At 39.6% G+C, this 120958-nt stretch overlaps 2 protein-coding genes across 7 annotated transcripts; one reads left to right on the forward strand and one right to left on the reverse strand.

Annotated features, from left to right (window-relative positions):
• Positions 1–227: 227 nt before the first annotated feature.
• On the forward strand, positions 228–38556 carry UBP1 (upstream binding protein 1). 4 transcript variants are annotated; one of them, XM_055706723.1, is made up of 16 exons: positions 228–902; positions 10460–10611; positions 15297–15373; positions 17928–18033; positions 18650–18756; positions 20473–20625; positions 20776–20886; positions 21446–21553; positions 28160–28263; positions 29077–29131; positions 29324–29417; positions 32369–32459; positions 33135–33244; positions 34655–34797; positions 35344–35395; positions 36674–38556. In XM_055706723.1, the coding sequence occupies exons 1-16, from the start codon at positions 790–792 to the stop codon at positions 36709–36711; spliced, it is 1614 nt and encodes a 537-aa protein (XP_055562698.1). In that variant the 5' UTR covers positions 228–789; the 3' UTR covers positions 36712–38556. The 4 variants fall into 4 exon arrangements, with proteins under 4 accessions (XP_055562698.1, XP_055562699.1, XP_055562700.1 ...); XM_055706724.1 differs by having other exon boundaries at positions 29327–29417; XM_055706725.1 differs by lacking the exon at positions 21446–21553.
• Positions 38557–38734: 178 nt separating this feature from the next.
• FBXL2 (F-box and leucine rich repeat protein 2) lies at positions 38735–94611 on the reverse strand. 3 transcript variants are annotated; one of them, XM_055706728.1, is made up of 16 exons: positions 94470–94611; positions 80188–80249; positions 64050–64104; positions 62488–62562; positions 58938–59032; positions 55770–55838; positions 55588–55683; positions 55155–55281; positions 54885–54959; positions 51478–51608; positions 47380–47440; positions 45910–45954; positions 45568–45624; positions 41631–41843; positions 40564–40673; positions 38735–40415 (listed from the first exon to the last, which is right to left on the reverse strand). In XM_055706728.1, the coding sequence occupies exons 1-15, from the start codon at positions 94470–94472 to the stop codon at positions 40566–40568; spliced, it is 1272 nt and encodes a 423-aa protein (XP_055562703.1). In that variant the 5' UTR covers positions 94473–94611; the 3' UTR covers positions 38735–40415; positions 40564–40565. The 3 variants fall into 3 exon arrangements, with proteins under 3 accessions (XP_055562703.1, XP_055562702.1, XP_027666847.1); XM_055706727.1 differs by having other exon boundaries at positions 38735–40673; XM_027811046.2 differs by lacking the exons at positions 62488–62562; positions 64050–64104; positions 80188–80249; positions 94470–94611 and having other exon boundaries at positions 38735–40673; positions 55588–55702; positions 58938–59031.
• Between the last annotated feature and the right edge of the window lie 26347 nt (positions 94612–120958).

Consider the following 120958-nt stretch of genomic DNA (forward strand, 5'->3'; position numbering starts at 1 on the left):
CCGGCCGTGGGGCGGGGCGCCGGAGCCTGTCACCCGGTGACGTCGCCTGGCGTGAGGAAGTACCCGCTCATTGGCTGGGCTTCCCCCTCACCCCTCTCGTCCACCTCTGATTGGGCCCTCCGGCGGAGACCAGCCAATCGGCGGCCCGGGACGCGGGAAGGCCCCGCCCCGGCAGCCGCTCGGGGGTGGAAGTAGTCGCCATGTTGGCGTGAGCGGCGGCGCTGCGCGGGAGCAGGGGCACGCCGGGGCTGCGCGCGGCTCCCGCGGCGGCAGCGGGGCGGGGGGGGCGGCCGGCCGTTACAGCCGCGCGAGGCGGGCGGCGGCGGCTCCCCGGCGGGGCTGTAGTGGCAGCGGGTGCCCGCGCTGCTGCCGCCGCCGCAGCCTCCCCCCGTGAATGATGCGGCGGGAGGCGCCGCTGGGCTGGGTCGGAGCTCGGGCGGTGGCAGAAGCGGCGGCGGCCCCTGGCGGTGTGCGGTCGGAGGCGGCGGGGAAGGGCGCGGCGGAGGCGGCCGCCCGGTCCCCAGCCCCCCGCGGCGGCCGGGCGAGCGCAGGATGCTGAGAGCGACCCCGCGCCCTGGTCGCGCCGCGGGGAAAGGGCCCCCCCGGGGCTGAACGCGGACTCCCCCTCCCCCCGCCCCGCCCACGCTTCTCCCCCAGCCCCTCACTCTGTCGGCGCCGCCCGCCGAGACGCCGCCTCCCGGGGAGCAGCGGCGGCGGCCCCGGGGCTGAGCGGCTCCTCCCCGTCCGGCTCCTCCCGCGGCGGCGCGGGAGCGCGGGGGGCGGTGGAAGATGGCGTGGGTGCTGAAGATGGATGAAGTGATCGAGTCCGGGCTGGTGCACGATTTCGACGCCAGCCTCTCGGGCATCGGGCAGGAGCTGGGGGCCGGCGCCTACAGCATGAGGTAACGCTGCCGGCGGTGGGTGCTCGGGCCGCCCTGCCCTGCCCGTGCCGTTGGGCAGCGAGCGCGGGAAGGAGGTGGTCCCCTCGCCCCCTCCCTTCTTCCTCCTCCTTTTTTTTTTTTTTTTTTTTTTTTTTTTTTTTTTTTTTAATGAAGTACTCTTCACCCCGTTACCGGAGACTCCCAGAGGAGCGGGCACGTGGTGGAGGCCGGCCCGGTGTCTCTCGGTAGCCCCGCGTGGCGTGAGGGGCTGCCCCGGCGGGTCCCCCCGCCCTCCCCTCGGGCTGGCAGGGCGCCCTTCCCAAGGGGCGGGCGGCGGCTGCTGCTGCTGTTGCTGCTTGCCCGGCGGTGCTTTCGCCCCTACGTGTGTGATCGCTGCCGTAAAAATGACATTTCTCTGTCCCTTGGCTGTGCAACCGGAGCCCACGTTTCAGAGGATGGTGATCTTCTACTCGGCAAATACAGTTCTGGTTTATAATAACCAATAGCTGCTTTCTTTAACGTCTGGAAAACGTTCTTTCTCGAGCCAGTAAACGCTGTGGTAGCTAGTAAGGTGGTGGTGTGGTTCTGCTTTAATAAGTCTGTTTATTCTTTAATATATTCTTTAATATTCTGTGTAATATGTGCCTTTAGTGACGTTTTCCTGTTTTTTCCTGTTTTTTTCTTTCTTGTTAGGTAGCTCTTTCAGTTCTTAATCAACTTGGCAGTTTCTTTACCTTTTGATAGTTTTCCAGGCTTTACAGTGAAAGTATTTAGATAGCTTTTGGGTGTGCTTGTTCAAAGTTAAGATAAAGCTGTAATTGTTTGAAATAAGTATATTTTATCTTAGTTACAGTCAGAACGTGTGGATTCCTGAGTGAGTTACTGGTGTGAAAAAGGGAAACTGTTTTGGAGACACTGGGAGACATTTTAGTTTAAGATTTTCAACAGGGTTGGTATTTTGAGAGCCTGAAGAAGTAAAACACTGGCATTTGATAGTTTGATGGCCTAGCCTGTGTGGAAGACACCTTATCTTTCGGGGTTGCCTGAAACTTGGAGGCCACCACAAGTTTCAGCTATTTGTATACGTTTTAAGGCAGTACTACTCAGGTGCATGTTGGAACTGTGGTGTCTTTGTTCAAAGTTATAAATAAAGTTTGCAGCTGAATAGACATGAAGACCCTTTTACTAGTATTTGGGATTGTGAGCTCAGCAAGTTTATGGTGGGATATGTATTTGCTGGGGGTTTTGTTTTGTGTGAGGCTTGATTAGTATTTTTTTTTTTAATTTAAACCCAATTCTAAAACTTGTTTAGAGAACTAGGTGATTCATCTCTCTTCACGAGAATACTCCTGATTTTATATTCAGCTTGTCTGGATTTTATTCCACTTTGTTCCCATTTCTGTCTGTGTCAAGCAGACATTCATCCCACAAAGTGGTGTGGCAGTTTTTGTGGGCAGCTGTATGGCAGTTGCCTGGATGGCTTCTCAGTGTGCAAACACCAATGCATAATTTATGCGCTCGAACAGTTCTTCCTTGTTTGTCATGATCCTGTTCTTTCTAGGATTTCTTATGATTGGAAGTCTTCTGTTTTGACTGGGATAGCTTTTTAAAGATTTTCTTTTCTTTTTATAGACTTCATTCTTCTCCCAGTAATGCACACTGTTTAGTTTCTTGGAACTTTAGGAAAATCTTCTCTGTTGTTGTGTAGATTTTCTTCTGCTGTATCATGCTTTTATGGTGGGCAGCAATCGTAAATGGTTTTTAGTTACACATACCTGCCTACTAGGATATTTCAAGTTACCACAAAAAGAGTTGTAACAGTTAAAAACAGCTTTTAAAAAGCAATATTGCACAAGCTAAGCTGCACATTAGTTCTCATTTTTATTGAACACTTCGTTTGTGATGAGATGCAAGTACTTTTGGAACACTTTTTTTGTAACTTTACTGTCTGAACACACAGTTAAAGGGATCGCCTAATTGCCTTTAGCATTTGCTGGGCGCAGAGCGATTTCAGCCGAATATGTTAGCTGTTTTATGTATTGATTAGATTTCTACTTCATGGACATCATGGTCTGTTAAGTAATGTGAGAGGGGAAAACTAAGAGAGGTGGCATAGCATGAAGAGTGAAGATACTGTGCTGACACTGATCCTGTATGCTAGCAGAAGACAGTTGTCCTCTCTTTGTTGTCTAGAGGAGAATGCTGGGAGATCTGAAGCTATATGCCCCTGCATTTTGTTAGGAAGACCTGGACATAACCCTTTTACCTATTAGGTTTTATATAATATAGTTGGTGCTTTCTTCAGTTTGATCACTCAGTGCCCTGAAGTAGAGTATATGGCATTACTCCTGTTTATTTTAATTAAGCCAGTTGCTCATGTCTGTTGACCGGTAACTGTAGGTTTTTTAAAAGGAAGCTACCTAGACACGATTTCTCTGTAGATAGTTCTCATAATTTCCTTAAAATCTTGAAACCCCCTTTTTCTGATTGCTGTTCTTACGCCTTCTCATGCGGTAAGAAACTGCCTATAAACACAAAATTCAATTCAGTTGATAGTAAATTTTGTCAGATGTGTCAAATACCACCCCATCCCCAAAACCTATATAAAAACACAGTATCTTCAGTGATAGTGAGGTTTGAATATTGCTGTTACCTTCAGTTGGTAGTGACACTTGTAGTGATTTCTTACAAATTGTCATAATATCCATCACAACACAGCAAGAATTGTGTAAATTTTGGGGGCCACTCATCGTTAGTCTGAACTGTTAAAAAATGGAGGCTATTCCATTGAAAATATAAGTTTCATATATTGCCTGCCATTTCTTGAGTAGAATTCCATTTTTGATGTAATGAATTATTTGATTAATGAACTGAGCATTAATACAAGGACACATACCTTAATTACTCAATTTTTATGTGTAATTTGGAAGGTTAGTATATGGATTTATTTAAATGCTTGCAATTCCAATGATATTTGTAGTCCTAAAATTGATGTCTGTTTTGGGGGAACTTGGTGATTATTTCAGGAGTATCTGTTTTGGTGTATATTTCTAGATTAAAACCTAAAGTTATTAAACTAAATTGAAGAAGATGACTCTTGGTTCTGAAAGAGGGACGTCTATACAAAAGACTGTATGGAAATGCATTGAGACAATCCTCTGTTTTTGGAGAACTGAGTCAGTTTGCTGCATCTCCCAAACGCTTGGAGTGCCTTTGGAGAATGGAGGTGGCTTCTGCCTTGGTTGAAAATAAATGTGCTGCAGTCAGTCTTGTTTCTTTAAGTAACCATTAAGGTGGTCTGTTAGGATTCGGGGACTGCTGTCCTACAGCTTAGAGCTTTGTTTTCAGGTGGGGAAGAGAGGGAGGGTGTTTTCTTCTAACAGCTTTTGTGTCCCTGACATCCGCTTTTTGGCTTCTGATGAACTCAATTGGGTCATGACAGGTACTGTCTTACCTTTATAGTTGCTGTGCAAGAATGAAAAAAATTGGACTTGAGGTCATCAAGCCCTATTTTCCTTGTGGCTGCTGTTACTTTCTGATGGACAAAAGGACTGTTTATTCTTTCCTGAATGCTGCCCGCTCTTTTGAGACTCTGCTACTGGTTATGTTGGTTTTTGGGTTTTTTTTTTAATAAGACTACTTGCTTAAGGTATCCTGAAATTTTTAAATTTTTTAAAAATTTTTAAGATGTACATGGTATTTTCTGTAGAATACATTAAAAGGTTCTGTTACAGTGGTACGTATTGCACTAGCAAAAATAATTTTCACTGACATCTAGACTCTATAAAATAAAATATTGTGTACTGATTAGACTTGGAGCTTGATTGTTTGTGCAGGCACGCAAACAGAAATACCTGTCAGGAAATAGACATTTGAGGAACAATAAAATCCACAAACCTAAATCTCCTAATTTTGTTACCACAAATAAAACATGTTGAAAGATAAACCTCATGTTCCAGATCACTGAGCCACTGCTGTTGTTTGTTTTTTGGGTTTTTTCCCCTCCTTCACCCTTGTATGTGTGGATACATTTCAAAAAGTCAGGGTTGCGTAACTGTCTCCTCTGTTCCTCTGTCGCGTCTCATGGTGGATGTACGTGCGGGATTGAGAGCAGGGCAGCAAGTTTGCTGTATGCGTTACTCCCACTTAGAAGCAGTCTGTACTATGTAGCTGCTGCAGATTAGTAGAGACTGCCTGACCTCTCTGTGTTGGAGTAGTGGATGGAGAGCTGGGGTTTTGTAATTGTGAACAAATACTATTCTTGCAGCTTTTTCTTGGTATCTTCAAGAGCTTAGGAGGACACAAATTTTGGAATTGGGTTTTTTGTTCTTGCGCATTTTGTGCCAAATTCCCCATAAGTCGAGGCCTTTAACCAGCTGAGTTTCCATGTGATGGGTTGTAGGATTCCTGGGAATAGCATTATATTTGCACATGTTTCTTCACATTGCACTTCTCTGATTCAAGTTGCTTCAGAGAAAGTTGTTTCCCAGCAGTTACTTCCAGGGGTCTTGTCTCACATTAGACTTGCCTTTGTGGATACAGGGCAAGTCTCAGTTCTCCTGTTGCCTTGTATTTTCTCATGGCTCTTTGAGACCTCTTAAACAGTGCAGAGCTGGGCTTTGAGATCATAACTTTAATTCAAATACTGCCTGAGAAACATTTTTCTCAAGGTATTTGTCCTTGTAAATTGTGCTTTAAAGTTTCAAAAGACCTGCATGTTCCTGGATGCTTTAGTACTCACACCCAAAAGTTTACAATCCAGAAGACAGATAAGGCAGATGATTGATGGAAAGTCACTTTGGATTTTGATGACATACTAGTTCCTGTTCTTGTAAGGACAGGAGGTTCTTAATTTATTTTGTGACCCTGTTATTAGGCAGGTGAGGGTTTTTTGTGTTTTGCAGTTTTTTTTTTTTTTTCCATGCTTCAGAAAGTGTTGAAAAGAAGAGGGTTTTATATTTGGAAGAAAGGTGGTTCTGTGGCTGATGCACATTTCACAAGCTCATGTAGGCTACGTAGGATAGCTTATCACACATGATCCATCCCACTGGATGCTTTGGTTCAAGGTTTGACGTGCACCTTGCTTCCTCTTCTAAGCCTTCTTACTTTTGTGTGGTGAAGTTTAGATTATGCACTTTTCCTGTAACATAGCTAGCTAAGATTGGGTGTTGGAGATGTGTTTGCTGCCTGCTTTTGGTGTGTAATGAAGACTTTCTTTTTGTTTTTCTGGGAGCATTTTCTCTTCCTTCTAGGAAGAAAGAAGGCTTTCAGCTGAATGCTTTAGATAACAAATTGTGAGGGATGAAGACAAGACTTTTAGTACTGGAGCTAATAGTTTCAAAAATTTGGTCTCTGTGTTCCTTCCATCAAGAGAGTAAACCTTGACAGATCTGCTTTTCCAAATGATACCAAGAAGCCTTAACAAAAGATGCTACTTCTCCTTAAAAACATTGCTATTCATTTATACCTCAGCTTGCTTGTAGTAGTCTAAGGTTCACTTAGATGAGACGAGTGAAGTAAATTAGTCTTTTACTTCATAAGATCAAAAGTTATCATTGGCAGAAAAAGAACAGAATCGGTCTTCTAAAACTCTTTTCTCCTGTAGCTTGAAATAATTTCAACAGTAGCTGTTGTGGAAAACTCATTTTTCCTTTATCTGGGCAACTTCTGTTTAGGCAAGAGGTTCTTTGCCGTGTTAAATAACCTGAGCAAAGCTGGCAGTAAAAGTGCCTGTCACTAATCTGCATTGGGCCAGCACAAATCAAATTTCACCAGCTGAGTAGAAAATGACTAGAGGATGCTGAAGTATACAGAAGTGTGGAGGCTGCCAGTGATTTACTGGGGGGCAGATAATTTGTGCTGCCAGGCCACTGGGTCATTATAAATGCAGAAATTGTGTCCAGGATCTAAGGACAAAGAAGCTGGAACTGAGAAGGCTGACCTGCTCTCCTGGCCTTTTTTTCTGTTGGGTCTTTACAATAGAATCAGTATAAAAGTAGAGGTGGTAGAAAGACTGTCACAATCTCCACAGTTTTTAGGAATGTGGTCTACTTAATAGCATATATTATCTGCAGTTTATCACTTGCAGGATGTTCCTCTTCAGTCTAAGTAGAGGACTATTAAAAATACTAGATTTCTGTTTCCCATTGGTTTCCTTCTCTGAATTGTGAGTACACCTCACATGTTTTCTTCAGCTGTGCTGTGTGAGGATTGAGTTTTATTTTGTGGAAAATGCTTGTCACTGAAATTTAGATGGTCCCTATTTGAACTAAAGTAAGGATAAACAACCGGGAATTTTGGCCTCAGAGAACTGGGAGGAATGCTTGTTATATTCTTGTGTTTCTCAAAGTTGTGTGTTCCTATTGATTTCCTAGCTAAAGGTAGACATTAGCAATTTCTTCCCTGATTCCTGTACCCCTGTTACTGCCAATCGTGAGGGTACATGAGCTTAAGTCATTCTGCTTACCCTCAAGTTATGTTTGGTAGGATGAGCGTTTCTCTTCAGTAAGATTTTTATCACCTGCCTTTGTCACCTTCAGCGGTGTAGCTGTGTGTTGGGCCGTGCTGTGAACTCACAGACACCCCAACCTAGCCCAGAAAAATGCTGTGTAGGGAGGGAGCAGCTCACATAGCAGAAATTCTTTATGCCATTACTGCCCAGAAGACCTTTCGTGTTGCTGAGCTGTAGGCTCACAGGTATGATTAAACCTGGCCATCCTCTGTTGCTGTACAACGGTGACGAAGGATAAATGCGTCGCTTCGTAGCAGCTTCCTTGCTGAAAGTCAGAAAAGATATATCACTTTTTTGAAGAGGAATTAATAGTTGGTTCTAAATCAGTTAACATTGCTTTATCATGACACTTCAAAATCTTAATTTGAAATACTTTTGTCATACCCTTTTGACTCTTTTTAATTGCCTGCAGCTTTTATCTGTTTTTAGACAGAAACAAGTGTATCTGTAGATGTGAAAACATGGATATTTCATTCTTTATGAGTGAACAAAGCAAAATGTTATTTAAATTGTATTTATTTAAAGATGGTCTAGGAAAGAGTTTTAAATGCATTGGCTTCTCTTTTCCTTTGGAATGTACTAGTACCCAGAATAGTCTTTTATAAGAAAAATGTATGGTTTTATCTGGGAAAATAAATGAAGATTCTTACATTTGCCTCGTGCCATTTGCTGGAGTGTTTTTCTGGAATGGTGGCATTTAAGATCAGGCATTGTGACCTCCTTACAATTAAATTGTAGGATTGAGGGGTTGGATGTCTTTTTTTTTTTTTTTTTTTTTTTTTTTTTTACTGATATCTGTGTTAGCAGTTAGTCATTACCACTTTGTATTAGCAAAAGCAGGTTTAAAGCAGACTAAATTTGTCTTCCAGTTTTGGTGTCTTCCAGTGCCTTGTCTACTCATTTAACTAGTTCATTAACCACGGCACACATTCTTAAGACAGACCAGATGCATTTTTGTCTTTAAGTTGTGAGAGGGAAATCAAGGCTTGAAAGGTATTTTTCATAAATACACAAAAGACTTCTCTTTTTCATCTTGTGTGTTACATGAAAGCAAGTGCTGCAGAATTTAGGTGAGAATTACAGGTTATTTATTTGGTGAGATACTTTGCATGCCACCTTTTTTTGTGCTTCGACTCATACATGTTTATTTTAAACATGGTTATTGTTTCCGTGTTCTTTCCATTTTAAAGTTCCTCTTCATAAAAACACTCAACTACTCTACTAAGTGCCAAAGAACACAGGGGTCCCGGTGTCCAGGTCCTGTCTCGGGCCTGTCGCAGTGCTCCCTCTGGCGTGGCGCTGCCCTCTGCTCGTGCTGCCCTTTTGACTGACAGCAGGGCACGAAGCATCTGGTGTTTTTTTCTGAGTCACCCTCAAGTAGCAGTCCACCCATCTGCGAAGTCTTCGGTCCTGCCTCTGGACGTGATGCTCCTTTTGACCGTTTTACAGTGGCTGCTTCTCTTTTAAGTGGGTATTTCACATCATTTTCCTTTGCAACTAGTTAAGGAGTAAAGCTGCCTCTGGGCTCCAGTTTGGGGAGCTGGCGTCAGGAGGCTTGTACTGCTTTTTTGGATGGTATTCTTGCCTTGTCCTGCTTTCATGCCCATTTGTAGCATCTCCTGTGGTTTCTTCCCAGTGTCTTTTTTCTTTTTCTTTTTTTTTTTTAATTCTAGTTGTTTTTGGGAGAGACTGTACAGTCTCTACAAGGTATAGACAAACTTCTTAAACTTTTTCACTGTTCATAAGTATTTCTTCTTTCAGGTCCAGGTAGCCAGGGGAGTGGAATATGATGTGGCTGGCCTTTAGCTTACTGTATGTGACACCTGCTCTTAAGAGAAAAGTTGGGGTACTGCAGCCACACTCCGCATACCTAATACTTACATAGACCAAATCTATACTATAACCTTCCATGACACAAAAATATTGGCTGTAATTTCACTCTTTAAATTGATAATGATACTTTTTGATTCTCCAGATATGAGCTGGAATTCAAGAATGATTAACAGAGTTCTCTTTAAGTAAAACAGACTGTCACAGAAATGAGGAACAGCAGAAAACAATTTAACTTCAAAAATTTTAGGGTAGAAAGTGTAAACAATCATGCAATGCAGATGTAATTATTTAAAAAAAATAAATGTATGATTGTGATCAATGCAAGAAAAATAAAGACAATATATGTAGATTAAAAACTGAATCAATAGGTGAGATGTGAGAAATCTTTCTTCAGTTTAAAAACTCATTTTCAAAGACATTTTTATGGACCTGCAGATGACTTGATTGTGAACAAAAATTCCATGCAAGAGCTACTCACTAATCTCTTTGAGGTTTTATTTATGAAGGATTACTGTATACAAGGAAAATGAATCTATTGGTAATATGGATAATTTTATTCTGTAGAAAGCAGATGTGTTTACTGGTTGTGGTGAAGCTGTCTTTCTTACTGTGAACAGTACAGATTGCACTTTACTCTTCAGAAACTTCACAGTTCAGAAGTTTATCTGGTGGTCTTACATTTATAAGTGAAGTGAACCTGCTGCTTAATCTTTTTGTGCTATTCAGTGTGCTAAAGCCTAATAAAGCCTAATAAAAGTTAATATTGAAAAATATTCAGTGTCAATGGAGTTGATAGGTTAGATATGATGATACTAGATGGGGAGAAGGATTTTCACTTTGGGGAATATATTATTTCAAAGAAGAAAGTGAATAAATACATCGCTCTCAGCTGCATGTATATTAGGCAAGCTTGCCTGTGTTGACAGGTGAAAAGAGTAAACAATTTTTTCAGTGGATATAAGAACTGAAGACTAAATTTTCAGAGGATGAGCACAACTTTATTTATTGTCTGCTTAGGTCCCAGAGCATTGCTTATGTGTCCTAGCTTAAAGTTTTGGTGAAAAATGTCTTCAATACTGCTCACGTTAGTTTCACTAATAAACTGACACAATTCCATATGTATTCCACTGTGGTTTTTAAAGTCACAAATAACTTTTTTTTTTTTCCCCTGGGCTTTATCTTCAGGCAAAACAGGGCCAACAGTCTCACAGAGTTATTTGTTTGTTCTTTTCAGCGATGTTTTGGCACTACCCATTTTCAAACAGGAAGATTCCAGCCTTCCCCAAGAAAATGAGACGAAACATCCACCCTTCCAGTATGTTATGTGTGCTGCAACATCTCCAGCAGTAAAATTATATGATGAAACTCTCACATACTTGAATCAAGGTTGGTATACATACGTTACAGGCGTAACAATAGTGAATGCAGCTTGTGGTGCAGGTCTAAAACTGGAATTGTATTTTGTGTTTTTGTACACTTGGGTACATCCAGAGTAAATGCATGTAAAAAGTGAGGTTGAGTACCTTGCTAGTTGTCTTGGTTTGTCCAATTGGCAGACCCATAGCTATAGTCTTGTCATTACATTCCCTTTAGAGTCTGGGGGTTTTGGGTTTTTTTTTCTGCTCTGTGTGTCACCCCTCGCCCATCTCCCACCTCCCAGAGTAAAATCAAGCTGACAGCTTTTAGGAGACAAACTTCAAGTAGTAATAGCTTAAAATACAAGACTAATTTTGCATTCCTCTTTGAACTTTTGATGATTGATAGTAGCAAGTATAATTGCATAATATTTGCATCAGCTACACACAAACACCCCTTAAAAGTCATAATACATGTTAAAATGTCAGTCCCTAAACAAAAAGTGTTGCACAACAGAGGCCACTGTAATCGCTCTCAAATTAGCTATACATTTCTGCCCCAAACAGTGTTATGTTTGAAATGTAAACACAAGTGCAGCTACCTTTGTTGTACCTTTAGAGTTTCTCTGTGCTTCACTATTGTCTGCCTGCATTAATCAGAAAGTATCTAGATAAATACTGCTCGTAAGTCTTGCTGTTTTTTCCTCGTAGCCTGTGGTTGATTTGCATGATAATTTGGGTTTCCTTCTACAGAGAGCAGAGACTGCTGGGTAAAAAAATCTGAATATAGTCATTGCCATGTGATAAAACCTCCCTCACCACGAGAGATGATACTGGTGTTCTAAGTTTAGTCAGCTAGCATTCTGAGCTCAAATAAAACCATTTGTCATTTGTTCGGGACTGTCCCCTTCCCTTGCTCTAACACTCTAGGATCACTGTTCCTAGATTTAGTTTTGCTTTTTCTTTTCCTTATGGACTTTGACTCAAAATCTCTCAATAAATGGCACTGTAATTAAAGACAACAGTCCCACAGCATGACTTGTATGAAAAATGAAAACAATTTAAAAATATTTTTTACCACTACTTTTCCATATCCTACCATGTTTTGGTACAACTAATATTCTTGGCTAATGTGCCTCTCTGAGCAGTGTACTGCGTCAGTGTGCAGTGACAAGGACACAGGTTAAAGTATGTACTGGTGAATTTTCCTTGGTCTGTGTGAGCTATGTAACTTGACGATTTACTAGTTTATAGAACTCATATATTTTACATGTGTGTTTTCTTGATAGGCTATCCTTTTTGCTCAAGTTTAAGTGCTTCTAGTAGTATGAACTGCTAGTGATGCATTTCATACCTGGTAGTGTTTAACTGTGTACTGGGGCCCTAAAGTCTGTGAGAGCAGATTATGTCTAATTTGATACTGACATCATGTCAAAGCATCATTTTCAGCTTTCCATGTGAATAAACTGCTTCATCTTGCAGTATCCAGTCTGTCCAAGTATGCTTTAAACATTACTTGACTCCTCTACTAATGAGAATAGTGAAAGTTCTTTAGGTGATTCTTAGTCTCTTAAAAACATGTGATTGCATAGTTCAGCCATTTGCTTAGTGAGGTTTACTTGTATTTTTAACCCCTTTTTGTACCCTGAGTGCTCTCTTCAGGAGAAAATGGAACAATTGCAGCAGTATGCTGGACCAGCAAGATGTTGTGCACTGTTTAAAAAAACTCTGAATTTTTATAAACTTTAAGCTCTGTAGAAATATACTTTGTTTTCTTCAGTGCCAGGATCCCACCTTCCTGACCAAACATGAAGCTTAAAGTTCAGCTCAGTGTGTTGGGGAAGCAGCAAGCTGAAAAAAGAAAGTGCTTGCTATGAGAAGAGCTTGGCTTTTAAGTGACAGTGTCTGAAATGACTGTAAATGTTTCATCTACCCTTGAAAATCTCTTCATAAAGATTCTTTTGCAAAGAGCTTGTGCTAGTTTTCAGAGTCTTGGGTAACTTCATTGAAGTCAAAAAATGAAGGCATTGATCCTTTTTCTAAATAAATATGGGGGGGGAAAACCCCAGTTGTCCAGCATCCCTTCAGTGCCAATACCTCAGACAGAAAGACAGTACATTTGCTGTCTACGTTAAGACTTTTTCCTAAAAATTGTTCTCTTAGCTGTTAGTGTGTGTGTATGTATGTATACATGTTAAAAAAAAACAAACTTGGGATTGTGTAGAGAGATGACATCTTTCATACTGAAGCCAGCTTGAAGTAAGGATCAGTTTGCAATACTTGTTGTACTGATACATATGTTTATGTAATGAATTGGATGAACTCCTCTAGCAAAAGAGTAATTTTAATCCTCGTCACTTCGGTTACCTTGTTTCTAGTTTGGCCCCATTATCAGGCAGTGTCTCACCTTTAAATAATTTTCAAGAGGATTGTGAATAGTGAGTACCATAGAGAGTGAATACCTTCTTTAATTTCGTCAGCAGTTGCCTTAGTTTACTGAATCAGGAGTACTAGAATACTAGAAACAGCAGGAACATTTGCCCCGTCTGTTAAGCTATGGTGACATTTCTTAAGGCAACACTTAAGCAATCCCTGGCTTTACCCTCTGTCAGTGTTTTAGTTGGAATAGCTAAGAGTGTTGTTCAGAGTTTAGGAACTACAGGCTTCCTCGGAATGTGATGGAGAAACTAATTCTAGGAACCATTTCCAGGCACTTGAATGACAAGAGTCATCGGGAGTAGTCAGCATGGATTCACCAAGGGGAAGTCATGCTTGACCAACTTGATAAACTTCTCTGATGAAATGGCTGGCTTGATGGACAAGGGGAGGGCAGTGGGTGTTGTTTATAAGCCATTGTCTTCAGCAAGGCTTTTGCTGTTTTCTCCCATAAGGTGCTTGTAGAGAAGCTAATGACGTCTGGGCTGGATAAGCATCCTTGGAGGTACTCAGAAGCAGTCAGGCTTGGTCCTGGGCAGCTGACTCTAGGTGGCCCTGCTGGAGCAGGGATGTAGGACAAGATGACCTCCAGAAGTCCCTTCCAAACATTACTATTCTGTGATTTTTGTGAAAGAGGGTACTACAGTTTCAGTGTTAAGCTGTGGGCAGTTAAAGGTTCCTAGCACCTTATGTCACCTTGCTCCTGTGGCTACACTCCAGGAAAAAGCAGAGAAAGCAGCATATATATGTCTCATACAGAAATGACTAAGATCAGTGCTGTGGTGCTTTTCACACTTTCAGAGCAGTTACATGTCCAGAACAGAACATGTCTGTCCCTTTCTCTTGAAAACTTCCCATGCTATTGTTGCATTTTTGAATTGGGTATTCCTTGATTTTTAACTTCATCAAATCTTTCGTCTTAATATTATTTTGTACCTATAAAAGGTTAGCAACACTTGCTGAGCAAGCAAGCAGACATTACCATCCCTCCTCCAAAAAATGATGCGAGAGAAAGGAGAAATACTTGCAAAAGTTTTATTAATAGTGCTAGATTTTAAAAATGTTGTCTATAAATGTAGATGGGCTTACATATGTTGTATCTGTGTGAGTAAAGTAACATTGGTGCCTGAACAAATCTGACTTAACAGGAAAAACGTTGCCTCCTCTTAAATACAGGAGGAGAAATGATCCGTTGCTTTACTGAGCTGCACTAGGTTCATTTCATTTTTATATGGGTTTATGTCATCGATGATCTTACTAATGATCATAGATGCTGGTGGGGTAAAGTAAATCTGTACATCTGTAGAGTATATACATAAATGTGCTAATTGCATTACAGCAAAAAACTCCAAACGGCCCATAGTTGGAGGTAGCGTCAGCCTATGAAGCGGTGAAAGGGGCTGAAGAAGTCATTTGCTTTTTCACAGGGGTATGAGAGCTGACCTTTTACCTTGTAGGGCAAGTCAATAAATGTCTTTGAAATGTAGAATGCACTAGAACGTAAAGGTAGTTTGGAGGGTAGTGTAGAAGGTAATGAATATACTGCACTTGATCTTGGTGAACCTCTTGAAATCTGTTTTGTCCTGTATTTTAATTAGGGAAAGGTGATTTTGCAAATGAATATGTGCTGCTCACCTTGTGGGAAAAAAAAATAAAATCCCTGTAGTTCAAATAAATTACTTTGAGCTTTGTCTTTTTTAAAGCACAACAGTTCATCAAATTCACTGGAAAGATAGATTTGCTCGTACCTTTTTGAAATAACCAGTAACTGGCTCTGTTAAAGGCTTATTTCTGAAATCATGCAAAGCCTAAAAATCATACAAAGGCACAGGTACATGGGCAGAAGTAAACATGGGAGAGTGGTATGTATGTTGCATGAAGAGTATAAAAACTCTGCAGGAGTTTTATTTCAGAAGACCACTCTGTGGTTCTCAGTATGCTGCCTTTCATCAGCTTCAAAAATAAAGGAATTCAGCTTTGAAAAGTGTTTCTTCAGAAGAAAAATAGAGAAACAAGTACTTACACTTCATGTAAAATGAAATACTTAAACTTTGAAACTATCTGTAGTTTTAAAGGGACCAGGAAGTTTCATTTTGTTCCATTAATTCCTGTTCTATGAAGTGAATCTTGTTATAAAAATCAATTGAACAGAAGTTTCAGGTACTGGTATTCTTCTGTACTATGAACCAAAAACTAATTCTGGTGCCTTAAACACAAAATAGCTTTGTGCTTTGTGCTCTGACTTCTCTATTGATACATATTTTTTTTCTCTCTTTAAAGGTCAGTCCTACGAGATACGGATGCTAGATAATCGGAAAGCTGGAGACATACCAGAGATCAATGGGAAACTGGTGAAGGTGAATTGAAGTTCTCTAGATCATGTTACTAACAAACCTTGGCTGCTTGGGTATGGAAAGACTAGTTCTTAACCTTACCTGGTCACAGAGGGAAGTGGACCAGCTACTCTGACCAGTAAAGAAAATGGGCACAGTGGAACCTAATGCATAGTTTTATTTCAGGTTTACTGGAAACTAGAAGAATATACCTGTATGCATTTTCCCATTTATTAATGTGTTCATGTTACTTTAGACAACTAAAGGTGAGCTAATCACTTCATGTACCCTTTATGAGGTCTGCAGTCTGATCTGTTTTAAGATGAGATGGGTCTCCACTAAATGTGTCCATGTCTTTCTGCTGAGTGAAAGGAAGCTGTGATAACAGTGATGGCAAATTTAAGTATATAAAGTTAGTGAGAGAAATTCAATCTAGAGACTGTACATTTTATGGATTTTTTTTTTCCTTCCTGTCAGTAGGTGCTTGTTCAGAATGAGTGTGGACTGGTGATGTTTACAAATAAAGAAGTATGAATCCAAATACTCAGTGCATGGAGTACTTATATGTACTGAATACCAAGTTATTTTATGCAAAGCTTATGATCCTAGTTGCCTATAGATTTGTATGTATCCAGCGTCTTCTGAGCCATTTCATTGTCTATTTCAAGTGATTAGGAGATGGGGAAGGAAACTAGAGGATCATTTGGAAAGGAGTGGAGGTGCTATGAGCATGTTTCTTAGTAAGTGTTATGGAAGACGCATGGGGCCAACCTGTGTTTTTTGCAACGGTGGGGTATTAGAGATGGATGCATAGGGCAACAGATTTCTCTAATTTTGCTGCTCACAGAGCAGTTTGTTCCAGAGCTGAGGTCTTTTTCCTAATTCCAGATTTATCTCCTTGTGCTTTAGCAGAAGGTACTGTGGATCTGAGATATTGTGTGAAGTGTAAGAATGAGGCAGACTGAAAAATTCCCAATTCATGGTACAGATTATGAAAAGAACTGATAAAGGAGAGAGGTTTGGATTTTTCTTGTAAGCATCTAATGATTTTACCAAATTTGCTGAAAAATCTTATTCAGGTATTGGGAAAGAAGGGAAGAACTTCAGTTAAAGTCACTTTGGAAGTGGTACTGGTAAATACACCAGAACAGTGTGCCTGTGTGAGGCAGAGTCTGCCTGTCAACTTTGTGAACTTTGGCTGTTTCTATAGTCCTGTGCCTTGTTCTTGCTTTTCTGTGGGATGCTTGTTCAGAGATAATTTCAAGAAGTGTTAAGCACAAGTGTAAAACTGGAATTTGTGAATTCTGTTATTTAACCTTTTACAACCTGGCATGTTGACTTGCTGTAATAAGCATATTGACTGTTTGCCCCCTTAGCTGTTATTGCCATGTAGTCTTGCGGTATCATTCTGCTGTAATTTTAGAGGTTTGTGTATTGGTGATGAGCCATTTGGTAGGCAGAATAGGACAAAGCAGTGCAAAAGTTTAAAAAAAGGAAATTTTGTCATAGCAAGGTATTGTAATGCTGCATCGACAGACTTCCCATTTTGAACGTTTAAATGCTAAAATCCCAGTACTTTGTTAACAAAGAAGGCATTTCATGTTGGTGAAGGTGGCTGCAGATGTTTCCAAGTTCCAAACTTGCCAGTTTGCAGTGAAAAAGGAGCGGTGTGTTTGTGCACGCACATGTGCGTGTACGTTTTCTGTTATTTTTGAAATAAAACCAAAGAAATGCAATGTATCTTTAAGAGACACTTCATTAACAAGTTCTTGGGTTTTTTGGACGCTTACCTGCTGTTAATACAAATAAGACTGTAGACTAATGGAAAAAAAAAACCCAAATTTGTCTACGTTTTGTTTGTTCAGTAGCAGTTGATGTGTACAGTATTCCCGCCCTTTGGATGTGCATTCATGCAGCAGAATATGACTAAGTGCACAGTGTACCAGCACTGTCCACGAAAGTATGTGTTGTTGGACAATTGCTTCTAGCTGAGTAACGTTATGGTATTTTTATGATTATATGTCGTGGTATTTTTAGATTAATATTTCAGCTAGAATAGTTAGAAAAGTTTGAAAGTTGTTTATTACAGATTTGTTGTAACTATATACTTAAAAATTCTAGGAAGGGCATTTTCTGTTAGTTTCTTAAAACTTTCTACAAAAATCCACAGAATTACCAGTGAAATAAATGGTCAAACTATATTCACTGCTTTTCAGAATAAATGAAGTCTTTTGTGTTTGTTTTCTGAAGTAAGTTGGTGTTGCCGACACAGTGTCGGTACTGTGCTGTCAGTGTTGCTCAGTTCACTGCATCTAATTAATAGTGACCTTTAGAATATGCAACCAGATGTAATTCTCATTTGCATTTTTACCACATTTTTTAGTATCTCCTGTTGCTCAGTTGTATTTCTGTGTTCTGGAATATTTTGGCATAGTGATGGTTGCCAGATTTTTTGCTGTAAGTACATATTTATCAGCACTGTGGCTATTTTGGAATGTTTTAGTGTTTTATCTTCAGGCTGTTTCTAAACATACAGTAACTTTGTGGCTCATCAGATGATCGTTTTCTTCTTTGTCAGAGTATTATAAGAGTTGTGTTCCATGACAGAAGGTTGCAATATACAGAGCACCAGCAGCTAGAAGGTTGGAAGTGGAACCGCCCTGGGGACCGACTTCTCGACTTAGGTATAATTGTTTCTATTTGTTGCCACTGTACGAAATTCAATTTCCAAATTTAAATTGATCATGATCACGTTTACGCTTGGGCTGGTGAAAAAACACATTAGTTTTCTGTATGCTGCTTTGTCACAGGGTGTGTTTTGAATATAAATGTTCTTACCACTTTAATATTCCTTTAAAAACTTTTAAGTGCTACTAGAAGTAAGATAGCCACTCTGCAACCTTACACATTACTGATCTTTCTAATTTGGATTAGTAAATGAAACAGTAATCGGGAGAATACAGGCAAAAGTGACTTTCTTTAGTAAACTGTGGAAATGGCACCAATGTGGCTTCTGTGTTTTGTGTAACTTGGTCATTTTTGGTGCACAGGCTGTGTGTGGGTGGTGGGGGAGGAAGGGAATCAAAAACCACTCTCAAACTCTGAGCACTTTTAATGTTGAGTCTACTAAGATTCTTCAGATGAGTCCTAGAGAAACTTTCTGGGCTTGTGGTCAAGCCGCCGAAGCCCACATTTTTCCATCTTACCTGTGTTTGCTGATGGTAACCTTATATTAAAATTTATTTGTAGTGTTTTCTTGGCATCTGATTATTTTGAAATATCTACTACTTATTTTAATAGATATTCCAATGTCTGTTGGAGTCATTGATATCAAGACAAATCCAAGCCAGCTCAATGCAGTTGAATTTTTGTGGGATCCAACAAAATGTACATCTGCTTTTATTCAGGTTTGAAACTTTACTTGACTGGATGTCTGTGTTTGGTGCATTTCAGGTCACAAACAGTAGTATGTTTGCTTCTCTGTTTGTTATTTGTGGGATAGCCTTTAAATACGAGCTCTGTAAAAAAGCACAGGTTCATAGTTCTAGCAGTGTCCCTAGTTAGGTTTTTCAACTTGATTAGGGTTTCTAAAAGCTTAAAAACAAATTAAATAAAAGGTTTTCAAAAAGCTCTTTGAAGAAAGCTGTCATGGTTAAAATACTTAGTTATACAGAGTATTGGAATCAATTTGTATCCTTCTAAATAACTGTCAATACTGCTTCTTTTTTTTTTTTTTTTTTTTTGAGGCTTACTGTCCTAGTGGCGAGCTTAAGCAAGGATTAGTGTAAGGGTACAAAGTGAAAAATAATGTGATGCAAAGAGACTTTGAAATCAGACATTCCAAGATGTTTCTTACTGTGTCGAGAGGCTTCCTTGTAGTACGATTTTGATATTCAGGGTAATTGAACATGCTTTCTTAGGAAATTATTTAGGTAGAATGTTCAGGTTTGCATTGGAATTTTTAGCTTTTCTCTCAGATCTGTTTGTATTACAAAAAGGTATACATATAAAGTTAGAGATAGCAGTGTTTCTTACTGTGGTTGCCAAAATAGGTTAAATTCCATATTGTCACTAAATTGACTCTGATCCAGTACAATCAAAGACGTTTTTTTCTAGAAAGAACTATGTAATTACTAAAATGTAGTCTCCTTGAAGAAGTGTGTGATAAACTATTCATTATTTTTGTTTATGCCCTTTAGAAGAAGTGGTAACAGACTGACTGAAAATTAAACTGGTTCTTGTTATGCAAGTGTAGTTTACTTATTCTAAAGTCTGTAGAACACAGTGTAGCGGCACTGATTGGATACTTAAAGCTTCAGTTTCGAGTCTGTGTTTCTCTATTCTTGATAGCCATAGGAAATAAAAAGATAGTATTGTAGTTATTGAGAGTGCAAAGTGTCCATGGTGCTTGGCTCACTTAAAATTTGATAAAGAAGCAAAAAAAATGTTGGGAGTATGGTCCGATGAGATTCATCATAACTCTGTTACACTGATTTTCCGCCCTTTGGTATCTTTTATGGGTATTTCTCGCCTATAAACCCAGTCTTCATTCTGATGTAGCACTTGAGGCAATTACATACTGATTAAAAAGTCTGCTGACTTCTATAAGAAATTTGCATATTTGAAAATACCCTGGTTTCACATGAGATTAAAAACTCTTCCAGTCAGTGACCTTCTGTAGCTTTGGTAATATTTATTACAAGTAACTGAAGTTTTTTCTAGCTATAATACATTGGACAGTAGTATTTTGAAAAAGTTATTGCTATATTCATGATAGATATAGTTGTTATCCACATACATTCTTCTTAAGACCCAGCAAGTTCTTATTTAATAAAAATCTGTAATGACTTCTGCCTTTTTGCAGAGATTTTGGTGACACACTTGCTTGTTTCCCCTCTTCCCTGTCAGTTCAAGTGTAGTGTTTTTGGCATCATTTGCATGTGGGCATGAAAAGGAACCAATTACTTGGGCAGCTTGGTCCTCGGGCTGGGTAATTTATTACTTGTCCTTAGAAAACCCACGATGCTGGTAACACAGTAAAACTCATGCTGAGAATGACATTGTAGACATTCTCTAGAATACTTCTGAGAGTCCTTTTTGTTTGGTGGTTGTTTTTTTTCCAGGTACATTGTATCAGCACTGAATTTACCCCTCGTAAACACGGAGGAGAGAAAGGAGTTCCTTTTAGGATTCAGGTTGACACTTTCAAACAGACTGAAAATGGAGAATATACAGATCATCTGCATTCAGCCAGTTGTCAAATCAAAGTTTTTAAGGTAACGGTAGAAAACAGATCCTTAAGTCTCTCGGAAGCTCTCATAAAGATGGGGGACATCTTTATATTACTGCTTGACTTCTGAGATTAGATTTCAATTATAAAACAATTTTCCACTTGCGTTCTTGTTCATGTAACTGTTCATTTTTAGCCAAAAGGAGCAGACAGGAAACAGAAAACAGACAGAGAAAAGATGGAAAAGCGAACTGCACATGAAAAAGAAAAGTATCAGCCTTCATATGACACCACAGTTCTTACAGAGGTAACAAAACAGAATTGCATCTGCTGACTGAGAAGAAAATACATAGATATGGCATATTACTTAGCTGCAGTCTTGAAAGGGTTGGGGAAGAATTAGTTTTACACAAAGATAAGCTTTTTATTTAAAATCATGTCCAGTGAACAGCAACATTAAATTTTAAGATTTTGTTTAGTAAACTGTCATTTAGGTACTCGATAGATGCTTGTATTAAAACACACTAAGATTGAACGCTATTTGACTGACTGTACTGAACCCTAGAGCAAGTGTTTTGGTACAGATCTAAAAACCTTGCAGCTGAAAAGCAAAAAAAAAAAAAAAAAAAAGGAGGGGGGAATCTAGAGTTTAATTATCTGCCGAATTCGAGCTTCAAAGTCTGTTTTTTTGGAGATGACTGAATTTAAGGCCAGAGCCTCAGTAGGTTTTTGCATTTTCTTTTTATTTAAACATCAGTGAGTTCTATTCAGTTTTCTAAAGATTTCAGAAGTTTTAAAAAGGCTTTTAGATCTTTCCTCACTGTATAATGAAAAGAAATTGATCCAAATCTTTGGTGTTTGTCCAGATGAGGCTTGAGCCTATAATTGAAGATGCAGTTGAACATGAGCAGAAAAAGTCCAGCAAGCGGACTTTGCCAGCAGACTACGGTGATTCTCTGGCAAAGCGAGGCAGTGTAAGGGACTTCTGCTTACCTTTTCATTGTGCAAGATACCTTGTGCAGTGTTAGATATAGGAGAAACTTCCATTATATAAAGTAAAAATATTTTGATTGCTGTGTCTTAATTTTATTCACTTTTATGTATACCAATTTCTCTATGTTTGTTTTCAGCAAAGGAATCCTTCCTAAATCTAACACTTATACTGTTGCAGAGGGACTGTGTAACTTTTAAAAGTCGAGAGCTTTCCATTTATGCGACTTTACATGAAATAGCTTTTTGTATTCTTATATGTGTATAATTAGTGGAAGTAAGATCAGTGGAATTTAGTGTTTTGTTCCGTATTTGTACTTACATTCCATATAAGTTTCCATGTACCTCAGTATTTTTGAAACACCATGTAGTGTTGCAGATGATTGATCTTTAGTTACTGATTTTTCCTTTACCCATCTACATATTGTGCTCCAAGCAGGTTTAATGCAGTTAAGAAGAGTCAGCACATCTTCATGATGTGTGTCCACTACCCCTGTGTGTGCCCCCCAGACTGAATCTAACATATATCCATATCTTCCTGTCACGGGTTAGCATTTTAGGTTTCTTAAATGCTGTTTCTTAAGGTAAATATCATTGAGAACCTACACTTCTCATATGAGAAACAATCCTGCATCTTCCATTTGGCAAGTTTAAATATCAATTAATAATGTGACTGTGGTAGACAATTATTTGACTGTTCTTGAAACAGGCATATTGTGCTGACAGCTCTTTCTCGGCTGCACTGAGGCAATGACTGTCTGACTCTTGTCCCTCAGACATTATTAGGTTTTTATTTATGATCTGTGAAAGCGATGTATGAGGTTTAGATTATAAAATACTTCAGTGTATGCCTCTTGTGGTTTATAAGTTGTGTAACTAGGTGGGAGAGAACAAGCAATATTGAGTCAGACGGGTTCTTTGAAGGATATTTTTTTTTCCCCCCTGAAGCTATTGTAAACACTGAGCTGTCTGAATTTTACGTTCTGCTGTTCTTGGTTGTTGTTTTTTTTCTTTGTTTTAAGATGCACCTTTAGGATTCTTTGGCAGTGCAGACACTCTTATTTGTTCCAGGTGGCCCTGGTGGGGAGGTACAGACAGGAGAAAACAGGATTTTATCACTTGCAAAGCATGTCTGAAGCATCTTTTGAGCTGGTCCTTGGAGGGATTTCTAATTCTTCCCCACCCACCCACCCCTTCCTGTTGCTTTAAGCATTTCTTTGAATGATTGTTGCTTATAGGAAGATTAATAGAAAAAGGTATTTTTAAAAGTTATGACAAATCCCTTTTCCAGAGTAGGACAAACTGTAGCCAAAATGATACCTGAAAGTTACCTAACCTCTTCTTAACAATCTCTTGAAATACTAAGCTTCTGTGAATGGGATCATTACCTTAGTTGTAGTGAAGAAAAACTGAGATAGGACAGGTAGTACTGAATATCTTTCCCAAAGCACACACAAGATAGTGTGTGTATGTTTATTTCTTCACTTCTTGCTTGGCACGAAGGGTGACCCACATTTTGAAATAACAGCTGTGTACAGCGCTCTAGTTCTCTTAATTGTGCAGCTGACTGTTTCTGTTCTGCATATACCCATAACAAAATGCTATCTTGGGATCATTTGGCCCGTTTGTTGAGACCATTTTGAATGTTATTCCTGTAGGATGAAATGCTTTCAGCCTTGCTAACTTGGTATCATCTGCAGATTTAACGCATAACCTATTCCATCATGACAGTGACTTTTAGCATTAGCAAAATTAGTAGAAATCACCAAAGTCATAAAAAAAAATACCATGAAACACTTATTTTTGCTGTATTCGTAGTGAAGTCTTGGTAACCGCTATACACTCATTAAGTACCATTTTGCACTGCCTAAGTTGATCTAGAAAAGGAATGTCTGTTCAACAGCTTAAGGCCAACTCCTCAGCCGTTCTCTTCTGTCACCAGACAGGCCTATTCTAGTGGGCCTTGTAAATCTGGACAGGGGATGGTGCGTGTTTCTATTTAGAACAGTTTTGTCCTTGCAAATCTGTTCCCAAAGGTAGCCATCAGAAAGTTTGGCCATTATCAGGCTTACCTCCTGTGTGCAGATCAAAGGTACCGTATGTGCAGTGCAGTTGTCATAGAGGGGCTTGGACACAAAAACCGAAGACCTCCTTCACGTCTAAGTATAAGAAGTGACACTGTTCTACATATTATGTCTTGATTTATGATGGATCTTGGGCTTTGTGTGTCCTGGGAACTGTAGCTCCATTACAGAAGGAAAACAGGATTGTTTGAAGTGTATTTTTTCTTGATGAAGTCAAGAGTGCTGGCTGTTACTTAACCAGTGCTGCTTCCTAGATGCTCAGAAATAGTTTTCTGTTATCTTTCCTTGAATTCCAGAAATATAGGTTGATCGAATCTATAGTTTGCTTCCTTTTTAAGGCTGGGTATTGTTATCTTCCTCCTACACCTAACCTGTTGTACAGGCTGTCTTTTTTTGTTCCTTGCTTTTTGCATCTCATTTTATATGTTGGCTTTTTTATTTTGTCCCTCCAAGATTCTGCTGTTGTATTTGCTGGATATTTCTGATTTGGTTTCTTTTTTTTCTTCCTGTATGAGTTCTTCCAGCTCAGCCACAATCTGATTTAGATGAATCGGTTGCTTACTGTGCTTCCTTCAGGAAACACTGAGCCTAGTATCTTCTCTTTCCAGTGTAATTTGTATGTGATTCTAACACAGTACATATTCCTTCTCATTCGTTTTCTTAAGAATGCCATCTTGATACGCTTTTCCAGTGCTCTTTTTCATTCACCTGGTGTTTCAAAATTCAATGCATCCACTGCAATTTCTGCAGTATTTATCTTGGTATTTTCCAGATAGAAAGACACTGTTATATGTCCCAGGCTAGACTATAGAAGGCTACAGTTTGATTAAGCTTAGTCAAATGGTATTTTTTTGCAGATAGAGCTGATGATAGGGCACATGGAAGACAGAAGACTTGCAGGTATAGATCCTGAAATAAATTGGAACATTAAGTTCTGGACATGAAAGATTGGTGCAGAAGTTAAATACTTCCTCAAGTGACTTAAATTTAGAATATAAAACCTTCTGGAAACTGTATGAGTCAGAAAGTGGAGTCGGAACAAAACTAATTTAGCAACATAAGCATATAGTATTTCTTCGATTTGTTTCTCCTTACATCTGTATTTCATATAGCAATTATCAGTGCAGTAGCATACAGAGTATGTCACACGGGTGACTTCACAGATGTAGTTTTGGGAATGACTTCTTTACTTCTGTATTCGTAACAAATTAAGTCTCTATGTGCAGAAGGTTTTCCACTTTTGCCAAAAACAGCTGTGGGTGTTTGAGGCAAGAACCCTGCATTTTACAGGTTCATTGAAAAAGCTGTATGCTGTTTATAATAAAACTGCTGGTTTGATCGCTAAAGATGATACTGTGTGCCCAAGTAGTAAGTCTGATTTGGAGTACAAATTAGACTTAATATATTTTGTTTTCATGTTTACTTGGTATTTCAATGTAGTATGGAATTATTTGCAAAGTTCAGTTTTACTCTCTTGTAAAGCAAGAATTTGGGCAGATTCAGGTAGATTGGAAGTAGGAAGGGAGATGACATTAAATGGTGGCCTAGAATAACTTGAGATTTTGCAGTTCTTCAGAAGTTAAGAACATTGTAAGCTTAAATGCTGCATATCCTGAATCTGAAAAGTCATATTTAGAAAGATTTCCTATCTTCCTTTTTAACTTAATAAAACCATTGGTAAACAGTTCATAACTTCATTCATGGCCTATACAAAAGGATGTTAAAGATCTGAAACCAGAATAGTTTTCTCCTTCTCAAGAATTAATCAGTGTTTGGAAATCAGACATGATTTCCAGAGTGCAGTTGTATCAGTATACTAGTAATGCAAGGCAGTTAGTCTTGAGACCTCAAAGCCCAACATATTTAGAAATTCACCAGGATATATTTGTTGTTCATTACAGGTAAACATACAGTGCCGGTCTTTCCTGTTCTGTGATTGCTTTTTACAGAGTTGGATGCTTCCTTGTGACAGGGTGATGTTTTTCTCTTAAGTTTATGTTTAGTGGCCAGGGACTTCTGTATTAGTATCATTAGCTAGCTGAATGTCCTTTGGTTAACTCAATTTTGGGCTTAAGAATGTAAGAAATACCCTGATTGATGAGATCACGATTCTGCGAAGTCTAGCGTTCCGTCCCAGGCAGTGGTGATTGCAGATGCTGTTTCAGGCCCATGCCACTTTGTGTGATCCATTCCCCTGGTAACCCCCTCGGTGTCCAGAATCATCATGCAGGCTGTTAGAAAGCACATCCCTGCTTAGTCTTTTTCATGTTAATGGAGTTGATGCCCAGGCACTTGTCTAATCCTGTTTCTGAATCTGATGTTTTTGGGAAGTGTGGGTCAGTTACGCATGTGAATGATTTTGAAAGCATAAGCAGCTCGGGTTAATTGCTCAAAGATGCTTGAATATGTGCTGTTACCTTTTTTTTTCCCCTACATGCTAGGCTTTCTTGTTCCTTGAACCTTTCAGAATTAAGTATTGCAGTATCCAAATACTCATTTTTTCCTCCCAACCTGTAGGACAGAAGAAAGGAGAACTGAGACAATAGGCATGCTGCAGTAGTACTGTAATTACTACTGCTACTACTTTTTATGGTTTTTAACTAACTGATTCAATCTCAGTGGATAGTCTTAACATTTTTGCTGGAAGAGGAGACAAGGTAGGAAAGTCTGTTTATAGAAGAAAGGCTACTTGCTTCGGGTTGAGATTTTCTACACGTTTCAAATGTGCTTCTTTTTGTATTGGAACTCAAGAGTTTTGTTGTGAACTTCAGCTGAGTCTGAAGGACAGAAACATGAACTGCAGTACATGCCTTGGGAATGGCTCAAAAGCTGTTCTCTGACACCAGCGCGTTCTTCCCTGCTGCTGAATTTAAATCTGTGTGATGAACAGAATCTTGTCATGGAATAGTGGCTAAGGATGTACAGCTTGCATCTGTGTGTCCAGATCAACATCTTGCATTAAAATTCAGGGAGAGAATGTCAGAGTATTAAAGAAAATTAATTATGCATTCAAAATACTTCGGAAGAACAAAGTCAACGTTATTATGTTGAACTTTTATTTTAAAATTATGACTTTGGACCAATAATTAGAGAGTGAAGGCCTCCTTTAACTACCTGTTGTAATATAATATCTATGAGATTAACAATAAAATGAGCTCGAGAAGAGAGACAACAGATGGGAATATACAGAATAGCACTGTTTGTAGTCTAAAGGGTGGCTCTGACTATGATAATCAAAGCCAGCGTGTACACAGTGGCTAGCAAAAATACTGATTTGAATCAAATATCAGACAGATCAATGATTTTCCTGATTTCTAAGCTATTGGCGTGCAAGATGACTATTCTTAAATTGTCTACGTTCTGCTGCAGAACTTGGGCTCTTGCTCTGACAAGTGAAGACTGGAGTCCAGCACAGAAATAGTTAAATGTTTTACAGAAGATTGCAGCTGGTGTTGCACTTATTTACTGTTTCCCCCAGATAGTGAAAAGGTCTTTCAACACAAAGTTGTTGAAACATTTTCCATTAATATTATATTAGATCATACTTGTTCCCTTCCATCCCTCCTTCTCCCCCCTACAAGGCTATGATATAACTCTGGAAATTTCCTTACAGGGTATTTAGCTGGTGCATAAGTGTATCAGAAATCTGTTGTTTTAACAGGCATGGTCTTAGCTTACTTTGTCTTGGGAAACTCACTTGTTTTAATCTTGTCTGTTTGTCTTTGAACGTACAAAATCTCTTTATTCTTGGGTTTTTTTTTAATACTGAATTTGCAGTAGTATTGCAAACACTAAGAGTTAGTCTCATTTTCAAGGGCTCTATCACGATGCTTTAAAAAAATACCCAAAAAAGTGTGACCAAATTGGAAGCTGGCTCATCATACACTTGTGATGACTTAAATTTATGTATAAAAATTCCAGTTTACCAAGCAGTTTAGAGAAAGTAGTACATGTAAGCATCATTTTAGTCCTGCAGCAAATCAATAAAAATTTTCCAATTCACAAAACTTTTCAACTGAAAATTCCATTTGTATTTAATTGTTCTCAGCGCAGCTACATTACATTTATCCACAAGCTTCATAGTTTTACTTATTATTGCTGAAAACCTATTGTCAAGTTGTGATACCTGCAGTTTAAACAGCCCCTTCATCCCTTTTAGGATGGAAATAATTTTTTTCGGCAGATGGCTTGGGGTGGGTTGGTTGGTTGGTTTGTTCTAAACAGAGTAATCTGTACAGGTCTTCTGTCAGTTCCACCACAAATACCTTCATTTTGTTGACAGAAGACAGTATAAATAGGAATCTTCATGAAAGAACAAGATAAAACAGAACTGATTTTAACTTGGAGTATCTGCATGCAATGTGTGGGACGGAGGGAATCATTATTTGGAATTACAACTCAAAATTCTCTGTGGATAAAACCCTGGCTTTAAACAAAAGAAGTAAGCATTAGTGTAAAAAAAATGTATTGTCAAGAGAAACTTAAGTAATAATTCTTTATCTTCAGTGTTCACCATGGCCTGATACTCCTACAACATTTGTAAACAACAGTCCTACTCCTGCTCCAACTTTCACCTCTGCTCAGCATAATACCTACAGTGTCCCAGACAGGTGGGTTCCTTTTCTGTACCCTAATTGAAGGTAACATTTTAAAATCAGGCTTATTCAAAAGTGTTGTCTGAGTAACAGAAACTGCTTTCTGGTTCTGCTTGGGGAGTGAGAGATTGTTTTGACCTATGTATTTAGCGTTTGACACTTGCATTACATGATTCAATTATAATGTGATTACTTCTGCTTCTTCAGTTTTGTACTATACATTGTTGAAAACTTCTTGTCCTTTGTCGTATAGCAAATACTTGACTTTTTTAACTGTTCTAATTTAGTCCTTGTCTATGGAAACTAGTTTTTTTCAGTAAGAACAGTCTTTGTGCTCCTCATATACAATTAATACAATTTGCAAGGAAACCCCTGACAATTATCTTTACAAGATTTTCAACAGAAATTGTATTGGTAAAAACATTCATTTTGTATTGAGGCCTTAATTAACCTACTGTGATCAAACTTGTGCGCTCAATGGATGATTTACAGTGGTATTGTCTCATCTATATGCTTTTGTTTTGTCTGCCTTGTATTTTACTACCTCTTCCTCGGTCACCTTTTAAGACAGTTATGTGGCCATATAACCTCCTGAGTGGTGGTAAAGCTGCTTCTGCAGTTGATAAAAGAGTACACGGAATAGGAACCAGATCACTTGCATATTGAAGTGTGATAATCTTGCGAGTTTAATTGAACTTTGCTCTACGCAGTGTTTAATTTGTCTTTCAACAGTGATATTTATTGTTTTGGGAATTCCAAGTTATTTTTCATCGATGTTTAAATATTTTGCTTAATAAAATTCTAGTAATGCTCTTTTCTTATCTGTAGCAATTCTTCCTCCCCAAATCATCAAGGAGATGGAACCTCTCAAGGGTCTGGAGATGTGAGTATTTGCTTTCTGGTATTGATTGTGTCTATATTTGTGTATTTGTGTCAGAACATCTGATTTATACATACCTTGGTATTAATAGGTACTGGGAAAGTGTTTAGCTAAGGGACATTTTTTTCAATGGTTTTGTCTTTGGTTTTGGCGTTGTTTTTAATATCCAGTCATGTCCAATCTTGTTTCTTGCAGCAGCTTCATCCTTCAGCCACAATCCAGGAAACTCAGCAATGGTTGCTCAAGCATAGGTTCTCTACCTATACAAGGCTTTTTTCAAATTTCTCAGGTATCTGTAGTTTGCTTTTTTATTTAGAGTGTTGATGTCAGTAAGTTTTGTGTGGGAAAACAATTCTCTAAAACCAAAATTGCATTGATATTTATTGTAATTTACTAATTTGCTTCTTAAATGTCGAGTTTGCATCGTAAGGTGTTTTTTTTCTACTTTGTTTGGTACAAATCCAGCCTAACAGCCAAAAGCGAAGCTAAATTCTTTTTTCTTGATGATAGTTCCAACAGCATTTTATCCCTGACCAGTCCTTTTGAGAAAAACGGACGAGTTTGGTGAGTCAGACCAGCAGGCTCTTTCTCCACGCTGTTTCCTAATGGCAGCCAGTAGGCAATGATCTCAAAGAAAGTGCAAGAACTTGTTCACATCTGCCCCATGTCGTCAGATCTTTTCATAGGAGTTAGATTTATTTGTAGTATATGAAGCTTTCATCCTTCCGAACTCCGAAGCTGTGGATAGTAGTCTTAATTCATAGAAACAGCAAGTTCTTTTTTGTACTGAATTCTGCTTCAGCGCCATGCAACGGGAGAATTCCTTTACCTACCTGTATTTGTCTGGGTGTTTTTTCATTTCAGCAGAGTATCTGGTTGCTCTTCCTTCAGTGTGGGTCAGTGTAGTTTCCACTGTATGTATGGAAGCAAGAAATGGCAATAGGTGCACTGTCTGGGGCTGTGGTTTGCTCTTTGCTTCTTTCATCTTCTGCGGAATTGTGCAGTGGGTGGCATGACACAGTACACACCATGAGTAGAGTTCCTTCTCAGGTTTTTTTTGGTGACACATGATGGGGAGAACATGATGGATGACACCTGCCTCTTAGCTTAGCTCATGCTTCTGCCAGAATTCCCTTTGTACCAGGCATCTTCCCTGGCTGGGGTTGTCTTTCTCTTAATTCCATCTAGTAAGGATTGCAGCCCCCCTGACGTACAGATGCTTTAATGTGGTGGTCTTGACATCTGTAAGACTCACTTCATCTTTTCTGTAGGTAATTAATTCTCTTTGCAGCCGCCTGATATGTTCTGCCTAAAATGCATAGTTTTCTTCTATGATATACAAGTTCTGAGAAATAAACTCGTTTAGCCTTTCTGAATGAGCTGTGAAGGTGTCATCCAACCCCGAGGAAGGAAGTTATGCAATCTCACCAATGAATGAGCCAGTATTTCGCAAGTACCATCCTCAGCAAACAGTATGGAAACACGGTGTTGATAAAAATTATTTATGTATAGTTCCAATGACATCAATGTGGGCAGCAATAACTAAATTTTTGTAAGCTACTGCTAATAATAATACAGCAACACAATATAAACAACTAAAATTTTGAGATCCCAGGAGTCCACAATATTTTGCTATACATAGGCAGTATGACTTCTGCAAATAAAAACTGACCACACATTGAGATGATAGGCCTCTGGAAAGCTTTTGGCACATAAGAACATGATTTCCATGAGGAAGAAAACCCCAAAATAACACTTGCAATATGTAAGAACCACTTGGCACTCGTCCTGGGTTTCCCTCCTCAGCGTGGCTCAGTGCACCTTCTAGCAAAGCAACCTGCTCTTGTACGGCAGTGGGCAGCACTGCGGCAAGCTTCTCTGGCACCAGCAGCATCGACCTGCTCATCAGGACTGACACACTGAGGCTCCTTCGTTTGCATATAAAATGTGTAATATAAAATATAAAATAAAAGCTCCTTAGCTTTTATTTTAAATACCCTGAACCTAATGGAAAAGCACAGTATTTTCTAGTCAACCCTTGCAGTGTTGGAAATTGATTGTTCATTCTGCTGCTGCCGCTGCTGCTGGGTTTGTGTTGTAATTTTTTTTTGGTGTGTGTGTTTTAATTGCAAAGCTTTCTCGGTAAACTCGGTACCAAATTTCTGACAAAGACTCTTGGAAAACTTCTGAACGGTTCTCCTCTTTCATTATTATTTTTATATGTTTATAGAAGTCAGATGCTAGCTGGCTGATAGATTTTTTTTTTTTTTTTTTTTTTTTTTTTTGAAGGAAGAGGTGTAGTGTATGTAACTTTTAGTATACTTCTTCAGGTATGGTGTTGGTTTTTTATTATAGTATTTAATGGCTATGATGACAAATTTATTTTTGCTGGCTTTTACCTATGCATTCCTAGATTGCCTGTGGAGTATTTTCACAAATAAGCACTATAATTTTTTTCCTGTCCTCCCACTCTAGTATAGCGACTGATTTTTCAGACAGTTGTTTCCTTTGTTGACACCCATGCCTAAGGAGGTATCCTTTCTAAGAAGGATCCTTCCTTCCATTTTGTGTTTAGATCTGCTTAGTATCTTCTATTGAAGCTTCCTTTTCTAAAGTTAATGTTCTGGGAAGCAGTTATTTTCACAGATCACTTATTCCAAGGATCATTAGAAAAAAAAACCCACCTGCTTTTGGATGGAAGTATCCCACAACCAGGATTCACCCCATAGGCTGCTGCTGTTTGACCACACTGATTTCGTGATGCCAGCCCTCAGCAGGATCTTCTGTAAATGAGCACATTGTAGTAACCTCAGTGCATAGGGCTTCTGACGTGTTAGTTGAATGCCTGGGATGATTCACTGAGAAACCATCAAGTATCTTTGCTCTGTATTTTGCGTGTGTTCAAAATAGACTAATCTGGGTAGCAGTTAAAACTTGAAAGCCATCGTCTTGATACCGAGCGTTTGTCTGGCTCTATAGAAATAGTGTGCCTTGCAGGCTTAGTGCTTTCTCAAAGACGTGAACGCCATCAAGTGAAACTAACCACCTTTGGAAAACTGGTCATTTTTTTCTCAGTGCTAGCTAGTGCCTATTCTAGATTTTACTTGCTTGTGTTTGCAGGATTCCTTTTTTTATAATAGCGGAGTTTGTTATTCTTGGTTTTAAATGAACATACGATTTATTCTAGAAAGTATAGATGTTCTAAAATAATCTTCATAAAATCCTCATGTGTTTTTCCAGGTGCTGATTTATTAAAGCTGACAAGAGAAGACCTGGTACAAATCTGTGGTCCAGCCGATGGCATTCGGCTATACAATGCACTGAAATCCAGGTAGTGTGTTGAATGTGAGGTTGAGTTGAGTGGGTTTTGTTCTGTCATTTACTGGAATCCCCTGTCCTTAGAACTGGGTCTGGGAAGTCAGTATCAGGGTGGGTGTCGATGCCTGTGTGAGCTGTCTCAGGAAGGGGCAGCAGTATGTTTAAAAAGACCCTCCTGTGCGGACCCCAGAGGAGGCGCAGGCACTTGATGAGTTCAAAGTTAGGCTGTAAGACTGGTACCAATGCCGCTGGGCGCTCCCAGTTTCTTGGAAATAGATGGATTTGTTGCCAAGGCACAAAACTTCTTGTTTAGGGGAGGTCAGAACACCCGAGGCTTTTGGGGGCTACAGGTGTTGAGTAGACAGCATCCCAGGTGATGTGTGTGGTTCTGACTGAAATGGGTATTTGTTGTTACCATTGACCTTTATATGTAAGAATTGTTGCTGTTACTTAGCAGTTATGTTCCAGGATTCCAACATTTGGAATTGGATTGAAATTTTGCTTAAATGCGGTAGCATATGAGAGACCACCTACCATTATAGTGATTTTTGTAATATTTTTTTGGTCCGTGGAAGAAAACATTTCAAGCGTAGGATTCACATAACACATCCACATTTGTGGCATATCATCTTGTGTAGTTCCAGAGCAAGTAGCCTTTTCTCTGACGTGTGATTTCGTTGACTTGCAGGTCTGTGAGGCCCCGTTTAACCATCTATGTCTGTCAGGAGCCACTAAGGAGCATACAACTGGAAAGACAAGATGCAGGCAACGGTGATAGCAGCAACGGTGCAATATATGGTATGGCACATAGGGGTCTTTTAGCCGAAGACATTTGTGTCTTAAAAAGTCTAAACCAAAGATAGATGGGAAGGAAAAAAGAATAGTGGAGAGGCTGAATTTGTTTCTGGGGTGCAGAGAAACCGCAGCAAGCTGTATGCACGACGATGTCGCTCTTTTAACACTGCAGGGGATGAACAGTACCTTAAAACCTCTCAAGGTTGAATCACTGATGTTTTTCAGCCCATTGATAAAACCAACTGTAGTTCCATGATAGATAATTAAGGAGCTCTCAAATTAGCTGTGCTATGTTGTTGCAGACATGGTATTAAGCAGATAAATGTAGGCGCCTGTAAAAGCTACGTGCAAATCAAGCACCTTGATCCTTTCCCCCTGTCTGTTAGGTTTTGCTGTCGTTTTCTGTGCAACTGAACTAAAACTGGTAGAGCTTGGAGGAGGGAAGACAGCCAAGAAGTGTACGGGCTGACGGTTTTAGTATTATTTTCCTGATAAATAGCTGTTGTTCCAACACAGATGGGAACTTCATATTTAATTGTAAATGCATGTCAGTTGTGCAGTTAAGAGAATGGAGCTATTTGAAATGGTTCTTTTCTTGATCTTGGCTTTGAGTGAAGAGACCTCCTTCCCCAGCCAACTGAAATCTGTATAGGCTGCTGCTCAAATAATCATGGTGTGTTTTCCATGCAAGAATTGAGCGGGAGGAGGATCTATGAATAGGATACTGTCTCTGTCAAATACGTATTTTTCCTCTGGATATCTTCAGTCTTTGGTTTGGGATGGAAGAATGTGCAAACACAGAGCTGCCAAGGGCTTCCAGCACAATTAAATAAAGCTGTGGAACTGTAAATACAGCATCAAACTGAATAGCTACTTTGTCTTACTGTTCTGTTTGTTTGCTTGTTGTATTCCCCCGCCCCGCCACCCTTCGGCTCTGAGATTATCTGTAGGAAATTTATTCACACAGTTGCAAAAGGCTTTCTTTACCCCCCCACAAAAAAATTACATCCCTATTTAAAACAAGTGTATTAGGCTAAGTCAGATTAATTACCTGCTGCTTCTGAGGTGGTCCAAAACTACTTCCCAGGTTATCTTTAGGTGACTCTAAAGATCCACGTAAGTGTGTTTGACATGGCTGTGCCTGTTTGTGCGGGGTACAGGAAAAAAGGTGGAAGTTCCCTTCAGTATCAGAGCAAACAGAAGCCGCCTCCTTGTCTCAGAGTTGTGCTCATGACTCGACTTGGAAAGAAAAGTCATGGCAGCTCATACTTTTTAGTGAGAACAGGGGGAGAGTAAAGTAAAGGTTTTTAGCTTTTCAAATTTTTTAAAGTTGGGGTGGAAACAAATTCAGATTTTTTTCATATATGTTATCAATCAGTACCATGCTTATGTAAATAATTTTTTTTCTTGTAGTTTATCATGCAATCTACTTGGAAGAAATGGCAGCCTCGGAAGTCACACGCAAACTTGCTTTGGCATTTAATATTCCTTTGCATCAGATCAACCAGGTTTACAGACAGGGTCCCACAGGCATCCACATTCTTGTGAGTGATCAGGTAATGGAAATTTTATTTCCTTGTCAAATTTTATTTATGAATTTATAGATTTTCTTACGCTCGCTTCTTTGTTACTGCTTTTTCTGTTTGATAATGCAACTCTTATTTTCTGACATTTTAGAGTATTTTTGTTCCTTTACATTAAAATAAGCAGAAGGATCCTTTTAAATGTCACTCTTCCTCTGCCTGCTTAAATTCAGATTAAGAGAAGAGAAAGGCAGCTGGTCTATATAGTTCTGAGATGCGGCAGTCGTTATTTAATATGCATTTATTTTGAACATGCCTAATGGCAGGGAGCATTTAAATGCTGTTGAACTCCTCCTCTTCAAGCATCTGTGACACGTATTTAGAGTTCCATAAACACAGCCAGCAGTAATAGGCTCCCAAATGGTTGTCATGTGATTAACAAGCAGTATTTTGACAGCAAATGTATTTTGATTTGATTTGGTATATGCTTGTCATTTGCTGAATGAAACCAAAAATTTTCAATTGCTTATAAAAGGCTGTGTTTATTTTTTGATGTATTTATTTCTGATTTTTTTGTAGATGGTTCAAAATTTTCAAGATGAGAGTTGTTTCTTATTCACCACAATAAAAGGTACAGTGTCTTTTCTGACAGTCCAAAACAAAATTGTTTATTCTGCCAAGGAGCTGCCTTTGCAGCAGAACGCTATTCTAGTAAATCTTCCCTGAGCAAAGAGTAACAGCAGAGCTAGTGAAGGCTGACTGGCAAAAAACCCCCAAAATTTAAAAAAATCTGCGAGTTCCTCTTCTCTTAGCCAGACCTTTCGGCCTCTGCGTGGCACCTCAGTCTTTTCCCCAGGCTTTCAGTTCAGAACCAGTGCAGCACTTGGTAACAAACCTCATGTAAAATCCATCCAGCCATCACTGTGCAGTGCCTGCTGTTAGTAACGGCCGAGAATGGTGAAATTTCAAAAGAAATGTAAAAAGTTAAAAAAACTTGGCTGTAGTACCTCTGAAGTTCAGAAACCGAATGTTCTCAGAGTCCTGAGAGAACAGAGTATAAAATTCTTTCACTGCTAGTAAATAATCCTCTTCAGCAAACTCTTCCCCACCACCCCACTCCCACCCCCGCCCCTGTGCTTTCTTAGGAGTCCGGCTTATTTCTGGTAAAAGGTGCCAGGAAATTGCCGGCATCGGTGGGCAAGTCTGAATCCGTGCAAACTTCACCTACAGGAACTGTCCCCAGCTTCGAAGCTCCAGTTCCAGTTACCAATTGTTAATCAGAACATTTTTGTTCGGCATAAGTAGGAAATTTTTAAAAGCTCTGGTTTTGCTGTAGATGAGCTGTATTTTTAAAGCCTCTGTCGCTTTATCAGCATCTTAACTAATTGTTCCGTGTATTACTAGATCTGTCCATGCGGTTAGTGATTGAGAGACCCCTCTGGTCCCAGTTGCTACGCCCTGTGGTGGCACTGCTCACTTCCAAGCATAAAACCCGCAAGTTTCTTTTTTTTTTAAAAAAAAAACCCACAACTGTCTCCATTTGGCTTTTAGTTTAAGGCTGAGCATCACAAAATAGGTGATTAAAAACATACACAAAGGATTTATATTAGCCTTGCAGAAGTTAACATCTTTCTATGACACTGTCACTGTTACGAGGGGGGTTTCATGTGTAACAGGAAGGGTTCAGAAATAACTGCACACCAAAGAGGTTTTTTAAAAGTTACTCTTCAAGCGTTTAGTCTGAATAGCAAGTTACTGGTGTTGCATGTGTTTCGAGTTAATTTCGCAGGAGTAATGAACCACTTGCACACAGTAAAAACCAGGTTCGTACTTGGGACGTTTTGGTGCGCTGGCCAGTATTATTTATGATTCTGTTTACAAAAGACAGATGCTTTTTTTTCTTTTTCAGCTGAAAATGGTGAAGGCTTCCATATAATTTTGAAATGATGTCACGTGACTGCTAGACTGATACTCCGTCGCAGAATGAAGTCCTGCCTCAAGATCATGAAGATCATCCAAAACCTTAGGATCTAGCTTCACCGTATAAGATGTTTCATATTGAAAACACAAAATGACCTTTCTAATGAGCTGTTTGAGAGGTGAACTTTCTTATCACTGCCATAGCTAAGTGTCCTCATGAGAGGTATAATGCCATGACAGCTTACGTACAGGCAGGGGAGACAATGTAAGCAAAGGTGCTTGCCCTTTACTGAAATAAGGCAAATTACGGCCAGTAGATACAGTTTCTAGAGCGAAGCGCTGCTGCTTTTCTAGTCTCTGTATCCAGTTGGAGATGAATGTAAACTTATTTTGGGGCATTTACCTTTCTGTGCCAGTTTGTCTATTACTTGCTTGTACCTTACGCTGATTTTATTTTTTGATGTTAGCAGAGCACATATTAATCTGTGTGGAGATGAGTAGTTAAGCGGATAGTGATCAGGTTGTCGGGTCTTTGAGAGTCAAGCTGTCAAAACAGCTTCCCGTGTAAATTGTGTATAAGAGTGTATGTAAGAAGTGTAAATGCCAGAACAGGGCTTTTAAGAAGCCCTAGACAGATGCAATATATGCATGCAGCAAACTGCATTATCAATAGTACCTTATTGGAGGGATTAATATAAATCCTATGGGGTACCAAGTAATTGTGTTTTGCTTTAATGAATTTAATGGAAAAGAATTGCCTATGCATCCTTTACGTTTAGTTTCCTAGGTTCTCTGCGGAGCACTGCTGCAGTTTAACTCTTTGCTTGTAAAATTGTGGGTTTCAAAATAGTAGCCGTGGGAGGCGGATTTTTATGACTTAGTGGAATTATGCTGATGAGGGAAGATGACCCACTGGCACCACAGGGCTGTCATAGCTTTCCGCAACATCAAATAAATTGCTTAAGAAACACTAAATATACACCATCTAAGTCTCCTTCCCAGCAGGTAAAGGCCTTGCTGTAGTTGCTGTTACGGACACGTATCTTACCTTTTCTGTTGACCTTTCTCCGCCCTCCGGTCCATGCTGTACAGCTGTTCCAGTGCCTCTTCCGTATGACCAAATATTGACTTTTCTTTGAAACAGGCAGTGTGCTTTTTCAATATTTTGGATATTCCTTGTAGAAACACGGCGCAGCGTTTCCTAGGTTAACGTTAAGTTTCAACTGGTAGGTACTTGGAGGGGAGTATTTCAAAAGGCGTTGAGCGACGGTTCCGTAGCTGTCATCTGGTGCCTTTGGGAAGTTCCCCCTTGATCTCTGGCTTAAGGGCTTGGGAATAGTTCGCTTCTTGTGCTGCAGGGTTCAGTGTAAACAACTACTACAGCATGAAGAAAAGCAACGTTGATTTTTTTTTTTTTTTCATTCCCTCTTTCGTAACTGGCTCAAGTGCTTAGCAGAAAAGCTTCTTTGCTTCTAAATTTTTAAAATCTAAATTCATCAAGGCTAGAGGTTTTTTCCTGGTTTTGTTTTTTCTGCACTGAAAGTAAAACTTCATGTACTTATAGACAGTAATGTTTTTAAGTTTCTTCATCTTTGGGTATTGTTTGGTCCTAGTATTTTCTTGAACGGACACTTGTGTCTTTTCAGCTCATACCGTATTCAAATCCAAATGTTTTATAAAAAAGTGGAAAAATCCTTGATTAGAAAGTATCCAAATATCTAATTTTAAAGAATATTGAAAGTTGTACAGTAGTTTGTCCAGCTCACTTGAAATTGGAATTAAATTATGGCACCAGCAAATTGCTTTTGTTTTTTAATAAGATGTACACATTTCAATTTAAGTATAATAAATGTTTTTCAATAATTTTGTAAATGTGCTTTTCTTTTTGTTTACTCCCCCCCGCCCCCGTACATTAGAGCTACTCTTGTCGTTAAGGTTCAGGTTAACTGCAAGACTTACCGTAACAGCAGGTAAAGGTAAGTAACGGCAGCGCGCACCCCTAGAGCTTCTGCTTCTACTGGAAAACCTAACTTGAAATAATCAAAACAAATTCAAATTTGACATCAGCTGATTCTTTATTTAAGAGTGTATATCAGAGTAGGTTCCATTGGGTTTTGTACATCTTTAATGCAATAGACTTACAAGGTTCGTTACGTTCTTAGAAAAAAAACGAGCCAACAAAAGGCAACACGTCTTGACATACTGGTACCACTGACTTTCCTGGCACAGTTGAGAATAAAATCTGCTTAAAACTCTCAAGCGTTCCATCATTAAGATACGGCTGTAATTAAGTACGATTGTAACAACACTGCTCCACTACCTGTGCAAAGCAAGCCCTGATCGGCTTGTTTTGTAGTAGGCAGGAAAACCAGGTACTGCGCTGCGAGCTGTAGCCTTAAAGATGAGGCCTCAGTTTCCCCTCCCCATCGTCTGTGGAGCAGGAACGCAACCCGGCTGTTGGTATCTGTACAAGTCTCTTCACGTTCACGCTGCTTTTATGAAGTAGCTTAAAATTTTGGGGGGGAAATTGCAGTACTGTCCAGTAGGAGCTTCTCCAACTGCTTTTCAAACCAGTATTTCTATTAATTTTCAGTAAACACACAGGCCCTGACCTCTTAAAACATATACGCACACGATCAATCTTACACAGAAAAGCTTTCTGAACTGTTGAGTAGTTTCTCTCAGATAATTAAGTTGCTTAATATAAAAAAGTTTATCTAATCCTCTAGCACTGAAAAACTAAGGATGAAAGCATGGCCTTAAGAGTTAATACATAGTTTTTATTAGTATTATTATCATCGTTCAGAAGTTGACAGCTTCTTAAATAACCCAAATGTGAAGAGTTTGGCTTTCTACCTTTGAAACCCACAGGTTTGGTTTGGTTCGGTTCAACTCCAGCCCCTCTGCTTGCTGTGTCCCTGGAACGGGTGGGGACAGCCAGCTCAGAACTCCTTGCTCCACCACAGTTCCTGTAACTGAACCTGGTTTCCACTCCTCATCTGCAGAAAAGCACGAGTAACGCACCCTCTGCCTAAGGCCACCGCGTTCTTTCCTTGCAAAGGGAGGAGGCGGCTGAGGACACGGGGCGCAGGCAGCACCGTCTCAGACGGTGGCAGCCAGTCACGAGAAGTGCACGAGCTCTACCACGGTGGATTTCTCACCCCTTTTAAAGGCTGATGGCGTTGGGCATCAAACGTGCTTCAGTGACGGGCAAACCTTACACTAACATGTAGTTCAACTGAACCAAGTTCAAAAACTTGGAGGGTATTTCTATTTATATAGTTACCTTGAGGTACTAGCTTACCTTTTGACATGACCTATTATGTCCTGTTACGTAATTAAATACGAAGCTGAATCATGAAAAAGTCCAAGCTGTTTTGCTGTAAGAGCTCATGATTACCTTGCGTTTTTTGGTCAACACCTGCTAAAGCTGATTTGTCCTTAAACCTGATACTGAAATCTGTCGTGTATATTACAGAACAGCAGGTTCAGTTCCGAGGTGTGACGGACTTGAACCTCACGTTACTTTAGAACTTCACGCTGAGTAGTGCTTACAGACGCAAATTAACTTCCAAGTTTAGTGGCCTTTCACCACGTAGCTGCTACGCTGAAATGCCCGCACAGTTTACACGGTACTTCAGTTCTCATGCCAACAGAAGGAAGGAGTTACTAATACAAACCGAAGCATCACCAACTTAATCCACAGCTGCACATTACGTTAAGATTTTTACCTGGAAAAAAAATGCTTTTCTTATCACAAAACTGGATGACCAAACACCACCATTGGGACTGTCAGGAAACCGACTCCTTCCACCGACTCGCAGTCCCATTCTTTTCTTCAACAACAACAACAAATTTTTCTGTGTGGGTTGCACTTACTGTCAAAGGATAATACAGCATCTGCAGAGGCGCTGTCCGCTCCCTCCTACCGAGGGAGGGGGAGTTACTGGAGCAAAGTAAGCATGAACCTTCACGTGAGGTAGATGAGCCTGTGGATGAAAAGTCCGCATTACGAGGGGAGAGAAAGGAACGGAACTAGTAAAAAGGAGGAGTACGCCTCAATCGTTACTAGCAAGCAGGCTCTCGTTAAGGTTGGTTAGCCAAACAGAGAGTGTGCGTACACTTGATGCTATGCAAGCTGTCGTCTCCTGACACGTAATTCTCCCGTGCCACCCAGCTAAGGCAGGCTCCCGTCTGGGCACTCGCCTGCTCGGGGCTCCCACTTACCACCCAACAAAGCCCTCGCCGGGCGGCCCAGCGCGCTCCCCGCCGGGAGAGGCACACGCTCTGCTGCGGCCACTGCAGCGGGCTCGCCTGCATCTTGTCTCCCATGTTCCGCCCTGCTGCTCTCGCCCTGGAGAGCAGCGTGGAATAGAACTGGGCACCTGCCCTCGACAGTCACTGTCGGGGATGAGCTCTCCAACCGCAGAAGCGTTTGGACACAAGTCTGGGACACGTCCAACAGAAAGGCTAAGGCACCGCCCTCCCACCCCCACCCTGAGGTAGGGGGTCCCTGACCCAAGAGGGGAGGTACGTGGCGGAAGGGTTTGTGGCTGGGTTCCAGGGCCTGAAGGCGCTACAACCCACCAACCAAAACGTCCGCACAGATGTTGTGCTATTGGCCCTGTGTATTAACGTGTATTTTAGGCAAGCTACAGAGTACCACTACCCAGCCCTAAAAACAAACCTGTACTTGAAAAATACAGAAAGCAGAAGACCGACACTCATCACCCCGGCAGCAGAAGTGCCGTCAGTTATAAACAGACAATTATTGCTGCCCGTACGGGCAAGCTGTGTTTAGTCTCTAGGGGCGCGGACCTAACAGAACCATGTTCAGATTCTGTTTTTCCATCCTTCCTTGCCTGGGACATCGGTGAGATCCATGCAACCTCAAGCACTATCAACAGCTCGGGCATTCCCACCGGAACAAGTCCGCAAACACGTACTCGGATCCGTTTGATTCCAGCTCGCGTGACTTGCTGACAGTCGTACAGCTCAATTCTCTCCAAGTTGTGGCAGTTCTCCAGGTGTTCCAGAGTCACATCCGTGATGAGAAGACAGTTATCAAGCTCCAGTACCTGCAGCCTCTCGTGACCACACGTACTGTTGCTCAGGTGAAGAATCCCATCATCAGTGATTAATTCACAGTGAGATAAGCTCTGAAACAGAGAGGCAAACGGTTAACGACATCACTCAGTCCCCTCTAAACCTCGGAAGTCCTCTTCAACCTCCTTCATTCCAGCGATTAAACAGTCACAAAGAGTAACAGAAGGAACAGCTCCGCTTCACAACATGGCCGTACTTTGGTTTTAACTTTGCTTCAAAACGAGTGGTGTCGCAGCACACACATCGCCGGCAAAACTCCTCAGGCCCCTTTGCTCTCCGTGAATGTGGGAATTCTGTTCCAATTGTCATGCACCTCCGTCACCAATGGGTGCAAACGGCACGTGTGCCATGCCAGGAAGAGGCGATAACTTTAAGGGTTGCTCAAGAACATACAGAAATAGATGAGGATCTACTGACAGGAGTTATAAATGGTCTAACACAGCTGTTTCACAGCTACCGTCTTTTCCTAGGTATAACCCAGGACCGAGCCCGTGCAAATCCACAGAGATACAGAACAATGAGACCGGACTGATTTGCCAAAAGATGATTGCAAAAAAACATGAGTGCTTAGCACCTCAGGCTACACATACAAGGATTAATAAACATTTTGTGCAGCAGGAGCAAATCTTTTTTGCCACAGTCAGCATAACAAACAAAAAAATTCTCTCCAGCATGTTCTTTAACACTCTTGTATTTCAAGGGCATGGAAAAAATTGCAGCATCTCAGGCAGCAGCACCACATAAAGCAGCTTCCTGGTTCCTTTAGGGAATTCATGACTTTTGGAGAAGCACTGATGATGACAACAACAGGAAACAGATTTTCCTTGGCGGAGGCTTAAAAAACACTCTTTGTCACAGTGAAATGAATGCTCTCCAGTCTTCTGCACTAGAAATGTGCAGGATCTATGAACTCTACTCCTCTCGCACTGGGCTCTGAGCTAGCTCCTTGCTTTGACCGGTTCTCAAGCAGTGTTTCCTTGCCCCAAGCGTTTTTCAGAGAGCAAATGGTGAAGAAACACTTGCAGCAATCCAAAAGCGCGTTTTAACTCAGGGTAAGCAAACAGTAGCGCTCAAAAGTACCTCCCGCCAATCATCTGAATCAACCACGTAATCCTTCCCTTCCCTCGGTACGACACATCCGTCTTCTTTCATTTCAGCCTGACATGGAAGCCTGAGGACTCCCAGCCTCACCCTTATTTCACCTCCACTAGAGTCAGGAGCATTTCTTGCCTGCTACCAGACACACGGGTGGTCTGCCCTGCCCTTTAGAACAACTTGCCCCTCAATTTTTTGTCTCCTTTGCTCAACAGGATGGACAAGTAACCAGAGAAGAGGCTGGGAGACAGGTCTGCAACTCCCCTTGAGCTGCAGAGGAGCCACCCCGCAGCTTCCCTTCAGCTCCAGCTGGTCCGCTTCTACTCGCTCACCAAGTGTGAGCAGCTGGCAGTGACTCCAAGCAACACCACGGGTAGTGCACACTGTCCCCGAAAGACAACAGAAATGAAGCGCTTGTAACTTACGACACGTTTACATTCCGAAAGTCTATCAACTCTTTAAAGCTCCCTCCTATACCTCACATTTATGTGCGTGTTCCAAGCGTTCGATTTGGCTCACAGCCTGGAAACCATCAGCAGTTGCAGGGTTAAAGAACATTTTTATAATAGACCTGTTGTTTCAAGGAAGGACAGGAGGTTATGTGAAGCTGTTGGCTACGGCAGCAATCTGCTGGCTAATTAAGAGTTTTCCGTCCCAGGAAGTAAGCAGCTTATAAAATCAGCTTTCCTGAGACACTGTATTTGGTACTGAAAAGACAATACAGGATGTACAGCTGAGTTCGTAGAAGTTTGTAAAACAAGTATGCCAAATGATAGATATTTTGTGTTAAACCACATGGTTTTTCTGACTTTGTAAGCCTGTTAGAAAGCGTTAATAAAGTGGAATTTTACACAAAGAATTGCTTGACATCTTTAGAATAGAGAGATATGGTCAAATTCTTTTTTTTGTTGTTGTTGTTAATATACTGAACGCTGTATATTGTATAAATCAAATATGGCACAATACACTGAGAGTAAGAAACAGTATGATCAACTTAACTGAAGAACTCAATTGTCTTCTCATCTCCAGGAATATCGTATCAACAGTTTCTCTAGTACCTTCAATTTACAATTACTAAACACTTTCACCAGAAATTACTTCTTGAGTAAGTAATAAAGTGAGTACTCTGATGCTGACAAAGATTAATGGTTATAACTGGTCTAACAGTGCTTTTGCTTATTTCCACTGTCTACTGAGTTTCCAAACATACCTAAACATACGCTAAGGCACTGCTACACAAGAGTTAACAGAGCCATCAACAGTATGTGATTTCACACTTGAAGTATCAAGATTAGTTCACCTAGGGTATTTGGTACCTCCTAGTCCGTAATTCTTAGCCATCACTGTTTACTCACACAGAATCATTTAGGTTGGAAAAGACCTTTAAGATCATCAAGTCCGACTGTTAACCCAGAAAATCTTTGAGTATGTATCCTTCCTACACACAGGATATACACAAACAAACAAACAAAAATAAATTCTTCTGGTTCCCTTAGAAAAGGTATGCCATTTTACCAATGCCACACTTCACTGTCTGTGGGCTAACACACAAAGGCCAGCAAACAGAAGCAGGTTCAGAAAAATACTTGGAAATTATAAGGTTTTGTGGTATCTTTAGTGAAGCACCAGCAGAACCGGTACAAAAGATCTCTTGCAAGTACAATTACAATTGCGATTACAATACAAGAACATATCTGTTACAGAAGAACAGAAAGGGTCCCAAATAAATGTCTCCGCATCTCCTGACAGCTCTTGTTTGGCTTAACATTAAGAATTATGGTACAGAAATGAGGTCAGACAACTAATAAGCAAAAATAAAAAACAACTGCCATAAAAAACAGTGAACACGCTCCTTTTAAAAAGCCATCTCTCCTTGTGTTGCTGCCTTAGTAACACTGAGTAACACTAACTAATCATAACACAATTTAATTAATGAAGCAGCAAACCTTCCTTTAATCCCATCTAAGGACAGATTATAAAAGATACTTGTTCTCTCACACTGACCTGAAGTAGTATATAACAAATCTACACTTCTGGGACAACTGGCCCTCAATACAGGAGCTCCATAGTAAGGAGAGTCTAGTAATTTTATAGTACCTTGACTGAAGAACAGCCAAATTCATGTCATCTGAAATTGGTTTTGATTTTCTGAAAGATCTAAGCAACCACTCCTTAGAAAACAGGTCTTTGAAATACAGCAAGCAGGGTACCCCACTGAAGGCATCTCAATCCTCTCCAATTACGTTCAAAAGTTTATGTCAAAAAAGCCTTCTATAATTTACTCCCAATTACATTTATCATCACTGGGTGGTTTTGTTTAGTCAGTATTTTATGTAAACTGTCATACTCCCCAAGAAAAACCATTAGGGAACACTTCAGAGTATCTATAAAGGCTCTGACTACTATAAGCTGAACTAAGTAATCAGGTATGAAGGATGTTAACCATGAAATACAAGCTTCCTGCTTATTACCCACCGATTTGGTGATATTTTGTCATCAAACAATGCATGTAAATATTTTAGGAGTAATCTGCTTCTTTTAGAATATTTATGAAATTTTGCACGCAATCATACTACATCAGGAACTTCTCGATGCAGGGTGAACAACCTGGTTTTGTACTGCAGGAGTTGTGTATGTGTGTGGTTTTGAGGGATGTTAAAGTTCACAAAGAGTTAAACTTACCAGTGCTTGTAGCTTAGGACAGTGTATAGAAAGTTGTATCAACGTGCTGTCGGTTATCTAGAAATAAAAGAAATCAGACAACCATAAGCGACAGCAGGAGAGTCAACCCTCAAACAAGGTATCTCTTTCTCTACCAGATGAAGGTTCTGTTATTTCTGAGAAACACCCAATCACCAGTCACTCTTCAAGTACTTCCCTCTACAGAATTTCCCAATAATTATTTTTACTTACTATGACAAACACAGCAGTATAATAAAAACCAAAGCACATCTAACTGAAAGTGCTAATGCACTGCACTCTTCCACTGGATGTTCAATATTCCTTTTCATATTAAAATCTCACCAAAACACACTCTTCCAAGTCCATCTTCTCCAGCTCATGGCAATTCTATAACAAACAAAAAACAAACAGATAAACAAAAGATGAAATAAAGCAACATATAGACATAAAATCATGCACAGGCCTAGTAATACGGGATAATACAGCTTCCAAGAGGATACTGTGAACTAAAGCTCTTCAAGTATTTGATCACCAAAGGACAAAAAATGTTTTCAAAACAAAAGCAATACACCACCTCCCTCCCAAACCTCTACATTTCAGCCTTCCTCTTACTAAGTGAGACATCTCCTCCTTGCCCCGTAAGGTGGGAACAGTAAGTATCAGCACTCACCCAGCCCTGCTTCCCTGCCCTCTTTTAGAGTGAATTTCAAACCTATGCTATTTATGGCCTGTGCACTAAAGCTAACTAATCTGCATACAGAAGAATCCAACTTCTGCATACATCAGCCTGCACTCAACTAATCTGCAACACACTTAAGCCCACGGAACATCTCTCTTCACCATCATACATTAAAATGAACCCTTAAAACCGATTTACTTTGGTAGTGAATGCTGAAAATATTAAAATAGGGTCCACTTTAAGGTTGTGAGAAAGTTGCACTTCACATTTATAAAAGCAAGCTCCCTAGCAAGCTTTTTGAAATGCTTTCAATATCTGACCATGACTAATTTCAAGAAAACGATGTAACCTTGTGACCTCGCAGCAGCCCACATGGTGCCACAGCTCAGCTGAAACCCCAACTCATTTTTTACAAGAATAGGAAGAAGTGGTTTAACTTCCAGCTCCCCAAACCAGGCCTGAAGCAACTACCAAAAGCCCAAGGCTGTACTGCTGAATGACTACAAAACCACTCTGTTTAACTACTGTGGCTAGAAACGCCCCCCCCTCTCGTTCACACTAAATATCAGCAGCATAAATTACTCCTGTTTAGAGAGTATTATTTTTGTATTCAGATTCCCAGCAAGCATACAAGTCTAACTTGAAGCATTTTATACCATCAATATGTTTACTTTACATATTTACAGCATGAATCAGGGCACAAGGGCTTATAGTTTATAATGTATCATGTAAATATCTTTGTAATTTAAAAGTCTGCTTAAAATAATCTATTATATGGTGATTTTTTGGGTGTAAATATCACAAGGGTGTGCGTCATCTTTATAGGGGCAATTTGGCTAGAATATACAACACAAGTCTGGAATTATGTTAAGCATAATAAATGCAAGTGAAACATACTAAAAAACAAGAGAGAGAAAGAAGTAAAAAGTGCGATGACAGATGGCAAAATAGATCAAACTGCAGCTCTAAGTATAATCCAGAAATAAAACCACTGTTTAGGCCCCTCCTCCACTGGGTTCTTCCTACTTTATTTTTCTTCTTCTCATATTCCTTCCCAGCAGGACTACATCAATTCACAGCTGCTCAGCAGCAACGAAAACAAGGCAAGCTCTAACCTCTGAAATGACCCTTACCCGTGCTAAAAGGGTAAAACCAGCATCTGTAAGATGTGAACATCTTGCAGCTTCCAGTATCCTGGAAAAGTTTTAAATATTAAAGGAAACATTAACATAGAGAAAAGCAAATGCATCCGAGATACAAATCTGTCTCTTGCAATTTAAAGCTCTCAATAGCAAATGTATATATATGCCTATTTTTCACAGTGATTTGCAATTAAAAAGCACTAGGCAGACTTTTGAGCCAGCTTATTAGAAGATTCTAACAGTCACAAAACAGATCAACTTCAATCCTCAAATCTTCTTAACACTTAATGGAAAAAAATTATACATAATTATGTGCATTTTAACCTCTTGTTTTAGTAAGCATAATGCTCAAGTTTTCTCACGTGTTATCTGAGGAAAGATACGCAAGAATAAACCCCGAGTTGAGGAAAATGCTGACAAAGCCTGCATCTAAAACCTGTTATCTAAACACAGGATGTTGGGAAGCCACAAAACTGAGAAACTGCTTACTAGAAATTCACTCAGAGCCTCTGCATGAAGTACAGTAAAGCAAGTTACCAGAAAGCAAGGAGCTTAATGTCTCCAAGCCCACAGTAAAAACAACAAATTACACCAACACAACCTCAAAGAAAATAACACAGTGCTTTGGAAAGAGAAACCTAATGCTCTTTTGAGAGGCACTGGGAAGCAGCACTGACAAAAAAAACCAAAAACAGAAGTCAACTGCCCCAAACAGCACCACTACTATGTGGAACAAGCCTTCATGCAGTGTCTTGTCATCTTTGTTTTCTTCTTCTTTTTTTTTTAATGAACGCTTTTTACTTTGCAGGTGGAATTAAGCATCAAGATCAGTAAGGGGAAACCACAGCACCATGTAATGAGCAGCAGAAACCAAACGCCACTTACCCACTCACCACAGCAAACTACTGTACTGGAGATGGTGGGGAGCAGGCAGGGAAAGGTGGACAAAAGAACCTCCTGCTGTGGCAACACTTAAGAGGCATCTAGATCCTTCCCCTGGTTTAGGAGGTCATTAGAAAGCCCTCTATCTCTAGAGAAAGTGCAACGGGAAAAGCCATGCTGTCTGCATGAGAAAAATACAAGCCCAAATTACGGGATGTGGGGCTCTGACTGCAACTTTACTGGATCAGTCTCCTCCAAGCCAAAAGCAAGAGGACAGCTGCGAGTTTAGAAGTAAGCAGCTCTGCAGGACACACCCTTGAAAACCACTTCCAAAGCGCTCGTCGGCAACAAGGTTCAAGGTTCAAAACTATGACGGAAACTCAAGAACAGCCAACAGAGAGGTACAAGACAGGTACCGCTTCCCAAATGGATGGTTGTAACACCTCTGGGTTTTCTTTCCAGACTCACATTTGGGAACTTCATGCCCTTCCATCAAGGGCAGCTAGCAACCTAACATAACATACTCTCAGCTACTCCAGAAATTACCCAGGACACCAAATAAGAAGGGAAAAACTCAGCACCCCAAAAAAAGCCATGATTCAGGCCAAATTTGTTACCCTTCTTACTCCTTTCATCTATTACGTGCTTTCAACCCCACCTACACTTAAAAACATTGGATCCCCAACCCCATTAAATTTCTAACTTTAAAGGAGGGGAATAAAACTGACAATCACAGCACGCAAAATAGCAAGGATGCTACTTACTGCACATCTGGTTGAAAAGACGACTATGGAAACAGAGGGATAAGAAACCAGAAGACTACTAGCAGCTATAGCTTTCCTGAACTTGGGGCTGCAGTCAGTCAGAAGAACAGAATGGGGAGAGCGAGCTATATATAACACATGCATGCATCAGTCAGGCCCCAGTATGAAAAACAGGTGGGAAGGCACTGGCCAGCAGGAAAATGAGCAATTTTTCACTTTGTTTTACTGATTGTACTTAATTACAGAGGGCTCTTTTTTTCCAGATACAGCTAACACTTATTTCCCAACCAGTGATTCCTGACAAAGTACCTAGTACAGAAGCTGATGAGGCAAAACGGTATCTGAGAGCAGATTCCCTGCTCCTATAAACGAGCTGGTCTCTGAGACAGACCTCACAGCTGCATTCATTGTGTTGCCTTTTGGGCACAGCTGGAGTGTCTCTGCACACAGCACCTCCTCGCTCCTGCTGAAGTAGCAGCAGGTGAGAGAGAACATCGGTGGGGTTAAAGGCAGTATGATCCTAACTTTCACACACCAACCTGGACACTTTCATGAGTGCTTTTCTCAGTAAGCCTCACCAAAACACCTACCAGTATTTTAACACCAAAAAGTGCTAAACAGGAAAAAAGAGAAGGTATCAAGCACTTAAATGAGCAGATACAAAAAGGGATAAGGAGACAGCTATGCCATGATGAGAGGGGGGAAAAAAACAGCTGAAGGGAGTTGGTCAAGCTGAGGATTATTTCTTTTTTTTTCCCAAAGAGATGTAATTTGTGAGTGGTAACAGCTGCAGAACACAGCAGTATCATGGAAAGCAGCATAGTAGGACATCCAAGACACTGAAGCAAGAGTAGCACAGCACAGCAAATACTCAAAGGTTTCCTATCAGGGCCAGCACGTCCAACAGAGGCAGTAGAATTTTCTTTCACACGCAACACCGAAACATTCAGAAGGTAGAAACAAGTGCAGAATTACGTTTCCCTTTCACTTCCAAAGTAATTTTTATCTGGTACTTTCCATACATGATCCCAAAAGTCTAGATGTAACCAGCTGTATCATCTCTCCTTCCATCATGCACTCCTCTGTCATAATCACTGCAAAGGGTCATTTTTCTACTGTTCCTCCTGACCGGAGAAGAACGGCAGACGCCTTCCCCCTCGTGGCACAGACAGGGGCTAACAGTTTACCTACCAAAGTCAATTCCTGCTACAGTTGTACTGCCCTCGGAAAGAACCGCACAACTAATAGCACTTTAGACCTCGTTTTGTTTCCAATTTGAGCTCTAAATTTAAAGAATGAGAGAAAACGTGGAAAAAGACTAGTAATAACAGCACTGCTTTCAAAGGAACACAAGTGTGTCAGAACACTCCTAAGCCCCCAACACCGGCACACGTAAGCTCTTGTAAGTATGAACGGCTACATGAAGGGGACTGTCATTCTGGAATTGTCTTAAGGACACGTTTTCTACAGTAACAAAAGCTCTATTTTCACTCAATCAACTAAAGGAACTCTGCATGTCAGCACAGTGCACACTGGCATTTGAATGTAGCTTTCCCTAATTTCTACAATCTACATTTATGTGATTGAAGTACAAGTTGTGACTCCTGCATATCCCTGTCATAAATGGCAATTTAGCATCAGCCAAAAATCTTCTGGTTTGTTTTACGTTAAAATTAGACCTTATAAGAAGAATTATATGTCTCTACGGAGAGAACTGCTGCGTGACTGAGCTTCGTTATTAAAGCTGAAGCTGTCCCTCCTCCTGAGATTACCATCATAGCATACACGTTAACGCAAATTACACCAATATAAAAGTTTATATTATTTTTAACTGCTGAGCCCCTATTACTCAAAACATATCCCATAAATGTAAGTCCTCAGTGCTTGCACAGACATTGGCACACTCCATATCAGAGTTTAAGAATGCCAGGATGTACTGCAGAGCATATTAAAAGCACATTAATAATAAAATCTGTAAATACAATGCTCTAGTATGATTCAGCTGTATTTTTGCAACACACGACTGCGTAAAACCACATCAGAGTACAAACAGCACAAGACAACACAACTGCAGATATTTTTACCTTTTAAAAAAATAATGGGCTTTATATCTTCTTTTCTTCTGGCTTGTAATTAGTACCTAAAATATTTAGCTGGAAGCATAGAATTGAACTGCTAGGTTCAACATGTTTTATCTGTCATATATTAATTCTTGTTTTTCCAATATACAGGGGACTACATTTGGACAATAGCTACAGCGGACCAGCCCTCAAGTTTATATTCAAATGGTACTTCTAACTTAATGTTTGGTTGCAAAGGTAAAGGAAACAACGCAAAGCTAAAGCAAAGCTGTGGATATCAGCTGATTATCTTCAGAAGTTAATTTCTTAGATCAGGCCAGTAACAACATGACATACTCACGACATGCTCGTGACATACTCACTTCAGCCTTGGACAGTTTAGACCAAGTGCTGTGAGAGAAGCATCTGTAAGGTTGCTACAGCCTGAAACACAGAGTGACTGAAGTCTATGGCATCCTCTACAGATTTTTACAATGCCTTCATCTGAAATTTGCTGCAACACAGAAGAAGGTCGAAGTTACTCCATTATCAAGAATCAGCTAAGAACAAAAATCAAGTCATATTACTGAACTGTATATATTGTATATAGCCAGAGCAACTTGTGGATTTGCAACCAAAAAATACCATTGTGAAACCACATTCATTCGTAACACTGAAGATAATCAACATGCGCAATTCCTACTTATCTATGAACTTTGCCATTGATCTTGAAAGGCAGTCTGAAGCACAGAGGGACAGTCTGTTGTTGTCTCAGTCTCACTTCGCTTTTGCTTTATAATTTTCACATTATTTTTTTTTTAATTGTAGCTGTCATTGCGTGAGATGGCTTGCTGCTTTTATGTTTGTAGAGTTCAGGTCTTTTGTTCCAGTGTAAATTCAGTAATAGTGCAAAAGAATGCTTCAAGTTCAGCAGCAGGAACGCTAACTACCTGTTTTGTACTGGAGCAGTAGGACCCAAGGGTAAAAATCCATCACCTTCAGATAATTTTCAAACCAAGAGTTACAGGTAAACAATTATATACAATTCATTCTTTACATTAGATAAATCTAAAAGCCAGATCTGCCCTACCTCTATGCTGTTGTCTTTAGCTGGAAGGTTTAACTCAAAAGAGGGTTTTTCATTTCTCAAAATTGCTTTGTACTAGATATTCTGAAAAAAGGAATTCTAAATTTGGAATATGAATCAAAAAATAGCCCCAATGCAGCTGCACGCAAAATAGCAACAGGAACTAGATTATTGGGGGTGCATGCAAATGTTATTTTGTTTACAGGTCCTCTATTCTGGAGAAAGTATTCTCTCTTCTTCCCACTCCTAACTCTTAAAAAAATAATTTTTCTGCTGAATGACTAATCCTTCATGGTGAAACAAGTTATTTTATTTACTGGCCTAACATTACTCTTCCAATACTAGTAAAGGCCTCTACTGTATTTTGAATTGAAAATACACATTCCTGTTAGAATCCACTCATTTAGGTAGGCTAATACTACTACAGTAGATTTCTGAGGCTACTACCACAAACACTACCTTTCTGATCCTGTGATGAGAAATAGCAGTAGCTATTGAATAGCAGCACTTCTGAACACCTGAAGTTTATATTTGCATTTTGTTCTACCAATTAAAAATTATTCTAGACAGAAAACTAGAAGTCTTCTTTTTGTGGAGCCAGAAGGATTTGCATCACCTACAGATAAGAAAATAAGCTTTTTCTTTAAAAAAAAAAAAAAAAGTTTTAATTAAAAGTCTAACATCAATCGGGTAATTTCTGCATTTGACTCTCCAAAAACATGTTATTTTCTGGAACTGTCTTGTTTCCTTTGAGATACTCATGACTATTACTGGGAAAAGGAACTACTTTGGAGGTAAGGACCATGTAAATTTTAAGCTGCTGCTGGAGATGGACAAAGCACTCAAGTTATTTTTGAAAATTTTCCACTCTGAAATTGCTTGTGATTCCAATGCCTACATCCCTCTCAAGAAAGAAGAGAGCTCAAAAAATGCCAGCAACTCCCCAGTTTCTAATATCTTTTTTAAAGATGGTACCTTTCAGATGTGTAGTTTCCAGAGTTAGTATCGGTTCACTCCATAACTGCTGGAGCTTTACAAGGTCCATAAAACAGAGTCACTAGAATTAAAGTGTGGATCATACAAAGCACAAGGAGACCTGCTGTGTAAAAAAATCAGTGCTAGCCTTTACATCATAAAGAGCCTGGCTGCTTCTGGAAGCATGCTTGTAAACCACAGTAAGCAGGACACATCTCCAGTGAGCTTTAAAGCACACGCAACTAGGTAGTACAAGCAATCAATCAACTCAAAAAATTCAAAGGGAAAAATACTTTCACTCGTGAGGGGTTTTTTTGTTTGTACTTAGTATCTACATGACAACAAACGTACTGGCCAAGGGAAAACTCTGGTACACTTCTATGCCAATGGCCCATTTTAAGTGGGAGGAATCGTAATTGACTATCATCAGATCTCTTGACAGCCTTCCACAAAAATAATCAGAAAAGGCTGGCCTTGATATATCTCATTAATCTCAGGTAAAATGCATCAGAAAAAGAACTCTGGAGGAGGACAGCAAAAGGAGGAGTGAAAGGGGAGGAAATTATGTATAGACTGTATTTATTTAAGTGTGGTTCTGACCAAAAGATGGAACTTCTTTTCATTCCTATTATCTTTAGGTGCCCAACTTCAGTGGGCACTTAAATTCAGATTGACAAATCTGAATTTGTCTCTTTCACTAAACATCTGGCTCATGGAAGCTCAAGCTTTGTATTCATATTGTTCTTAATTTCTGCAATTTTTTAATGTAACTTTTAATAATCCCTAAGCCTCCAAAACGTTCAACACTTCAAAGAAATGTATTAGGTCCAAAAATTTTCACTGCATCTTAATAAAAAACGGTCTCATGCCACATTCATTCAGGAATAATGTGTAAAACAGATCTGGGAGTTTTAGCCCAAGCAGATTTTATGGTACCTTCTAGCAATAAAACTTCAGAAAACTTTCCAAAAGTAAAAAAAATAATATTAAAATCTAACTTCATTATTCAAATTTGCATGACTGAGACACTACAGTTCTAATTTAGTTCAATATTTTCTGAGGCTTATTTACAAATAATGACTTCAATACATTTAAAATCTAAAGAAAATTCTCCTATTCCTAAAAATCTAATTTTTGTGTACTCTCTAAGTAGAATTAAAAGTACATGAATGTTTCCCAGTCATTTCATTACAAATGAATATGTTCTTCCATCACTATTGAAAAAGCATACCCTTCTGTTACCTAGATAGTTCTAAGTCATCTTCAGTTACCATGCCATTACATTTTACTCTCACTTACATAGCCCAGAATATGGCTTTTGCTCAATTAGAAACCTTAAAATTATGTACAGAAAATGTCTGACCTTAACAGATGAGAGAACAAGAACTACATCTGCAGAACTGCATGTTTTATTTTTATTTTAGCACATACACACGTATGTTTAGCACATACATAGTTCATAAGATCTGAATGAATGCAGTTAATTCTTACTCTAGAGCTTGCTACAGTTAAAAGATGTAATAAGGGGAAAAAAATAACTCAACACTCCAAATACATACTCAGGCGTAGTAACAGCAAGCTCATTTAAGACCTCCATGCCATACAAAATTCTGTAAACTGCAGAGATGCACTATTTGAATTATTTGTGTGCACCAGAACAATTCATTAGCATTAAAAAATGCTGTATGATTCTTAGAGAATATATCTTTTGAAACTTCAAATACTTACTGTACAGGATTGCAAATTCAGGATTACAAGTTCATGACAGTGATTTTGAATGTGTTTCAATGCTTCATCTTCTAACTGTATTTAGCAATTAAATCAGACATAGGAAAAGAAACAAGAAATTAAAAGTACAGCAAAGCAGCCCAAAGAAAGTACACATCTTATAACACCAAACAAAAGACTATAACAAAAACAGTATTTTTTAATTCATGGAGATTTCAAAAACCCAAAATAAAATTTTATTCCTAAAGGATCACTCAAGCAGTTATGTACCTGTGTGCAACCTCTAAGAAATAGAGCTTTTAGTCCACTACACCCTTTCACCAGTGCTTCAATACCATCCTTCGTAATCTGATCACACCAGGAAAGATTCAAATGTTCCAGATTTCTGCAACCCTCACTGGGAGAATTAAAAAAATACATAAAGTTAAATCCAGCCTTCAAATAGTCATAACAGTGGGAAACCCAAATTAAACACACTGTTAGAAATTAATGATAGCCAGTGGACCGTGCCAGGCCTCCACAGAAAAGTCATGAGAAAAGACCACACACAAACATCATAGCCTACACCCAAGAAGTCCTAGATGCAGGATACAGTCAGTGCTGATACACCGCATTAAGGTTCAGCACTGACTTTTTGACTCTATTAAATGCTGAACAGCTCTTTAAACACTTTTCTTTAACACAAAACACCGAATCTTCTTACCTTAAGCCTTTCAAAGAGCTGTTTGTGATGGCTACACAAGATGTCAGATCCAGATGTTTCAGCTTGGAACAGAATCTGCTAAGACTGTAACACGTGCTGCAAAACAGCAGACACACTAAAAATACCTTCAGCTACTTCTTTTTCCAAGTTTTCCCATCAAACAAAAAACCCCTTTGACTTACCTGTCAGTGATTTTTGTGCACCCATTTAGATTTAAGTGTTCGATGTTTCTACAGTTCTGTGCAAAGGTCCTAAAACAGCAACAAAAAGCTGGAGAATTAATATAATGTCCCAGGTTGTAACACAGTCACTAGAGTGCGCTCTGTCCCCTCCCTCCTTCCACCTCAGTCAAAAAGCTTCACCTTCAGGCCACAGAGTAATTACAAAGTACATTTCAAATACATCTGTCTCAGTGGTTGCTTTTTCCTTCTGCTGTTGCAAGTTTCTGTCTTGCAGGTAACTCCTGAAACCAAGTGTTGTTCCCCTCTCAAATACCACTTGAGCAAAGCGTTTATTTCTGTCATACATAAGCCAGTACTGACTGACTTCAAACGCCTTAACTAAAAACATTACGGGCATAAACAGAAAGGTTTAAATATCACATCAGTTAAATATTAAGCTGCTGGGGAGAGTTTTTGCACATCTCATTACTGAAGACTTTGTAGGTCTTAAGGAGCTCACTCCCACATCAAATGAAAAGGAACGTACTTTGAAGAATACAGAAGCGGGACCTAAGCCTATCGGACTACCACTGGAAAGCCCTGTGGGCTGCATATTATTTATTTATGATTTTAAAAATTAAAGTGCATCTGTGTGCACTAGTGGGTATGAACTCTAAGGATGATTGGAGCTATTATACTGCTAAAAGCCTGTACGTATCATTATAGTAATTATCCAGAAGAACTATATAAACTTTCTTTTCATCTCTGCAGAGTAATATTTACAGCTGCGTTGCATTTCAGAACACTGTTTTTATGCCCATGTTTCCTCCAACTGCATGGATTTTTTTGGCAGGGGTGGAGGAAACACACAAAACCAGTTTTGTCTGGAGGCTTGCCGTGGTTAACAGATCCGACTACACACTCAGCTGGTAACAACTTCCTGGCTCTCCAGTGTGGATTGAAAACAATGGAAAAAAACCCAGCAAGCAGTTATACTGGTGTGAGTTTCCACTTCAACTCTCAAAACAGCTATTCCAAAATTCATGTACTGGAGGGAGATTTACAATCGAGACGCTCTTCAAATCACTTGGAAAGATGCTACACTCTGGAGGAACAGCAAACTTAGCCTCTGAGATTCAAGCATGGAGCGTGTCCAGAGAGAGCTGCCACAAACATTCAGTACTTACATAGCAAATACCTACTTCGATAATTGGCTGTTTTTAGACAGAAGTTGATGTAGAAGAAGGATAAACAGAGAAATTATTATCACCCACAAAACTAAATAGATCTGGACACAACTCAAAACAAAAAGCCTGACAGGAAAAGTAATTTTCAGAACAAGTATCTGAAAATTAATACCACCTTTCCCATGTTAGTGTTTTGAAAGTCTTAAAGCTCATGTATTTATCATTCATTTGTTAATTTCAATATAACTGCATATATTTCAGAGGTGAACCATCTTCTTTCCTGAAGTGTCTTAAGACACCACCATCTGCATCAGTTACTTGTTACGATGCATGTGTGAATACTGGTAATGCTCCAGTAGCTGGTGTCAGCTCAGCCTGTCCTATTACCAGCTAGCATGACTACCTATACCATCCCTACAATGCACACGCTACACACTGAACTGCTCTATACTCATTCTAAGTATCTGTTTATGAAATATATCGCTGTTTAAAAACATCCCATCTCCAGCCCTCCCCTTCTCCTCAAATGCCACTAATACCTGAATTCACTTATGAATTTTGGCCCTATTCAGAACCCTCACTGCGGTTCCCTAGCCTGTCCTGAAAAGCTAGAGGCCTAAACAAAACGTGGAAACAGAGTTGGGGGAGTGGGGGGACTGTTACATACTGTCCTGACTAATTTTCCCTACACCTTTCTCATTGCCTTCCCTGCTCCCCCCTCTACTACTCTTCTTCTACTGCCTTCCTTACGGAGCGCACAGGGATGGTCCACGTGAACGCTCTGGGAACTCGGGAGGAGCACTGCAGAAAGGTAACTCTGGTTGGGGCTACCTCTTTTTTGAAAGCAGTCGCCAGTAACCTGGGAGATGGTAATTAACATGCACTTTTCCTCTGAGGAGGCAAGACTGCCTGAAAGTGGAGACGCACCATGGAGCAGTTAGGGAGATGGCCTAGAGGCAAGGAAAGCTCTGGGGAAATCTTCAGGTCTGAAGCCAGGATGCCCATCTGGGTTACTAAAGCAATCTACTACTTAACTAGCTGCTGGATGAATTGACCTTACAGACAAAAAACCCCAGTGAATTAGACTGACTTTTAAATTTTAGAAAGCGCTATAGGTCAAAAGATACTAACTTAATGCCCACAGCTTAACAAAATATTTGTGCTTGTTATTTTCCACCTAAGAATGGCCACACTATGTCAACTGAACACCAGCCAGCCCAGTCTCCTGTGACCGTGGAGGAATGCGTAACTGCAAAGCGCCATACCCCAAGGCTTCCTCCAACTGTTCTTTCAGCCCTAATGTATTTGTGGCTTAGGGACCCTGCAGCTGAGAGGTAGAATCTTTGGATTTAAACACTCAGAGAAATACCCACACAGGAATCTAGCTAAACAGTTTGCATACAGAACAAGTTATATGGGTTCAAACGACCTTCTGGGAACAAACTGCACAGTTCAATTTACAGACAGCGTAAAGAAGGATCACTGACTATTTAGAGACTCCTGAGATGTTTCTGTTGCCTGCCTGTTCTTACATTAAAGCAAGAAGAGAGTCCTAGGCCTTCCCTGACTTTGTAGGCACTTAATTGTACCAGTCTTTGTTCTTCCTCCCATTGCTAGTGTCACCTCTTGTCCAGACTAGAAGACAAACTATAAACTGACGGACTACTAATTGTGATGAAATTAGTATTGTAGGATGCCAGAGCATAGGTCTGAAAACATTTTAACTGCTTGAAAACTGAGAGATATCAACATAATACTAATGAAGGAAAAAGAGGCATTTCTGAAAAGCACAGTTCTCATTTCTTTGTTCATTTCCAGAAAATAGCAGTAGCTATACTTTGATCTCAAACTGATATCTCATTTAGTCATTATTATGGTACTTACTCAGGTATCCCATTTTGGTCATTAGTCAGTACTTAGAAACCCAAACAAATGTAACAATAATTGCTTTTGGTCCTGACATCAGGAAATAAGTAATATCTCAATCTAGGACTTTACTTACTTTAAAGAAGAGTCTCCAACACCAAGGCATCCTCTCAGACTAAGTTGTCTCAGGAACCCACCACACCTTTTTGATATATTTTCCACAACACGACCCTTAAACCAAATAAAAAGAAGATTTTGTTGAGTTTTACACTGACATTGCATTCTAACCAAATTAAAAATGCTGGGAGTGAAGACCAGCCTAAGCTACACCCCACCAGAACTACACCTCTTTGAATTTTTTTTGCTGCTTTAAGAACAAACAGTTACCTGTTGAGAATCTCCGCTCACACTGAAGTGCTATTCAATTCAAACTTTGGTTCTCTCTTTTTTTCAGTCTATCACATATGGCTCGTTTTTTTGCCTCAGCAAAACCTGCCCATTAAGACGGCTGAAATGATCTGCAAGTTTTGTCAGATGTGTAGAGAACATGAAGAACTGCCTCAGAGGCAGAATGGCAGGCATGCCAGTTCCTCAAGGATCCCAGGTACTACTACAGCACGTAAGTTTAAATTGTCCAAAAAGATGTGCTTAGGCTAGCACATCACTGAACTACAGCTACAGCCTCTGCTAAGTCCCATTTTACAGTCCCTGCTATAGGGATGGTTGCCTCTGCAACTGAAAGGTGCTGAGCACCTTGGTGGGAGCAGCCATTTCAGTTGCCTTCAGAAGATCAGCTGGAACCCACTGCCAGTCTTCAGTGTCATATATATTTGGGTGTCTGTGCCTGAAACTTGGGATTGCCAAAGAACTTCTCACACTGTGAAGCTTACAGACTTTATGCCTTGTTACCTTGTCAAAAGCTGAAGAACAGCTTACAAACAAAGCTTCCTACTTGACCCCACATTTGCTACAAAAGGCTTTTTATTTCTATCCTGGAAGTGCATTTTGCTATACCTTAGGAGTAAGCAGAATAGCACAGTACTTCTAATATTCAATCTGAAAGTAGCATTACGCAAAAATGTTAAACTACAATAATTATTTTTTTTTTGTAGGAAAACCAAGATAAGAGCAAAAAGCAGGTGCCACTGCAAAAGCTGACAAGACATCACATTGTGTCTAATTTTAGGGAGGTAAGGTCAAAGAAATCAACATTAATCATTTAACAAACAAGGCTAATACCTAAAACCACCTTTTATTTTCTTCTTTTTTTTTTTTTTTTCTTTTTAAAGGAATACTTACAAAATTACAGGTCAGTGCAGTGAATATTTTTTTTTCTCTTTACATGTGATGGCAATAACTTCACTGAAACAGTACAACGTTTTTTTGTTGACCTCTAACACCAAAGTCCTGGCTAGCACTATATAAAAATATTTTCTTATCAGAGGTTGTTTCTTAGTCCATAAGTAACATTGTTCTTCTTAACTCTCAGAAGAATTTACACCAAAACAAACAAAAAACCAGAAAATCATTATACAAACAGAATGAAGTATTTTTTAAAGCTTTCTGCTTAGTCAGTTATTTCTCAGCAGAGGACAAATAACTTTACTGTAAAGGATAAAGTCTTCAACAAATAATATATATTGCAAATTCAATCTAGATTGCAGAAAAAAAAAGCCAAACCCTAACGCATTATTAAAAGAAAATAGAAGCAAATAATGATGTAAGTTTTCCCAAACCCATTTATTTCTTTAGGCATGTAAAGAATCCAAGAAACGGCATATTCAAAAAAAGAACTTCAGTGTATTCAAATGTGTTTAGCTGTTTGAATAATTCAATGTCATTCAGAAAACAAATTTTTCAAATTACCCCAGCTTACATTTGGTTCCACATATCAAGAAATACTAAGTCACATTTAACTTCAAGAAGATCTTCACACATTTTTGTGATAGAAAAGAAACATTTTTTCTTTATAGCTTTTTTTTCACCTCACTTTATTCTCTACCGCATTGTCTTAGGTACGGAAAATTTCACAAAACCTTATTTTTCATTATGTGATAGTCTCAGATCAAGTACTGCCTGATGTTATGTGAAACATCAAACAGTACAATGCCCAACTGAGCAAAAAGTTGCCAAATACAATTACCAGCTTTTACCTGTCCTAAATCTATCGACAAAAAAAATGTTACTAAAACAGCTGAAGAAAAAACAGAGTTCTTAGACATCAAATGTGAAAGTGTACCTCATTCAAAACTAATTTATGTAATAATTGCTAGTTTAACATACTCTTATGAATAAACTTAAGGGGTTTATATTACAAATGTTCTTAAATATAACATACTGGAGTAACTGAATTGCTCCAAACCACAACAGCTTCTTATAGCAAAAGAAAACCATAACTTAATTTCATTCCTTCTCCTGAATCCCATGCTACAAACATGGTGTCTCAAAGGGCAATGCCACTAGGTACAACCTAAGACAAACATCAAAAACATAAAAATCCCATACCACCTGTTTCTGAACAGCAGGAGGATTTCAGACACAGAAAAGCCTACCAACAGAAGGATTTCAGACCTGTGGAGTTTTCTTTATTATTTCTTAGCAAATGAGAAACAGAACCTTTTTAAAGGCAACTGAAAAGATTACATTAAAGCTCCAAGTCTACTTAGACACATTTAGATAGAGGCAAATGCCAAAATCTTTCTCCTGCCTCTGTGAGATCCTCATGTTTAACATCAGTACAGCAGAGGAGTTGGCAATGAAATTTTAAAAGACTGGTGAAAAAATTTACCCTATATACTACTGTAAAGTTTTAGGAACAGTTTGAACCATGGTTAGCAAAATATACCAAATGAAACCCATCTGGATTTTATTCATGCAACTAAGAAACGAAAACATAAAATCCAGAAGCAAATTCATTACTGTATTCTAAATTTAATACACTTCATCAAACAACAAGTAATAAACCAGTTCAGATTTATTTCAGGATTTGTATTTTCCTATGGATTTTTGTCTTCATTTTCAGATGTCATATTTTATTTTGTTATGCACTCTATGATGGCACTAATGCAGACATGTTTTTCTTAAGTAAGACAAAACTGCCCTAATCCTTTCATTATATGCTGAAATGGTCTTTAATCTACATGCACCTGCATTTCAGGCAAGGTTCAAACACTATAGAACAAATGTTCATAAAATGGTAATCAGATACACACCAAATCAAACGTAGGCAAGTCAGCAGTAAGAAAAGTTTTTAGATTTGTTTCAATCTCCACTTCTGATAGCCAAGCGTCCAGAAAGCCTTCAGCACTAGATGGCACCCTCAGAGAGAGACTCGGGATCAGCAACTGAATTACCTTCTAAATGGTGAAAGTGATTTCGAGGATCTCACTCCACCCAGAGACATCATTTATACCTTTACTTTCTGGAAATGAGCTTTGACTTTCTAGAGCCCTGTATGTATAGGATATATGCAAATTATCTGATACATAGCTGGCAACCAAAATCGAAACACTTATTAAAAAAAAAAAGCAAATACACAGTTCTTTCCTATTTGCTCCTTCACAGTATTGTTATCTTGAACTTTAGCCTTTAAAACATGTGAAGGCAAGCACAGTCTATAGAATACTCAAAATGGGCTATGGTCTTAAACATCACCATAGGAATGAAAAAAACCCAGAGACACTTACCTCTATATCCGTTTGAAAGTTAAAGAGGTCTATTCTTTGCCAATTGCTTCCATCCAGAGCTAAAACATTCCATGCCTACAGAAAACAAATACAGTTTATTACCTCCACTGCCTGCTCCCTTGATTTGCTTCTCAGCAATTCAAATATAACAAACAAATACAACAAAATATACCATTTCAGGTAGCATTTTTAAAAAAGAAATATAATGGTAGATATTAGTAGTCTACAATAGCAACTAGTTAAAAACATATAATTTGTGGAAACGAATCTCAAATCTAAATGGATTACGCTTCAAACGCTAATTTATGCCCATAAAACATGCAGGAAAGCAAGAAATTAAATGTAAAGTACATACATGGACACAGCAAGATTTAACCCTCCACTTTCAAAAAAGCTTTTGTAAATTTGTCTAATAAGTTACTTTTGCTAGATCTATATGGAGAAAAGTATTCCTTCCAATGAAACCACAGTTCCTTAACCTCACTAGTTACTATTCTGAGAGAAACAGAAACCTTTCAGAAAACTGCTGACTTTCCACTATTAGGATCAGGCCTTTCCTTTACACATGCTGAGTTACGTGTATGTGTTCAAGAATTTATCCTTCACTGTCAAAGCCATAGCTGTTCACAGTGAAACAAAAAAGCCAGAGAAACACAACTAAACTCAGAAAAATAGAAAGAAGCATACAGCATCCAACTGACAGGTAGCAGTTCTGAGAGAAAAACACAATTTATTCAATCACTTTAATTTTCTTCTGCTATTTTCTAGGCTTTAGCTGAAGGTTCTAACAAAGCTTCACGTTTTGTTAAAACTTCCTGAAGTTGCAGGCCAGAGTGATATAGGTGTAGGAATGAAATAGTTACACACTTAATTATACAGTAAAACAAACACAAAAAAAACCCAACAAAACCAAACCGAACCAAACCCAATCCTCATTGAGAGAAGGAAGAAAATAATGAAATAATAAAGTTCATTCATGTTGTCTGAGAATTCACTTCATCCTACACACTTGATATAGGAACAGAATGTTATTACTATGATTCAAGAAAAAAATCAAGACTAGCTAAACATAAAAGCTCACTTGGTATGCTTTCTCTATTATCTTATGTGTGCCTTTTTCCTCTACTAGTAGTCCATCTACTTAACACCTTTTGTACTTGGCAAGCAAACGATGGATGTACTTCTTAGACACATGGTGCACACATTAACTGAACTACATGGAATTTTAAGCAGAAAATGCATTTGAAAAGTGTTATACAGACACATGCTTTATAAAAAGCAAATGCCATTATGCCAAACTGGGCTTAATCCTTTCTCCAGATATAGAGCATACATGACTAGATACCTTTTCCACAGCCTTTAAACAGAAGTCCAGTACATAGCAACTAAATCCACATCTGAATGCAGAACTGGACCATTTGTTTTAATAAACAAAGAGACTGAGATAACTATTTGATTTTTTTTTTTAACATGAAGCAGAATGCCCTAAAGCCCACAATTTGCATGTAATTAAGAGAATAGCATTCTGAAGAACAACAAAAAAACTCAACAGAAGTACATACCTTGGAAACCTGTGCACAACGACACAAAGTAACTATGTCCAAGAAAGAAAATATTCTAGGAAGAAAGGAAAAGAACAATTAAAATGTTTTATTGTAAATTCAGACTAGTACATGGATTCACAGTTTTGTAGTTCTATGGAAAGACACCAGTTACACAAGAAGCAAGGTAAATGCAGTATGAATGTTTTACTAAATTATTTTGCTTATTGAGACTTAAGGAATATCATAGCTATTATCTAAAGACTGTCAACACCAAAATGCAAGAACCAGCAGGTGCTTCTTCTGAAAATCTTTTCGTTTCTCCCTCCATACTACCCAGACGTGTATGAATTATAACAATATTTTTTTCCAATTCAGAGAAACCAGCTTATTACCTTTGTGCTACAATTCAGTAAGTAACTTACACAAATACAGATTTCAGAGGCTGGTGAAGAGTAAGAAATAGAAAACAACACGTAGATAAACCCAAGTTCAAGAATCTAAGTATTAACACAAAGAATAATGACCCAAATTCCTAAAGGGGTTTCACAGTACCAAGTCTAACGGTCAGTATCTTTTTTCATTTACTCTACACGAAACAACTACAACTGAAAATTTACCATTACTATTCTGATCACGGAACCAATTCCTCAAGGCTGCCAACTCTATATAATAGTTTTCTGAAAGAAATTTTTCCCTGTCAAAATGAGTTTTGCTAAATACCATTTCCAAACAACAATGAAATTGGTTCAAAGGATGTTCTCAGCAACAAGAAATCATTAGCATAAGCATAAAATATAGATCCTAATCCAAAATCATTTTCTATTACAGAGACTGGAAGATATGAAAGACATTACTGTAATTCACTTGTAAACTGTTACCTGCTCACCAATGAGCTTCTTCAGTCCTCAAAACAACGAACAGTAATAATAACAATTTCATCTCACAGTGAAATGTTAATTTCATCTTGCCAGTGAAATCTCTGGCAAGGGATGCTGAATTTAATTATGTGAAATTCTGGTTACTGTTTTCCAAGTGGAAATCTGAAGCTAGAGCTCAAAATGGATGCCTACATCTTAAGCACTGTGATTTTCAGTTGTGGCAAGAGTCAAAAAATGTAATGAAAGTTAATGGAAGTACTTCTTAAACGTAACAACCAAGTTTATTATGATCACTTCAGATACTAGTTTTCCAATATTTCATTAACACATGAAATACTTTCTCTTTTTCACTGTGCAGTAATACATTTTCTCAAAAAACTATGAGCCATGCAAACAGAAGGTCATTCTCAGCAGCTGTGAAATAATTTATAAAACCCTGTCAATAACATTTATTTTTATAGAATCTATTTTGTCATTTGAACATCCATCCAGAGGTCTGTCCACTTTAAGAAAATTAGCAGCAATTTATGCACAAAGTACACACTAAATGTGCTCAGCAAGATTTCTGGACTGCTCAGATGAGCACTCAAAGAACTCACTCTCCTTTAAGAGCAGCACTTATACCAATGACCCACCACGCATCCTCTTCTGAAGTCACCTTTCCCTTCACCACACGGCAAATGGCAGAAGTTGAGGGTGTGGAGATTATGCTAGACAGCTGCAAAAGCTTATTGCCTTGTAGAAGCTTCCTCATGCTACCACTGTACAAGTGGAATCTGAGGGTTATCTCAGATTTACAGAAGCTGAAGCACAAAAGACAGATTTCTATGTTATTTGTAACGAAGACAATTACATGACACAATACCCTTGCCTAAATGAAGAATTTGAAATGCTCTAGAAGTGATGTATCAAGTTCTACTGAAATAAACAGAAGAAATCGCAAGACACTGAAGAAAGGGTATTTTATACACCCCCACTACTCTGAGTTTTCTGGCAGTCTGTCTTCATGCTTGATTGTTTATTGCTGTCAAGAGATTAGTGTTGATGTGTGATTTCTGCTAAAAAAAGAAAATTAAAACCAAATGCAGAACAGATGTATTTTTAAAGAGTCAAAAACTAAAAGTGGTCATTCTACATTAAAAGAAGAAATATTTTAGTAAGTGTAAACATATACAATGCTTTTAGGTTTTTTATTTTTGTTCTAAAGAAGAAACCTTCTTGCAAGGCAGCCCAAACTGTCCCCATCAAAACAGGTAACATTAGGATGCATAACCCAGCAAAATCAGAATGATTGCTATTCAATTAAATACTATGATAGGTAAGAGATGCCAGTAAATTCTTTTACAACTCCAGAGTAATTTTGCCAACTTGCTTGAAGACGTTTTTTCCACAATTTTCTATTTATTTACCCTCTGTAGTAGTCTTACACATGCACCACTAGCACACACTTGCTTCTCTGCTGTCCCACAGAATTACTAACAATACAGCAACATACAAATAAGTAGCCAACAAGACACAAGACTAAGGTTTCACAAGACTCTGAAGGTTTAAAGTCATTTAAAGTCTTTAAATGCAACCAACAAACCGAGATGGAGATGGCAACACTGACATTGTCAGTCATCTGTCAGCGTCAAGACACTGACATTGTCTGGCTCTTGGGGTGAAGGACTATGTCAGTAAGCACTTGTAATTCTAAAAAGTGGAAAAAACTACCAAGTAGGGCAGCTGGTAGTTGCATAGCACTTCTGTCCTCTATGACCATAGCTATGTAGATGGAAGCGAATGCAGCCAGCAGTAGGATTAATTTCCATTTAAGTCTTTGGCATGGCTTTGTACAGGGAAACTGGAAGTTAAGTTAATAGATCCACAGTAAAGTTTAGGATCATCTACTCCGATTCCCGGTACCTCAGGCTATTCAATTCTCCATAGTTATCCTGCATCAAGCTCAGGAAGGAGAATCCGCTTATCAGCAACTGGAGCTCTTCAAGACCTTTCTTCCCTAGGCACATACCGCTCTGGACACGTGCCTCACGAGTTTGGCCTCGGAGATCTTTCAGTGCTAACAGTACCTGCAGCACGCATGAGCTTCATGTCACAGGCACAAAGGGTTGTACAAGCTCACAGTTCCTCAGTTCCTTTATGGTAAACTTGTATTGGCCAAAGCCTAACTTCCAGAAAAGGATCTATTCTTGACCTGAAAGCCTTCAAGAGATGGAAAACCACCACCTTTTTTGGTAGTTTGTTCCACTGGTTAATCACTCTGTCAAAATGTTTGCCTTATTTCCAAGGTGAACGTCTGACTTTCAGCTTTATGCTTTTTTCTACTTTTCTTCACCAAATTAAAGAGTGCTTTAGCAGTTAGCACTTTCTCCTCATCAAGTTTTAAAGCCACTTATGTCATCTTTCATTCTTTTTAACAATCTTTTCACTTTAGTTCTTTAAATGTCATTTTCTCTGCATTCATTTTGCCAGTATGTTTCTTCCAACGTAGACATCAGAAGCATGTGCAGCACTAAAAAAATGTATTAGTATCAACAAAGCTGTACACAGACATAAAGTATGATTTCACTACCTCCATTTTCAGAGCCATTTCAGGCCACTGTAACTGCCTTTCTGACACTGCATCGGGCAAGAATCTTACAGTATACCACCCATTTCTCCCTCATACCCTCTTCTAGGAGTACACACTCCAGGCCACAGCTCTTTCTGTAGCATTCCTTAGTCCTGTATATCTATACACATAAAATTAATCCATAAAATCAATCTTGTTTGAACACATCCCAATTTATTGTGGTATTCAGACTTCCTGAGGAGTGCCTTGTCTTCACAGAAGTTTACCATTACAGTTCTTGTGTCATCTATAACTTTTCTCTCTGGTGAATTCTGAAGCAGTGAGTTCCAAAGCATTAAATCAACCCCCTACAGGCTTACCTGTCGATTGCTGCAACCATTGTTAACCACTCCTGAGTCCCTTTAACATGCATTAATGTGCTGCATGCACACAGTGCTATTTTTAAAATTAAAAGGTCAAATGTTAAAGTCAAATGCCTCAGTAGAAACATGTAATTTTGGTTGGTAAAGCCAACTGATTGTTTAATATCAAGGAATGATATCATCCAATCACTGATTTTCCAGAAAACAACAACAACAACAACAACTGTCATTCCTCTCTCTCAATTTTCTATCAAACAAATCTGTGGTGAGTTTTCCATACTGAATATGAGGCTGTGATTTCTGGTCATCTCTCCCTTGCCTAGTTAAAAGTGTTGCAGTCAGAATCCATATTCTTTTAGTCTTCTGGAATTTACTTGACACCCAAGACTTACCAAAACTCAGCGTAAGAGGGCCACAGACCTCCTAAGTCACCTTTTTAAGGCACTTTCACTGCGATTTGTATGGTCCTGCCAACTACAAGAAGTGATGATCTATTTACAGTCTCTCTCATCTTCCCATGTATTTCCACACATGCTTCGTTATTCCTGCGTGCTATAAACAGACTGTCCTGTGTCTTTCCTAACACAAAGACGCCTGACACCTAATATTTTGTTTCCTTCCCCATGGAGCCATGGAAAGAAACAGCTATTTCTCAAAACCCGGACGCTGTACAGTGTACCATCTACAGAGTCAGAAATCAAACTGTGCAAGAGTCAAACTGCTTCTCTCTCACCTTTGCAAGGCCCTTCCAAATCTGATCATGTAAAGAATAAACTTCTGCAGTAACAGCCTGGCAATTACTCATTTTAAGTATTTTGATATAATACTACATGGATTGATAAAAGGTGGAGAACAAAATGCATACAGTAAGCACCACACATGCATACTGTAACTTCCTGGAATTTTTGGCCCAAACCCCAAGATTTGTTGTGACAGAAATACCCAATAATATCTACAAACATTCAACAATAATTTAAGTTAGAGGTTTTATTTAATAACTGCCTTGTGAATGAAATTCTATTTCAGAACTTCTATTTTTCACATCTTTTAAATTTATAGTGGTTTTGCACACAAAGAATGGTGACAAACCATCAAAATGAAAACCAAACTAAGGATGAGAAATGCCTGAAGATAGCGCACTACCTAACTGATCTGCTCAGAAGATCCTTTCAACTTGACCACACCATCCAGTTGTTACAAAACAAGCACCCAACAAATTTGTCATGTCTTCCCCATTTTAGACTATGAACTTCTTAAGGAAGGGACTTCATCATTGATTTGTACAATTCCTTGCATACCAAACCCGCTCTCATAAAGGCCTTTACATTCTACTAGAATACAAATGCAATATGGAAGAGTAAAGCCTACACACGTGACAAAACATCACAGAGAGACAAAGCACAGCTTTCATTTTTTTTAGCATCATTTGATTTTCCTCTTTTAGCAGGTTTTTCTCAGAATTTTCTGGAAGAATGCCCAAGCATAATCTGTTATTAAGTGACAGGGGAAAAGAGCATCAGCCACTCTCAGTTCACTGCTTATCAACATTTGAACACACACAGTCACAAAATCTCACAACCCGATAGAAGCCGCTTTGTATTTCTCCTAAAACATCATATTCAGTAAATATAAAGAATTGTGATAATGTTTTGTATGTGGAAGGTTTCTCTTCTCTTTGTCCCCCATTTTTACTAAACACCCTACTGAGGTATGACGCATCTCACCAATAACTGCAGCCCAGCGGCACATACAAACACTACAATAAAATACGCAGACTAGAAAACACACAGATAAGATGAATAATTCACAACCATAACTCATAAAAGCAGAACTTTGCATGCATAAATTTATATCTATATGATTAAATTAACAATGCTATTGTTGGTATACTTCCAAACATCACCAGCTTCGCAGGTAGGAACACCTGCTCCATCGGTAAATTCCAGTAATATCTTATTCAATAACACCACATAATAATACTTGTCTTGGAAACGTAAACAGTGAGGCATATTAAAAGCTTAAGGAGTCTGACTATTTTCTACTTTTTTTTTAAAAAAAGTATCTTTCAGCTTGTTTTCTCTTGTTTCTCTCAGGCTTGTTTTCAGCATCACGTCACAAAAGACTGACCAAACACTAATTTCTACATGAAGCACACATCCACTAACTCATCTAATGCTTGACTTTCCAGGTCAATTATTAAAACAAATCCCTTTTTACTAGGGATGTGCTACTTTGTGAAGTAAAGCGCTTAAACTAGAAACTGTGTGAGACACTCCAAAACTTTCCTGTAACTTTTAGCCCTGCAGTTTCCACTTGTAAACTACTTGGGCTAAGATGCCTTTCTCAGCAGAGCTACACAGCAAATATTTCAATAACAAATGTGGCACCAAAAAACACCTTTTAACAAGCCAAACCTCCTCTTCCTTTGCCAAGATGCTTATTGCTACACAATCCTTACATAAGTATTAGCAACTGCAAAAGAACAGGCTGTCTACAGGATGCCTAACATCTGTTTTCAGTTGAAACAGAAGTCAACTACCACAAATAGTCAGCTCTGCTGTATTAATTTTATAGTTACAGGGCAGCATCTAACTTTATGGCCTATACATTTCTTGCAAGACAAGTGGATCAAATTACTTGCTCCTTAAAAACAAAAATAATTTTGACTTATTTGTAAAGCATGACCATATGTAACACAATAGCAACATTTTCAGTATCTAATTGCCTTAGTACCGGAAACAAAACGTCCAATGATAAATTCAAGAAGGGCCATTTATGTTTAATTTACTGTCAAACATACAGAATACAGCAACTACAACTTCTTTTGCAGGGTCAGTTACATAGCTAATAGATACAGCTACGTTATGCAAATCACAGAGTAACTTTAGCCTGAAAAAGAAATCCAGAAAATAGCACATGAATACATCCCTGTTGTATCTTTGATTTATATTTACTTCGATATTATGGATGCATAATACAACCTAAAAGGTCACATTTTTGTAACCTTTCAGAAGTAGAGTTAAAAACTTGAACACAAAACTTACATATAGTAAGTGTTGAAGAAAAGTTCAACCCATGAAACAGACTTTATCTAGTGTTTCACAAAAGGTCAGATCTATACTTGAATCAGTTTCAGTAACCTTGCTTAGCTGTTTCATTCATAATAGCTACTGACCTAACAATTTTAGGCAATCACCTCGTTGCATTGATTACCCTGATTCATGTAATACCAAGACACAGGAATCTTAAGTAGAAAAACAGTAACTGTTACTAGAAAAGAATCTAGTGTTTAGCATCATTAAGTCTTTAACAATACTGGTTAGGAATCTCACTGTGGCGCTTCCAGAAGAGAAGCTGAAGTATGAAGTTTCAGAATCCTTTCTTTGCTGTGAGTTTTCTCTTTTTTTTCTCCTCTCCTTTTTTTTTTTTTTAATAAAATCATCTTTCGCCTTACCCAAAACAATATTCATTAAAGACCAAATACGATCTTTCAAACAAAAGGATGAGGCAAGTCATGTGCTTTACCTAGAAATGAAGTAGTAACAAGCTAAGAGGCCTCCTAACACCCCCACATTCATCCTTCATGCCTTCCTAAAACTGGAGTATTTGTAGAGGGGGATGATCCCAATTTCCAACTTTAAAAACCACATGGATTATCCAGTTTAATCACTTCTTGTAAATGCTGTGTGAATACAATGCTCTCTAATTTCTAGAAGCCTGCATGCTGCAGCTCATATGACCCCCTAGCTTCACTAGTCGGATTTCTATCAAAGTTTTAGCTCTTATGTAGATCTTATCTAAAGCATAGGCTTTGTTTGGGTTTTGTTTTTTTTTTGGCAGGGGGGTGTGTGTGTCAACCAACAAACAACTATGTAAAGAAAAATGGGGCTCAGCTGAAGATTTCTAATTTAGAGAAAAGCATTTGATAAATGAGAAATTAACTACTACTTATGGGCAGACAGGAATCCATGGAAGGAGACACAGCCTGGAGAGGACACCTCATGCACCCATACAGGCTGGGAGTCACCTGACTCAGAAGCAGCTTTGCAGAAAAGGACTTGGGGATTCTGGTGAGCATGGACCATGTTGAACATGCCTCAAAAGAGAAGGTTTGAGGGGGATCTTATCAGTGTGTATAAATATCTGACAGGAGGGAGTTAAGATGACAGGCTCTTCTCAGTAGTGTCCAGTGACAGAAAAGAAGCAATGGATACAAACTGAAATACAAAAAATTCCACTTAAACAAAAGAATTATTTTTTTTTTCTGTGAGTACTGTCAAACACTGGACCAGGTTGACTACAGAGTTTATCAAGTCTCTATGTTTTGAGATACTCAAACGGACAATGCCAAGAACAACCCCGCTCCAGCTGACCCTGCTTTCAGCAGTGAATTTGGACTAGCTCATCTCCAGTGTTCCCTGCCAACATCAGCTATTTGTAATTTTTTAAAATATAAATTTTATTTTTATGAATTTTTGTGAAATACAAATTTGGCAACTATAACATACCTTACTAAATAAAAGCAGTTAGCCTAATGATTATTTAAGTGGTTTAACTCGTAGCCCACAGTCCCAATCCAACCTGCTGGCCATTCCAACTATCCTATAATCACTTAGGGGGAAAAAATAGACTATATAGTTTGGGCACCAAAAAGCCAAAAATCAACTATACCCACTCTGCACACATGCTACCAGCTAGGTAGAGATGTGGAAAAATAACATAATATGCTGGTATAGCAGCCTAGGGATCTCCATAAATCATGATCACTACAGCCATAGATGTTATGGAAACTTTGGCTAGTTGCTGGACCAGGATTCGGTAGACTTGATCCAATCTGTAGCTCTGCTACTGGCCTAGAGGATGACTTTGAACAAAATATTTCTCAATGCCTCTGTCTGCATCAGGAAGACACAGATAAGAAAGCTCACCTCTTCTGTAAATATTTCCAAGAGTTACAGACAAAAAAGAAGTTAAGTACTTGGTATTGTTATTTCATGTGTCTAGCATTAATATTTAACAACATTTTTCTTTTTTTAGGGAGTTACAGTATCTTTTCAATTGCCTTTATGTTTTGATAGCACTTTTATCATGCAAATGAGGAAGAACAACATTTCTCCATTTGCCTCCCAAGGAACATGACTTCTTTATATCCCTGATACTTCTGAACATTTGGTTGATTCAAGAGACTGAGTTTAAATAAGACTCAAGTTTCAAGGTAAATAAAGCTCTAAATGGAATTAAGTCTTCATTAAAGAACAGATTCTAAAGAGAAGCTTAATAGCAAATTAAAAAAAAAAAAAGAAAAAAGAAAAAAAGGGTAATGTATGATTCCAAGGGTTGTGTAAGTGATTTCTGTATCCCCTTTAGCTGTTACACCTGCCTCAAATACTTGTCATTTACTTTTGTTTGTTCCAGTATGACTAAGCCTGTCACAAGCATGTTCTTACTGGGAGGTATTATCTGTACTTGAACCAGGTAATGCTGAAGCACTCCATTTATAAGGATATCTCAATTCTTCAAGCAGAAACATTAAAGTATTTCCTTTTCAGAATTCATAAATCGTAGTCAGCACCCTTGACCAAAAAAGAAAAAAAAAATAATCCCATCTCTTCCATTCCCAAATCCTCTTCATCAACACAGTATACAAAGCACTAGTGTGCAATTTTCAGCTTGTTCTTAGAGCCTCTCACTGAGGTTGTTAAAGAAATTCCATCTGAAACATCTCTGCCCAAAACATTCAGGTTTAAGTTTACTCTTGCCTTTGTGAACAAAACCAAATCACTTAAAACATTAAATGGAGGATGGCAGCTACCTACTCCAGTTTCAAAAGACCAAACCTAATTGATCATCTAATCATCTGCAAATGTTCAGCATCTCTTACAAGAAAGCCAGAAAATGCACATGAAGTGCCAACTAGTGAGGCAAAGAACTGAAAAATACAAAATTGCATCTGGAACTTACCTTGCCAAGAACTTCATAAGCAGACAAACAATACATGTAGCAGTGTAAAAAAAAGGTCAACATGAAACCTTTTCCGTATTTTGAAGAGGTTATGCTGACCTCCCAGCTATTGAGCCTTCAGTTTCCTCAGACAGAGCACAAGTTTTGTCCTGAATTTGAGGTAAATCAAATTGACACCAATTTCCACTTCAGAATAATTGGAAAACTTCCTAACAAAAGCTGATTAATCAGAAAATTTCTACTTGTTGCATTCCCAATGTATATTTGAGGTTAGACACACTATCTTGAAGGCTGAAGGTACAGAGAAACTGAATTACTATTCATTTTAACACTGGGTAAATCATGTTAAAACAAATAAAAATAGTACTCTTAGCTTGATACTATTTATCAATTGCTGCTAAAGCATGTAAGAATTCTGAAAACACCTAGTAAACCTTAACTAGTCCTGAAGAGTTAGAATTCTGTTGTTTCCCTGGCTAAAGATCGGAATATTTAATCACTTTCTAGAGGTTTTATCTTGTCCATGACTTATGCCTGTGGTTCATTCTGATCCCTTACTCAGTTTTCTGACCACTTTCTTGGAGGTAAGGATCACTGGAAATGAGTATGTGACTCCACAGGAGTGAGTCTGGATTTGTTATTATGCTGTTATCAGTCCCAATGTTCTTGCTTACTTCATGCCAATGTTAGTCTCCACATTTCTAGTTAACAAAAATATTTCCCTCACCCTTATCTAAAGGAGTTTTCTATATTGAGTAGTTAGTGTGAGACTGGAGAGATTGGAGCTGCTCTGCACTAATTCCTTGGACAGATGTATTTTCAGCACGCTAAATGGAAGGACTTGGCTTTACTTAATGAAACTTACTTGTGCAAGGCACTATTAGACTTCCCTTTACAAAAAGCATAATTTCAGCAACTATACAGAAAGGAAGTAAGTTTTCCTTTCATAAGCAACTCCTATACAATCCATTCAGTTCACAATCTATACGAATGCAGTTTACGTACTTGTATCAATTTGGTTGTTTCTGATGCTAAATTGCTATATTGTAATTGCTTGGCAGACTACTACAGAGGACTTCAAAGAGACACAAAATACCGTCTAAAAATCAAAATAAAAGACTGCATGTGCATTATAAAACTGGAATGTTTTCCTGGGATTGTACAAATAAATAGGGCAGTACATCACCCTGAGTAGCAACGACTGCTGCTCAGTATTTGACAAATACTTGAAGTGGGAAAAATTAATCAACTTTGAGGTCATAGATTTTTTTCCCCTCTTCAAAATACAATAATCGTTTGCCTGCTTACCAAATTTTTACCAGCTAAGAACAGTTCCAGAAACAAGTTTATATTCTTCAGTTCTTTGACTCACCAGTAGGTACTCTGTATGCTGAGATACAAATTTTGCAGTGATTGTGGGCTGTTTAAGTACCTACAGTACTGAGCTCAAACATACCAATAGCATTGTAATGATTTCTTATTGCAACCTTTGCTATATTTCTTTTTTATTTCCCCCATAACTGAGCACACAGATGGTAAAGCGTCACTTCAAATAAACTAAATATTATGTTTGACTTCACTCTTTTAAGCTTCCCGTAATTTTTCTTCTCTACAACAGACATACTAAAAGCCGAGCAAAAAGCAGTATGCAGTAATAAAACCAAAGAACAAAAACATGAAAACATGTAATACTTCATTAGCCAACTCACAAGCTCCGTATTCTTGCATACAAGAAAAGCTGCTGCTGGAACACAACTCCTGGGCTGCGGTCCTATTTTGAGTCCCAAAACTTTGCTTATCCTCTTTTAAATCTGACAGAGCACTCAAACCTGGAGTCTGATGACTGACTTATTATTCAAGTACATGTACCCAATAAGTATGATTTATAGCAGAACTCTCAACAGCTTCTACCTTTGTGGTACAATTTATGAAGTTGGTACTTTGCAGGCAGAAAGGAACTGAAAATGGTTCAAGTGGCCGAAAGGAATAAAAATCTCTGTTTCTGAAGCTTGCCATTTTTTGTGCAAAATCTTACAGCACAGAACATTAGCAGTTAAAATATAAATAACCAAATGTTATTTGTCCTTCTACATGCCAAAAGTACTGGCTATACCTCAATTTTCAAACATGTATTATTACTGTTTTATCAAGCATAAACATAAAAAAGTATTTTTGGAAGCTGTTGGGAAGTCAGAACAATCCAATATTAATTACATTCACTGGGCTTTTTGTTTCTAATGCTTTTGAAACATACTGTAACTTTAAAAATCCATTTGTTTTTTCCAACAGTTTACAAGGAAAAAAAGAAAAATATTATAATCTTCAAGGCTGTAACCTCTTACTGGAAAAGCTATTACCATTAAAATTGCAATAGCCTATCTCTGACTTGATTTCTGATTCTTCTGATGATAGATAAGGGTTTATTAACTTTAGGCACCAATGCAAATCTACAACTAATGTACTGTATAATCAAATGATGCTTTTCCATAAACACATAGGTTACAGAAAAAAAAATAAAGCAGGACAAATGTCTGAAAACATTGTTTAAGTGATATGATTTATAATACCTCTACAGGATTCTTACTCAGACATCATACAATTGAGTATTTATTCACCCTTTCACTTCTTGTAATATATAGCAGGAGCGAAAGTGTGTTCCTTGCCAACTGGCAAACTAATAGCACTGCAACTGCTAACAGGGGTGATCATTTTTCTTTTAGCTTGAACTGTATTACAAATCAGAGTTTTCAGAAGCAGCCTATTTCTTCCACAGGAAAAAAAAAAAGTTACTTCAATATTACAAATAAACGCCCATAAACCAGAAAAAGTTACAAATGAAACACCTCCCTCTCTCCACTCAAGCTATTCTACCTACCTCAAAGCATAACTGGTCCCTCCAAACCAGGGTTGCCTTCAAACCCACCACTGTCCATATTAGTCCGGTATCTACTTCCTCCTCTGCCCAGTTATCTGGGTCCGCTTGAGAAGGAACAAATAATCTCTGGCTTTGTATCCTTTCAAATGAGCTTCCTGCCCGAGAAGCTGAGGGTTTCAGTCATTTACTTACAAGCATAGCAGATGTTCTGTAGAAAATGTGCAAAAGACATGACACTGCCCTGAAAAACTTCCAATCTAATAATAACAATAATAACAAGAAAAAGTAAGAACTGCAATGTAAGACCAAGGCTTTCTTTGTTCAACTGTAGAGTATGCAACTATAGCAACAAATGAATAAATCTTAGAGTGAAAGTATTTGCTAAGTCCACCATCAGAAAAATATTTCTCAGTTTTAGAGAAAAAAAACCTGGAATGCTCATTATAGTCAGATTACAGAAGTTTAAATACTTGGGGCAAATGAGAACAAGACCAATTCTTACATTAGAAGAAAGTGTATTTACATTTAAATTCCAGATATTTGTAACAAGATATTAGCCACTCTTTTTCCACATGTCAAATTTTATATTTTTTTTAAAAGAGCTGCACTGCCTTCCAATGGTTTTCATGCATATCTGATACAAGCAACCAACAAACTAAGTGCATTTGATGACACTTTCAACAGTACTTACTATTCATTTCTGGCACTGTGAGCAAATTGTTTCCACTGCAACTAGTTTACTCTCCTTTTAATTAAAAGGTAGACTGTATAGTTAATATAGTAAAAATAATTAGGATATTAATTACACTCAGTGTGGCAATATTTAATTTCTCCTGTCATAATCATACAGCAAGACAATTTTAAAACACGTAGCACAAGCATAAACCGTTCTAGGTGCTGAAAGACATTCAGGCTCAGTCTTACAAAAACATTTATGTGCAGGATCATAAAACAAATTCCCCACTGATAATTCTTTAGACAGCCAGGTCTGTGTGCCTAAATTTCCCTGAGCATCTACACTCTGCAGGGATGAGAACTCAGACCCACATGCCATCATAACACTCTAACACGCTCTGCCCCTGGCCTTCAGAGCTTGCCTCTACGGCAGTACAATTTCAACAGGAGGTGTACAGAGCACCTCTCCATTCCAAATCCCCGATGACCAGCACAATATTGTGGGTGTTACAAAATGTGGACTTTATCTCAGGCTATAGAAAAGACCATCACCTGAGTCCCAGCATTCAGAACGAGATTATCATGATCTTTATTGGAGAAAGCTGATGGTCCCAATTCTATTTCTCAGATGATCACCTCTCCCAGCTACAGCTGCAATGCTGCTTTGGTAGACCACTGTGCAATCACAAGAAGGACATACACACACAAGAACTAGATATTTGGCTAAATCAGTTCTGAGTGTGCTTGGCCTGGGCCATTTTATTTTGTTGGTCCAGCCCCAAGAAGACCTTCAACCACGCAAAAGGCTTCTTTAGACACTGCCACAACAGTTAGTGCAGAGGCAGTGCTTAGCCACACCACTTCCAGTTGGTCAAATCCAAGGTGAGCCTATATATCCTCTGAGTTGCTCTGTAGGATGTTACCATCAATACAAGAGCTAGCAGCTAAGCCACTGGTACTGTCCAGTTACTTGCACATGGGTTTTTTCCTGCCAAGTTCTTTAAAATGTACTGTATAGTAAGATATATGGTGGAATAAATTACTCAATGAAACAAACAACCTGCTCCCTATAGGACATTTTAAAAAACTTACCAAATTAGGTGTTGGAACTCAAGAAATTGACAAACGACAAACAATTCAAGAAACTGACACCTAGAAGTTAAATGCAGGAATTCTCACAGTAAACTTCACCACATTAATTTTATAGATGCTACTCATACAATTAGCATAGAAGCAATAATTTAGGGATTTAATTCTATATAGTTTCACAGATATTTTCCTTTTATCCTACAATGAAAACTGAGGTATACTACATAATCAGCAAGTTCTTTCAAAAGGTGTCTTTACTATCACAGTACACAATACTTTTCGCTGTCTAAACCACATCAACAAATTCTGTTGAATTACATAAATGGGACACTTAGCACCCGTAACAGTAAAAAGAACAGTCATTTCAATAGATATTTGGAGAGTCCTACTGCTAGAAAAGAATTGTTTGCAGATTATGATTCTCTGCTAAGGAGGCAGCATATTAAATTGACTTTTAACTTCTGGTTCATAGCATTGAGTGCAACAAAGCAAAGTTATTAGAATTTCTGTTCAGGGCATCATTCAGTGACACGTTTCTTTTAATCACATTTTCTAAACAGTTCTACAAGTCTAATTTACAACACTGTCATCATATGGAATGAGTATTTCCCAACAAAAATTAAAATCCTTTTAAAATTCAATTCCTTTAAAAACAGACTGCTTTAATACCACCAAGAGAGTACTGTGATAGTAGACACTAAAAGAAGTCATAATATTTTAAGAGCACTTTCTTCAGACACAAGATACAAAATACCATTATTTGGGACATTCTCCCACTTCAAATTGAACAGGAAGCCATGACATACATACAAACTAATCCAAACATCTCTTCAGTGTATTAAGAAGAAATCTGCTCAATTTTAACACCACCATCACTGAAAGCTGTAATTGCACGATAAGGTTTTTTGTTGGGTTTTTTTGGGTTTTGTTTTGTTTTTTTAAAACTTTCCCCTCAAAGAGTGGGCTGTAGCGAAAGCTATATGCAGGTACAGAAAACATTGCTGAGCTGGTTCAGTTCCAGCTCTGAAGTGGTCACTTCCAGTCGAGTAGTATCTCCGCATCTGGCAGTTTACACTTGGTTTGAAAACAAATTCAACAAGATGAGAGTGTGACAACCTCCATCAGTGTCTCGATCATGGGCTGAACTTACTGATCTTCATGCTATACCTAACTCCTGCAAACGTGATCTAGTCATAAATTTCATCAGCTTGGTATGTGACTAACTAAATGACTACAGTAAGCAAAATCCTCCCATTGGTTCTACCTTACATAACAGACTGGCAGTAATTGTAACAGGCAGCACTTTTCACTGCAGTGACTTTCTGAAAGCTTTGAAGTTGAATTTACATTTTATTTTGTTATAAAACAAGTTCATGACACAAAGAATGTGAACTGCATTAGAGAAAGTGCTATAGGCTCTTCAGACAGATAAAACATTGTATAGTGTGGAAGAGCTGATGACTCTACACCAAACTTTGGACATTTTATTTCACTTCTTTTTCTGATATGCAAGGAAAAGATCACTATTAAATGACATCTTCCATAGTGTAACATAATTTGAACGCATTAAAACAAATCAAGGCTAACCAAAAGACAAGTTCAAGAATTCCAAGAATTAAATCAGATACGTTGCTATTTATTTCAAAACAGATTTAAGAAAGAATCAATAGCACTTGACAGCCTGTAAGCCACGTAACTTACATACAATCCTCAGGTTTTTACTCCTTAACACATGTAGAATTACCTTAACAGAAGTTCTTTGGGTAGTTTTTTGTTAATAAGAGCTTCATCATTATTTGAGAAAACCTAGAAACAGAAAGAAAAAACACCATTTAAAAAAACCAACAAGAAAAGAGCTTTTAGAGAGTCTTTTCACCTTCTACTTAGGTGCTTAATTCTTTTAAATTCCTGTTAATGTCAAGTTTTCAACATGTTAGTTGGTAGGACTATAAAATGATTTCAATATACACAACAGGGCCACACTCACACATACACATGCTCTTCCCTAGTTCTAAGATTTGATTGCACAAAAACTGTGGAGTAACTTAATAATCATTAGACAAGCGATCAGAAGCCACATTCACACTCCATAAAGAAAAATTTTAGGCAGTAGTGAAACTTGTAGCAATAGCAAGACACATATAAATATACATTAGCTGCACATCCTAAAATTGTCCCATTACAAAAACCAGAAACTGGACACTTTTCAGTTATTAGGTCCCTTCACTGTCTACAGTGGTCTCGGGCTTGTGAATACAGATAAAATACAATAAGCTAAAGATTTAAAGAATTTACTGCCACAGATATAACAGCAACTGTTATATAAGCAAGGGAAGCACTTCAAGAAATACTACAAGAAAAACTGAAAATACCTCTCACCCAGAACTAACGTATCTTTTAAGTGGAAAGACTGAAAGAAAATGCCCAAGGGAAAAAGCAGGCAATACTAATATTACATAGGAATGTTTCCACAAAAGGAGAAAAAGATCAATCAACAGTTAAGTAGAATAGCTAAACAAAGGAGATACTGACCAGACTCAAAACTTATTGTAAATATTTAGGTTTGAGAAATTTTGCCAGAGGAACACAGCAATAAACAAAACAGAAGGTGAATCAGAATGTAAGGAACCATGGCAGAGACTGGAGGAAGTCAGTCACAAGCAATCACTTCCCCTGTTAAGTGAAGATCTTTATGGAATCCATTTGCCATTCACATTGCCAGAAACAAAAGCTAGAAAGAGGGATCTAAAATAGCCAAGTTTTCTCAATGCTAAAAGGTAAATATGAAAAACACACAAAACAGAAACATGAAAAACGACTGGAAGAAATCCTTCCCCCGTCTTTCATTCAGAATATGGTGTTCCTGACTCAAGCATCAGGGTATTATCCCTTGTTCATCCTACCATCAACATGTATTGCATACTTGACAACTATTTGCTTTGCTTCCTGGTTTTACAAAATAAATAAATAAAGGGGAAAAAAAAGGAAACTCAAGAGGTAGTTCTGAAAAAAGGTACACCAAGCAAAAATGAAAAGAAGCTGAATATAAGCTTGGTTCTGTCTTCATTTTTAAAAAAAAGGGAGACAGCAGAAAGGACACATCCAGGAGTTCTGAGAATGTCTCCCTAAAATTTACTGTGAGATTAGAAAACCTGAATTTCCATCTGGCTGCTGTCAAGAACCCTTTTTCTCTTCCAGTACATCCTAGGCTGATTTCAGGTCGAACTGCATACTACTGTTTTTCAATTGTGACACAACAGCAAAAGCCACTTTCTTCACTCACCACCTCTGTGCAGTTACCCATACATCTAAGAACAATAAAACTGTCATCTTTCAAGAGGACTAACAAATTTAATCAAGCTTCCTTTTCCTGCAACACGAACAGCAGAATTACAGACTGGTGATTGTTGCCATTCAAAGCGTAAAACACCCATGCATATGTATTTCAACGGGATAACTCTGAGTTCCTTCAGAAGACAGACATTCCTGCCTTAAGCAGTCCCACTCGGCTGACCACAGGTCCAGGTTTGCTCTTGGTTCTGCTCTACATCCAATAGCTGTTGCTGTCAGTATTTTCAGCCTTTACACCGAAAGACACCGGTTTTAGAACTGGTTGACTCTTTATGAGCTTGGCAATTTATAGATTTATGAATTATTTGCATGTTTGCCATTTTAATATTATATGCTACTCATGGATTACAGTTTATAGACTGAAAACAATAGTATATATTTGGGTAACTTTTTAGAGCAGTCAAAACAGGCCTAATTGTGTTTATTGCACCACTCATTCAGAAAAAGGAGACACATATGCCATCCTCATAGAACTTGTGATAACTAAAAAGCGAAGTGGGAAAACACTCTCATACATTACAGGTTAAAACAAATGACGTTGCAAAAAAGGAAGTTACCTCTGTGAGAACACACACAGTCCGTGGTAAAACAGACAAGTGAACTTAGACCTCATTAATTCTGGTCCAGAATCTGAACATTCAGTACCATAGACTACTAAAAATCCTCTTTTAACTTAATTATTTTGTAGTTGCAGTTAATTCCTCAATAGTTACATCACCTCACATACGCTTCCCACTTATATACACAAATATATATTTTTAATAAAGCTGCCTTGCAGACTGCTACTAGTTTATGTGTGCTATCACTCTGCCAGTGGAAAAGTTGTTGTTACCAATTTTTTCCTTACACTGTAGATTCTCAGATGTACAGTAACATGGATATATGCTCACTGTGTGAAGGTGACACAGCATTTAAGTTTGTAAGGTATGAGCAAGTTACTGTTTAACACGAACAGCTACAATGTGTGCTCAAGACTTGATTATTTCCAACTACTCACCAACTCCTGCATTAAAAAGCCAAATCACTATAAATCATAGCACAGATTTTTGAGAACAATATTTTTCTACTAAGGCCAAGCTGAAAATCTAAACGTACAACATAACTGGTAACTCTTATGGGAAAAAGGCTTATAAGCGCTATATATTTTTATGTGAGGTAACTTTAGACTTAAAAGTTGGATGGAGAAACTGTTTTGAATACGCGACAGCAGGTATGACCAATACAGTTGCATTTAGGAATCCCAGTTAATACTGAAGAAAGTGCAGCTTTTACTACTTAATATGAGAAGCGTGCAACTTGCCCAGCCACATGAAGTACCCCGCCTGCTACACAAGCCACACATGAGGCCACAGATTTGAAGCTGTTTTCCCTCAAACGGTAAGTTTTATGTGTTCTTGTGTGCATAGCTATAGTTATATCACGAAGTATTGTTCTTACAGAATATGAATATTTAGAAAAATGGAAGAGTCTTTTTAAACTACTCTTTTACTCTACAAAAAGTGTATTAGCCTCTAGAGTCATACTGCATTTGCAATCTCAGGAGAGGGAATTCTTCAAAAGCTCATCAGTACTAGTTTTCCCCCAAAGGAAGAATAGGCATGGGATAACTGGAGTAGTCACCTTCTAGATGAACATTTGTAATGTGATTTTGAATGTGTGCAAGCGGAGAGAAAAGACAGAAGGTGCAAACAGAGTAATATATTTATTCTTTGAACACTTCCTGAAAAAATAAAACATCCATTAATGAAATAAATATCCTGAGTACATTTATGCATCACCTCTCCAAAGTAAACAGTGCCATCCTTTTTGGTTTTTACTTGATTTTTATCATATAACTTCTAGTTTTCTGTTTCCATTTATAAAAAAACCAAAACATACACAAAAAAAACCCCACCAGAAACAATCAAGGAAGCATTCGATCACCATAAAAAAATATTTTAGTAATCTTGTCAAACATAATTTATTTTTCTTCAGTTACAGGTAGCGCTGACAATGATAAGCCCTCAAAATACCCATACACAATAATACAGAATAATAATGAAGAATACCATGGATGTAGACAGAGTATTTCTTCTCTCTTTGCTTTTGCATTTGGTAGCAAGTTTAACTGTTAATGACAAAGTATCTCAAAATCTAGAAAAGCGTTTTTAAGTGTATAAAATCCCACAATACAACAGACAAATCTGTGCACAAGGAAAAAGGACAGGTGAGATTGAACATCTGTAATAAATGTTACTCTAAAACCAACTCTAAAATTTCCTGTAAACAGAAGACGAGATTCTTAAAGGAACTATGAGAAGCAGCAACACAAAACCCATGAGAGAAAACTGTAATTGCTTATTACTTGAATCTTGAGCCATTCCTTACATGCTTCAACTGACCCCTCTTGGTGGTATCTTCACTGTATTTTTGAAAGACTCGTTATAATGAGCTAAAAAGGAAGTATTTCCTTAAAAAATGACCAAATACTTGCTTACATTAAATGTCTTCAGCAACTACACTTGATTTTTTTATCTCTTTTATTATATAAATGAAGTATCCATTGTGTAAATCTGTCAAATTCAAAAAGAATACTCTCCCTGATTTGCCTCCTTAAACATATTAATTGTCATTAGTCCTAGAACATAACTGTACATCACAGTTAGCCTGCCACCATTAAAAGCACCACATATTATTCTCTTTTGGTCTAATAGTTAGTGAAGAAGCTCTCCTGTTTTCACCAAAATTACTGAGTTGAAGAAGTCTTTTCTGATGGAGTTGTGCATTTGTGGGTTTGTACCTAGTCTGGCAAAGAACTCCAAGATGCTCAGAAAGTTTGTGTTTTCTCTACAAAGAAAAAAAGGACTATTAATCCTGGTTCATTAAGCTTGTCTAAAACAATAAGCAATTCCCTTCAACTAGTATTTCAAGATCAAAATAAGGTTATAGTACTGTTTTGGTGATAGTCCTTAATATTTTTTTTTAGTGATGCAATTTTAGGTGTCATTCAGTCCTCAATTGAAGAGGACTATTTTCTTTACAGATGAAACAGTTTTGTTAGCAGCTCAGACACTACGGCTCAGTTCCACAGAGATATTTATGCATCTAATTGCCACTGAAATAAAAGTAGATAAGGACTTTCAACTTGTCAACTTTTCAAATCAGAAGTTACTAAAAACCAAACTCAAAAATAGCCTTGCTTTGTAATGCGCTAAAGCAAGTAATTACGGGTAAATGTAGATCTGGGAAAGAGCAAAGATGAAGTCTAAGAGACCCCAAAGAACATCCGCAAAAAGCAAAGACAGATATATACTGAAAACAAAGCTGAATTATTTATCAAGCCAGGAATAAAACCCAACATTGAGTTGCTGTTGCCAAAGGAGACAGCAGTTCAGAATCAAATCCATACATTTCCCTCCTCCTATGATAGCTGACAGAGTAAGCATACTAGTTAAATTGTAAATATTGCCATATGTAAAACACATCAAGTCTTTCAGGTTTTCACTGGCAAGAACAGTATTTATTTAGTATTATTTAGGCAGTGATAGGCATCATAAGAACATCATGTTTAAAATGAAAATCCTGACAAAATAAAGTTTTATTCAGTTCCCTTGATGTTCAGATTTTCGTTACCAAACACAAAAACCCATCAGCTTGCTGTACATCTCTCCTCATTGGAGGCACCTGATTGTTGCCTGTGCTATTTCCCCTTCGCTATACTACTGAAATTGCCTCTTGCTATTGTGGCAGCAAAGCCAGCAGATCAGCTTTGCTACCCAGAGCAGTTCACAAGCACACTAAAGTAATGAATGGCATCCTAAAAAGCTCTCTATTTAAATAGAGCAGAAAAATGCAGGAGGAAGAAGAGTAAACCATCTTCCTTTACTATAAATTTCAGATTATCTCACATTACACTATAGACTGCTCTCTAATGGTCAGAGAATTGCTGCTAGCTGCTGCTTTCTCTGGAAATACACAATTAATGCATTAGACAGGCAGACAGACGGAATCATTTAACCCATGCAAGTAGCGAAATGTAACTAACTGTATCTAGGCAGCAATAAGAGTGTTAGGCTAAGGGATATGCATTGCCAAGAGGACTGAAATAAGTGATACTGAAGACAACAGCTGACGGTGTTAAATTAGAACCCATGGTAAAGCTTTCTGTGTAATCAATAAAGTTAAAACACACTGAAGCAAACCTTGAAAGGCAATCCCATCTCAAGCCGAGCTTGTCTACAGCAGAGACTGGTGAAGTCTTCTATTTCAATACACAGACACTATCTGCTCTCCAGGCTCTCATTCCTATACTCTGGCTGTTCACCATGGTCCAGTCTTTGACTTTGTGCACTTCAAGACCCCAGCCATCCTGGTCTGTTGTGGTCACTAACCTCTTTTTCCCTTGGACACTCTTCTACCAAAATTCAGGGCGCTGCATTCAGTAGGCTTATAGCTTCCTCCTCACTGCCGGATACCTAGCAACCCTTTTGCACTGGTGTTTTGTCAGATTCTTTTCTCTTCCAGCACTGTGACAAACTGACTGATCAAAAGCAACTAATACCTCATAACAATTACTTTTGGTTTTAATGCATTGGTCATCTTAAACTGTTAAGGCTTACTTTCAGAGAGCAAGATCAAATGCACCTGTGAACACCTCTCTGTCTTTCCTTAATGCCTTCCACTGAGCTAGGGCTGCCTATAAGGGCCATATTGCTTTTAAAGCTTTCCCAGAGCAAGTGCTGTCCAATACTATAAAACCTGCCAGGCCGAAGCAGCTGGCCACACTGCCCACTTCACTGCTCTGTTTTCTTCCAGAAGAGCTACCATTCTTGTTTTGCCAGCGCTGGTATTCACATCACATCATTCACATTTTACTGGAGGGCATCAGTCTGGTTCTGCAAGGCCCTGTTCTCACTGGGTGACAGGTCAAGGTCATTTGTGAACTTCAGAGCTGATGGCCATAGCTGCACAATTCTGTCTCAAGGCCTTTGGCTGTTCCAACTCAACTGCCTCTTAGCATGGAGCCGCTGTCTCGAGCACACTAGCTCATTCTCAGTTGACCAAATAGCTGACATCACCCTTTCCTGTGCGTTTTTCAGAAAGACAGTCACCTACCAACAACAACAAACTTGGAAATCACCAATCAAGTCTTTTCAAAAGTATGGCTTAATTACTGCAAGCAGCCAAGGCATTAAAGTCTAACAGGTTAGCCTGACCTGTTAGCTGAGCTGCCCATCCTTTAATGCAAAACTTAACCTCACCTCCTACAAAGTCACCAAAGAGACAGCAATCCTCCAAACTAGCCCCACATATTAAGCATACTTTCACATATTGCTGTCTTACCAGCAATGCTATTTAACGTGCTGTGACACAGATTTATTTCAACTTTTAATACACTGTAAATTCTGATACAGACCAAAGAGGCACTGAACAAACTTGACGTTTAAGACTTTCTGTACCATGTCAATATTTCAGACTGACATAGTGTTATAGATCCTACTTTAACTTGTTCAAAAATAGGAAGGGGAAATCTAATTGTTTGCAGAATTAGTGATTGACCTAATTACTGGCAGGCCTAAAATTCAGTTGAAAGATAGTGTTTTATCAATACCTGCCATGATGTAACTGATGTTTTGTAGCCTGCATGACAGAAAACGTTAGGTTCAATCCAACACCAAATCAAAAGAAACAGCCATTACACTATTACTTGCAAAAAAAAAAAAAAAAAAAAAAAAAAAAAAAAAAAAAAAAAAAAAAGGTTTGCAAGTTCTACTTCCCCTATGTTACTCTGTGAGAAGAACTATATGGAAGATTAATCCTCCATTCAGGCTATGATCCACCTAGCTCACACTTTGTCTTTAAAAGCATCTTGTTCTTACCACTACCAGAAATGGCAAAACAAGCCTGAACCACATGGAAAATTAAATTACTCCTTACCTAATATTTCAAGACTAGAGATTGTTTCATCTCAGAAAAAAACCCACAAAACAACAACTACTGGTTAAACACTAAGAAATTTGGAAAAAAAGCTGTCAATTGTACCTCTGCTTATTCTGTAAATATACATAAAGAGACAGGTGCAAAAAAGACCAAATTTTATCCTCATCATTTGTTAGTTATATACTGATTGGTAAATCTTTTCTTCAGTTTGTTTTCTTTTTAAACAAATTAATTACTGAATATTTCCTTTGTCAGATAGTCATCCACTGTTCCCCTTTTAAGATTACTCACTTCCAAATAAAACCAATACATGATGGAGCATTTAAACATTATTCCTAAAAAACAAAATAAAGCATTCAAGTAACAGTCGAATCTACAAATCACTTTAAAGTGGAACATGGGGAAACCCGTATCACCTACTTCATGGCTTCAAGAATAACAGACCTGTGGCAGAAAATTAAAATCAGATGGATGAAGCAGTTGTTGACTGTAGCCCATCACAAGGGTAGATTACACATCGTACAGCTTCTGTGCTTTTTTTTTTTCCTTGACCAGGTAAGTAATAAATCCCTCCTTAAGCATCAAGCAGAAACTCAATGCAATTTGTAAAAGCCAACATTCAAAACACCTGAGAAAGTTACTTGAATGGTCAAAGGAAGGTACCTTTGAGACTCTAAGCAGAAATACTGGAATAAATTCTAAGGCAGCTTCCATCACAACATTCACAGGGACTGCGTGCTCAAATCACAATTTGTTTCATCACAAAAATATTCCATTTGGTTTCACGCAGTCTTCTACAATCATGCTATATAATACACATTCTCAGACTCAGAGCATGATACGTTTCTGAAAAATCAGTTTGAGAAGAGCTGGTAGCCATTTGTTTTAATGCAGCAGTATTTGGTTACGGATAGCCATTCAGTCTAAGCCACCCAAGTCACAGGTTCATCAGAGCCCTTAAGAGTATTCCTTTCAAAACTCCTCCTCTGAATCACCACTTATGCATATAGTTGGTTTTACTGCCATACACACGGCTAAGTTTTATTCCCAGTCTCCAATATTAGCATACAAAGTAACACACTGATGGCACGACAAGGGAGACCTGAAATCCTCCCAGCATGTGCACACACAGATTCTCCTGCAGGTCCATTTCCCCAGGAGTTTGCACCATTCTAATTTGGACTGACACAGTCTTCCCTCCAGCCATGCAATCCCACATCCAGAAAGGCAATTATTTTTCTTACTGTACTTAGCTCAAACTGTAAATGAAATTACAGCTTAAGTCCTGACTGCGTGGATGAAGCAGAATCCCTTCTTCTAATCATCAGTGAAACAAGAATTTTGAGTACTAATAATTTTCTCCCCAACATAACTGCTCTTCAAAAATATATTTGAGATTTAAAAGGTATATTTCATTACAAAAACGACTCTATAGCTTCTACAAAGCCATTTCAAAACAGTGCTTGATCTGCATCATAAACACTATGTCAGAACTGATGTTTTTCCTAATAATGAGAGTGTGAAATCTTTCTTATGAAAAGCAAACCTTCTCTGCAAGGCAATCTCCCTAGAGCATGAACCAGAAAAAGAGATGCCACAAAACCTGTATTGTGGCTGCACACACCATATATGTAGTGTGTAATTAATAAAAGCTTCCAATTATAAGAGACAAAATTAGGTACCTCTTCATGCTTACAAGCAGCAATTATAACTGACTTCAAAGGAAACAGCATCATAGTAGCATTCCAAAACACCTTTTTCAAGCTGATCCAAGAAAAGAGGTTGAGATTTAGAAGAGAAACTGGACACTCACTTAATTGTTAGTATTTGCCAAAATCTATGGTTCCTTAGTTTCTGCAGAGATAAAATAACCTTGATACTTTAGAAGTACATCATAGACCATTTTCAGAACTGCAAGCACACTCAGACATTCTGCCCCTTAATATTTAGATAACTACTACATAGTATCAAGTCATGATATGGAAATGCCCTTCCTCTGCGAAGCTCTGACCTCAGTTTCAACCTCTGAAAACAGACAAACCTGACATACTGGTAAAGTTTCACATTTATGGAGATCTGATGATGTCTTGTCTCCTTATCGATTTAAATTTATAGAACATACTGGTTAACCAGTTGAACAGCAAACAAATCCAATGAAAACAGAGTTTACTATTTCCTACTGCCTGAAGGAGAACACAGGAAAACACTGGGATAGAAAAAGAGAATATACCATGAAGTATGGCCAATATTTTAAGGGTAGCAGCCTGATACCAAATTTTAAGTACTTTGTGGGCTACACAGCAGCAGCTTGTGGTTCCATGTAGTCATAAATGCGCAAGCCCAGAAAAGGGCGCATTTCCAGTTCTAGTCCTCTAGCACAAGTGCAGTGTTTCCTCCAAGGCAAAGACAACCCAGAGGGAATCACCGAAGAGCTTGGCTGTAGCTGATTGTATCAACTGAGGTGCCCTTGTATTTTAAACAGCGCAAGTATTGTTGCATTTCCATTACCTCTCTGTACCCAACAGAAACTATTTAGGCCATTTAAACACTTAAATTCATACCATAGTTTTGCTTGTTGTTTTTTTTCTGGGGTTTTTTGGAGGGTTTGTTGTTGGGTTTTTTTGGCAGAGGGGCAGGACAGGACACAGGAGGGAGGTCATTGGAGTCAGCAAAAATTACTTACCTTACAGATTTTGTGCTTTCTTTTTCCTGACCAGGTAAATAACAAACCCCTCCTTAAGCATCAGACACTCAAATGCAATTTGCAAAAGCCTAAGCTCAAAACACCTGAGAAAGGTACTCTCCTTTGATCCCCCACATAACTTTAAGACTCTACAGAGACATATTGAAATAGAAACTAGGGCAGCCTCCATCACATTTTAAGTATAATTTGTTTCATCACAAAAATAATCCATTTGGTTTCATGCAGTCTTGTAGAATCACACTGTATACACAATTTTCATTTACAGCACACCACATATTTTGAAAAATTGATCTGAGAGAGAAGCTTGATCTTCACAAACTACTAGGAAAAAAATCTTCAATCTCAAGAACTAGTTTAAACTTTGATAGAGACATACAAGTAATTTCTGGATCCTGAAAAATAAACATGGAATTGACAGAGGAGACACCAGTTTGAAGTGAATTTTAAGTCCATCATTATGTTCTTTTAATGCCTTATGTGTACCTTCTTCTGTTGTAACAATGGATAAAGACTTCCAGCATTTTTAAGAATGCAAATCTGGCTTTCACCATTTTGAAGTTACTCTATGTTTACAATCTTCCTCCTCACAAGCTTTAGAAACAATTAAAATATCCCACACCATCTTAAAAGCTCAAGTGGGAAAGCTATTCTGTAAAAGCTCACCCAGACAGCTGGTCTCCAACCCTATCACATTCTAATCAAATACAACTCAAGTATCATAAGAAATTTTAACAGTTTTTGCACTGTGCTAAAACAAAGAGAGAAAAAAAAAAAGAAAAAAAAAAAGAAGCAATCTATGGAGCATAGGGATCACCTTCCTAAAAAGGTTATTAGAAAGAATGCAAGTGAATGCTGCAGCTATTGTCAAAACTAGCTCGAGGCTACTGAACTGTGAGAAAGAACTCTTTGGTTTCACAATTTCATTTGGTTTTGTCCTACTTAGCATACACTGTTTATGTGTATTTCTGATTCAGCAGAAACACTACCAGAACTTTCATATAAGTTATCAACTTGTGTAATTGGCGCAATTATTCTGATATCTAATTGACAAAGCAGCTGAAGTACTGTTAATGTGTAGCCTTCTGCTGTCATTCAGATCGATACTGACACAGTGCCAAGATTCGTACTACTTTTCTACACTAACCTAAAAATAGTTGCCATGCTTCAGTGAAAATCTGACTTCTATTTTAAACTTTTCACATCTGCTAGCCCCATGTTATCCCTAATTTTAACTAAGATGACTAAATATTCCAGTCTGTTGTCAAAATAAGCAAGCATTAAGCTAATGGTCCTTCTGATTTGTAGGAACACTGACATTCCCTATACTAAAAGGTCTAGTGTTAACTGGTCAAAATTAATTCCTTCCTTACCTTTCTTGAATTTTAAACTATGCAGCTATGAAGAGTTAAGAGGGAAATAACAACCTAAACGGGACTAACCCCTGTAACAGAGAGCAATTCAAGTATAAGCATTCATTGAATAAGATATCTGAACATACAAAAATAATTTTAAAATGACGTTATTTCATCCTTTTCTTATCAGTTGTCAAGTGCAATGAAGGAGCTGCCCAGTATAAGAATCTGCACAGCGGTAAGGCTTATCAGGTAAAATTTCTGAGATTCTACCTGTGCAGTTACAGCAACAATTCAGCGCTTCTTTGCGGATTCTATGTCTGCTGAGTTTGGACTGCTACAAGTATCTAATCAGGAATGTCAAAACAAGACCATGAAGGAAAACTCCATACCTGGAGTTTGGTAAGTGGAAAATATTTACTTATGTTGTGAAATGCTTTATAAATATTTTGTTTATTGTTTTTCAGTCTGTAAGTTTTCCTAAGTTTAGAACATGAGATAAATCCACTTTATTCAACTGACTTTTAAAATACTGTATCTTCTCTGATGTGGCGTAAATGTGTGATGGAATACTAAGGTGAAGTAGGACATGTCATTAAGTCACATCATCATCACTTCACCAATACAACACCATCCACAGCCTCATTCACTGACATTTACTCCTCCTTATAGCAACAGCTACATGCTGAAACCTTTGCAAACCAAATCCAACATGATTCTACATAGGAGTGTACTGTAATCCCACACACATTCTATCCATTCTATCCGTATTTTTATTCCACCTCACATTTTAGTTTTCAAGGCTGTTTTGCTTAGGTTCAAAACATGTAGGCTAGAATCAGGAAGGAGCAGAAGGCAAACTGCAGGAGAAGAAAGAGGAGCATGAATAAGCCTTCATGCGCAAAGGAAGAAGAGAAAAGTTATGACACCACAGGGATTCAGTCCTTCGTGAGGCTGTGTGCTCCCTCACCCCCACCCAGAACTCACTACAGAAAGCCTACACACATTACACACATATGAACATACCCATAAAGTGATTTTGCTGCCTTAAAACACTGTGCATTGTTTTACCCCATGTGTGATAAGCTAGCAACTGTGCCTTCTTCCTGCGTCTATCACTGTAACCATCACTGCAAAGCAATAAGGCATCAGACAAGTTGTAACTGAAAACAGGGATCATACCAAGACCCTTTCCAAACATGTCATGCCTGTCCCTGCTCACTCCCCCTTACACGCCTTGTCATCTTCCTTTCACAAACATCACGATGGACCTCTCCCCCGCCACATGCTGCATACACGTACTGTATCACATCCCCACACAGGCTCCCCACAAAGCAAACCTCAACCACCCTTCCTTCTTTGCTGCACCCTCCACACACATACATTCCATGACACACCATCTCTACATACAGATGCAACAAACCTCGTGCTCACCACACACACAATCACAAATCTGTTATAAAGGCATCTGTGCATACATGTTAAGCCATTACAGCTATGCATACTTACACATATAGGCAACTGCCACTCTATAGATACAAAATACCATACCCTGTACCTGCTACGCACATATAAAAGTACAGATAATTCTTGCCACACCCATAGCATACATGCCTATAAAAATATCCACGTATTATGCCACACCCAATACTCACTATATATATATACAGACCCAAGCCCATACCAGACAACAGCATGCAGACACAACTACATACATACGATGCAGTGTCCCCGTACACAACGTCACACCTCCACTACAACACGAAAACACACACACACACACACCCGAAGCCCAAACCATAGCAGACACACACGCACACTGACACAGAGGCATAACGTCCCACCGTACAGCTGCCACAGACACAGCCCACGGGCCACACCCCGGCTTAGGGCACAGGCACAAGCACACAGCGCAGCGCCCTGCATCAGCACCCCCTGCACCCCCTCCCCATGACACCACCACCCCCGTTCCGCGCCCCGGCACACACGTTGGCTTCCTCCCCACTTTACCGAGGGGACAGACACGCTTCTGTCACGCCCCAGCCGCTTTCCACACCCACAGACACACACCATCGCTCCTGCGTTACACAGGGGACGACACCCCCCCGCCCCGCCACACCTGACCCGCTCTGCACTCAGGGAGGCTCCAACCAACGGCTGCCCCAGCGTTACGCAGGGGGGCGAGGCACCCTCGCACCTCACCCCGACAGGCGGGCACACCCTCTCCCCGCCAGCGCTATGCCGAGGGACAGCGCAGCCCCACCTGCCCTGGGCAGAGGCAGGCACACTCGCTCCGCCACCGTTACCGCGGGGCACCCCCCGCACACGCAGCCCCGCCGCGGGCCGCACGCCCAGCACCGCACCCGCACCGCACGGTGCGCGCCCGCCCGCCCGTGCCCCGCATACCCCCGCCCGCCAAGCGCAGGCGTTACGCCCGCCCCGGCCGCCACCCTCCCCTCAGGGTGAGGGGCCCGCCCGCCGCGCGGCCCCGCGGCCGCCCCGCGCGGCCCCGCGGCCGCCCCTCACGGCCCGGGCAGCACTCGCGCCCCGCGGCGGCACCGCCCGCCGCGCCACCTGCCCGCCCCGCCTCGCCTCGCCGCCGCTCCCCGCCCCGGGCCCCGGGCCGCCGGGCCAGCCCCCTAACGCCCGACGGCGGCGGCGGGGGGCGGCGGGGCGGGCCGGGCCGGGCCGCAGGCTCACCATGGCAGAGGCGCCGCGGCGAGGCCGGTTGTCCTGGCGACGAGGAGCCCCGAAGAGGGCGCCAGGTGCAACGCCTGCGCGCGCCGCCACCGCCGCTGCCGCCGCCAGAGCCGGGGCGGGGCGGGGCCGCCGCCGCCCCACGTGACCGGCACCGCCCCTGCGCGGTGGGGCCGCCCCGCCCCGCCCCCGCGGCCGCCGGCCCCCGCCCCCCGCCTCAGGTGGCGCCGCGAGCGGCGGGCGGCGACATGGCTGGCGGGCGCCCGCGGGGGCTGCCGGCGGCGGGGCGGGCAGCCGGCCTCGGGCAGGCCGGCCTGGCGGCGGTCCCGGCTCGGTGCCGGAGGGCTGGGCTGCCGCTCGGGCCCGGCCCCTCCCGCGGCTCCCGCGGCCGCCGTTCCCGCCGAGAGGCAGGCGCCGGGAGCCTCACCCGCCGGGCCGCGGCCTCCGGAGGCGTCTGCGGGCTCGTGGGCGCGCAGGGGCCGCTGCGGCTGCCAGGCAGCGCCCGTCCCAGCCGCGGGTGCTCCTCGGGGCCGGCTGGTGCTGCTGGCACAGGGTAGCTGCCCCTGCGCCTCCGGGTTTCCCGCCTGGCGTGTGGGGCGACAGGACTGCTGGTGACATGTTTAATCCAGGGTGCTGCCTTGTAAACTGGAGGGGCTGCGGCCAGAGCGGCCGGTCGCTCCTGTTGCAGCCACAAGTGTAGATAACTGGGGGTGATAACATCCTAGATCGCTATGGAAAAATCCACGGAAGCTTGTCTGTCAGAACGCCAAGCGCTTCGAAGCGATGGGTGCTGTCAGTAAGAGCGTGCCTGCCTGCCGCAAACACACCCTGTGTGAAACCACTGTCCAAGCCAAATCCAATATTGGTAATAGCACGCTTACAGGTTACATCTGTTCAGCAGTCACAATACCACAGGGAAAACAAGAGATGGGAAAAACTGGGGAGAAAAAACTACCCCTACCCCAGCAGGTACTGTTTTCTCTTGATTCAGTCCTTCACATTTCTAAGAAATATAAGTGGCCGTTGTAGGGTAACAGGAGTTCACTATTTGGAACTGGCTGTGTTCATTCCTTTAAGGAATGAAACATTCTGGTTTGATTAACAGTAAAAAATAGTTTCTTACGAAAGTGTCCTTTCTCAGAACCCGCACGGAAATAGTTGGTACATGCACATACCGTTTGCTGGCACATGTCTCGATCTACTGTCTTACACTCTCCAGATTTTGGAGAATGACCCGGTTCATACAGTTGATCTGGTTTGTATAGCAGGGAAGAAAGCCTCAGAAATGTGAAATATGTATAAACAATTCAGACATGTTCAGCTGAGTTGCAGAAGGTGCAGACTAGCAGTTTCTAAATTTTATTGGTTTGCATAAAAAAAAATAAATAGAAAAAGATGATCGTCCCATGACTTTTTTTTTAGTTCAGTGCAAATCTTTGGACTGTATAATAAAGATAGTGACAGATTTTCCTATCACTACAGTAAAAAGAAAGAAATTCAAGGAGCTAGAATCAGTTCAAGTTGCAGCAACCTGAAGAAAAAAAGATAAATATATCTGACTTTGCAAAAAGAAGGGAGATTGCAAAATAATAACCATGTTCCGTGAAGAGGGGTTCAGGATAACTAGCCCCGTTGGGATCTGTTTGTGCAAGGGAGGCAAGACAGGAGGCAAGTGTGCAAATAGACTCTCCATGGCCTAATCAGCTTTCATTTGATTGAAAACTGTCAGAAGGCATGGAACATTACAGAACGGATTTGAATCAGTATTTTATCTATAAAAAGACTATAGGAAAGAAAGCACCTTGTTTCATCCCCCAAGAAAGAGAAGACAGACATATATTTGCCACCTGAGTATTTGTTTAGGATGTGAAAGGGCGAAATCCATATCTTTGGATCTGCACCAGCTAATGATGTATAATGCCACACTACTGAATTTCTGGACTCCTCTTTGTCTATGTTGTGGTATCACTTGAAAATTCAAGAGAAGCATACTCGACACACCTCCACACACCCTCTCTACAATGGCTTGAGTTTTGTCAAATAAGCAATTAGATGAGAATTCATCTAATGAGACTTCAGAAATGTGTGTACAGGAGCATCTACGTCCTGGTCTGTCTTCTCCATTTCTTGTCTGTGGAATGTCTTAGTATATACATCTGAAGTCCTAGGGAATATATCCATGTTTAGTGTCCCGTTTTCAACCAATCCACAGCAATATTGTGTGATGAAAAAATTTTCATCTGAAAATTCCCAGCTAGTTCTAATTTTAGCATTCTTTTAAAATCATCAGGTTTTTAGGTAATGCCTGTGCACTGGTCAATTTAGAATGACCAATTATGTAAGTTATTACTGATGTGTTTTTATATTTTGTAAGCTGCAGAGCTGTGTTCAACAGCTTGGCCTTTTAACTTGCCTATCTGAAGTTCCTCCTAATTGTTCAGACTCTCATTGAATGCTGACCCAGTTCCCTTCTTACGTACCTTTTTACCAAACTTAAAAGAAATGAAAAATAGTTTAAATGCTTGTCAGAAAAAATAAACAAGTGGCACCCATGGGAGGGGTGAGTTAGCAGCGTGATTCTGGAGATCTTTGCTCTTGCTAAACAGCAGCTTTGGAACCTCTGGGCCGTTAGGTCCGACAGCCTAGAAAAGACTTTTGGGTTCCAGAAAGCCATCACAGAGACTGAGTAGTCCAGTCTTGTGAAAGGAGTTTTGTTTCTGGATTCCACCCAGTCATGCTTTCCCCAACTTCGCTCTATAGCCAGTGAAGATTTCCCCTCTGTGTATTGTTACCAAACGATGCCAGGCTGCAGTAAATGAACCTTTTCAGCACAGGAGGACACTTGCCATGGGGTAGCTTCCTCTACAGAGGACCTCTGATTGTTGGACTCCTTTGAATCTAGAAGTGAGTCAGTGGGCATTGTGCTTATAAATCCACATGTATGTTTTTCTAGGAATTTTCCTCGCTGGCTGAAGGCATTTGGTTTGAAACAAGCTAATTGTTAGACCTTTCCTTCCCTCTTCCCCATCCCCCTTTATGTAAGTCAAATGAAAGTACATCCCAGAGAACAGGCGAAATAAATTTGAGATGCTACAGTTCCCAGCTGTTTGTTACAGCTCTTGCTTCCACAGCACAGCAGAGGCTTGTGAAGCTTAGCTGGTGGTGCTTCAAGCTAACTTGCACCAAGACAGATGAAGAGCTTACTTAAGATTGTGTTAACACAACTCAGCTGTGAAGGACTTTGACTACAAGTGTGAAGCAAAATGGTTGTAGGTGGTTAACTTGTAAAATTACTACATTGGATCTGAAGGAGATCATCTTTCCTTAAGTTAAATGATTGTGGCAAGAAGGTTCACACCTGTTAATTGCCATTATGAGAAAAAAATGGTTGAGGGAGTGTATATCTTTTCTAGGATGCTTTTTTAGTATGCACTACGTGGTTCACATTAGAGCATAAATAGGTGAATTTTGATGTCTGACACGGCTTTTCATGTACTGCCATAACAATTGATAGAACAAGACTTCCCAAAACGTTTTTCTTTCCTAAGCATGGCACCAGTACATGCTAGCTTTGTGCCAGGATTTATACTTCTGTGGTGCTGTTGCCTTTTCAAAAGTTTTCAAAAGTTGTTTTTATATCACTGCTAGTGCACATACCGTTGGCTGGGAATATCCTGCCCTACCCAGATAATCTGTGGAGGTCCAAACCAGCGATCTGACAAAGTGACACCATGCATCCTCAGCCACCTCATTCCTGGATAGGATCGTGAGAAGCATGTGACTTGCTGGCAGGGAGCGCAGCGATTCAGAGGGATCATGGCAAATTGCAGAAATATGCTGATGGGAGTCCCAGGACACTTAGCAAAAGCAAGTGCAAAGTCCTGCATCTGGGATACAGTAACCCTCCTGCAACAGCCTGGGGGCTGGCTAGAATGCAGCTCTGAAGAAAAGGAGCTGGGGGTCCTGGTGGACGATGAGCTGAACATGAGTCAGAAGTGTGCCCTGATAGCAACAAAAACTGCATTAGCAAGGGAGTGGTTCGGAGACTGAGGGAGATGATTATACCCCTCTATTCAGCACCTGTGATACAGCATCTGCAGTACTGTGAGCAGTTCTGGGTCCTGATCATCGGAGAGATGTTGACAAAATGGAGAGAGTCCAGTGGAGGAGCACTGCAGTGTCTGAGGGCTGCAGCATGTGCCAAGCAAGGAGAGACCAGTTGTTCATTTAGACAAAACGACCAAGTGGGATCTGACTGCAGTCTTCTACTACCTAAAAGGGGGGTTGTAGAGAAGGTGAAGCCAGTCTCTCTGTGAAGATGTGTTGTGGAAGACTGAGAAACAGTAGTCAGCTGCAACAAAGGAAATTCCACTTGGATATAAGGGAAAGATTCATGGCCATGAGAGTGGCTGAGGACTAGAACAGTGCTCAGAGGAACAGTGGTGTCTTCACTGTTGGAGATTTCCAAAACATGGCCACACAAGGCCATGCGTAACCTGCTCGTAGTTGAAGTTAGCTCTGCTTTGAACAGAAAGTCAGTTTGGGTGACCTTTGGAAGTCGCTTGCAGCTTGTATTATTCTGTCAATTGTAAGGTGTAAAATTGGTTGGAGAAGATACATACATGGGTAATTTCAAATGAAGCCACAGGCAGTGCGGGAGAAGAATTGGCCTCCTTCAAGTTCAGAAAGCAGGAAATATATGCAAGTCTGGAGATGCCTAAGCAGTCAGGTATACACAGAATGTCATGTCTGTGCAGTCAGCCCAGTGTTTTCCAAAAGTCACCAGCTTCAGTGCATATGCAGGTCTGTGCGCATGTCCCAGGTCATCTTAATGCATGGCAGCCTGCTTGTAGGCCCTGTACAATGGCTCTGATCAAGCTGCCATACATCAGGAAATCCCATACAAATAAGGAAGTCTTCTGAATGTCAGCCAGACAGTACTTCCATTCAGAGAAAGATGTGTGGCAGCTTTATGTTTAAGATATTCCCGTAACACCTGTTTTTCCTAGTTTTGAGAGGTCAAGGTTGGTCCTTCCTTTATTTCAGAAAAATTCAGAGGTGCTTTTAAACTCATTCTGTGTTAATGAATCTTTGCAGCAAAGAATTACTTTATACAAAGAACAAGGATTCGACCACATAACGTCTGTAAACTTTACCATGGTCACTCAAATAATAATGAGTTGGGAATGTTTGACAGTTGGTATCTGTGTGTGACACTTTGAGAAGCCGTGGCACCAGTCCTGTAAGTGCGTATGTGATTGGTTATCCTCACCTGCTGAAGTAGTTCAGTAAGCACAAAACCAGAGAGCTGCTGTAGAAGTTCCTCCACATCCAGCTCCAGAATGTTCTCTGTATGTACTTGTTCTAACATGGTACATTTAAAGTGCATTTCAAAGCACGCTTTCATTTGCCATGCAGAAGGACCTCTGCTCATGTGTTTTTAATCGAATTTCTAGTTTAAGTAAGAAGTGTTGAAATTTCTATCACATTTGCCTTTAGAAGATAATTGCTGGGGAAAACTAGTCTGATAAAAACTTGGGAAGTCGACTTATGTTCCTGACAAGGACATGGTACGTGAGTTTAACTGCTATTGTATATGTCTATCAACAGTACACAGATACAGACTAACTTTGCATGCAGTACAGACTTGTGGTAGCAGTTTGACCGCATACGGCTTTCCCAGTAGCCTAGTATATTTGGCTGAGAGCTATGTTCAAAAAACTGAAGTCAAAATTAGAGGAATAAAAAGTCACTGTAGTAAGATTTGTGTGGTTGCAAATAAAAATAAAACTTAGGTTCACAAGTAGAGTAGTATGCCCTAATCTTCTGTCTGTGTCAAAATAAATGTCAATAAAACTTACTGTTTAATACTTCGTTGAATCAGTTCCCATTTATTGCATTCATTTGAAACATATTAGGATGATAGAAGCAGTGAGTGATGAGATAGGATACCCTTTACAAAGTACAGTAAAATCCTTTGCTCATACACTGTGCTGCTGTGCTTTTTGCTTTTTCTGTTTAATCTACAGACATCTGTAAGCCACTCACTAAAAGATACACATGTTAACTCATTATAAAATATAGTATTTTATGTTCACATATAAAAACATGTGAAGATATTTTGCAAAGACTTCTCCTTGAGCTTTGTGTGTTGGGGGAACGTATGTATATTTGTTTGCATAAAAGTACCAGACAAAAATTTTCCATTTGTTGCACTCAAATTACTGTTAAAATTTAGTAGACCTAATCTGAGTTTAAATTGAGTGTGTGATAGCATCCAACAATTCTGCAGTTTGAAAATGATGTTTGATAAACCTGTTCTACGCTGTACATTGTGTCTTGGAGTTTTCTAGTATTAGTTTGCAACTGTGAAATAAAAGCCTTTTAATGTATTTAGTTCTTGGTCAAGTAAACTAAAAATCATTACATCTGTGTCATCTTAGCAGGTAGAAACCTGAGTGGTGTTTTACTGAATGAAAGCAGAGAAGATAAATACTAGAATTTTAGATGGAGAATGAAAATGATTGTGGTCAAACAACTTGGCAGCATGTCTTCTCTCTCTGAACTTGGAATACATGCTGTTGCTTTAACAGAACAGGTATTTCATGCCTCTGCCATTTCCATTATCATATATTTCTTATTTGTGATTTCTTATATGTAAAAATGTGCCTGATTCTTTGAGAAAGCAAACAGCATGAAACATTGGACTTTGCAGAGAGGTCTTTCTCACCTGGGTCACCAACAAAAGGTTGGAGAACAGTAGGGACAGAGAGATAGCATAGATACCTATTTTGTAGTCTTCTGGTTCCTTTAGAATCATTGCTCCTTTCAGGGATGATTCCTTCTCAAATTATCACTTTGAACTGGATGCCTGAGGCTTTTGTCTTGCTTTGTTTGTATTCGGTTGCTTCAATGAACCCTTTGGACACAGCTGAGATTTAGGCATCTAAATTAGCTGCTTAAATTAGAAGAACTGATTCCCTTTATAATAATCTGTGAGAAGAATCCACCTGATCCCCATTGATTGCATAGGGAACCTGAAATTAGATGCCTCAAGATGCAAACAAGGTTATGTGGATGAAGTGAAGCATAAATATTAATGTTATCAGGATGTTCTTCTTTAGTGTTTAGTGTATGGGCCCCTGAGTGGGACTCTGATAGTGCTGCTGCAGAAACTGCGGGTGGGAGTTACAGATGTGATGCCCACATAGAAATGAAGGGAAGGGTAAGATCTTTCGGAAAATTTTGCTTTTCGTCGATTCTTCTGAATGGCACATTTCCATTGAAGACCTCGGTGTACCTTTGTCACTGGCACGTTTAGTTCTCAAATTATCTAGTGAAGCACTTTGTTTCCAAATGCCCATGGACAGTTTTTGTTTCTATTCTAAATCCAGGTAAACTGAAGCATGGAGACAGCATGGCCCATGCACAGCTGATCAGAGGTAGCACGACAAGCAGAAAGCAGGAGTTTACAGAACATGGTATACACCTGTAGTGTGACATATGGGTTGCCTGAATGTCCTCCCAAAATTAAATGAATATTTGCAACCTAAGCTCCAATCCTCCAGGCTTGCAGTACTAGGTAAAATAGTTGCTACTTTGATTTCACGAGGACTATTAATGGTAGCAAGCACTGCTTTGGATAGCAAGTGTTTGCAGATGGATCCCTAAATTGCTTTCTATGGAAAAAAAATGAGAACAAGAATTTTGAGGGAGGTTGAAACAACTGCTAAACCTATTACTAATGGTTGATTGGAAATACTGTAGCATATCCAAAAAAGTGTGCAATAACATAGAAAAACATGCGAAAACAAGGCCAAGACCATCTTTCTAAAAAATTTCCATAATCTCTGCATTTTTATGTAGGAAATATATTTTAAATATTGAATACATGAGATCTAAAAATAACCTTCAGTTTGGTTTACACTAAATGGTGACAAAATCCTAATGGCAACCCTTCAACTATCTGTTCTAATAAGCACGTTAGTGAAGAGAATAATAAATTATGAAGGGTGAATCATACTTGTTTCAGATTGGATGTGTTATGAAGACAATATATGGATCAATACAGAATATATTTTTGTGTCCTTTCATTACCGGAAAAATAAAGGTGCACCAAAAAAAACCCCTTTAACAGCTTCTTTCCTTGACAGTCACAGAACTAAATTAATCTCCACTGCAATTCTACTGACATCAATGAAATTAGTTCAAGAATTTATACTGTGAATTTCACTTATATTTTTTTCTTTTAATTATACTTTATATGCAAAACAGAAACAGCCAAGCAATCCCAAGGGACTTTTAGAAGTTATCAGCGAAATGCTATCTGCTTTCATAGAGGTTATCCATTGCAATAAATACTTCTTTGGTACATGTATTATGATGCTGTTTTTATTTTCTGGAGGACGAGCTCTTTGCAGGAATAAAGATTTTCCAATTACAACAAATGCACACGCAGTGTACCTCGAATAGAGTAAATCTTTCAAAGACACAGAATGGGAAAATTAATTAGGCTAGGGGAAAAGTCCCAATTTCATTAAGTTCATTGGGAAGATGACACTATAAGTGGATCAAAATTTGGTGTGGTTTAAGATTTCCTTGGAAGTCTGTGAAGATTTTGCCTTCAGCGCTAAGTGGTGTAAAAGCACGTACCTGGTGCGTGGAGAGGCCCTGGTCTCTTGAATAGCTGCTGTTGGTCCCATCTAACATTGCAGTGATGTCCCATGACTGGGAGGGGACAAACAGAAGTCCTCTGGGTTGTTCCTTGAAGAGCCCGAGCATCACCTGCCAATAGGGGAAGCATATTTATAAGTGGCATGCATGGACAACATGGATGTTAGGTGCCGGGTCTCACATTCTCGTGGCTAGCTAATTCAAATGCAATGCCTCCCTTGTTACATTGATTAATGTATTATCAAAGATCACTCGTTGGAATGTGCCTTAACTTCCTACATTGTTCATCTATGGGAATATTACCATGCCTGTGTATTGTTTGCATCCATTGTGTATGTTTTCTGCAGCAGGGTGACTGGCCTTGTGGCATTTTCTCTTCCTGCTGGTCACGGTCTGGCTAACACCAAAGGCAGAAACCAGTCAGAAACCGAGCGGGCTTAGGATCTCTGAAACTCTGAAACTGGGGAGATAAGTCAGAATTTGGAAGAGAGTGGGGATGGATGAAAAACAAATGCTGTACAGAGTAATGGTGACAGCTGGGTGAAGCAATAGCAAGTTTCAAGCAGAAAGAGTTTTGCCACTGTTTAAAGTGTGAGATTAATGCTAAGCTATTACCACCAATAACGTCTATTGTGACTTTATGGAGTATACTCTACTGTTCTGAGGAAAAGTATCAATCCTGAAGTGATGGCAAACAAGCTAATCTTATGCGAAGAAGGTAGAGAAAGCTTTTTACATACCAGTTAAATTACGTTGCTTGCAAACACTCCTTTTATAACATTCTGCAGCATTATCTCTTCCTGATGTTTTCTCTCTGATTTTACATGTTTGCACCCGAGTTATCTGTGGCCATCCTCCTGCTGTATTCCTGGCATTCACCGATTACCGCAGCAGTACAGGATTGAGGTGTGGATTCGGGAGATAGGATGCTGGAAGAAAAAAATCAAATGGGAACACCAGAAGTCTCTACATTTCTCAGGAGTCAGCCCTATAGAGCTTACCGGTTGGGAAGATAGCCGTGGTTTTAGACTAGCCTTAAAATCTTTCAGACTGCAACACAGTATGCATCTGGGTGCAGAATGTCAGACAGGGTAAAACCAACACAGAAAAGGTAACTGAAGTTGCGTTTTCCAGCAGCTGTTCATCTGAACAGCACACATAATCATTTACAATTACAGAATCACAGAATAATTCAGCTTGGAGGGGATCTCAGGCAGTCATCCTGTCTGACTCGCTGCTCAGAGCAGGACTGGCTCTGAGATCAGAGCAGGTGGCTCGGGGCTTTAGCCAGTTTGATCTTGAAAACCTCCATGGATGGAGACAGCGCAGTCTTTCTGGGCAACCTGTTCTGCTGCCTGGTCATTGTAATAGAGAATAAGGTTTTTCTAATATCCAGTAAAAACCTCTATTCTTTCAACTCATGTCTGCTTTCTCTTGTCCCCCGTCACGCACCACTGTGTGAAGAGCCTGGCTCCATCACAACAGCCTCCCAGCCGGCACTGGCAGGCTTCTATGAGGTCCACCCAAAATCTTCCCTTCTCCAGACTGAACAAGCTGTGGTCCCTCAGCCTCTCCCCACAGGACAAGCATTCCAGCCCTTCCTAACCAGCCTGGTAGCCCTTCACTGAGCTCACTCCAATTTATCTTCTACTGGGCATCCAAGACTGTATGCAGTATTCCAGATGTGGTCGAATGAGTACTGAGTAGACAGAGATAGTACTCTGGCACTGCTGGCTGTGCTCCTGTTAATACAGTCCAGAATGCAGTTGGCCGCCTTTGCTGCCAGGGTTGGTGTTCCGTGCTGCTGGCTGATGACCCCCAGCACCACCAGAGTCCTTTCCAGAGAGCTGTGCCCCAGCCAAGGGGATGCCACTTTGTTCTGGCTTTACCTTTCTACTCACCTCTTCTGTTGATATCGTCCTGGAGCCTGAAGGTTCCACCTGGCCTGCAGATGGATGCAAGAAAGAGTTTCTTCTCAGAAGGGATAAGATAGCCTAGGGATGCAGATATTGCCAGATGAGCTGCAGCCTTTGTAGAATGGATGCCACAGAAGTTACGTGCGTTGTATGTGTTGCGTCGACAAGCAAGGTGTCTGCGCTCCCTTCGTAAGGAATGATGAGAGAGGCAAGCTCCTTGTTCAGTGAGGCAGGAGTGAGGCAGTGACTGTGTTAATCACTTTGCTCCCATCATTTGCTCTTTCTCAGCTGAGGAAAAGTCTGAGAATCTTAATTCCACACCCTCATTGCATGCTGTGAAATCTGAAAACGCTAATGAACAAACATTATCAGTTCCAGTTGCTTTATCAGTCTTTATTTCTGTAGACATATTTCGTTTTCTTTGCTTGTCTTTTTACCCTTTCCAGATGAGAATGATACTTGACAGCAAGAATGACCACTCCATGCCATAGAAATTAATTAGAAAATGATACTGAGAAGCAAGACGTTTGCGTGAGCATATTTGTAGAGGATTAAGCTTCGAGTGGGTGGAATGTGCCTGTTGCAAAGGTTCTGTGGTAAAATTTACTGGAGCATAACACTGGGGATTTGAAAGACACGGATAAGCCAAACCAACATATGTGTTTGTACTGTTTAGAGTGGCATTTACAACACAGGGTGGTAAACCATCCTCATTTCAAAACAAACCAATTCTCCAGGCGCTGTGCATAACAGCAGGAAGCTGAAGCCTATGCTCAGAAAAAGGCCAGAAGAGAAACAAGTACAGTTTGAGGGACAACGCAGCACTGCACTAGGGTCATGATGGCAGGAGGTGATGGGAGAGGAAAAGCTGCAAGAAAGTCAATGTAATTAAAAATCAGAGAAAGAAGAGCAGTGCAATTGCCTTTAGATCATGTTAAAATCTTTCACCTACTAAAAATGTAGTAAAAAGGCATTTTCTGTCAATTGTATAGCACTCAAAGAATAAGTCGGCTCTGGACTGGCACTTAACCCAGTCTGATGTCAGGATGCGTCACACTTTAGCACAAACCAAGTGTGGTCAGAATCAGGTGTAGCTATAATACATTTGATTGAATTTCACCAATTTAGGCTGACATAATTTGAAATGACACATTGGCATCACAGTAGCTGTTTAATTGCAGTGTTAATAAAAAATTCTCTAGTCATTCAGTGTGCCACAGCTTTATGCCACACATTAATATTCTTAGGGATGCTATTACATTGAACAGTCGTTAATTTCCCTGTAGTCTGAAATAATAAGATAGTCCAAACTTCTGCTACAAATTATACATTAAATTACCTAAACCTGTCATTCAAACACTTTTTTAAACTTCTACAAACCCAACATCTGTATCCAAGCAGTGCCCAGTTGAGGGGCATGTGTACTTTCCCATAAAGTGGAGTGTGTAGCATCTGTGCATGGACATTTAGGCTAAAAGTTTTAAGAGGAGAAATTGCAAAAGGAGATACTGAGACCTCTGAAGTTTGGAAACAAGGCTAGTAGGTAATTGTGTAAGTACTGGCTTCTGAGTCAGTCTTCTGACTCCTGTACGTTGTTGGAAAATGGTTTATTGCTGGTGTTTCAATAGCCACGAATTGTAGTTAATTCCACAGTGCAACAGAACATACATGCACACAAAGGGAGTTTATTTTGCAATGATAAATCAAGTGAACAGCTACTTCATACTGGTAATTATGTGGGACTGTAAGCCTGGGAATATAAAATGTTGACTTCCTAGCAACATTACTTTCTTTCAGAACCACTGTTTTCTCTCTTTCTTTCACTCCTCCTAATCTCCCAAATTGATTTTTTAATGAAACAGCTTATGTGCGTGTAATGCTTTTCATCCAGAAAATGCCAAAGTACCATACAGACTCTGTATTGTATTAGTGAAGCCTCACAACACATGCGTTTTTCTGTATTAGCACTCTCTAGAAAGAAAATTACCCTGTATACATGACAAAGTATGTCAAGAAGATGACAGCATGTATATTCACATATGATATAAACTGTTAGATTGAGAGTAAAGGTTAATGTAGAACCTTCAATACTGTCTGTATTAATTTTCCTTGTAATAGTTCAAGTATTTTAATGGACTGTTAGTTGAGGTTTCATGATTTGTAGAATAATCAGTAGATATTCCAGGCTTCTCTAAGTTCTGGAAGAGAATGAAGTAGGAAACATAAAAGGTACTATAAAAAACTGAAAAATGTAATTCTGAATTTAATCTCACCATACCAATCAGATTTTCATTTCCATTTTGCTTCTTTTGTTTTGTAATAAATAGAGGTCTACAACTCTCCTCCTTTTGCTGTAATGGGGGAAAAGCACAGATGTTTTGATAATTGTTTTGTAAGTGTAATTAATATTGAGTACTTTTTGTTTTGCATTGAACATCCAAAACATTGTAGTATTTTAAAAGCATATGGTATTACATATAGGTAAGGCTTACATTTGAGGTAAGTGTTACCTATATTTTCTTATAATTAGTTATGAACCCTGCCCTTGAGAAGTCCTCTGGGATATAAACCAGCTGAACTTTGCAGCTATTTATTGTCTCTATGGGGGTTTAAATAAAAATTCTGCATAACAGTCTCCCAATTTGAGAGAATTTCAGTTCTGACTTTGACCCTAGCATTTCAGCAAGGTCTAAACTAGGCTGATTATCTATATGCATAATTACATTATTAAAAATGCAGCTCTAGATCCTTGTAATGATGTGAAACACTTCCTTCTTCACTTGAATCTGAAATAAGAGAGCTTTTTGTGGAAACTCTGCTTTGGTAAGAACCACCGAATAGACCTACCTTTACCAAAACTGTGGGGACCTGAAAATACTGCAGCTCTGCAACTTCCATTTCAGCATACACCAGAAAAATGGTGCACGCTGTATCTCAGTTTTCCTCTTTGAAAGGATTTCTGAGCTCTGGGTCTGTCTGTGCATCACACCTGATAGTTCTTGCGTACCTCTTGTGTCTCTCTATGCCGTCGTGTGCCTGTGAGTATTGGTCATTGAGCGAATAACACATTTGCACATGCTCATTGAGGCACATCATAGATTTAAATAGGATCTTAACAACAGCCCCATCATGCTGGAATGAATTTTCCCAGCAATGCCCATTGCTAGGCAAAACTCTGAACTCCTTATCCATAGTGGCAGTCTTACTGACACAAATACAAGGTCAGACATTCCTCCCCCATGAGCAGAAGCACTCAGCGGTATAAATTGAAATTCCCTGTCACAAATGTGACAAGTCAACCTACTGGGCTGTTCTCTGCCTTGTGGTTTTGATTATTTGCTCAAAACTCTGGTGACCTTTGCAAGGGTAAGAAGGTGCTCTACCATGACACAATAGCAAGCCATCACCATCATCCTGCTTAGTGGTTTGTCTGGAAATTGCTTGCAGTTCAGAAAAGCTTTTCTTTTAATTTAGTGCATATGTGAAATAAATTATACTATGGAATGGTGCTGTCAAATATTTATTTAGTATCTCAGTACTTGAACTCACTTGCCAATCAGATAAAATTAGTTTTGAATTCTTTTATACTGACATCATTTTCCTAACTTACAATTTAACTCTCAGACACAGAAATAACGAATGTTTGCGTTGGCCTGTTGTGAATAGCAGCAATGTTTAGGAATTTTAATGTACAGTTTAGTGTTTTCATAATGTCACTGTGAATCAGTGCTTGATTTTAGTTAGAGACAACTTTGTCCTTAAACTACTTACTTCGTGTATTTTCCTATTTTCTAATTCAGCCTGAGTGTTAACGTTGGCTCCTTTTAGATGATTTGCATAGAGTTTCAAAGGCATAGGATTTCCCAAGACATTACTAAGCAGCAACAGTGGCTGCAAAGCCAAGTGTATATTGCTGGGTCAACAAGATTGGCTTTTAACAATCAAACAAAACATAATTGAGAATAATGACTAGTATTTTGAGAATTGTTTCACTGTATGTGTTACTGTGCCAACACCTTTCCACATAATCCTGATGATTATCTCTCATAAAAACGTCACAGTAACTTGTTTATGAAAGTTTATGAAAATAAGGCCTGCTCTAAAATGCATTGAAGTCAGTGCAGCTAGTTTAAAAATAGCTTTTCTTCTCTGATATTTGCTTTGTAGAGGATGGTAAGTTGTTGTGTTAACGCTTTAAGCACTTAGCTGAAAATTTGGTACAGAATTAAATTAACTCTGTAGCATACAGAAGTAGCATCTTATTTGGATTCATTTTATGGTGCTAGAGGGTGGTCAAAATCCAAAACCTAAACCCAGACAAAAATGAATCTATGTGTTTTCTGAATTAGCTTGCTGAAATGTAGTAAATCCTGAAGCACATAAGAGCTCTAATAACATTGCATTCCCATTGTGTATTTACCTTTTTTCGTTGTGTTTTGTGTGACTGAGAATTTTGTCACTCAGTTTTCAGTCAGAGACTAGGACATATTTGAAGAAGCTTTGCATGGCCAATGTGAAAAAAAAAAAAAAAAAAAAAAAGAAAGAAACCCGTGCACGGAATTGTGGGGAACAATTCATTTTCAGTCTCCAGTTTTTCAGGGTTCTGGTTGGATTTTGTCCTTAAAGTCTTGTCTGTGTGGCTGCGTTACCGATGCAGTAGGTAGTGAGGGATCACCAGAGCAGCCAGGTTCATGGGAGCGCAGGTGAGAATGTTGCTGAAGCCATTTGTGGCGAACAGTAGAAACACAGGAGGGGAAAATGGCCCTGCCCCTTGGCTGCCAGGGAAAAAAGAGCATCTCCCTGTATGTATGCCAGCTGCCAAGGGTAAAACTTGAAGAATTAGGTTGATCAGGCAGCTTGGGGAAAAAAAGCTCACTTTCTTGAGCATCGTCATTTCTTAGGAAGAGGCATCACAACAAATCTGTAATTCTAGTGGTTCCTTTACTCTTTATTGATTAAAAGCCCTGTATTTTTATAAGGATTGCATCTGTTTAACTGGGCCATACGAGCTTTTTACTAGCAGTTATAATGGAATTAGATATAACCATATACAGTCTAACTTGGTAATAGAGTCCAGCTTCTGTGGGGCCATTTACATCTGTGATCATATAGAACAGTCCGTTATGGGATTATACAAGAACAGAGTGAGCTCAGGCTGAAGAAATCCCAAAGTGTACTTTTGTACTCAGAATTTCTCAATCATAACCAAGTATGTGGCTTTTTTTCCCCGTCGTATGTACACAACCAGACCATAGAAAGTATCGCTTCCACCATTTACGGTGAGGAAGGCCAAGAAAAAAAAGCTGAGGAATCGAGGATCTGAAACTGTGGTGTGTGGATGGACTGCAGAGCCTTTTCTTGTGGTTCATTGAAAAAAAACTTTTTAGAACTACAACACGGTAGATTAAGCTACTGGTAGCGGAACGGAACGGGGTCTATGAGCAGATATTTTCCTTACAAAGTGGTCTGCTGACTGAAAATCTGGAGCACCATCAGAGTTCAACTAATTGAGCCAGACAGCTTGTTAGACTGTCTTATAAAAGCTGGATGTCTGGCTAGATAGCTTTTGGCACTTTGAAGAATAGAGAGGCAGATTTATGAACTGGACAAATGAGCATTACAGTCAGGATTTTTTCTAACAGTTTGGCTGTATCTCTGAGACCCTTTGACTTTCAAAAAGATGCTGCTTCAAAAGTCAGTTTCTGCCAGCTCCTAAATGCTCATTCAGCCTTGGATATTACTGCTGATTTTAAGCATCTTCCTGTGCAGTTCACAAAAGAGCCAGGATGAGTTTAGACCCTGTTTTATCCCTGTTTACCCAGTAACATGAATACTTCAAAATGGCGAGAAGGTTCAGGAAGGGGACAGGTGTGCCTTTGTATAGAGGAGGAACAGGCTGATGTTAACATCAGAAAGAGCTTGATGCGCTTCTGGAAAGGTGGACCTGAACCTACATTTTCCTGGCATTGCTGGGACTTCAGAAACATTCAGCTTCCTCACGACATACGTACATCCATAGTGGGCACGCATCTCTGTGATGTGCCCATAACACTCTGGCATGAGGTTCAGTTTGGGCAGGAATTGCTGAATCCCTTCCATGTCTCACTTGCAGCAATTAAGCCCTAACTCAGCGTGTCCTGAGTTACACTGTCAATTAGCCTCCATATCCTCGCCACCAGCAAACAGCCAGCAGCACTGCTGCCAAGGTTTCTGCACTTGTTTCTGCCTCTTCAGCAATGAACATCATTCCAGTTCAGATCCATCAAACTATCCACCGCAGAAGCTGAAACACCGTGGGCAGAGGAATACACAAAATCAGACTTTCTTGGAAAAACCCCAGTCGCTATAATTGTAAATAGCTGCTTTTCTTCTTTGTATGCTATTTCCTTTATGGATCCCACAATTTCTGATTTCCGAGCTTTAGATTGTCTTAGAGTGGAATAGATGGATTCATGCCTGAAAATGATTGAAAAATAAGGTAGCAGCTGCACAGAGGGGAGCATGTCATGTGGTATTTCCAGTACAACTTGTGTTAATGAAACCAGAAACACTGTGATACCTACCAGGGTGCCAGTCACCTTAGCTACGCAAACAGAAGGAAACAACTGAGAACAGGGAACACTGTTGCACTTCTGTAATTTTTTTATGCTGCTGCTCCTTCTCCTAACAGAACAAAGTAGAAAATGCAAAGCTGATGAGAGTTAAATGCTTTTTCATCTGTCACAAAGATTGTGACATCAAGTTTGGAGATGTTTCTTGTTTAAGCCGAGCCATTACTGAGATGTCATTTAGGCTATTAAAAGCAAAGCAAAGCAGAGGAAACCACATACCTCCAGACCCAAGAGGAAGATGATGCTGTGGCTTAGCATGTTCCCTTCTCACCCCTGGGAACCTGAGGGCAGATGATGCTCACCACTTGCATGCTTTGTCACGCTACCGCTCATTCTTGTCACTATTTGCTATCCTTGCTCACAAGAGGACATGTAGCCTGGTGGACCAGCACTAGAAAGAAATGAAGCAGAAGATTGTGTTGGCTTCAGAGCCAGACTGGGAGCCCATCCTCATCTGGGAACTGAGAAAGGAGGGAGCACAGCAGTTGTGAGATTCCTGTATTCCCTGTTTCGATCGCTGCTGGTTCTTTTTACCAGTTCTCAGGGTGCACACTGCTGTTTTGCTAGTTTGCAGGCGATAGATTTTAACAGTCAGCCTTTAAAAGTCCTGCACTAATAGGTAAGAGTAGAAGAGGAAGCAAACATATGGAGGAAGCTCAGACCAACTTTTGGCAAATCCTATGCTTGATCCATGTTGCAGTGTTGTCAGCACTAAGTGTTCCAAAATCATACGTGATGAGGGTGGCTTAAAAATAATCAATCTGGAGTTCCTTTTTATTTGCCTTCTGGCTTAAAAATAATCAATTTGAGGTTCTTTTATTTGCCTTTGGATTCCTAGCCTTCAGGGTACGCTCGAATAATGTTTTCTCAGAAACCACGTGTGCTAGAAAGCTGCTTTATCTTTTCCAAATAAAAATTACTATTTCTCAAGTCAAGCCCCAGCCCTGTGCTAAGGCTTCATGTACCAAATAGCATGAGATGTGCAATAAACTCGCTAAAGCTGCAATCCTTCACCTTGTTCCCCTCATATTTTGTTTTGTTTGTTGTAGTCCAGGGTAGGATGACAGAGAAAGAAGAAAGTAGGCAAGTTAATATGAATAAAAGCATGAGAACAGAGAGTTAGGGAAGGAGGGGCAGCAAATTAACAGATGAAACAGAAAACAAAGAAAGGAAAGCAAGGATGGAAATGGAGATGAAGCAGGAGGATGGCAATATTCACAATGGGGAAAATTTAGGAAGAGAAAGTAAAGCAACCAAACAGGAAATATCATTCTGCATATACCTAGGCTTTTAGTGTGGCAGCTGCTTTGGGGCTCTGGAAGCTATCAGGGCTATAAATAGCTATGTATCTGTTATTAACGATTTGAAGCTGTGCCAATATTTAACCAAGGATTAGCCCTGCCAAAGCAAATGGGCAGCAGTACGTGGATCTTTGGAGACCAGGTGTTTTCAAGCTTTTAAATGCTGCATGCTCATGTTGTTCTGCATATACGTGTCTTCTAGAGGGCAAAGTTAACTCGAAATTCAGAGATCTTTAGGAGTGTTGCGTTGGAGGGACACTCTTAAAATGCTTCAGTCTGGAATTAAATTTGCAAAATTTGTTTTCTTTAGCTGGTCTGTAACTCTGCTGAGGGCTATCAGTCTGCTTTTCTATAGCCTGAGTATTTGTTATGCCTGGTTTTCAGAAGGCTTGAAGGAATAGTTCAGCAAAACACACTGAAGTCTGGGTATTTCTTCAAAGTAGAAGGTTGATCTCGTTTTTAGAATTTCTTCCTCTTTTACCCCTCTATATATTTTTGGCTAGTGTGTCTCCTGTAGCACTCTTATCCCTTTCATTTGACATAGAATTGTCTTTTCATTGCTCTCTTTTATCAGATGTTTTTGTGTTTCCCTGCCGAAAAAATATGAAATGTCCTATTTAATGTACACTGAACTGCCTCCTATCTCCTTTTAAATCTGTCAGTGGATTTGCAAGATTTCTGGCTATGACGTGCTCTTTTTTGTATCCATCTGCTCTTTCTTAGAGCCTGTGAACTAGATGTGTATGGAACACAGAGCAACTAGTTGCATAGTTCAGGAGGCTAGATTTACCTTTGTTGTACTTGGTGAGACATACTTAATCTAGGGTAGATGTCAGGAATCTTTTCCCCCAGATTTCAAATGCAAAGCCCAAATTAAAAGAAGGTTCCCTGTATGATCTACCTGGATGGAGGTGTTTTCAATGAGGTCTGGATACAAAACCAGAGAAGTCTTAGGATAACCACAGAAGCACTGATACTGTGCTGGGATGGGAAACTGATATTGCTGTTGTGGTACAACTCTGGCCAGTAAGGAGGGCTGAAACACTGAAAAAATAAACTTTTCTCTATTGCATTCAGAGGCACAGAATATTTGTACTTGCATTTGTGAGCAAAGCTGTCATGCACTCATGTCTCCTTCCCACAAGACTGCTTGTCTTAGTAGTAAGTAGTGCAACAAATAGACTGAAAGAGACCAAAAAAGATCAGTCAGAATAAGAGGAAAGATGGACTGATAAATATGCTATGAACATAGACCAAGCTGGAATGAGCAGGTCTTATTTTAGGCACTATTTACTGGTGGATAATTCGTTGCTGCTTTAAAATTGGCTTTTAGTAAAGTAATTTGGTCAGGAATGCCTCAGCTACTGAAATTAGATAGTATTTATTGTATAATTAAGTACTGGTTTATTTATTCAAATATTTTAGCAGGTACCTTACTAATTAACCTTCCTATTCCATAACCTTTTTTTGGCAAATATTGAGCTTTAAATATAACTTCATTTCATGTTTTAGAGTGTCTTTTTCATACATTTACTGAAACATAACACGTGCTCATGAAGTGCACAGAAAAAATATCAAAAGTTCTCCAAGTGGGAAGTCTTAGCCACAAATCTAATTCGGGAGGTATCAGCATATGATGAGGTCTGCAATATTAGATCCATGTCTGGAAGTCACCTGTTGCCAGGTCCTGAGCTGCAAAAATAAAGAAGCAAGGAAAATATTTCTCTTTTTTTCTCTCCCTCCCTCTTTCTCATACACCCGTGCGAGCACACCCACCCCACCCACACATGTGCACGTGCATGCACGCATGCACGTGCACACAAAAAGCTTCTGTTCTGGTTTGGTTCTCCCAGCTTCTTTGTACAATTACAAGTTGCAGATGTTCCAGACTTCAGGGCAGGGGTCAATTTCATTTTCAAATTAAATATATGATTTATATATTTAAAAATATTAAAATTAACCGTCTCCTCAATAGCAATATTCAACCTCTGGACTGGCCTGGGAATCCAGAGTTATTACAAATTTATTTATACTTACAGAGCTAAAATGTTCAGTTCTTTGAGGACACACAGTGTTGATTTTTCTTTTACCAAATGAAGGAGAATAGTTCTTTTCTTTTCTAAACAAATATTTTAATATCAAAAATATCCTGGCTACTTCTGCTGCTAAGAGTGTGTGTTTTGATGTCAGTTTAAATTTAATGTATTTTTAGATATTTTTTTTAGCTAATAATAATCCACTACTATAATAAAAATCGACGGTTGCAATGGTAGTAGCCTTGCATTTGTGGATACACCACTCAATTTCTCATATTGTTCAACTCCAACCCGTTTGCAAGAGCTGACCAGCCCAAGGGGCTGACATTAACTCATAGGCTGTTAAGACCAGTTACTGGTTTTGGTACACAAATTATGTTGTTGCCCAACCCCAGTTATCATTATGGCTTGTAGGGTGTGCTTTAACAGCTGTTTAAGTGTTAGTCAACACCTGACGATTGGATGTACTGCAGGGGTGAAAGTGTAATGAAGTTTAGGTGTGGATGGTATTTGGCAGGCAGCGTGAATCTGGTTTGAATATTGTGCATCCATTTTCCCTGACACAAAATGAAGTGTTGCATTGAAAGGGAGAAGATGCAAGATAGTCTTCCAAAACGTAACCTAGCCATTGTAAAGGTCTGCTGTTGGAATTTGCTTAGGTATTTGATCTTCTTTGAAACAACATTCTCAGTATCATCATAGCGCCCAACCCAACTGCCCCCTGCTCTGACCTCTGAACCCCTGGTAACCATCATCTTGCATCAGACCCTGACACTGGCTTTGGATCAGCTGTGCTTTCCTTGGCCTTGTGTCTGTCCGGCAAATCTGGCTTTGCTTCTTCAGCCATCCCCCCACTCCTCAGACAAGCCAAGCATCAGCATGAGGCCCAGATGCTGAAGAGATGAAGAAAAGATGCAGAAAAGATGCAGGACAAGAGCTTGAGAGGAACCTGGTAAACCTATTTTCTGAAAAGATGAAAAGCCACACTGTGGGCAGGGATGTAGGTGAGGGGTTGAGAAAACAGAAATTAGGCTTCTCCGGCCCAAGAGCTAACGAGCTTGATCTTTTCTTTTCTAACGTCCTTCTCTCCATGCTTCAGTGCCCCAGACTCCCACAGTAGCTTGGTACCATCTGCATCTGCATTAGCTTTTCAGATCTACTCTCTGTCATGCTAATTCCTCCAAAGCTCTTTGGACAAAACCCTACACATTACCCTCCCAGAGGCTCAGTTCCACTCTCCTCAAGTACCTGCATATCTTGGAGAGATCATGGAGAGGTGTGAAAGAGGCCGGACTGTGAAAGCTAGGTGTGTGACCAGGAGGAAGGGAAGGTGGGGCGGCTGGAAGGGTGTTTCCTTCCCAAGTATGGATAAGTGTCTGTGACAAGAAAGACTCAAAGCTTCTTCAGGATTTGCCTTTCTCGTATTCTCTAATGTTTTACCAAAAAGTTATAGTGACCTTAGTAATGACATGCTTGGCTTGTGCAAGGAGAGAAGGCATTTCAAAGATTGGTATCAATAGCCATGCCTTCATCTCCCTGCGTTCAGTACGGCTGAGTTAGGAAACATAACAACACTGTCCTAACTGCTTCAGTGTGTTTAAGCAATGTCATTTTCCCCAAGTGGAATTAGGAAAACACAGCGTGTTAAGAGTTTCATAAAACTCTCCTTAAAAATGCTACTGTTTAAGTGCAAAGCACTATCAGAAGTTCTTGCATATGCTTTGCAAACTGCAAAGCATCTGCTGAAACTCACTTAATTTCATAACTGTACCATGTCTGGTTACTGTGACAGCCTGCCATAAAAACCTTTTGCTTCAGCCGAGCACTGTGCTCTCTGGCTCAGCCGTTCATTCCACCTTGAGCTCGAACTCCAGGCACGGAGGTGAAGAAATTTCTCCACTGGGCTTCGCTCAAAGCAGCACTTGGTCACATCCCCAGCAGCTGATAACCTGTGGGGTGGGTCAGAGCTACAAGTTGAGCTGCACAAGCAGGCAATAAATAAATATCAATTGAACTGGTTGGTATTGTAAAATGGGGTTACATTTGAGGTTGGGGTGGGATACATTTCAGAGGTCTGTTGTTTAAATGACTACAAATGGACTGGGAACCCACTCCCAGAAGGCACAAAAAATTCAAGCCAGTTTTGTCAACATGTAGATTTTTGGCCATTTAGCATCTGACCAGACAGCTTTTGAACACCAGCTGGGCTTTATGGCAAAGCCACGGGTCTATAACACGACATCCAGTTCCCGTGTTACATGCAGCACTAGAGGGCAGAGCTAACAGCTAGTGAGAAATTAAGGATGCCTTAAGGTCCAGGGAACATACGTTATAATGCAGTTAAACAAACTTTTAGGAAATAGCTGGAGAAGGAGGCTGAGGCACAAAAGCCAAAATATTAGGTGACTGCTAAAATAAATGGCAAATTAATTGCTATGCTGGAGGCATGACAAACGCTACAACCATGGCCCTGCATACTCCCCACGGCCCTGGTTGGGAACATTTGCAGCTCTAAGAGATGCTATTTCCAGCTTTCTGTGCACTTCTTTCTCCTCTATTTGCAAGGGTCTGTTTACAAACGGAAGGACTAGACCTGTCCCTTTGAAAACCAAAGCTGAGATGCTGAAGCACAATTCTGCCGCAGGAAGACAACTCCATGGCAAGCGCTATGTGCCAGAGAGGTGGCACCTTACAAATTTGCTAGGGCTGAACTCTTCCTGCTGCAGGTGCTCTGGCCTTGCAGTATTCTTGGGGTCTCCATGCAATGGAGCTCGCAGCTGGCTGGAGGGACCCAAGGTGGGGGTGGATGGAGAAGCTGTGGGGATCTGTGATAAATGCTGAAGAACAGCTTGTTGGTCCATGTTGACCCAGGTGAAGTATATCGCAGAGCAATGCCTGCAGTGCAGCACCCCGCTGATGCAGGTATGGGTGCTGGTGTGCGCACCCTGCTTCAGAGGAGACTCCCAGCATCACTGGGACCCCTAGAAAGAGACTGGCTTTTCTTTGGTTGTTGCCTGGGGACCATGAAAAGATGAGTCACATCCCACACTTGCTCATGCCACATGTCCCCAGCACAAGGCAGTCATCAGCTATTGACCAGGTAGATGCAGGTAGCCTTGCATTTAATTTAATTGTGTTCTGTCACCTAACTGAAGACCGTGGCTTGTGAAAGTTAGAGGGTGTGAGACGAGGAGAGTGAAACTATGAAATGGGAGTGGTTTGGTTGCAGGCTGAAGACAGTAATCCAGGCAAGGTATTAGGTTCTGTCTCTACCCGGACTTTTACAGATGCCCACAGAGACCAAAGAGAAACTATTGGGCTGAACTTGAGTGCTTTTTTACACTGCTACATACTTTTCACCCATTAAACTGCTGTACAGTTTTAGAAAAAGAAGAAAGTAAAAATTATCACCCTCCCCCTGGCCAAATAACACCAATCAAAACCAGCCAGATGTTTGATTTACCTCTGTTCATCAGGAAAAAAAATTGAGTTAATTCTGTATATCACCAATATTGTGGCTGCCATTTTATGGCCAGATATCTTCATTCTGTTCTTGAGACTGCTCGGTCTTCAAGAAATGAAGTGTGATTTTTACAGTTTACATGGCAATGATTTATATGGGGGTCGTGGCCTGTCACATGGCAGCGCCTGACCCCACATAACATGATGTAAGTGTCAGAATCACGCTCTTTCTCAGAGTCAGCAGCACCATGACACAGGTCCCTGTGTTCAACACACCACCCACAAAATGGGGCATATACCTTTTCCTTTTTATTTTATTTTTTTTTGGTCAGCTCCCTGAATTACTTTCAGGTAGTTCTGCACATTTCTACTTTTTCATTTAATTAGGTGCAAACACTCTGTATAAATAAAATAAAAAGTTCCCTGCAGCTAGTACACTGTTGCAGACTGCCAGACACTGAAAAATGTTTGTCTCTGTTACTGTTGCTTAATAATTCACATTTTATAAACAAAGAAATCTTTCTGTCCCTCTTTTTTCTTTCCCTTTTCCAGTCGGCTTTTGGGGGTTAGAAGCTTGGATACAGCTGCAGAATAAGTTTGGATCCCAATATACAGTAGGTGCAGTATCCGTGAATACAATAGGTGTACAGTACTACCCAAGATTTCCTGTCTGCCTTCAGTTGCACAGGCTCCATATCCTTTAAGAGATGTCAGTCATTGCAGGGTTTGTATGTAAATGCCATGTTGTCTTATTAGGTATTTCAGATCCCTTTACATGGTGCTTGGCAAGCCAAGTCATAATTCTTTATGTCCTGTTTCTAGCAGCAGCTCAATTCATAGGCTTCGGGAAAGCAGACGTCCCCCATAAGAATGATATGATACTACAGAGGTATCTATAAAGAAACTTGTGTTGATTTATTAGGCTATATCAGAATGGTGTGTAAAGTTGATTATCTCCATTTATATGTGAAGACAGAGAGTCTGGAGAGGTTGTGCAGACTTACAAGTTGACGTGTTAGCAAGCTGCAGACCCTAAACCCGCTTGGTTTCCACAGTTCTCACCACTGTATCCAGGGACAGCCATTGCCAACACGTCTGGACTGTAGGAAATCAAGTATTTCATGACATCTACATACATCAACTGTTATCTGAAAGTTTGGATATGATAAGTCGTACCTGGCATGGGTCACTGCAAACGGTTGTGGAGTTATCCAGTAGTGCCATCCTTAATGCAGGCTCTGCAGCCGAGTGTAGGGCACATAGCAGGCTGTATGCCTCACTTATTTCTGTACTTATCTCCTTTCAACTTCGGCTGGAGACAGTACTTCAGAAGTTCCAGACTGTATGATAAATTCTAATAATCATGCTGGTTAGAGCAATTTAGTCAGAACTCTGCTCACGTATTGTTGTAGATCTCTGTCTTTTAAAAACAAATTAAAATTTAGGATGGTAAGTACACCTAAAGCCCATATTCCATTTAAATTCAGTTCTTCAAGCTAAATTATGCAGACTGTCAACATCTGAAGCTATTGCATTATGCAGAGAAACAAGTTAAACAATCTCACGCTTTAGTGACGTGACAGAGAAGAGAGGTATCTTTCTCCAAACGGAAAATTTATTTCTATTGTGCTTTATTCTGGTATGAAAAGCGACCTTTCCTATGACTTTCCAGCGTTCTTCAAAGACCAGATTCTTTGTCAGCTGCAGCACTTTAACAAATCTGCCAACATCTGCCCAGCTTGGCTTGAGATAGCAAATGTTTCTGAGAGTGTCTATTTGCTCAAGACCTTAGGATCCTAGGTCCTTATCTTGCAAAGCTTAAGGTCATGTGTTAGAATTTGCAGAATTGGAGCCTCTACATCTATAATGTTTATAATATGTACATTTTTAATAGCAGAAAGTAAATATTGCAAGTAGTAGATATGAAGAGACCAAATACAATAATCTCTATTGTAAATACACATGGTCCCGTTTTCAAATGTGTCTTTGTTCACTTATATTTCTTTTAGGTGTTTTATTTAGCATTAAAAATCCACTCTAACTTGAATGACATATTCCAGATATAAATGTATATAGATGCTCTTCAGGTACTAGATGCCCAAACTATTATTGTGTGCCTCACAGTGCATGAGTGTTTTGTCTGTGTACATTCATATGTGTATGTACATACTTTATGGCCCAGTGCTTTCATGTGTCTTACTCCCTATGTAAAAGTTGGCATATAGTGAAGCACTGTTTTGTAAAATATCACCCCTGACACATTCACTGCTCCCAAGGAAGGCACGAACTATGAGTTGTGTAAAGCTGCATGTACAATTAATCTTTTGTAATGTGTCATAATACATTGTACACCATACACTGAACAGTTTGACCAATGTGTTACTGTCGTGCTATGAATGCCAGAGGTTCTGAGCAAAAGGTTATAGCTGTTCCTAACCATCTTAATTTCCAGATCTCATTTTGAGTTTTTGGTTCCAAGAAGCTCAAAAATCT

Source organism: Falco cherrug, chromosome 4 (assembly GCF_023634085.1).
Source record: "Falco cherrug isolate bFalChe1 chromosome 4, bFalChe1.pri, whole genome shotgun sequence".
Classification (NCBI taxonomy): Eukaryota; Metazoa; Chordata; class Aves; order Falconiformes; family Falconidae; genus Falco; species Falco cherrug.

Bases quoted from the DNA above. Each gene is read 5' to 3' on its own strand.
- UBP1 (XM_055706723.1), top strand. From the start codon at position 790: ATGGCGTGGGTGCTGAAGATGGATGAAGTGATCGAGTCCGGGCTGGTG. The intron at 28,264-29,076 runs GTGGGTTCCTTT...TCTTATCTGTAG, and splicing joins ACCTACAGTGTCCCAGACAG to CAATTCTTCCTCCCCAAATC. The intron at 29,418-32,368 runs GTATCTGTAGTT...GTGTTTTTCCAG, and splicing joins GCTTTTTTCAAATTTCTCAG to GTGCTGATTTATTAAAGCTG.
- FBXL2 (XM_055706728.1), bottom strand. The intron at 64,105-80,187 runs GTAATTCTACAT...CTTTCTTCCTAG, and splicing joins CCCAAAGAACTTCTGTTAAG to AATATTTTCTTTCTTGGACA. The intron at 55,839-58,937 runs GTAAGTAAAGTC...TTGCTGTTTTAG, and splicing joins GTTGGAGACTCTTCTTTAAA to GACCTTTGCACAGAACTGTA.